This window comes from Bactrocera oleae, chromosome 2 (genome assembly GCF_042242935.1).
Source record: "Bactrocera oleae isolate idBacOlea1 chromosome 2, idBacOlea1, whole genome shotgun sequence".
Classification (NCBI taxonomy): domain Eukaryota; kingdom Metazoa; phylum Arthropoda; class Insecta; order Diptera; family Tephritidae; genus Bactrocera; species Bactrocera oleae.
In genome coordinates, this window is record NC_091536.1 from 79,941,546 (window position 1) to 80,085,724 (window position 144,179).

At 32.3% G+C, this 144,179-nt stretch overlaps 2 protein-coding genes across 10 annotated transcripts; both read left to right on the forward strand.

Annotated features, from left to right (window-relative positions):
* Positions 1-3,915: 3,915 nt before the first annotated feature.
* On the forward strand, positions 3,916-105,487 carry how (protein held out wings). Of its 9 annotated transcripts, none has more exons than XR_011394918.1 (9): positions 3,916-4,030; positions 5,501-6,000; positions 56,585-56,718; positions 77,407-77,523; positions 86,290-86,430; positions 86,985-87,084; positions 88,512-88,817; positions 101,924-102,301; positions 102,378-105,487. XR_011394918.1 is itself a non-coding variant. In XM_014231282.3 (8 exons), the coding sequence occupies exons 2-8, from the start codon at positions 5,835-5,837 to the stop codon at positions 90,812-90,814; spliced, it is 999 nt and encodes a 332-aa protein (XP_014086757.1). In that variant the 5' UTR covers positions 3,936-4,123; positions 5,501-5,834; the 3' UTR covers positions 90,815-96,225. The 9 variants fall into 9 exon arrangements, 3 of the variants coding, with proteins under 3 accessions (XP_014086757.1, XP_014086753.1, XP_014086754.1); XR_001330634.3 differs by having other exon boundaries at positions 3,936-4,123; XR_011394919.1 differs by lacking the exon at positions 102,378-105,487 and adding an exon at positions 93,923-94,746 and having other exon boundaries at positions 3,936-4,123; positions 101,924-102,077.
* A 10,209-nt stretch (positions 105,488-115,696) lies between these two features.
* Positions 115,697-122,751, forward strand: LOC106615156 (uncharacterized). The gene is made up of 4 exons (XM_014231244.3): positions 115,697-116,213; positions 119,619-119,761; positions 120,702-120,840; positions 121,900-122,751. The coding sequence occupies exons 1-4, from the start codon at positions 115,972-115,974 to the stop codon at positions 122,174-122,176; spliced, it is 801 nt and encodes a 266-aa protein (XP_014086719.2). The 5' UTR covers positions 115,697-115,971; the 3' UTR covers positions 122,177-122,751.
* The last annotated feature ends 21,428 nt before the right edge of the window (positions 122,752-144,179 follow it).

The following is a 144,179-nucleotide window of genomic DNA, read 5'->3' on the forward strand; positions in this document are numbered from 1 at the left end:
TTTTTTCATCTAGGTATAGTAACTATAATGATTTTTGCTTTTTTGAATTTGAGATAATGCTAAGTAAAAATATCTTTTTGACCGCCAGCACTCATTTTTCGGAGGTTCTCCTCGGGTTCGAGGGAATCCACAATTTTTCAAAATTAATCACCGATTATAAAAGTACATTAAATTCTGTAAATGTACATTCTGTTTATTTATTTATTATTTTATTATTATTTTTATTAATTCATTATTTTGATAAGGAGTAAACTTCAAAAATTAGGCAGATGTTTTCTTGTGTTCTTTTTAAAAAAATAATCAACCTTCACCAGAGTAGTGATAGTTTCCATACGGATATTCTGAAATTTTAACAAAATGTATTTTATAATTCTTCTTTTTGGGAAAAAAGAGAGAAGTTCTCACTCATGCTACCTAAAAGCTAAATGTTTAAAAATAATCCAATATTTTTAAAATCAACAAAATTTCATATTTATGCATACATATTATTAGCTCCACAAAAAAACAACGGTAAATTTGATATTCTTCTATTTGCGCTACAGTTGTTGCGTACGATAAATTACCAGCCTTACATACGTATGTGCATATGTATGTGTGTACAAATTTATGTTAATATATACTTAAGTATGTACGCAGTGGCTATGAGAATCCTTAACACATGATGTTATGCCTTAAATGGTTGTTGCCATTAAACCGTTGACGCCAGTTGCCAGCCATTGGCTACACCGATTGACAAGCTGGATACAGCAAATGTGCTCAATCATTGCGCATGCGCCACCGACCGTTCAAACCATATAACAGCAGTTATTTATTATTTTTGCTAGTTAGATTTTACCAAAAAATGCGTTAAATAATTCAACAACGAAAATGTGATTCTCAAAAAAATACTTGTACAATAATAATGGAAACACTTTATTACATTCATATATTCATAACTATGTTTGTAGAAGCAAGCATAAGAAAAGCTCCTTTTAATACTTTTAACACGTTAATCGATGAATTCCTTCGTTAAATGACAATTTTCCCACATTAAATATTACCGATAGCTTTTTGATGATAATTGAGCCAACAATTTATGGAAACAAAATTAAGAATTCCCACTAGAGTATTTATTTTTAATTAGTTTACACATTTTATTCGACTTTGTACATACATATATGTATACGAGCACTTATTGAGTGTTATTCTGTGTAGCATATAAAGTATGTGTTCATACGTATGTATGACAGAAATAAAACGAAGTGTCAAATTTTCATAGTAATTGAAAACAAAATTTCTACTTTCATTTATGACGTCAAGAATTAATCGATTTTTCTGACAAACACTTTAGAAAAAAATAGAACGGAGCTAAATTGACGTATGTTTAACTTGAATCATGCTTAGTAGAACGATTACTTGCTATTTCAGACTGGACTGATTGCCCCTCGCTTATGTGGTATTTTTGCAAAGTGTTTGCAGACATTTAATTTCCTTATCACTTTTGACGAAATGATCGCAGGATTTTATGATGATATCAATATGATTAGGATATTCAATTCATTCAGCCAAGATATGCCGGTCCAATGGATGCTGATGTTTCTGGTTCCGAAGGTATTCAATGTGATAACAGCTTGTGGGAAATGCAAGAGGGATTTGCGTTAGAAAGTCCGAGTGGAAAGGGATTTTTCGTCTTCCGAAGTGAAGAATGTCGATATTGTTGTTTCTACCGAAATTGCTTACGTTGCTGAAGCACGAACTGTTAAGAGACAGGGAGAAAAATTACAATTAGTCCAATATTTTTGAAAAACATTTTGAACTTTGTGTACATTTTTTACGAGAACAGAGTGAAATACTTCAGATGCTTTTGGCATTCGTTTGCAGACATACGTATGTACATATAATATAAATATGTAGTTAAGTGTATTGACCTTGTAATAGAGTGATGCAGAGCTTCACTTCTCCCAAATACATATGTACATATCTATGCATATGTGTCTTACTAAAGAAAAAACATGCAAATTGATCGATTCTAGCATGGATTTGCACGTATGTGTGTAAGTAGTTTTGATGTGGCTGCCTCTTAGAACGCTCAACTTAAACACCTTGTGTAGAATGATTGCTACCATTACCATTTTGAGAATTCCAAAGATTTTTATTGGTATAACACTGTTTGTTGTTATTGTTCCTTTGTTTTAATTTTAGCACGTAGGAGCCTTAGGTTATGTATGTATTTCAGTTTTATAAAAAGTTTGAATAAAAACTAAACAAACAAAGAACAAGCTGAAACAATAAAGTGGAATAACCAATTTATCCTCCTCCTCACTTGGAGCGCCGTTTAAGGAAACTAGTACTTTGCTAAAGATAACGAGATATCTCGTCTATGACCACTGAAACTTGATTTCAGCAGCAGAAATAAATAACAATATTTTAATTTAGCATTTGGAAATATATATACATATGTACATACATTCATTTAGACCAAGGGATACGTTTTTCTGATGCTATATATAAATTTATATTTTAGTGTTACATAATACAGTTTTGCGAAATGTAGTAGTAAATTATAGAACGATAAATTTAAGTGATGATTCAGTTGCAAGTCAGAAAAACACGTTTTGTAAGAGATATTTTATTTAAAAAATAAATTTTAAACATTTAAATTTACAGAATTTAATGTACATACGTAACATACTTTAATAATCGGTGTTTATTTTTAAAAATTTTGGATTCCTTTGTTCCCAATCCGATCTCCAGGAGGATCTCAGAAAAAAGTTGAGTAAGATTTTCACGTAATATTAACTAAAATTAGAAAACATAAAAAAGTATTATTATTGTAGAAGAAATTTTTGGATTGGATTTTTGAAAAAATGGCGCCTTCCCAAACAAAAAGTCGTTTGTTGTGAAAAGACTTGCACTTTAGGGTGACTTAAAACATCGAAATTATTATCAAAACCCGTATACCTTTGGTTATTTCCTAACAACTACATATATCTAAGAAAGTCGCCTGTAAATTTCAAGTGAAGTTAGAGCATTGTTACAAATATGATCCGCTTATATCTCCGAAACTAATTGCCGGATCGAATCAAATTTAAAATATTTTCAAATATACATACATATACTTATATTTCATGTACATATGTATGTCTAAAAAAAAACTCGTAGATCCGCTGATGAAGCAATACCAAGAGAGTTTAAAAAACGTTAAAGTGGCACAAACTGTAACGATTTATCTTGATCCAATTTGGTGAATACAAATTAATAGGTAATTTCGATTCGCCACTTACTAAATACAGCTTATATAAAATACCTGATGCATTTACCGTCAGCTAAATCCCAAAACAAATTTCTTCTCAGTAAATATCCACTTCAATTAAGTAACCATTGCATAGAACTCTTAAAAGTTTAACTTCTTTATATATCTTTTGCACTTGTACCACTGTGCAATAATTTTTATCTGTTCAGATATGTATAAACATTAACATTTGTTTTAACAGTTTACAAAAAATTAAAAAAAAATAAATTATTAACATTATGAACAAAACTGTTAATAATAAATCGGAAATATGCTATGTAAGTCCTTAACGAAATACACATCTTTGAGCATCTCGCATATTTGCTTATGACTATTGATAATCCTACACGAAAGACCCTTTTTCAATATGTTATTTTTAGTAAACTTCCCACACATATTGAATGTGTTCCCAAATATCACATTTGACTCATTTCTACTGTTCCCATGGTACATTTTACAAACTGGTTGACTTGATCAGTGCAACAGTCGTCTCGCCTGCTCACACATCTGTTGACCGGTACGCGCTAACAAACTGTGCGAGCGAGCCAACGATATATTCTGAAGCCGCAGCCCGAAGAGAATTAAAAACCCACACGAAAACAAAATGCAATCTCGTTTCCGAAGAAAATACTGCGGCGATCGCTTGAAAGCGAAATTTTCGTTTCGTGTCTTTTCAGTTTTGTTCTTGGAGTTATCGCGTTTAGTTATTCAAAAAATTACACTTCGCGTTCAATAGCAAATCTTGAGTGTGCTTAAATAGTAATTATACACACAAAAAATTGCTTAAATTCTTCCTTTGGATTTTCAAATCGCGATCAAATAAAGCGTGAAACGTTTAGCAAACTACAAAAAGTACGTGAAAGGACCAACAATCAAAGAAATAAAACTTAAAGTGAACAGTGTCTTAAGCTAAATTCAATTGCAGAGATGCTTTGGAATTCCACAAATTTTTCCTTTTTTTTGTTGTAATACTTGTGCTCGTTTTTAAAGGGCAAGAATCGAAGCAAATTGTTGAAGCAAACAACAATGCAGCCGCAGTCGTCGTCGCCTCCATTCATTCCAAACCAAGCTGCGTAGCGACTGCGCAGCGCGATTCTTGACAATTCCGCATAGTTTCCGAGAGTCAAAAAAATAATTGTGTATGAAAATTTTTAGTGTTATGTAGTGAAATGTAGCGGGGGAAAATATGTAGTGTCGAGCTTTTCCATTTCCGTCTTGTGTATTTTTAGTTAAATGAAATATTTTTAGTAGCTTATTTACTCCACTAGTATGGAAAACAACGACGCACGGCAGCGCAGCGCTGCATATACTATAAGAAATAAATCTGTTTGACATTCCGCTTTCATCTCGTCGTTTATCCGCATTGTCAGCATATACTCAAATAAATTTGTGTGAATGTGTGTGCAGCAAACAGCTAAATGCACGGATCGAACGACTTGCCGTACGAATTGACTACAGAAAACGTAATTCGAAAAAGCAGGCAAAAACAAAAATAAAGAGTAGTGAACGAAGCAAGCGAGAAGCTAATGAAAACTGCGACGCTAGCGTTAATATGAGCAGCGACGCAGCGGCTTTATTTGCGTTCAAAACAGGAGCGGACGACAGAAATAGAAGGCGTATGAGAAGCGGCGAAATATACAAGAAATACGATCGACTGGATTCGAATGACTTTTCTTCATATATAATATTAAAAAGAAAAATGTGCAAACGCAAAAGCAAATTACAAATACAACTGAAGAAATTGTTGATTTTTAATTTACATATAAAGCGTTTGCATTTGTACACCCCTTTTGTCACTTTGACTGCCGTTGATCCTATGCGAATTCCGCCTTCTCATTTCACTACAGCTACAAATACAAATTGCACATCTGTTTAATTTTGCTGTAATTAGAGTAGTTTTCGCATTATGGACACCATTTCGTGTTCGAAATTTCAATATATTATTATTTAACTTTATTTTATGTTCTTGTCATTCTGTGCTATAATAACCGCGTTTTACCTACGAGAGCGTAGTGTGTATTTATTGAAATTTGAAAAACATGTATTCAAATACATGAGAATTGAAAGTTTTGAAATCGTACAGCGTATTCACCATTGCTACCACTTCTGCCACTTATGGTCCACTCTGCAATTGATTTGGTTAAGAGGAAACATGCATTTAAACCATATTGAGTCAAAAGCTTTAATTTTGAATATGAAAGTAATGAATAAATTTTCTCACAATTACAGTTAATTGGAAAAACGTGTCACAATCGCAAACAAACCAATAGTACAGACTTAAGTACATGCGTATAAAATTTAAATAATTGTGAATTCAACAACATACCATAAATAAATGAATTGCGTGAAATTAAATTTTTGAAACGCTCTTTTATAACATAACAAAAACGAAGTGCAATAATTTATTTACTTTAAAAAAAAATCAGTTCGAGTTTAAAACCGCAAGAACTTTACAAATAATTGTGTGTGGCTAGTGGATTTTCATTGATTAAGCCATTAGTAAAATCCTTTTTTGTACACATCTTTATTTAAAAAAAAACTGCAAAACAAAAACAGCTTCAAAATGAGTCTGTGTGATGCTAGCGTCGTTACCATTCAAGCTACCCCCCAACAACAACATCAGAGCACACAAAGCATAGCCGATTATTTGGCACAATTACTGAAGGATCGCAAACAAATGGCAGCTTTTCCAAATGTATTCAATCATGTTGAACGTCTACTCGATGAAGGTATGCCACAAACTTAATTAATTTAAAAAAATAAATTTTATATGATTTCTTTGTTCATTAAACGTTAAGTACTAATATAGAAATATTTTCATTTTTATCTGTCTAACTATGCTTTTGAAAATAATAGCTTTTGGTTCAATTGTGTATAAAAAAATTTAAGAGATTTCTAAACTTTTCCGTGAATTAAGGCCTAACAGCAACTGATTTTTTTCGTGTTTTACGATGCGTTAGCAACATTTCAGGCATAATCACGAACACTGAAATCAATAAAAAAGTATATTTTTCAAAGCTCTATTTTTAATTGCTGTGCGTTTTGAGGTTTCTTTTTCAAAATGACTGCTATAAAGTGTAGCCCACAAGAAGGAGTCGTTGATCTCTGTTTGGAAGAACGTGTTTTTAGTAAAACTACACAATAGTACGTGGATCTGGTTAAGCAGATCACCAAAAGCAAAAAAAAAAAAAAAAAACTGTAGGCACACGTGATACAAGCAATGAAAGTGTAGAAAGGCAAGGAGAAATGAATACAAAAATTTGTAAGCAAATGCTTTTTGTTTTCTCTTTTTCTTGGCTCCGCTTTTGGAGTCTTCGAGTGAACAGCGTTTCATTCCACTTTAATCGTGTTTATTTTTTACTTCGTTTCTTGCCCTATTCGCTTTTATCGTACACTTGTATTTATATAAAATTCTTTAGTTTTCTTTGATTTTTCTTACTAGCTGTCTGCTTATTTCTTCCTGTATATGTTCATATTATAGCAGCCCATGCCCTTACAATGGCTCTTGTGTTCTTGCCACGACGCACACACATTGTTGTCGTATTATTGTTTATCTGCTCCCACTTCGTATTTTATTCAAGTGTACTTGTGTGGGTCTTGGCATGTGCACGGTCCGCTGTAGCTCCAGTCAAGATGCTGTGCAACACCGAAAGAATGCCCGTCTGCCTATTTGCGGTACAAACTCATCCCATTGAGTGCGATCCATTCCATTCGTTACGTTTACATTTTTTTTAACGCATTTATGATAATTGGATGCCCGGTCGCGTTGCCTGCCATGGGGTAAAGTGTCAATACCGGCGGGAGAATGGTGACCGAGAGTTCGCCTGCCCACTTGACATTTACTCATTTACGCACAAAATTGTTGCATTATTTTTGGTAATTTGAATTGTTAATTCCGATTGGGTGACCGGCCGAAAAGGCAGAAATATGACGAAATAACTTTGTTTGTAATTCGGAGTTAAAAATACATAACCAGATATATGTATGTACATATTTTTTGAAATGTAAACAGTTTTGGAAAATTTCGGAAGCGTGGCGGATGTGGTATGAATTGCAGATAATGGTTTTCTGTGGAAATATTTCAACTTTGTTTACATTCAAATTGTCTGCGGATTTGTATGGAAATTTGGGATATAAAATTTTTTTCTTTTATACATTTCTACTTGTGTTTTTATATATCCGTACATGTGTATGTAGTGATTTATGCAAACTGAAATTTGAAGGCTTCAGAGGTTGTATCTGTAAAATTTTGAATAACTTTTCAACTGTGAGTCTTTCTTCATTCATCGGGTTCATTATGCTTGATTAATAATTTGGTCCATTCAAAGATGTTTTTTTTACTTTTTTTGGACATTCCCATTTCAAATTCACGTGTTGGTAACCAAAGTACACAAGTAACGGTACAAAATTTTCGAGCTTTTCGAGCTCGTAGAATCTTTATTTTTTTTTTTATTGAAACTTTTTCACGACTTTCTAACTTAAAAAAAAAAGCTTTAAACTACAATTTAAGAGTCTAGTAAAACAGCGTATAAATTTAAATTAATAAAAAAGGAACATTTTTAGTTGTGCCCTAATTTTAGAGCAAAGTAATACCAATAATCTACATAGCTAAACAGTTAACCGGTTATTCTAACATAACATTAAAAAAGTTGTTTCACAATAACCTATTCACATTCACATGATCGATAACAATCGCCACAAAATTTATTTCAGCGAAAATTAAAGTAGTAATTTTTTTTCCGGAAGCCACAACTGGTGTCTGAAAAAACAAAAAACAAAACCAGAATTGGATTCAAATCAAATACACCAACATTAATGCTCGAGATAAACATGTTTACAGTTTTAACTTTTTGTTTTTACTTGATAATTAAATTCAAATAGCTACGGTCCACAAGATAATGGCGACGCGGTTTCTTTAGATAAATAGTTAATAAACAAATAGTCAAGTAGATTAATAATTTTTCAACGTCGTTTAGGTAAACCACCAAAAGGGTAGCCACAAAGCCAGCAAACGTAGACGCAATGTGATAAGAATTTGAGGTTCATAAAATGGAATTAAATTCACTTCATAACTACAAAGCGACATCAGCTTTTAAAAAGTATAATACATACTTATGTATGTATGTATGTATGTTGTATATCTTGTTATTTAGCTTTAAAACTTTAAACAAAGTTGCTACACATTTTTTTTATCTGTTGTGTGCAGAAGCGCTTGCCATTTTTTATGCTCAGCATCCACGGCGTTAATGGCGGCGGAATGTATCCATTGTGTATCCAGTAACTAACCCCATGCAGTAATGAGTTTGTGTCAACAAATTGGCTATAAATAAACCATATTCCGCGAGATCAGACTGTTTTTTTATTTTTATTTATTTATTAATTTTTTATTTTTTATTTTATTTTTTGTTAATTACGGAGACAGATCTTCAAAGTTTACTTACATTTTTAATTTCAAATCCACGCGTTTTTTAGTTGAAAATTATTACCTAGATAAGCGTGAAAAATGCCAAAAATTGAATATATAAAAACAGAGATTGAAAAAATAAATATATATATGTACTCGTATGTATGTTACCTACTCCAAAAGCGCTTAAATAAATATTTTTTTTTTTAGTTTTTAATTTGCTAAGATTCGCTTTACCGTTTGCATTTAATTTAGTTTTCTTGGTTTGCTGTGTTTCGCACTACTTTCGATGTTTTGATTTATTCATTTTAATAGTTTTAATTTTTCATTCCATAACTTTTTTTTTGATACAGATTGCCATACTCTATTTTCTGATTGCGCAAAGTTTTTCTTTTTTTGCAACTGAATTTTAGGTCGAATTTTTGCAAAAGGTGAGCTAAACTTTCTCTTTTCGATTTTTCGCCTTTTGTTTTTAAAGATATTATGATAAATTTACAATTAACCAAATGTTTTATTGTTTAATGATCTATTTTTGCAATTAATTGATTAAAATCGTACGCGTTTAAGTATTAATGGCATATCAGTTTTATAGACAGTTAAACTTTTTCTTTCGTCGTCATTATCATAACTTTCATTTTTAATCGATTTTTATAGTGAATTATGCACATCTAGTCTGTATAATGATGTTTTTCAATACATTTTGAAATAGAAATACAAACGTGAGCTATGCCTTTATTGTTGTAACTACATACCAGGACTGAGAGAAGATTAAAATATCAGAGTAAATATATGCAAAATACATGGTTAATTTTGGAAACGGAAGAAAAGTCGAGCAAATGTTACTTAAGAAAATATCACTATTTTTGTTGTTGTTGTTGTTGTTGTTGTTATAGTGGAAGAATTATGCCGAGTTGACAGTCTTTGGCCGGATAAAATCCGAGTCCGAGTTGACTATAAATTTGAGTATGAAATGTCAAATTTGCTTTCTAAAAAACCGAATGTGTTTGCTTTATTCTATAACCGGAGGCGATTAGAACACAACAGCAAAACTCGTAAAACTCTTAACTTCATTTTCGCCCAGTTCGTAATCGTATTCACACTGACCTAATTAAGTTACCTGTTAGCAACCAGCAACTTCTCTGCATACATAAGCATAAATACTTAGAAAATATATGCTTATACAAAATAATGTTTGTAAATGTGTATGTAGCATGCATAAAAGTGCGTATAACGAACCCGTATTACATACATACAAACTACAGTACATGTAATACCTAAGTATGTATGTATGTATTTCATAGTGGATTTTTGGCACTACTGACACACACTAGAGATTCTTTGATCATTGCTTTGCATTGTCTTCTTCGTGTGGCTGGAAGTTTCAACGCGTTTAACTGACTCAATGAATGACAGAATCTTAACAATTCAAAATACTAATTCGTAGTTTGTTCGGGCCATATATAATATGTTGTTATTGCTACTACATATAGTGTAAGTGTGATTGCGCTTTGCTGTGTTTTTATGGTATATACGAATTTATTTATTTAATATTCTGTGCGTAAAGGAATATTTCGTTTTGCATACAAATTTGTTTCAAATTTGAATTTAATTAATGCAATTAAATTTAGTTGAAGTCAAAAAATCATACAAATTCCAAACAAGTTCTTTGCAAATAAAAAAAAAAAACAGTTTAACAAAAAAATAAAATAAATAAAAAAATTTAAAAATAATATATAAAACTAAATAAATAAGTAAATAAAAAAGAAAATATCAGAATATACTCCAAAATGCGTACAAATTTCAAAAAAGTGAAAAACAAATACTTATAAATAAATAAAAAAATAAAATAAAACAATTAGGAAAAATAAATAAATAAAAAACAATATGAAGTAAAAAAAAAAAACAATTAAATAAAAAATATTAAAAATTAACGTCCACTTCTCATCAATTATGTTTCAAGAAAGTATGCAATTAATTTTATATTATTATTTTCAATTAAACTATTTTTTTTGTTTGTTAATAGCTTTTCCATTGCATAATTATGTACAATTTCGTTTAGATTAATGGGCTCTCAACGACATAATCGTGCCGCAATAGGGTTAGCAGTAGACGGCGTGCGCACTTTGAAACGTTACGTAGTTATGTATGTAGTAATAAAAGCGCTAATTTATTCTTTATCTACACTATGTACAAGTACTTCCATAATCAGCTACCCAGCGGTAAATTGCTTCCCGAACTATGCATGACGGTTTGCCAATAGGAATGACGACGAAGTGTAAGGAAAGAGGGGAAAATGTTTGTAGAATATTTAAATGCAATAAATTCTACTTATAGCTAGTTTTTGGCCATCAAATATAGCTGAGAAGGAAATGTGTCTTAACAGAAATTTTTGGCTGGCGACGAATTTTGTACAGGCATTGCTGTTGTATGCGAATTTAAATTAATAAAATTATATGTAAACATTCTTATTTGGTTTGATTTTGACCAGTTTTCTGTTTGATTACACACAGTTTTTACTCGTTATACTGTTATTTGCCTATTTATTTAACAAGTTTTACTATAAGACGACCTAAGCTGCTAATTAGTTGAGATTGTTGTAAGTCATTTTGCTTAAATATATATACATACATACAAGTATGTTTAATATAGTATATGGTATACATACATATATAAATAGTATTACTGCTGAATATAAAATATCAATTTTCCAAATGGTTTTTCCTACTCTGAAAAGGTTCGAGGTTTGGTTATTCTGAATCTATTTCAAATTGAATTTTTATATTTTTTTCAATATTTTATTTATAGCTCGTAGTTTCTTTTGAAATCTTATTTAAATAAATCGTTGTCACAGCACATTTTTTATTGCTTCAAAATAGCTTTTAAAATATTTTTGAATAACTCGGCAAAGTGTCCAGTTCAGGGAATTTGGGAACTGTTGCGAGCATTTAAAATATTTTTCCGAGTTCTAAAGTTAATTCAAATGCATTTAAAACCGCCAAAAAGCAAATATACTCATAAATATTTTTCTCTATATGTGTGATACATTAATGTGCGCTTTTCGAAATTACACCCTAGGCGCGCACCGTTAAATTCAATTCACTTTATTATATCAATGCGCTTATTTCTGGCATCATTTCACAGTCCACATACCATCACAAACACAATTTTTTATATTCACGTGCATATGTGTGCTATCTAATAAAATCTTGATTGAAAATAGTCATAAACATAAATTTCGGCAGTTGACAGGTTCGACACACTACATAAAGTCTCAAAGTAAAACATAACACAGCAGATTTCAAAAATATCAAATCCACTAACGTGTCGTGTAAGAACACACGAACGAGCGCAGCGCTGCGATCGGAAAATTTTCTACATAGTATGCAACAAAGTAAAAACATCTTGAAACGTTAGCGAGTCAGAAATACACAGCTAAAACACATACATTAAAACCACATGTTTGTTTGTATGTGCATAGCGACTATTCGTATAAAAATATATACTCGTAAAAGTCTCAGCGCGCAGCTATAATCATATTTCTAGATTTCTACACCCACGCAAGCTTTTTCTAAAGACGACCCCCACCCTCCGCTGAACAAATGTGCGCGGCGCGAGTGTGGGAGAACGATATTCTAATTTCGAATGTGGCACATGCTTGTTCGAAATGCATTGCATGGCGACGAAAATGCCTGTCGAAAATAATTACACACACACAGATAGTTAAGCACGATCAGAGAAAAACACCAGGAAATTGTACTTTTCCGTAATAAAAACATGATGAATAATGAAATTATGAAAAGAAAACTTTTCAAAACATACCGAATTGAAACGAAGAACAAATGCAAAGTAGAATAATAAGGCAACAAATGTCTGCAGCAAAAGTATAGAAACAGCGCCATCGCGCTGAGGTCACTTTTTTCGAAAGTACGAAAATACCAATCAATTTGTGAGAGTTAAAGAACAAAACGCCGAAGGGTCAAGTGAGCAGCGTGAAAACAAAGTTAGGAGCAGCGGTACACGGCAACGCTATTGCTGAAGATCGGTAGTGAAGAAGAGTGCGCTACAGACAGATGATGAGAGCCCCTTAGCAGCTAGCCAGCAGTTATTAGAATCTAATGCATTCACAATTACACATTTAGATTCGCTAGTTGATATATTCAATTGTTTTTTTTTTTTTTTTTACATTTAGCTTGTGATCTTCAACTTATTCTTCTCCCGTTTTCAACTTTTTTCGCCGGTATTGATGCTGCGGCTACCGGCGTTTAGATTTACAATTTTATTTTTATTTTCTTCTGAGTTTACTACAAAATATGTGCGCTATTGCTCGCCACATGGTTGATCGGTGGGTCTGTCGGTCGTTTGGATAACAGCCGTATACGATCAGATACGAGATCGTAAAACTAATTTTCCACAATAACGTTCAGATGAAAACAGCATGGCCATAAGCAAAGCGGTGTGTACGGTGTGTGCCAATTGGTGTACTCGAGGAAATTTTCCAAATTTTCATTTCCACCAAAAAATGTGTTTATGCTTAAAAATAGAATTCTTGTTTTTGTTGTGTATGGCATGTAGCGGTATTGAAGTGTGTGAAGTGATCATAGGATGCTGTGTACTTGTGATACAAGAAGGGCACTTCGAGTTGCTGCCTTGCATTGATTAAAGTCCTGCTCTCAGAAAAGTAATTGAAATACATTTTTTGTTTTTAATATTTTTAATTTTTATTTTCATTTTTTGATTTGTCTTCTCTTGCTTGTAAACAAGCTTTTGCTGTCTGAATTCACATTTGCATTTTCGGCAGTGATTTTGGGTTAGCGACAGTGATACGGCACCCACATGTGGCTGTGAAAATAAATCAGCAGCGTGAAAAACGAGAACGAGATTAATAAAAATCCGACATTTCAGTACTTTTAGTTGCCTTTGTGCACCGCCCATCCCTTTTGTTGCGAACCACGCAGCGCACACTAATTCAATCCACGCCCTGCCCTGCCGCCCCCTCTGCATGTATGTATGAATATTGTATGTGTCACACTTCATTGGCGATCGGTTTAGAATTTAGTGCTCAAAAGAGCAATTGAAACTCGTAAAATATAAATAAAGCAGCGCACATTGCATTCGCACGACCGCCAACTGTGGAAGAATGAGCGAACGAACGAACCATTTGTCTTGGCACTCGGCGCACATGACTAATTTCAGTGTGGAAGCGTCGCAGCAACAACGATTGAACGCCAAACCTTAACACAAATATGTACACACAAACATAGTCATATATGTACATATATATATACATGTATGTATGTATATGTACTTTACAGTAGCTGGTGAATTGTTGCACAGTAGCAACATGCCGCCGTTGTGCTGTTGTTGATGCGGTTAACATTCGTGGTGACGACGAATGGCGCTTAATGAAGCGTCAAGCAAAAAATATGTTTATACTCGTAATAACAATAAAATGCGCACATCAAACTCATCATTTCTTCCACCAGCATACTGTATCCATTAGTTCATCAGCTGCGCGATCAATTCAACAAACGATCGAGTTGATCAAACAAACCAAGCTAACTTGTAACTTATTGACAACTTGTGGCCAATACCACTCCTCCAATTTGCTATGCGGCCATTGTTGGTGTATTTGCAGCACTGCCGCTCCAACTGCACAAATCATATCCACAATTTGTGAATATATAACGATCGTGCTTCATCGATCTCCACAAGAAATGCTTCACACCAGCGTTTTGCTTTGCTTTTCACTAATTTAAATTTTAAATTTTATTCAGTCGAAAATTCGCTTGCATATATCGACTGCTACTGGCCGCTGCTGCCTTGTAAAATTGTTTGCCATCCGCGTGATCGCACAGCGATCGTGCATGCTTTTAGGCATTGCTGTTGCTCTCTCTTTAGTACAAGCCTGCTCACAGCAGCTGCGTACGTGCGTGCCACTTGTGTAATGCTGTTGCCCCAAGCGATCGTTAATAGTTTTTGTTCCGCAAACGTTCGTTTGCCCACATTCGCTTGATCGATTAAATGCCATTAAATTTTATGCGTAACATGAATTTAATGCTGTCTACCGCAAGTAGCATATTCAATCGCACGCATGCTCGTTTTTATTCTTTCTTTTTTTTTGATGTTTTCCTACACATACTACTGCCTGCTCCATACGGTTTTAGATTTTCGCTATTTTTGCATATGTCAAAAACTTCACATTGTTCTCATTTTGTGTCTGCTATGTCATTGCTGTCGCTTCGATTATGACAGTGATTGCCAAGCGTAGGGCAATATTCAAATTGGCGCTTGAGCTGAACGAACGCAATTGTAGTCATTGTCAATTTTCAATCTGTATAGTGGACAGCAAATAAAGCGAGAAAAAACAAAACAAAAAAAAAACAAAAAGAGCTGTAAGGGTCCACTTGGTCACCGAAAGCCGGTGGCAAGTAATTGTTAGGTTGGCGACATTGTGTTGACGCATTGTCGACAAATAAGGAGCACAAAAGAGGTTTTACAATTGGAATTTTGAGAACTACTCAAGCGTGTAAGCAGCGTTCGAAATAAAACAAAAATGTGTTATCCGATGATTGACAATAACCTATTAGACATACATATACCTATTGTTGATGTTTACCAGCCATGTTTCAGTTTTAGCGTAAATACTGAGATGGTTTGAAACCTACATTTCTGGTTCCATCAAAATAGCAAAAAGGATCATCAATTTTGATATAAATATAATCGTTAGCATCTAAGTTTCTAGTTTTAGTATGCTGATCATATTTTAGTAAAAGCTATAATTTTAGATTGCGTCTACTTCGTCTATTAGAAGCTATAAAAGTATTACCTTGAAAGGTGTCAAGTCGCAAATTCCGGGTGTTTTCGGCAACCGCTCGTTTCAGCTTGGTGAGTGGTTGTCGGTAGCGTTCGCCATTAATGGGGAAACCCGGTTTTTGGATAGCTCATAATACAGCACGCGCTTCTGATTCTACCAAATACAGAGCAGTACCTTGGCATCATTGATATAAGGCTTTGCAGTTGACTTGCCTAGTTGAGTCCGAATTTTACACGATCCAATGATCTGACTTCTTTTTGTAGCTTTCAAGCAGCATTTTTGACATGCATTTTTCATGCTTTTGAATATATCCGTCTGCTTTTAAACATTTTGAAATGGCTGCCTTAGTGACTCCCAGAGATTAGGTGAGCTCTTCTTGTATTTAGTAACAATCTTCATCGAGTAATGCTTCCTGTTCCTCATCTTCAAAGTTTTTTTGACGTTCTTTGTCTTCCAAGCCAAAATCAACACTCACCACCGCTTTAAATGTATGACATATACTGAAAAAGGCGCACAAGTATAGTAGCTTTCCAACGCATGTTCGGAATATTGGAACAATGCAATAATAATCAAGTTACGCCATCTCTTGGCAAATCGCGAGTTCTGTAAATAGACATTGACTTGACTTTATCGGCAGTATATACATATGTAAATATTATTCTATTATCTTTTACTCAACTTACAGCTTACCAAATTTTCAACGCACCGTTTGCTTTGCTCCGCGAGAGTTTATTCAAAAGAACTATAGTTGAGCTGCTGAGCGCGCGCTTTCAATTCAGCAATTTTGAGCCTTATGCAAAAGTTTTGCTGTAGTTCCACAAAGTATCCTGTCTACGTTTTTCCTTACTGTTTTTACACAAAAAGTGCGACCTTTTGTAATACCAATTTATGCGTGATCTCTGCTTTGCATACTAGTATTCGGTTAACCCCCTGCGTTTGCGCTAATTTATCGGCAAAAATTAGTTGAACAAATTTATTTACAAATTGTTGCATTATTTTCGCTGTCACTTTTATTGATTGCCCACAACAACAATAAACAAAAGCAAACAAATGCGAAGAGTTGCTCAGTGCCTGGCGCTGCTGATCTACACAAACGGTCACTTGTTGTTGTTGTTGTTGTTGTCAAAGCGCTGTTGTTGATCGTAATGATGGCTTTTCCAGCTGACAATGACGCTGATCGTTCATGACGTTGACATTACACACATAACCCTACATCTATATTTAATTGGCTTATTTATGTATTCATTATCATTATTTTAATTTTCATTTAACCCGAACGCTTGCATGATTTTATTTATTTATTTACAGTCGTTCATTCAAGTGAGCGTATTGATAATTCGAAATTTTCACTGCTTCACTTACTGACTTTTAATTAAATTTTCCACATTTTGCCGCAAATAAAATAATTGTATTTCTATCGATCGGGCCACAATTGTGCCGCTTGTTGTTGCCAATTAATGCTGTACGTTTTCCATTACCATTACAGCACTCAATGCATGCCTTTTGTTTTACGCCTGTGTGTGTGTGTGTATCCGATATGTTAAATGTTTGTGTTTGTGTTTGTGAGTGCGTCCGTTATCGCGCGACTTCCATATGGAGCGCATACGATCGCACAAATGAATGTCGATCACTTTACGGTTCACTGCACATGCGCGATTTATCGCCTAGGGAGGGGCTGATTTTGTGGGCCGCATGAGTCTGGCTGTTGTGCTTAAGCTACCGCAATTAATAGTGCCTTTATTGTAAGCTGTAAGGGCTCCATTACTGCTGAAGATTGTCTGTTTTTTTTTTGAAATTTATTTATATGCTCAATTTTAAGCGCATCTGTTGTCTGTCATGCTTTGGCGATTTCTGCTTTTGCACAGACACATATTTTTATACGTAATATTCTCCAACAATTTCGCTTCCTCAAAACGCAGCGGCGCAGTTACGTCATTACGGTGATCTAAGCTAAAGAATTTGATACTCTCCAGCTACCTCAAGTGACAATTGTGTCAACATTGTTGCATCGGTGGTGTGCGGGCGCTATATAGTGTGTATCGGCGCTGGTGTGGGGTGGTGGGGCGCGATTCATTAGCTTGTGGCGCGTGTTTGTGTAATTAAAATATTTTTAACTTTTCATTGTTCACCAAATAAAGCGCGGTGACGGTTGCTGAGCTGGTTGTAGTTTAAGTGCCGCGCATAAAAAATTATACTCGTACGTGCTATTGGAATGCATGTATGTGTGTGTACTCTAACCAATGCACAAAAAAAAAAAAATACAACGAAAACAAATGTTTTTTTTTTAGGTTATGTGTGCATTTTTGTGAAACTCCACTGCGCCTGTTCACTATAGCAACAACAAAGCGTTGCATTTGTAAAGCCATCTGTTGTAGTTGCACGCTTTGCTACTCTGGTCTTCGTTTGCATGTGTCGTCCATAGTCCACCCTTACTAGTCTCATTTTCATGCTCCTCCTCCGCCACCCCTCCATAGCCCACATAATGACGCTACAAATTCTAAGATTGCATTCATTTTAAATTATCATTTTTCTACGTGTGGGTGTTGGTGCATCACTATGTGCACCCTCCACCGTCGCACCCACTCCACTAGCTTTCTAGCTACAATAATGTTTCTTGTTTCAGAATCTGAGTTTCCAAGTATCACAACGCTGGCAATTTGTTATTATTGTTTTACGAGTAGTCTTGCAACTTGAGTGGCAGCTGAAGTTGAAGTATTCATTATCCTCATATTTCCACGCGTCCAATTGCAGCGCTCACACACACACACGCACACAAGTTTAGGCATGTTGATTCGCCTGCATGCCGCCATATTGCGCACGCGTAATACGCACGCTCAGCGCTCGCTTATTTAAGTAGTTCCCATTCAATTTAATTTCTTATCTGAGTTGATCATTTCAACCCTGCAGCCATAATGCGTGGAGCTAATGCGCGACTTCTTTATTCATTTCGTTTTTGTTGTTTTGCCGCTATCACAATTGTTGTATAGTATTGTTGCTATTGTTTTTGTGCCATTAAATGTTTTGAAGTTAAATTGTTAATCGATATGAATGCTTGCTTAATTGATCCCAGCAATAATTGATTTCGAGTGCGCACTCTTCAGAGTTCGTGCGTCTTTTTTATGAGCGAAGAAAGCTATGAACGGGATAATAAATCTACTTTTGGAGTTGAAAGCTACGTGAAGTATGGATTCATTTGCCTTTATAGGGTTTCTCATTCAGATAAATGTATCTGCATAATTTCCCAATAATATCCTAATAACGGTACTTCAGTGCAATCGGAAGTGTTTTCATAGAATATTTTCATTGAATGAAGTAAACATTAAAATTCAATTTAAAGAGCATCAATATACGCTGTTCAACTGCCAGCTGGAAATTGTAAATAATTTCTTTAAAAAGAGTGTAACACTTTTTGAAGCACCTTTATTGGATTTACGAACCTACTTGCAACTCATTATTAAGACTATCCTATCTGATCAAATTTGACCCGGACAGACAAAAAAAGTTAACGTATTTTTATGTTATACAAATTTTTATTCCCGTCATCAAAATATTTTCCTAACCTAATATAAGCATGCTAACTTAGGAAATTTTTGATTTTTTGGCGTCATTCGCTAGATTATTGGGAGGTTTGGACGTCAAATTCATAAACTCACGTTTTGTCTCCAGAGATCCTCTGCTATCTCTCTGTTGTCACCGGACGATTTTCAAGCAGTGTTTTTTTTTAATTTTTTCGATGTTATTGTCATTGATAGAGTTGTAGGGACATCCGTGGTCGATGACTGCACGACCTACACTGAATTCTTTGTCCCGCTAAAATATTTATGTTTGTGATAAAGTAGATTCACCAAAACACTTCTGCAACATTTACAACAATTGTGATTCCATTGTAAACGTAAAATTTTAAGCAAACTCGTTCAAATTTTTTCCATATTTGCGATTTTTAAGTCAGTCAAACTTTTCGCGTCGTCAAATACACACTAGTTGACACATGGAGTTCACCGATAAAAAGGTTATAACAATCTAGAACAACTTTTTTTTTATCGATTTCATTTGCGCACGCAGTTAAATGGGCCAGTCCGGGTCAAATTTGTTGCGATGGAATCTTCAAATTTGAAAATAAAAATTTTATGTATTCGTTCGGAATACGCACTGTTTGTCGAAAGATGAAATCGATAGCGTGGTAGAATTATTTTAAGAGACTATCAGTCAATTTTTTATTACAATAAAAGATTGTGAGATCACTTTACTATACAAGTACTTTTTAGATGTGATCAAATTTGTTTCGTCTCTTAATTCGTTTTAATTGCAACAACTAACCCTGTGATTTATTTGAGTTTCTTTTCGTAATTACTTCATCCATAATCATTGCTTTAGTTGATCGAATCTTGATAAATTGCTTAGATAGTGTTAATTTTTCCTTGACTACAGCGATCGTGATTGTTCTGCTTTTTACACATTTGTAGGAATTTTTCGTCACTAAATTGTATTGAGAATTGTTTAATAAACTTTATATATACTTTTCTTGCAATAAATATATATATGAAAATGTGTTTTCTTACTCCGAACAGTGTATATTAAGTTTACCGCGACGTTTGCAATGAGCCATACAAACTGAACAATTGGAATCAAGTACCTGTATGGGAAACTTTTTTTATTTGGCGAGGTATCTTCACGAAATTTGGCACGGGTTCTTTTCTGAGGCAACAGTGTAATGAAAAACAGCAGCATATAGCTGCCATACAAATTGAACGATCAGAATCAAGTTCTTGTAAGGAGCCTTTGTATTTGTGAAGGGTATTATAGCTTCGGTGCAGTGGAAGTTACAGCTTTTTCTTGTTTTCTATTCTAATTGTTTTATATGGAATAAGTTTTATACAAACATACCGACTGTATTTGTGGAATCCAAAAGCATTAAATACTTCAGCGTTAGAGAACAGAAAACACCAGACACATTTCCAAGTCGACACGAACCAACTGCGGCAAAGTGTTGACATCAGCAGGAGCTCTAAGGAGTCGAACAGAACATATAGCAAGCGGTGCATATACATTCATATGTATGGATGTATGTGTATGGCCATACAAAAAATAAAATCGCAAATGTGTACGAAGCGTTAAATTGCCAAAAAATACATATCTTAAAATAATAAAAAAGAGCGCGGCGAAAGAAACATTAATAGCCAAGACATGCGGTGTTCTTCTTTGCGCTTGTCGACAAAGCACGATGAACGTGTTGTTGCTATAAAAATACCGCCAGCATTGAAATGGTAAAACACAAAAATGTGTACTATTCTCCACCGAGCCGGTACTTGCTATACATACAAATGAGGGAATAATCGCGCGCGCATAGAAATGAAAATAGACGCACATTAAGCGAGTTCGGATGAGAAGCAGTGCAGACGCGGCAGCGAGCGGGCGGATAAAACGTGAATGCGTCACTCGCGCGTAGAGAAATTGAATTAAAAAAAATATATGCTTACGCTTACAGTTATATAAACATAAGTATTCACATTTAGGTGAGTAACTAAGAATTAAATTTTCTAACAAAATAGTGAGTTTTGTTTACGAGCGCTCGGCAACCGGCAACTGACTAATTTGTTTGATTGTCTGTCATCAACGCGTCTGTCTCTTTCATCGCTCGCCAGGAAGATGTACAGCGCGATAACTCGCACACAAGCGTACGTGCGGATTGACAAAAGCCTGCGCATCGGATGCAGAAGCACACCGGCCGACAGCCTGGCTGATCGCTGTTCGAAACGTTCATGCTCTACAATGAACCCGCTTTGACTTTTCGGTAATCTGAAGCTGGCATCTATGTTTCTCAACTCTAATGCCGAACAAATGCACAATGCCATAATTGTACTGGCACTTGAAAACATATGCGGCATGTATGTACTTGTAGGTCCATAAGTGCGACTTGCTGGTTAATATTTTTTTTTTTTTAGAACTTTTGACTAAATCTAAATTGTTTTGCCCACACCAAGTGCTCCCATTCATGGTGCGCACAAACAATCAATGTAATGTTTCCACACTTGCAAATTGTTGGCGTCCGAACATTCGTGCCAAACACAACGAGCGCCCAGCGCCATGGCCAGCCGAACGCGTTGTTGCAGTAGTCGCGCAGTATGGGCAAAGATATGACTAACTAGTTCCAGCAGTAAACCAAAAAGCAAAGAGGCGCGCATGGCAGCATGTGACGGTGGTGGCGGCGGCGGTCGACTCCTACATGGCGTTCTCATGTGGCAACTAGTTCCAATTCTGCGTGCCGCCTGTTCGGCTCAAGTGTTGCATGATCGCGTACCAATAACCGGCTGCCCACAGTCGCGTTTGTTTTTGTTGCATTCAACGCGTTTTTCAAGCTAACACACACACACACACACAAATGCAAATATAATATTGACACATTTCTCGTTATACTGTTATATATGTACGTATGTGTGCGTTTGCCGATTGTCTATAAAATGAAATTTATAAAATTTGCGTTTTTGTTGCTGGCTGGCTGGTTTGTTGTTGTGCGCGGCACACAGACCTGCCACCCGTTTTAGTTTTGCGCTATTTTGACAAATACGTCTGCCGTCCATGTGTTGGCTTTGATGTCATTCAACTATTTTGATGAGAAGATTTTGGTATCGCATAGAATTCCTTTGGAAACTCAATTGTTTGGCGTTGTAATTTCGTTTTTTGATATCAGATGTCAAAATACGAGTGTGTATGCACCGATATTGGCGTCGTCGATGTCGCCAGGCACCGGTTATGTTGCTTGTGGTGGTGTGGTTTTGGTACACAAGTCTTGCCATATGGATTTCATTTACCAGCTCTTAGCTGTGTGTGTTGTTGCCACGATCTGGAAAATTTTGTATTTGCAGTGACTTACTGTCGATTTTCTGTGCCGCCATATGTTTCACTTTTATCATTTGTTCTTTGGCATATGATATTTGGATCCCAGCAGTGTACTTAAAATTGCTATAATCTTTTGCATTTAATCTCCTTTTAATTATCACAGGTTTTGGCTGATTTTGTGTGAACTTCTTGACGGTTTGCGACCAACGTAATTTTTCCTTTACTAACTGAGAGGAAACCTAGTAATATCTCTTTTCTTTCAATAAACATTGTTACCAAATTTACAAATATAATATTTCAAATACGTTCCAAAGCTCCGGCTTTTGCGCTTCTCAAGACCACGAACTACCACTCCCGGTATCTTTATCTTACGGGTTGCATATTATAGTTTTATGCTTGGCTCTTTCGACTCTGCTCTTGGACATTCCACTTAAAAAGGTCCAAAATGATTATATCTCAAAATTTGATGAATAAACGCTCTTGCGTTGTGTGATGATAAGATTATTAAGCACCGAAAGTTTGTGGCAGAAAGGTAAGGTTTTTTTATTGTTATATTAGTAGTGCATACCATTTGTCGCATTTTTGAAAATATCTTGTCGAAAGGACATAGCTTAGTTGCTTATAATTTGGGTCGTTCCCGGTTCCACAGATTCGCTATTCTGTTCACTTGACAATTTGTAGCCAAGAGATTTGATAATGATTACCTTCGTCCATAAATGGGCCTAATTTTTCGAACAAAATCGTAATTTTTTCTGGGCTTCAAAGGACAGTTAGTAATCAAACAACGCTTTGTGGAACTACTATTAGAATACTTGCTATCGTAACTTTGTCAAAATTCTCAAAATTATATGAAAGTTCAAAAATATTATACTTGTGGAGAAAAAGAAAATTTACATTTTCAACTCCCTGTAGTGTCATAGTGTCTCGACAATTGCCCACTACCAAATGTTCAACCCTAAACAATACTTTACTTTGGCATTACATATTTATTTGTTAATTTACTTTTGCCTTTTCGATTGGCTTTCCGATTTCTGGCCCGAAGGCGTAACTACCTTGCCGTATAGTCTATATTTAATGTTGCTTCAATTGAAAATTTCTCAATTGTAAACACAAAAACACACTCCTCTTATAACAATATACACAAATGCAATATAAATTCAGCACTTAGAGGTCATAACCTCAACGAATGCTGCTTAGTTGCGGTGCCATTGCTGGAGGAGGGTACCGTGTCATGGTTGGCACAGCGCCGCTAGCCTCTTCAAGTCTCATCCATACAAAAATGTCTCTTTGTTATGTTAATTTTAGGGGTTGCTCCGGTTTGCTTTTCGTTCTCCTGCTGCTCCCAGCTACTGTTGGACGTTCAGCGATCTTTTTGCCGTGCTACGGTAGCGTTTGGCTAATTTATTTGTCGTGGCATTATTCTGCTGTTTGATACGTGTACTTAACGGGAAGTAAATATTTTCTTATTATACACACAATGAACCTGTTGAAAGTGTCTTTATCTGCCATGTGTTTGCGCATATTTCTATATGCGTGTATTTATAGGGATGACTTTGTACTATAAAACGTACGCGTATGAACTTCCTTCTTAGCATGGATACATTAATTGTTTTTGTTTTGCATGTATGTACGTATTTAGGTAGAAAGAAGAATAACAGCGAGATAAGCCACTATTTACTGATTTGACAATGAAGAAGTTTCGCTTGATAATAATATCTTTCTGTATGAAAAAGCTAAAAAACAATTGTGAAAACTTTATAATTATTCCTCTTTAGTTTCGTATCAAAATAGGTATTCCTCTTTCTCTTGAAGTTCCCTTGAAGTCCACTGGAATGTTTTCTACTTTCTATGTGTCGTTGTCTTTTTAAGGACATTATATGAGTCATTCCTTACTTTTTATTTTTAGAGTGAATTATGTTTCAGTCTATTTTAAATTTCTCCCGCATACACGCACACCCGCACGCACACATTCGTTGAAGCTCAGGGCACATTAGCCAAAAAGCCTTCACTTGATTTATTTTAAATTTTTGTCATTATTTTGTCATCCTTTTCTTGAATTTCTTGTTTTATTTACCGGAATTCATTTTTTGAATTGGTCAATTGTTTTTATTTATATTCCACTGCCACTTGTAACAAGTGTAAGTGCGGGGGCTGACAGTGCTCACACAGTGTGATTACTACAGTTGGCTGGTCAGGCTTCAAGCGCAGGCATTTTGACCAAATAAGTAGAAAGAGAAAGTTGTCCCAACCATTTTGGGCGTCTACCAATGTGCCCGCAGAAGCAATGCAATAACAAAAACAATTATATAAATAACAGAAAACAAAGACAGTTTGCCGTGGTTGAGTGTGGACTTACGCAACGAAGAAAAGAAGAAAAAACGTTAACTTCAGTTGCTTTGAAGCTATAATACCCGAACAATTTGTATGACAGCTAAGTATATGCTCTAGTGATCCGATAATGGCCGTACCGACAAATAAGCAGCTTCCTAGTTCGCTTATATACAAACACATTCAGCTTGTCACACTGATCATTTATATATATCTTTTATATGGCCTCCGACGTTTCCTTCTAGGTTTTACAAATCTTGTGCTAATCTTTATATATCCTGTTCAGGGTATAAATATGTGACGAATCAAATCAAAAGCTACAATATGTTATGCTAAGAAGGCAACCCCTAGTCAATACCAGTCCCTTTAATTTATAGCAGTGAATAGAACATGCACCTGGCATAAGCAAATAGAAGCCAATTTTTTAAAATTACTAAATAATTCCCTCAATGCTATATATCTGAAAATTAAGTTTTTGTTTATTTTATCTTTATTCATTTAGGTAATTATAAGCATAAATACCAAATTTGAATATGTATTCGTTATGGTTTTATTATGAATTCTAAAATAAAAGATGAGACTACCGATATGCCATGTTGCTTCTTAATAGATATTTAAAATATGGCTTACTATTTACAATATCTCTAACCAAATCCCAACATATACCTATATCTAGAAAATTCACCTATGTCAACTTTAGCCCTTGAAATGAAATCTAAATAGTATCCAGTTCCTCTAAGCATTCTTTCTTTAAATGATAGTTATTTGTAAGTGTATTGACTAACTTCGAAACGCTCGAAGAGCCTTCAGCAAAACCAAGCAAATGTGTGTGGTCGTCGTAAACTTGAAAATGTCAATTTGACATTCACTTTCAATAGCATAAATATGTACAATATTTTTAGCTTAAAAGTAGAACGCACTTCAAAGTTTGCGTGGACGAAGAAAGCAACTTGAAATCGACGCGTAAAAAAGTGAGCATTGAAATAATTCGTGGGTTTTCCGGTTACAGACTAAAACTAGTCAAATACTTATTATGTACATAAAAACATAATGATATATTTAAAGAGCCTACGCAAAATAGTTGCGTTCTGCAATTTCAATTTATTGTCAAGCCACAAAACTGAAATTGACATTGGTAAAGCGACAACGGATCAGACACTCAGTGACCAAGACTTAAAAGTAAGTGTACCGAAGATTGCCGAGACAGAGCAACTGAGTTGTGTAGCGTGTGCTGAATTGCGTGTATTTGAGTAATGAATATCGTAGGCCGATACAAAAACCAAAATTATAAGAAAAAAAGAAAAAAAAATGAATAAAAAATAAACAAAATTAAAGCTCACTTGTGCAGCGCTAAGAAAGATAAGTGACAGGTTTGTCTACGAACATAGCTTGAGTGTCACACAGCCGGACACAAAAAAATTGCGTAAATAAAACTAAGTTAAACTTAAGAAATGATAATAATTAAATAATACAATACAACGAAAAATAATAGAAATAAAAATGTCAAATAAATAATTAACAAAATAATAATAATTATATTAAATAAATCTATTTATCGAAAAAAAAAACAGTTTTAACGAAAAGTTTTATATACAAAAATAATGTTATTAAACATAATGTTATTAAAAATAATAATATTAAAAATAATGTTACTAAAAATAATATTTACAAATATCATAAAAAATTAATAACGAAAGAACACTAAACAACAAAAAAATTAAATATAAAAAAAAATTAAAAAAAAAATAAAAATTTAAAAAAAAATAAAAATAATTAAAAATAAATAAAATACAATATATTACAAATAAATACAATTTATATATAAAATACTATTAAAATTATTAATTAAATATCAGATGATAAACAAAAATTTAAAAATGGCTTCAAAAAAAAAAAATAAATAAAAAATTAAATTAAATAAATAAAAGTAAATAAAAAATTAAATTAAATAAATAAAAGTAAATAAAAAATTAAATTAAATAAATAAAAGTAAATAAATAAAAAAAACTTTTTTTTAAATTAAAAAAATAATAATAATATTAAAAATAAATAAAATTTTTAAATAAAATACTATTAAAATTATTAATAAGATATCAAATGTTAAATAAAAATTTTAAAATTATTAAAAGAAATTTAAAACATAATTAATGAAAAATAAAATATAAAATAGGAGCAAAAATTTTAAAATTATTAAAAGAAATTCAAAACGTAATTAATGAAAAATAAAATATAAAATAGCAACAAAAATTATGCACAAAATGATATTAAAATTAACAACAAAATATTTAATTGTAAAAGAAATTTTGAAAATTTTCTGAAAAACGCGCTAGCCTAGCCTAGCTTTTCACTCACTAGGTACTTTGGTATTATTTATATAAGTAAGTAGGTGGACACACATCCGATTTATTGTATTCAATGTCTGGCATTTGACAATTGCTGCAACAGCTGTTGCCCAACCGATCAGTAAGTAGGCAACACTCAAAGTCTTCACTATTATTATACAAGATTATCTTTTATTGCTGACGAGTGGGTTGCGTTTCAAGGCGCACGCAAAAGTCAAAAGCACTTCTACATATAAATATTTTTTCAATTTTTTTTTTATAATTTCGTACGCAATAGAAACTTGTCTTAACTACCCACTGGCGCACCATTTTTATTTTCACTACTTGGTACAAAAATACATAAATATATACATATACATATATATATGTACCATATAAAATTATGCTTTTTGTGCACTACAAAGCGCTGCATTAAAGCAATTGGAGTTATTTTATCATCAAGCCATTTGCATGCACACTGTGCTGGCGTGTGGAGGTCCGTCGTGTGCACGTTCGTACCTACGCTTTGCCTTTGTGTGAGAGCGAGTGTGCTGTGAATCTGCCAAGTCCGACTGTCGCATATACATAAAAATGCATAATTAAAAATGTAATAAAAATAAATATAAATAATAAAGGTAAAAAAAGTTAAACAATGCCTGCGTTTTTCCGTGACAATGGAAAGTAAAAGAAATATATACACACATTAATATATTATTTAAGAAAAGTAGTTCAAAGCAATGTCTCATCGTTAAAGCGTACATGTAAATATATGTGTGTATAAAGTCTTATTAAAGCTCCCAAAAACTGGCACACACTCACCCCGGCGACTCAACCTCACTTAATCACGAAAAGTAGCAACCGTGAGCACTTTTGTTTTCATGGATTTATGTTATAATTGTGCGGGACCCATATAAAGTGTATATATGTAAGTGGGGGGCGTTTGTTTACTTAAAGCACGCAGCCGATTTTGGTAACAAATTTTCGAACAACAACAACCAAGTATATACATACATACATATCTGCATAAATTAAGCAAAAGAGCTTGAGTTTTTCTTTCGTAAAATTTTATTTATAGAAATATTTTGTTGAGCTCTACTGTGTATGATTTATTTTTTTCTTTATTATGTCTAGAAAATGAATATTTCCCAAGCTATTTTTGTTCATAAATGAAGCAGATGAATTCGAAGTCCACTGGTATTTGGACTCGCTTCAAACTAATAACCAATATTAATTTTAGCACTCAACACGGAAAAAGCGTATGGAAGGGCAACTACAAGGTGCGTTCCGAAGTAAACAGGACTTTTAAAAAAAAGACAGAACAAATGGTTTTATCGGCAAAATCAATTAATTTTATTCAAAATAGTCTCCTTCTGCTTTAATACAGCTTTTTGCACAGTGCAAAAGCATGTCGAACGGGTGTTTTAGCTCGTTGCCCGGTATGGCCGAAATAGATGAAATATCATGAAATTTTTACTGGAAGTCGATAAAGGATAGCAGATTCTAACGCACTAGTCGACATATAGATGGCGTCACAAGAGTTTACTTTGTTACTTATTTACTGTTTACTTTGGAACACACCTTGTATATTTGTATGTTTATACTTTGTAGGGTCTCCGACGATTCCTTTTGGGTGTTACGGATAATAAATAAATGGAAAATATATCAAAAAAAAAAAAATAATAAAATTACAAAAATAAAAAAAATAAGGAATAAAAAACAAATCAAAAATAAAAAATAAAAATAGTAGAATAAAAATAATAAAACAAAAAAAAAAATTTAAAAAATAATATGAATAAAAAATAATAATAAAAATAACACGAATAAAAATAATAATAATAAAAATAATAATAATAAAAATAATAATAATAAAAATAATAATATAAAAATAATAATAATAAAAATAATAAAATATTTAAGAAGCAAAAGTTTTAATTTGAAATATCATAGCTTTGAAGACAAAATTAAGACAGTGTTTCATTTCGATTTCAACTTGTATACTTAAGTTTTATTTACCCAAAGTTACTTAGCCTTATTATCTACATACATCCATAAATATTTGGTATATACTATAATTACTTACATACAAAAATACTATATATTTTGTATAGGTTGCAGCTAACTCATATTTTACTTCTCTTTCTCTCTCTCTTTGCAGGTGAGTGTTCTTATCTTAGCGATAAATGAAGGCAAACGAGTAAAAACAAGACCAACAACGCCTTTGTCAATAGTAAACAACCAAACAAATCACCTGTCAATGTCATAAGCACATAGATAAGGCGATCAAGAGTTGATAACGTCATTCATATGTATACATATATATATAAGAATAGTATTTTTGTGATTGTGTGGTGCTGTGCCTGCAATCGCAATTCACCGATTGGTTCGATTTCTGCGCCGCTCATGCGTATGTACGAGTATATCCGTTTGTTTGTATTTGTAATCTGTCTATTAGTGGGTGTTTACGAAACAGGTGGCATCACTTACTTACACCGCACCTGAGCGATTGTTAAGAATCCGATGCTTCGCCGATTGAATGACAGCCACTTGTCACAAGTGGATATTTATGAGTATTTGCTTGCTTCCCTACTTGTTGGCTAAGTGCTAGCACTTGGAAGTTTAAAGACACGTACTTAGCCCTATAGCCCTTATGGGAGAGGAGGAGTTAATTATAATACGTTTTACTGTTATCATTTTCGCATTTTTTTGATTGTCTATTAATTTCTGCTGACGCAATGCGTTTTTATTTAATATTACAAATGGATTTAAATTAGCTTCTTTCCAACTAGTCGCTCGCTTTTTTCCAGCAAAAAAATTGCTGAGTTATTACAATACAATACCAATTACGTGAAAATTCTTGGCCAATTACAACTTCCACAACAAATCGCATATTATGTTCTTTAAACCGTTAACGCGTACTAAATTTGTTTATTGATACCAATAGATGCATATACATGCATAATGGCAATTAACAGTTAATAATTATTTTTATGAACTCTATGTAGAGGTGAGATATGTATCTGTGTGTATATATATGTTAATATGTACAAATAGTCCATACAAATTCCTATAGGCCCTCGCACGTACATTTGTTTGCTCACTTTGTTAGCGTTATCCGTCAGCGTTGCATTTTCGCACATTTGCATTTCAATGCATTTTTGATTTATTAACAATGGGTGCGGCTTCCTTTTATAGGCTGTTGTGTGCAATTAGAAAACTATGTTATTCGAGAAAAAAAATATATTAGAGAAAAAACTATAGGCGACATGGGAGACAAAGAAACTCAAATACAGTGTTGCAATTAGTTAAATTTACAAAGTCTTTGTGATGTAAATATTTAACGGATACTAGTTTACATAGAGAACTCTTCACGTAGCTTCTTTAAGGGGCACACCTTGTGAGATTGCCTAAAAAAGGTGTTTTTTTTATAGTATATTTGAAAATTCTAAATATTTCTTTACACACATATAGTGAATATACATAAAATATTAAAAAAAAAATTAAAGGGAAAAAAATTTTAACGAGTTACTCGCTATTTCCCCAAGTTACTAAGAAAAAAACGGTACTAAACTGCTACAGTAATTGCGGCCGTCACCGTGCTTCAAAACAAAAACACTAAATATTATAAAGCTGCAAGGTATTGCCTGTCCAATGACCTACGATTGTAAAAAAAAAATACAATTTTATGATAGATCTTTAAAATTTTTTTTAAATTTTGCTAAGAAATGATATGGTTTTTGACCCGTCAAAAATACATTTTTCATTCAATCGCAAAAGTGAGAATTATATGCAAAACAAGCAGAAAAAAATCAAAACCATGACATGATTTGTTTCTGAGTTACAACGGCAGCCCATTTGAAAAATGTAGTCTTGAGAAAAATACTTTTGAAGATGCTGAAATAAAGTATATAGAGCTGATTGAACTGAGTACTTACACTTTAGAATGCTGTAAATTAAAAAAAATTTAAATATTCATGTTAAATTCTGTTATTTTTACAGGTATATACGTTCAAAATGCAAAACCAAAAATTTTTTTTTCCGAATTTCCTATATTTGCACCCTTAAAAAGCCACTAGGTGAGTCGCTTTTTCTTAGTTGTCGCTAAAATGACGTCACACAATTTTTCTCTTGTGTTAAATTATCGCTAAATTGACGTCACAATATTTATATTATAATTTTCTCAATAATTTTGTTTTATACAAAGGGGAGCGAAAATAATTAGCAATTATAAATGTAACTGAAAAAATATCAATTTTTTGAATTTCTTATCGCTTTCACAATTTTTTTTTTACCAGAATTTCAATATATTTGATATTTTTTAAGTGTAAAAATGCATTATGCGGTTATATTGAGCTCTAAAAAATACATAGTAAATAAAAAATAATAATAATTTGTAGTCGAAATTACCACTTTTGACCAATGTATTAAGGCAAATCGCTGCAATTCAAAGCTCAATTAACCAAATTTAAACATACATACTTACATTCGCACACTAATAATTACTTAATCAAACGCTAATTGTAACAATTGATTATAATTTCGCCAGTTTTAATATGCTGGATGAATTGCACTTAATGAGCCTAAGGCAATTAAACGCCATTTAATTATGCAAAGGCAAGGTCGATCCTAAGCAATCAGCTGCTTATTTAAACTGGAACGCGGCTTCCGAAAATCCGATTAATAACACGCCCGAAACGAGTGGAGTGGAGCTCACATTCAAGTGGCTCGGCTGGGAAGCAAGTGCAATTCAGTGGCGTGCGAATGCGTGCACAAGTCTACCTTCATTACATACATACATATTTACATGTATTTGTATATACATACATATACAAGTGATATGCAGTCAGTACCCGACCGCAATTCAGTTCAACCGCAAATTTTCAACAGCTTGTTTTCTATAAGAAGGCGCCCAGCGCTGCGTGCAATTAAATGTGGAATTCGCATAAAACTAATAAAAATAATAATATAGCAAATATATGAATAACAGCTGTTGCTAAAATTTATTTCATTGCTATTGTTGTTGTGGTTGTTAGAGAGACGCAAAGCGCTGCGCATGCCATTTGCTATTTCCGCGCTGGCATTTGAGCATGCATCGGTGTGTATATGTGTAACTCTCCCTCCGCCTGCATATATTTACACTAGTTTATGATCGTTTTTTGCTGCTTGATTAAGTCGGAATAAAAAAATTAGTTTTGCTGTCAATATCACTGCAATTTATGACTTAGAAGCAAATCACATTAGCAAATACTGTTACTGTTTACAGATTCCGATAGCGCTGCTCCCTTGAGCGAACGTTAAATTCGTTCTTTAACTTAATATTTAAGTTCGAATTTCTACACACTCGAAAACGGTTGAGTCAGAGCCATTCAAATGTTAAAATTTATATTATGTATATATTTATATATATATATTATATATATATAACTTAGCAGTGTTTGTTGTTGCTGATTTACAGACAGGTTGTCTATATTATACTCGTATGCATGTATATGTGTGTAATATGCGTTAATTTGCTTTTCCTGTCATTAAAGACTTGTAGTTGGAAGGGAGTGTGAGTGGCTGCCACTCATATACATACATACATATGTATATCCGACAAATGCAGCCAAAACAATAAAGGCAATAAAGGTGTTATACGTAGGTTGCTTTTTATATTTCGGGATTTGGCAACCGAAGTGTTGCAATCTGGCAGCTCACAACTTACTCGAAAAATTTGATATTTTTGATGTTATACATTAAGACCAGAAAGTTTCCGGATATTGTATATAAAACGAACATTTTTTAATCTTCATCAATATTTATTTTGTCGCCTTCAAAATATGCTTATTCTGAAGCGATACACATATGTCATCTCCTTTTCCAATTATCGAAATATGCCTTGTAGGTCCGGGTCCCTCTCCGAATTTTCTTTTACGGCCTCAATCGAGTCGAAACCGGTTCCATGGAGTGGTAACTTGAGGTTTGGAAACAAAAAAAAAAAAAAAAAAAAAGTCGCATGGAAATCTGGTGAATAAAGTGGTTGATCGATGGTATTGAACCAGTTTTTGGTCCTAAAGTCATTCATTATACTCTGTAGCAGCATATTGTACCATGAAACTAGAAAGGTTCCGGAATTATTTTTCCCGATGTTCGCAATTTGGTTCATCATGAATTCGTTCCAACAGGATAGACGAGTGTAGATCACTCTCACGACGAATTACGGGAAGTTCGGTTAAAATCAGTTATTTAGTCGAAAACTATTGATGCTGTGAGCAAGCTGATATTTCAAGATCGTCATGTGACCTATCGTGAGATTGAGAAAATTATAGGCATTAATGGGACCAGCAAACATTCGGTATTGCATGTGTTCGCGCACGAAGCACCTCCAAGCAAATGGTTGCCTTTCTTTTTTTTTAGAAAAACTGAACTAAACAATGCAGCACAGTATATTCTGAGCGGTACATAATCATTTGCTTGCCAGTTGCCTTTTAAGAAATCAGGAAAACCAACCGCCGAAGCCGGTTCACTCTTCACCACGACAATGCGAGCTCTTACACATCAAGTGAAACAACTGCATTTTTGAACACTCAAAGCATAGATTTGATGAGTCATCCAGCGTATAATCCTCACTTGGTACCGAATGACTGCTCCTTATTTCTGTTCGCAAAAAATAAAATAAGAGGTTAACGTTTTGCGATAGCTGAAAAGGCGGTTGATGTGTTCACAACGCATCTTTTGGAGATAACTCAATTAGAGTGGCAAAAGTGCTACAATAATTGGTTCAAATGCATGCATGTGTATAGATATTAACGGATAATATTTTCGAAGCAACAAAGCGATTTTTAATGGTTAATATTTATTTTTGTTCTCTTATCCCGAAACATAAAAGGCAACCCTCGTATAAGTAGACGCTGTTAATACATGTTCTCACCTCAGCAGCTGACATTTTTATCTAATTTAAATACATATTAATTTTATGTAAGTAGATCTGTATGTATGTCAATACATATGCATAAACGTCTATATGCATACAATTCAAAAGCTCGAAATGTGTCATAATTTTCAACGTTCATAATTCGGTAGTACGTGGGAAACGAAATTTCTAAGCGACCACCCATGAATACATATACATATGTGTATCTATATATTCGGCTTGAATATATCCAAATCTACCTGTTATACCTACCTTGTATTTAGCTAATAAGCACCGTCTTCTGCTAGTCTAACTACTTATGTGTGAAGCGATCTTACAAACATTCAATTTGTATGGCTTGTCTGTTGCTTAAAATCACCGCTCGACACGGAGTTATTCATTGCGGTATGAGGTTGATGTTTTGAATTTAAAAATTATATATCAGTATTTATTTAATTGTATTATCTAAATGTAGAGTGTAAGTAAACAAATCGTGAGTGCAGTGTTTTTTTTAGAAATGCTGCTGAAATTTGTGTTTTGATAAATTAAAATGTTTATAGATATTTTTAGTTTAGTTATACACATTATATAACAGAAAACAAGCAATTTTAAATAATTTTTTTTTGAATAATTCATGTTCTTAGTAATAAACTTGTTAGATATTAATATATATTTATACCCTGAACAGGGTTTTTAATCAGTTCGCTACGAAGTTTGTAACACCCTAAAGGAAACGACGAAGACACGTCTGTCTGTATATACGCGAACTAGTCTCTCAGTTTTTGAGATATCGATGAAATTCTGCACACGTTCTTTTCTCCTCAAGATGTTGCTCATTTGTCGGAACCGCCGATATTGGACCACTATAGCATATAGCTGTCATACAAACAGAACAATCGGAATCAGGTGCTTGTATGGAAAACTTTTTCATTTGACGAGATATCTCAAGAAAGTTGGCATAGGTTATTATCCATGACAACTGTGCAAACTTCGAAAGAATTGTTCAGATCGGATCACTACACCATATATCTGCTATACAAACTGGCCAGTCAAAATCAAGTTCTTTAAGGAATCTTTTGTATTTGTGACGATTATTAAAGCTTCAGTGAAACCGAAGTAAACGCTTTTTTGTTGTTTGAATTTTTCATCAGAAAAAAATCTCATGCAACTCTGGTGACATGTATAGCAAATTTAGACAGTATTTTAATATAAAATAAACAAAATATTAAAAAATTTATAGTTGCCAAAATTATAGTTCTTCTATAGTAAAATGAAGCTTATATAGGAATTATATAGCTGTGATCAGAAGTCAATCCTTATGCATGCCTGTAATTATGGTTTGATATTTTAATTGATACAATGTCATTACTATGTTTTTGATCACCTGCAGACGTGTTTTAAGAATATACTTCATAATAGCAAGTATGTAAATATTTGCAGTTAAGACCATAATTTAATGTGCTGTCTGCAAGAACTGCCTAAGTCAATTGTATTCCACTCTTAAAAGTCTGTGTTTATTTCTGAGAGAATATAAAAATATTGCTTGTGCGTTGTTTTTATGACTTTGCTTGTGTCTTGACATAAGCAAACATATTTATAAGCCGCTATAAAGCGTCCCGTTTTTGTTTTACTTAACAAGTTGTCTGCTAATATTGACTTTTTCTAAATTTCCATGCATTTGTAGATATTTTTATGTGTGTTTTTACACATAACTTCAACATATGTGTTTGTTCGTGCACTTTGTTATGGGTCTACGCGGAGCTAGAGAGCATTCGAAACCACAATTCATGCAAATTTTGCAATACAGCAAGCGGCGAAAATGCTGATGACTGCCGTTTTATTGACTCGGGCGAAATGGTACAAATTGTTTCAGCCGTTATCTGTGCTTTAGCCATGCTGTTTACAGCTACACGCATACATATATACGCGCATATTTGCGCTTTTATTGCTGTTGAAGATTTTGTGATAGTGTTCCTACGCGTAAAATATCGCCAAAGCAGATTTTCTGCTACTCCACATCTGAACTGTTGATTTTGTTGTTGCACACAGTAGTATCGTTACAGGTATGGCGTTGCAGCAGCAACTGAATGCTCCCTGCGAAGACACACACCTATGCAAAAGTGTACTTACGCGCCACCTACACACACACATATATATATGCATCCCACGCATCTTGCTTTGCAGAGCACTCATACGCCATGGCAGGCAATCACTTGTGGAAGCTGTAGTGTTGCCATTTTCGTTAACGCTGTTGCGCACAACAACTTTCATTTTTCACTTTGCCACCAAAAGCATTTATGACTGCATTTACCAAAGTGTGTTTGTGTGTGTGTGTGTATGCGCGTCAAAGCGTGTGAAATAATTAAGTGTGAAGTGCAGCTTTTTTCACTTTGGCAAAGCGAAAATTGTGTTTGGAAACAAATCTATTTTGAGTCACGTTATTTTATATGCGCCACGTTAACGAGTTCCCGCCAACAGCTGTGATTAGTTGTGATCTTGCTAAATTATTACACATTTGCATATGAAAAAGTTGACTTCACTCGGTTAATAGAGCGGGATGGCGTGGCAAAAATAATGTAACATTTTCAAATCTCAACTAATTTTTTATTTGAACTACCTTTGTGTTTTCTTTTCTCAAGTTACACATTGTCAACCGTCGTTGATGGCAGTGCTGCGGGCAGCAGTGGAGGAAGCCGAAGGCGCGTATAGCACACAATGTTTCTCATGTTTCCCGACTCGTGCAGCGTAGCGTGACTGCTGCTGCTGCTACAGTTGCGGTTGAGGTGGATTTTATTATTATTTCTAATTTTATATGTACGAGCAAAGCACATACATACATACAAACATTGATTATAACATCATTATCTGTTATTTGTCTCAGGCGACACAAGACAAGATAAATGCTGAAAAAAAAAATTAAAATTAAAAAAGAAAGAAATGTGGCCACGCATCGTTGCCGTTGGCGTAACTGCGTCTGAGCACCTAGAGCTGCCACATACATACTAACATACGCACATGGCTACCACACACAAGCCGCAACAACAACCAGAGCTGTGTAATGAGAGTGAAAATGAAATGCGAAAGTAAAGCGGGACACTCACTGCCACTCGAGTAGTTAACGTTTGAATAGCATTTGCTTTTGTTGTTGTGTCTTTTTTCTAACATACAAGTATGTTAGCAGCATTGTTTACTTGTTGCTTACGATTTGTTGCCATTTTTACTTTGTCCCTGTTACCTTAGAAAGTAAGCTCGTTTGTATGTATGTGTGTGTGTGTGTTTGAACAAAAACTGGAAATTAGACTTGCGGCTAAAGCTGAAAGTGAGTCAAAAGCTGATTACGCGGTATGTTGCGCATGCGCGCTTCAGCGACTGCCTTCAAACTTAACGTCTTTGTTAGTTTGACGACGTCACCACAGTGTTCGCGCGCAAAAATATTATGATAATGCAGTTATAAGCGTATTCTGCGCTCTTTTGTGCTCTACAAATGACTGTTTCTTTCACACTTCTTTTGCTCTGCATTCGAGTCTTGTCAATTATGCAGTCTACAGCACTGCCATTTGTTGTGTGCATAATTTGCACAATTATTATTATAAAATTCGTTGTTTGGATGAAAATGTAATTAAAGTTGTCATTTGATTTCCTGTTGTAAAATCAAATACACTATCTTATTCGTTGCTCAGTTGTTAATTGTTTTTTTTTTTCGACAAAACTATGAGAGTGGCAAATCGAACAAATAGGTGATACACTAGTCAGCATCAGATTATACCACTTTAATGGGGTTCCACCAATCCCTTGTATTTAGGTGTTATCCACTTGTGAATTACAAGAAATTTAACTTTTTGCTTATATATCGAATGTACTTACATACTTGTATGTATATATTTATATTATATATAATATTAGTAAAAAAATTTATAATTTAGTGTAACGAACTCCTAAAATTTTAAGCTCGTTTTTATCGAAACGCTGTTTGAAATGAGTCGCTGCTTATTATAATACATTGAATTCTGTGAAATTACATAATTTCTATATAAAAAAAGTCGTTTTTTCTGACTTGCAATTGTATGTAACCCCTTAAAATTCAATACAGATACTTAGTGTTCTTTTACTTTACAGTTATTTGACAAGAGAGTGAACAGAGAAGTTCTGCAATGGCTAGTTCAACGATATAATTTCTGTTAATTGAGTCACTTGTCGCTTAATAGCCACAGAAGTTAATTGATCAAACAACTGGTCTTTGCTCGATTAAAGCGTGCATTTAGATCGATTTACCATACAAATTAAATGTTTTATTTTACTACATTAATTCTTAATCGAATACAAATCGAGTTGAAACTGGAATGCAACTCTGCGAGTTGTTGTCCACGCTGTAAATTTTTCTTGATAAAATAGCAATCAGCTGATGAATTTAATCGAGCTTATCGTTAATCGAGTAATTATCGTGGTTTCTCAATTATTATCGTAATGTACTAAATTATTGTAATTGGGCCGAAATTCCACTATTTTCCGGCTTGCAGAAGATGCTGAAAATATTGGAAGGAATTGTAATCAAGAAATCGCATATTTTTGAATCTACTTACCACATTTAAAAAAATAACCTCAAATTGTTTTTTGAAAAGATAAGCATGTCTTATATTTTCCATTTTGGAATATATTTTTTCCGCAAAACTTTTGTAGTAATTTACAAGTTAAACAGTCTTCTGATTACACATTCTTACATCATTACTCACAATGAAAGCTCCATTATTAATTTCGCAAACTCACCTATCACCTTCATTGGGCACTACAATATTTTTCGCCAACTCATTACAATGTAGGAATGCAGAAAGCGCCTTGAAAATGTCTGTAAGAATCATAAGCATTTGATGCATTTCCCCGAACCACGCTGCATGCATTTAGACATTTGATTGGCAAAACAAAAAACACATAAAAATTAAATCAACCGATTCAACCGAAATTTCCAATTTTTGTTTATTTACCCAGAAGATTTAAGCGAACGCATACGGCTTTTATGCTCTTTAGTAATGTAAGTTATATGAAATTAAAACAAATATGTCTGAAAACCTGATAAAAGTTGCAAGCTAAAATAACATAAACAATAATAAAATAGCAATTTTTTCTCATTTGCCCTCGCATACTTTGAATATGCCGAACGTTGGGGGAAGATTGCGCGACGCGCGTACGCTCAAATCAGGCCAGGTTGCGGGAGGTTAGCAGGCCATTGAAAAGTGCTGACCAAAGCGAAAACAACAGTTAAAGACATAGCACACCTTAAATTTGAGATATGATTTTCGAAGTGAAAAAAAAATAATAAAAATAATAAAAATGTACAAAATGAGGGCGCAAAAAATATTTAACTCACTTTATTGAAGCTTGAAATGTCCGGCGCGCAGCTTAAAGATAATAATGAAAAAATGTAAGAAAAGGTCGCGCAAATAAAGCAAAAGTAACGGCCAAAGCATTGGCAACCCTGACGCGGCGCTTCAATTACTTGCGCTTACTTATGTACTTATCCGCATTGAATTATTTGTGTTGACCTTTTTCTTGCGTTATTTATTTTAGTTATCCCATTGGCTTAGCGTTGTTGGCTGTCCATTCCGACTCAAATGAGTCGCTTAAAATGGCTTTGTGAACAAGTTCCAGCGCCAGGTGACCGCTTCCGTTGCTCTAGACAAGCCCAGCGTTGCCATGTGTGTGTTTTCTAAATTTTTGCTTTGCGTTTTGTGTTGTTATTTATATAAACGGGTATACATATATTGACTTTGCGTGTTGTTTGCTTAAGTCAAATTTTTCTCTGACGTACTCAATCCCTGATTAATATAAGACAATACAAATGTACGCCTTCGCCTCCTACCAAGTGGCATTATCTGTGGCTGTATGATGTCATTTTGCGTTTGTGTTTTATTATATTTGTGTTTTTTACGAGCTGTCATGAGCGCCTTTGTTAGCGTGAATGCATAATCAGTTGGGCATTTTCGTAAAGGCAAAATTCTGAAATTAGCAAAGCATTTGAATATTGCTCAGACCGCCTGCCAATGGAGTTGATAAGACGAACAGCAGAATAGGTGGATATAGAATAACAAAAATGTTAAATTTATTTTATTTCACTTTAAAACTGTCTAAGCGAGGTTCATAAACCCCGTCGAAAATGATAAAAGATTTATTAAAAAAATAAAAAACAATCAATACAAAAAAACAACAAAATAAATAATTTGAAAAATAATAAATAAAATAAAATAAAAAATAAAAAAATAAAATAAAATAAAAAATAAAAAAATAAAATAAAATAAAAAATAAAATAAAATAAAATAAAAAATAATAAATAAAATAAAATAAAAAATAATAAATAAAATAAATTAAAAAAATAAAAAATAATATATAAAATAAATTAAAAAAATAAAAAATAATATATAAAATAACAAATAATAAATAAAAAAAATTATAACTAATAAATAAATTAAAAAAAAAAATAACTAATAAATAAAATAAAATAAAAAATAAAATAAAATAAAAAATAAAATAAAATAAAATAAAAAATAAAATAAAATAAAAAATAAAATAAAAAATAAAATTAAAAATAAAATAAAAAATAAAATAAAAAATTAAATTAAAAATAAATAAAATAAAATAAGAAGAGAAAAAGAAGAAATATTTAAAGAAAAATAACGTTTTAGCAAATTCTAAGCGCCAAACGGCGCGAAAGTAAAGCTGCCAGCTATTTATATTTCTAAGTCATCGTTACCTTGAAAACTTTACAAGTCCGGTTTTTTGTCGCCGCTCGAAAGTCGTTATGCCTACAATGTAGTATGTGGATGTGTAAATATATATGCATGTAAAAAGCCATGTAAAAAGTCGGCAAATCGGTGTCGAAAAATAATGAAATTCGCGCAGCTCAAAAATTGTGAAGTAATAAACAGCGCGCTGACTGGGTGACTGACTGACCAACTAACTGCTTGGGTGAGCTTGCGAAAAACAGCTGCAACAGGTTCAGGCACACACACACACACAAATTCATACATATGTACATACAAATAGGTGCTTTATGAAATAATTGTTTTATTATTAGAAATTGCAGAACAAAATAAAGGTGGCTGGGAAAAAATTAAAAAAAAAGAAGAAAAAAACAGAAGCAAAATTATAAAAAATATGCAAAAATATTCAGACAACAAAAAAAATAATAGAAAAGGCCCGTCGACAACCGAAATGCCAAAAGCAAAATAGAGAAGACACGAAGAAAGCAGATCTACACAGCTTGCTGTGTAAACAAATGAGAATGACTGTGTGACATTCAATACATTAGGGTGTCCTCAGTGTATTGCACTGACTGATGACAGCGTAATTGCACACTAATTCGCACAAATTGCACGCAGTCAGCAGCGGCGAATTAACAACAGCTGATTGATAGGCATCGTCACAAAGTTGCTAATCAGAAATGACGTCGTCAATGTCATCACTCTCATCTTTATGCTTTTTTGTTGTTGCTGCTCCTGTCACCACAATTTTAAATGCTGCGCTGTAATGCTCCAGTAACGTAGGCTTATCTCAGCTGAAGCTGCCAAGCAACATGTGAGCATATGCGCGAAATGGCCTTATTTACTGCGCGCAAAGGCATTCATCTGCCATGTTTGATAATTACACATGCTTACCATGGCTGTTGTGATGGTTATTGGCACAGTCGCTTGTTTACATAATTCGAAATTAATCACTCGCATTTGATGCGGCATTTCAAAGCGCTGTAATAGTTTTTAATGTGTTCTTAGAAATTAGTCATTAAGAAAACTAACAATAATCAGTATAAGAATTTCACCATGGATAAAACTGGCACTAATTAGGTCGGGTTCACAGTTCACAGAGTGAAACTTGTTTTCATGATTTTCCGAAATTTTTATACATTTCGTATTTAAAAAAGTTTGTATAATTTGATCCTTGTCGCTTCTTTAAAAAAAAAAAAATCTGAAAGTTGCCGCATTAAAAGTTGCCTTGTGTGAACACATACTTTATATCTACTTATTTATTAAAACAAAGCCAAAAAGAACGATATCTAGTTATAAATCTAGTTAAAAGTAAAGTTCAACAATCTTTATCGATACCATCAAAAGTTAGACTCCAAAAAATATAATTAATTTTTTAAAGTTCTCTCACCGTTAACAATCCCGTGTGTTTCTAAAACAAATATAGAAAAAACAACCCTTAATCATTCAACTTTGATATTATTAATGGCCTACCAAAACAGTTAAAGATTCGCTACAAGCTGCTTCGATCAAATACGAAACTAGTTGGCGAGTATAATTAAAAATCAATTGACAGGTTTTGGACACCAAGTCGCCGATTAAGCGAATCCAAAAAAAAAAAGAATAATAATAATAAAAAAAAGAAATAATAACAATAACAACGAATACTCAAGGCGCTAATGGGCTCAAGCCAATGGCACAATCAAAAGCTTAAGAAAAATAAAAAACGAATATTTAATAAAAAATATTGCCGATATTATTGCTATTGTACGCATTAATGACTTCTAAACACCAGAAAATACGTTAAGAAGCAAAAAATTACCGGTGAAGCAAAAAAATAAATTTTATATAATACCTTTAAGATTGCTACCTTTTATGCTTTTTGGTTATAAAAGCCACTTTTATAAAATAATGTTAGTTCGAATAAATCGCCGTGGTAGCCAAATTTAGACAAATAAGCACGTATGTATTTTGTGATTAATGAAAATTGACACTTCCAACATTAAAAACGACAAATATGGGCATCAATCAAATGCTTTAATGTTGAGTTTTTAATAACTGTAAATAGAGAAAAAATTATAGGAAAGAAATAATAGATGAATAAGCTGGTTGCATGTGGTGAAAAAGGTTTGGAATTGAGTGTGCCACTGCAAAAAAATGTGGTGTGTATAGATGAACTGATTTAAGCACGTTGTGAACGGCGCTGAAGCGGTAATTGCAAGGTTTTCTGTCAAAATTTTTTTTTTAACAAAAACAAAAATTTTATTTAATGTTAAATCAAATAGTTTGAAATTGAGTCGAAATTAAAAAAAAATATATATAAAGTAAGTGAATAAAAATATATACAAAATAATATTTAAAAAAGAAAAAAAGATAAAAACTAAAAAACAAAAAATTAAAATATGAAATAAAAAAATTTTTTTTAAAAATTAAAAAAAAAATTAAAAACATATAAAAAAAACAATAAAAAATTAAAAACATATAAAAATAATATATAAAAAAAAATATTAAATAAAGTTAATAAAAATTTAGAAAAAATCAAAATTTTAAATATTTCAAATGCAAACAAAAAAAATTTAATAATATTACATTCCGATCTGCACAATATGATTTGTGGCATTATCCTGGACAATAATGTATGACCAATTTCTTGCAGATATCTTGTCGAATAAAAAAGTTCTTCTGGATTGGACTTAATTTTGTTCGATCAGTTTGTATGACAGGTCCTATATTGGCGGTTTTAGCGAAGTTATTTGCTATTTCCTAAATTATTAAAAAATGTTCTAAACTGCTGCAATAATTGCGGTTTTTACCGTGGCTGAAAACATAAAAACTAAAAATATTATAAATCTAATCTGTAAGGTATTGCATATACAATGACTTACCATTGTTAAAAAAAAAAATTGAAATTAAACAAAATGGCAGACTTTGAACAAAAAAATAAAAAATTTTGCAAAATAATTAAATGATTTTTGGGCCGCCCAAATTATATGTTTTAATTTTTTATACAATCAAATGACTTGTATTAACAATGCACCGTACGGAATATTATATACAAAATAAGTAGAAGACAGTTTGGTTGGTTATGCAGATAGTTTGAAAAATGTAATTATGAGAAAACCTCGTTTAATGATACATAGAATTGAACTGAAAAGCTACATTTTAGACAGGTGCAACTCAAAAAATATTTCAAATATTCTTGTAAAATTTAAGTACATTATTTTCAAAGGTATAGACTATCAAAATATGCAAAAAAAAAATTCGAAATTGCACCCCTTAAATATCCTGAACTATGTTAAATATTCTAAGAGAAAATTTATAATTTGTAGTAAGTACAAGATAATAAATATATTCAATGTATGGCCTAGACAACAAATTTATATAAAAACTCTTAGACAATAACAATAAATATAGAAAATTTGTGAAATTTTCTTAGTTAAGTCAACCAGGAACTATTACAATTCCACTTTACGTCCACGCCCCCAGCTAAACAAGTAGCTCGTATCAATGAATCGCTTCTTTAAATTTTGTTATTGTTTTCCTGTGCTGCTACTTTGTATATTTTACAACAGCACAAAATTGTTTAAAAGGAAATCGTGATCTAATTCATATTAGTGTGTTCGTGTGTGCGCTTTATGAAATGATTTTATGTAAATTTTAATTAAGCTTTTTGGCAAATAAAATGTTTTCCACATACACACACATATATATATACATGCATATGGTGCCATGTGCACAGAGTTGCTTCAGCGAGTGGGTGAAATTTTATAACATTTGAGGATGTATTTATTATGCTGCAACGAGAACGCCCCAAATTTGAGCTGCTGCAATGACAATCGACAAAGGAATTCAGCGCGAAAAAGTAATAATAATAAAAAGCTGAAATATTAAAAGCAAAGTAAGGCGAACTGTTGCAGGCCAAACACACATACAAACAAGCGTAATTGTTGCTTATACTAAATACAAAATTAAAATGCTGTAATTAAAAAAAAAAATGAATTTCTCTTGCATATGATTTTCACAAGTAATTTCATTTGCTATTTAACTAAAAGCGAAAATGTGCAATCTAGCCTTAGATTTATTTACATACTAGTCGAGCGCATAATTTAGACATTTAGACGCGAGACACTTTCACGTCGCTGTCCTGCCGCTTGCCTCCTCTATATCCACTGGCGTGTTTGGATGCTTCTTAGTCAAGCCTAAAATGAAATTATTCAAATTGAAATAGAAAATTCTGCACTCAGGTGGTTGAGTGCGTCTTTGCACGTATGTACATACTATGTCAGCATGTCTATCTTCTGTATGATTTCCTTTCCTTCCTAGTGCTCTTCACTTTTTAATATAATATTCTCGCTTTATTCCTCCAAATCGTTGCCAGCTTCAAATGTTAGCATTTTCTTTGAAATCATTTGTAGGTGTTGCGCTCTTAATTGGCTTAGTTGCACATCTTCTCCCCGAAATATGAGTTCATTAAAAGTTATTTCGGCTTGTCTTCAGCGCCAAAAGTTTAACGAACACATGCAAAGCGAAAAATTAGACGAAATATGTGTGCACCATGTATAACTTTGGAAAATTCGTACGACGAAGAGAAGTGTGTTTTGAAATCCGTCGCCTTCAATTATTGCGTGTTAATTTCACTTTTGATTTAAATGACTTCAAAATAATGAAATGTGGAATGTAATGAGAGGAAAGTGGAGAATTCTAAATTTGGTTAAAAAATATAAACATTTTGTAAATTTTATATTATAGTAAATTGTATATTTTATTGAAAATAATTTCGTCATTATTTTTCGACCTTTCTGAAATTTATATAACTCGTAGTAGAGTAGCTATCAAATTAGTTTTTAGTTGTACATATCATTTATTATTATTAATATTATTTACATATTGTGTATGTAAAGTAATTTAAGTATCAAATTTCGTTCATAATTCCCAACCAATTTATGAATTATTATTATTATTTTTGTTTTTTTTTATTTTGGATTTTTTATTTTCATTTTAGTTTAATTTTTTATTTTTAATTTTTTTTTATTTTTAATTTTTTTTTATTTTTTATTTTTAATTTTTTTTTATTTTTTGTTTTTATTTTTAATTTTTTTTTATTTTTTGTTTATATTTTTAATTTTTTTATATTTTTTTTTTGTAATTTTAATTTTTTTATTTCTTTTGTTAAATTTTTTTTATATTTTTATTTATATAGTTTTTTTTTTTGAAATATTACCTCATTAAAACAATCTAAAGTTGTCATAAAATCAATGAGTAAATATTTTTGAATAATTTTACTGTCATTGATATAATTTTTTTTGGAGAAAAGAATTCATTTGATATAGCATATAGCACCACTTAATACGTCTGGATAAATCAGGTGCTTCGAAAAGCATCATTTGTCGTTATTCACTGTCAGGGCTTTCCTTTGTACTATAAAGCATGAAGTAGAGAAATACACTCACATCCTCATCAAAGCACAAAAATACTACGATAATATGTAATTTTTATAAGACTTATGCAATTTTGACTTCAAAGCATTTACCAAATAAGCAAGATTTGTTAAACGAATATTTATTGCTCTATGAAAAACAAACGTAAACTGTCTGAAATTGCAATTATAGTAAAAATATTGCAAATATATCATGCATTTATGACACATTTACAATTTTGTATACATACTTATGCGAGTATTTATAGCATCCAAAACATATGGCGATATGTGTTGCCGTTTATTTTTCTTACTCACGCAATACAATGTGTGGCACATACGCACGCACACACTCGCAAAAAAATATAAATTTTATGATATATACATAATTATTTGCATATCCATACATATACATATACAATATTTATTTATGCATTCGTACATAATAAGGAAATGTGTGCACTTTTGGCGACTGAGTACGTGCTGAGAATATTTCTAATCCTTTGCGAAATTCCTGCACTGAAAACAGTACAAAGCACAGCGTATTACATACCTATCAAACTGCACATATATACATATTTATTGCGTCAGATGTGCTAATGCATAATTTTCATAAAAATTAGAAATAAAAACTGATCGTTTCAATACATCCGTCAATCAACAAATATTGAAAAATACACCAGCGCCAAATGCAAACAGATTTAGTCATTCAGGCGCATTTTTGCTTTTTTACGCGTGCGAATAAGTGCCAATGAAATACATACAAATTTCTCATTGATTTATAAATATTCCGAAATATTCTAATTCTCAAATTGATATCTGACAGCATTTTTCTATCTAACACAAGGTGCTGAAAATAGTTCCGTTGCGGTTTAAGAAAACTTTGAAGTATGTTTTTGGAGGTTTATGAAGAAATGCAAAAATAATTATTCACCTACATACATATCTATAGCTAAATATATTTATACATACTGTACTTAGAACACCGCAGTTTCGTTTCATTAATTAGCATTTAAAATCCTTGAGTCGCATTGTTGAATTTCTAAGCTAAGTTTAGTTTTGAAAGTTTAAAAACATTATACACAAAATCATTAAATTTACTCAAAAACTAGAGAAAACATTGAATTCGGCTGCACCGCACCACTTCACAAATACAAAAATTCCTTACAAGAATTTTGATCGGCCAGTTTGTATGACAGCTATATGCTATAGTGATCTGATCTGAACAATTTCTTCGGATATTGCACCATTGCTTAAGGAAATATTCTATGTAAAATTTTTGGAAGATATCTCGTTAAATGAAAAAGCTTTCCATACAAGCACTTGATTCCAATCGTTTAGTTTGTATGGCAGCTATATGCTGTAATGGTCCGATATCGGCCCTTCCGACAAATGAGCAGTTTTTTTGTTAAGAAAAGAGCGGGCGCAAAATTTCAGATCGATATCTCAAAACTTGAGGTACTAGTTCGAGTACAGACAGACGGACATGGCTAAATCAACTCAGCTCGTCATGCTTATCATTTATATACACATATACTTTATAGGGTCTCTGACGTTTCTTTTTGGTTGTTACAAACACGTAGCAAAATTAATATAACCTGTTCAGGGTATAATTAGGGGCACATCTAGTTTGAAATTATATCAAAATATATATTTTTATTCTTGCATATACTGATATTATACATATACATATGTATGTACATACTTTTAAATCATTATCCGATAACTATCAATATCTTTCTGTATGCTCTGTATATAGTTCTCCATACAATGACCTGGCAGTAGGAGCTAATATCAGGCTATAAACGGTTAACATATTGTGTAAAATTCCAACATTTTTTTAATGACCGCCATTTTGTGAGTTTTTGATATTTTTATACCGTGTGTCATTGCACGTGCAATATTTTCTAGAAGAAAATCTTTTAGAGCTCTCATCCACGGACAACGCCAGAATCACTACAGCAATGTTAGACCTGTTTTTGTTAGCGCGGTCGGTTCACATGCAACTCGAAAAATGCTTAATTTTTTCCTTCGAAAATTTTCAATTTGTATTTATTGCATTCTTTAAAATATAATTTTAAAAACTATTGATGCAGTAGTTCTTTTTAACTTGGACTTGGTATGCCCTCAAAAAATAAACGAAAATAGTTAGCAATACATAATAAAATGATAAAAATATTACTGTAAAGAAAATATTGAAAACATAATCCAAACAAAAAAAACTTATACAAATAAAATCTTTAAAATTATATATACATACGTATGTAATATATTATTAAATTAAAAGATATGTATTAAAATAAAATATAAACTCCAGTTCTTTAATTCCTTCAACATTTACTGTCAATGCTGTTATCCATTAAAATATGCAATTTCGTATATCTGTGTACATTATACATATGCATGAAAATGTGTAAAAATAAGAGTTGACAACCTACGTTGGATACTAAAACAGGCAAATACAAATTTAATTTCTTTGTTGCACGAAATGAATTCATATGCCTACGTATTTATTCAAATGCACGTACATATATGTTATACATACACATATCATTATACACATGTACATAGACATATATGTATATGTATTTATCTGTTTAGTGAAAATCGCATAGATATCTTAAAAGCGAAGCTCCATGAAAGGCGCACCAACCACGCATTTCTGTGTGTTTTCTTTGTAGGCTAAGCAGTTAAAATACATGCATAAATATACATATAAATATGTATGTAAAAATGTGTGTTGTGTTTAAGCCAACGCTTAGTGCCCAAATCGGGATATGGCCGCCACAGCCAAATAGGGCGAAACAGCCTTCAAATGGCATAGATATTGGCGTATCGGCTACAAGCGGCGACGAGGCACAACGTGGAGCGTTTGAAAAGCGAAAAACAGCGATCAGCCGGTTGAATGTGAGCGAGCTGGTTTGGTTAAACGACATTGGTCAACAAAAGGAACTGGTCAACTGGCCTACGCTTGGAAAGACGCTAGAAGGAAATAAAAAAAAAAAATAAACTTTTTGGCAAACTATAAAGGAAAACTAAAAGTTTGAGCTGTTGTCACTTATGCATAACTGTGCTTGCCGAGCGCGGCACGTGCTCATAAACTCCCAGTAACTGCCGTTGCCATTCATTGTCACGTTTGTCAAATAAAAAAATATATTAAAATTGAATGCGACAAAAATATTTTAATTAGTAATATTTCATCACCATCATTCGTCATTAGCATTAATTAATTGATGTCTTCCACACTAGCTAATATTTAATAGCAAAAAAGCGCAGCATTCAATTTGCCATTGTTGTTGACAGGTTAGTCATTCATAAAATTAATACTATTTCGTGTTATTTATCGGTCTATTATAACTGCTATCCATTGTTGCCACCATTCGACGAGCATAAAAGCAAAGTGCTGAGTTCACGCCCACACCTACAACAGCAACTTGCTGGAAACACACACACGCCACAGTCGGTTCGTCAATACGCCCACAGACCAAATTACCATATTAAGTCGTTAGTTACACAGTTAAGTGTTTGCTGATTGTTGCTGTTGTTGTTGGCGCATGACTTAAGCAACGCTTTTAGCCTCTAGCTGTTAGCCCATATGCCGTGTTAGCCGAGTTAGCCGGTGCTGACTCGTTTCAGCCGTGTTGCCCTTAAATGGTCTGCAACAAGTTCATAATCTTTCTTATTCATAATATATTTTTCAATGAATCGACGACGCCAGTTGCTCCACTCAACGCATATATAGTTCGTTTGTATGTGTGTTAATGTATTTATTTGTCGCGACGTTACATTTTAATTACGTTGCGCTAAACGCTAAAAGCTCGAAAACTAGTTGATGTACGAGATAGCGAATGTACAGGTAGCTAAGCTGAAAAGTGCAATAACAACAACAACAACATTCATACACATGCATATAAAAGTATTGCAAGCGTTGCACTAGTTAATGCCAACAGTAGTTGCAAATAGTCAACAGCTAGCAGACCTGTATATATTTGTTGTTGTTGTTGACATTTAAAAATACCCTTGTTGACTCAACACTCACCAACCACATGCGCCCAGCGCATTCACATACACACACACACACATTCGCTCGCTTTTGCCTTCATTCGGTCAGTCCATCAATATTCTCACCTCAGTGCGCCAAATCTGTCGCTTTTAATGTCGCGCTAACTGTAGCCTGTAAACATATAAAAAATACATTTGATTGCTGCTTAGCACAGATCGTTAGTCACATTGTCTTCGACTGTGAAGAGTCACAGAAAACAGCGCGACATCTTTAGTTGCGATCAGCATGAAACTACACACACACACTAAAACACATGCATACACACATACATATGCTTATATGTATATAAATATATATATTGCCTTAAAACCAAATCTTTTAGCCCCAATTTATAGGTATTATGAATTTTACGAAATGTTAACTCATTCATTATTGTTTTTGTTGCGTTTGTAATTTCTACTACTCTGACATTGATGCTGATCACCTCTGACAGTTGTTGTGATTGCCGTTGACACATTTCTGTTGGCCAATGAAAAGTTTGCATTTTGCAGATAAATATGTTTGATTCGTTGACAGTTTGGAACTTTGAGGCATTAGATATGTATTTATGCAGAAAACAACATACACACACATACACTTGTAAATACATGTCACTAATTGCTACAAGTGTGTATGTATGTGTGCGTGCGTATAGCTGCTGCCGGCCGAGTGCTGCAGTCACAAAACCTTCGGTACATATCTAAGCGGATTATCAGGTGTCAAGCTAATTCGCTTGAGCATTTGTGTCTATAGTGTCTTAGCAAATGTGGGTCAGAAATGCTAGGAAGGTAGCGATTGTCACTAGAAGATAAACAAGGGATGTATTAACTAAGAAGCAGCAGTTAATGCAGAGTAGCAGAGATTTTTGATATGAGAGAGAGTGAGAATACTGTGTCAGAGAGCATTATTGTGCATAAAATTGACTATAATTACTTTTGAATAAAAGTGTTTTTGCTTTCTCCTGAAGACAATGCAGTTTCGTAAATAAAGCGAAATTTTGCTTGGCCAACTTTAATTAGCTTTGGAAGTTGACATATAAGAAAATTACATTGCAATGCAATATATTTTTGATAAAAAACCATTAACTTCGGCTGCTACGAAGCTATACTTGTTGAGAGAGAGTTCCGACAAATGAGCAGCTTCTTGGAGTGAGAAGAACGTGCGCAAAATTTCAGATCAATATCTCAAAAAGTGAGGCAATAATTCTTGCATATACAGAGCGAGAGACTACAGAGCTAAATCGACTGAGCTCGTCATGCTAATCTTTTATATATATTTGCATATATTTTATAAGTTCTCCGAAGTTTTCATCTTCACTCCGTGACAAACTTTATATATCCGTTTGGGCATTTTTGTCGAGCGCAAGCGAAGGTCGAGAATCAAGAGAATTAGAAATTGAGTTCTATTTTAATATTCAGGGTATAAAATAAAAAATAAAAAAAGTGAGAGAAAATTCATAAAAAACAGATACAGATAGTGTGGCACTCGAGGACTGCCGCGGTAAAGCTATTGCATAGCATTTATTATCAACTTATGCAATTGTAATTATTTATTTATTTTTATGCAGAATTTTTTTTTTTTGATATTAATGCAAGTTACACTTTTTTAACATGGTGACCGATAAGAAAATACAATTTTTTCTTTTCTGAATAAATGAGAAATTAATATTGCTGAAAATATTTTTATTATCTTACAATGCATGTAGGTTATTCAGGAATTTTTTATCTAATTATTTTATTTTTAATTTCAATTGTATTGTTCAATTTTAACGAGATACTGTTCCAAACGGTGGGGTAGCTATTTACCAAAATAATATTATAATAATGTTACTAATATTATGACTCCGAATATTGAATAATTTATTTTTTATCAATTAAATTTTTTTAAATTCCATATTTTTATTTGCCATTAAAAAATTGTATCTTAAATATTCTCATTTTTAAATGACTCTCTTAAATTGACTTGTTCTGCTTGAGATATGTGAAAATACGCTTAAAAGTATGCAAACATTTTGCGCATACATTGCGATCGTGTTAGGTTCATTACCGTTACGGAATTTCTTGATTCGGTCGCCGCGCTCAAAGCCCGTAATAGAAGCTATGCTTAAAAATCTATTGAATAATAATAATAAAGACAACAATAGAAATTTATATATTCTGTTATAACACTATAGCAGAATCTCTAGCACTAAATTTAAATAATTCAGAGAGAATTTAAATCACTCAAAGTTTAATTTTCTGTAAAGCTGTAATTAAGAAATAAGATTTTCGTTATAAAACATCATTTACAGCAAATAAAATTTTTTAAAATCGATCGTATTAATTATAAATTTTCCACATTCAATATATTCCTGGTTTTCCAACTGCTTCGCTGCGAAGTAAAGGTGCTTTAAGGTGTTATTTTTTAAGTATTTACCTATTTATGTCTCAGTCGAGTTAATTGTGATGCTTTTTTCAATACAGAGCTCCAGTTTTTGCTAATACTTTTTAATAACACTAAGTTTTAAAATTATTTGTGTACTTCTCATAAGATTACTTTACTTTTATCAATAAATATTCCATATTGACTATAAATACGATATCTCGCAACAACTTGACCCACGTACCATCTATCAGGTTTATACTTTACATTACAGCTCACCGGATCGCCTTAAAACCTGTTCAAAATATCTGCATTCTAGGCTTTTCCAACATCTGGTGAATAATTACTTTCAAGCTGTGCATTTCTTTAGAAACATTAAAATCGTGTTGATGTTTAGATTTTCATAAATATTAAAGACCTACTATCCATTTGTAATGACAACAAAATATTATATCTGATCAAATCCGGTATTAATAGTAAATACTCAATTAAATATGTATTCATTGCCATCCAAGAATTGTTAATAATTCAGCATTTAACATCTGGAAATTATACAAAAAGGTCAAAAAACAAAAAAAGAAATACGCACATGAGCATCAGCCTTACTAAACTCCGCATTAATCACAGTCGGCCAGTACGTGGCACAAAATATTTACCACTTTTACTAATCTGAAAATGTGATTAGCAATTTATGACAGTAGCGAGTATTTAGCATTTGCATGCACTCATCTGTACAGAAATTCTATATTTATTTATGTCGCCGTCGCCGCTGATGATGCAATGCCTGCGATGAGCGCGGGATGGGCAGGTGGGCGCAGTATCAGTCCATGACAGCAAGCCTGTGCGCTATGGACTGAAATTCGCGCGATATATGCGGTGTGTCGTGTACACACACACACACACACACACAAATATTTTATGACAGCGCAAGTGTGATAATCAATTGTAATAATCAATAAACTGCTGGAATTGCAGCAATATTTCGCAAACAAATTTGCATACGAGCAAATAGGCAATCGACCTGCTGACTGACTGGACTGCACGGGCTGTGTCACCATTCGCTTATTCACATATTAACAGTTGCATTGTTATTTTCCAATATGCTTATGTGTGTGTGCGCTTGGTTTGGTTTGACAAATGATGCAAATTAGATAAGGAAATCCATTATGTTGCATTAAAATAAGTTTTTTGCACAAGTAAATTAAATTGCAAATAGTTAATAAGTATTAAATTAGCAAGAAAATCAGTTGGAAATGTATATAAAATGAAAGAAAATCACGATGATTGCTCATAGGCATTTTAAAGTAAACTTTCATTTCAACTCGTAAATAGTATTTGGATTTATATATACGGCAGTTGCTACGTTTGTAAAGCACATATTATCTTGGAAGCCTTAGGATTCTTCTTGAATGAAATCATTTCGTTGCTATAGAATTTCTAAGCACATTTTGTGTTATTCACTTTTACCGCAATTGTGATCAATTTAACATACTTAATTACTGTTTGCTTTTATAGTTTTTTTTAGAAACTGAAAATAGCACTTGATATTTACTAAGTTCTATATATGGTATACACATATATACATACGTATGTGTGTAAAGTTGCAATGTGCTTCCATAACATATATTTCCATTTTATAAACTGACTTTACTTCTGAATATATCGCATCATATTTATTACGTAAGTCTATATAAATATAATATTGCGCGTCATGGATTTATTGGAATCAATTAGTCACCTAGTTATTCACAGCCTAAAGTTAACAAAATGGCGGCGTTTAAAAAAAAATTGGATTACAATCAAACAATTTTGGTCGTTTCTACCGGTAGGTTATTTTATGGAGAACTACCATAAAAGTATATGCAGAAAAAATTTAATAGTAATCGGATCATTTATCTCCTTGTACTGAACGACTATACTTTAGAAGGCTGTAACTCAACAACTATTTAAGTTATCGACTTCCCATCAAGACTACCCCTTGTATAGAGGCATGAATTTCAGGTAATTTTTGAAGTGTCGAAAAAAAAGATAATTATTTTTCTTACAATCTGTTTTTTATTAGTTATTAATTAACATTACAAGAAGAAAATTAGCAGCTGATCATACCTACAGTTTTAACTCTCATAGCAATATGAAACCAAAAAAAAAAAAAATTATTAAAAACATTGTTTTTGTACCACTTTTTATGACTTCTTCGATTTTGCAGTTTAGGGATATGGACAGTTTCAGAAATAGAACCTGAGATATCGTGGGTATCGTTTTAAAAAGGCAGTTTCGAGAAAAAAGCGTTTAAAGTTTCGCGTAATGTCGATTGTTCGATTAGTTCCGGCTGATTAAAACTAAAGGAAATAAAAAAATGCCCACAGAATTAAAAAAATGAAATACAAAAAAAAAAAATAAAATTAAATACAAAAAAAAAAATTAAATTAAATACAAAAAAAAAATAAAATTAAATACAAAAAAAAAATTAAATTAAATACAAAATAAAATTTAATTAAATACAAAAAAAAAATTAAATTAAATACAAAAAAAAAATTAAATACAAAAAAAAAAAATTAAATTAAATACAAAAAACAAAAAAAAATACAAAAAAAAAGCTAATATAAAATACAAAAATAAAATTTAAAAAAATTAAAATACAAAAAAAAAATTACATTTATGTTTTTTTTATAATAAATATATAAATATATTGAGGAGATGTCGAAAGAGTTGTATATATTAAATAAAATATTTATAATTAAAAAAAAAAACAACAAAAAATTAAAAATTATTTAAAATAATGTAAAATGTTAAAAACAAGACTTAAAGAAAAAAATATAAATAAATAAATTAAATTAAAACAATTAATGAAAAAACGAATTAAATATTATAAAAAACAAATTGAAGAATAAAAAAATAAATAATTATAAAAAAAAGGATATATAAAAAAATGAAATAAAATAAAAGGAGTAATGATGGAAAAATAATATTGGCGTTATAATTCAACTACAGTGTCATCATCAATGTGGGCCAACTTAATGTGACCTGTTAACCTTTAGTATTAACATATGCTACCGATTATTGCTAACAACAACAATTTCATACTTAGCAAACGCAATCATTTGAGGTGTATAATCACCCAGCATTTAAATGGCGAGCTTAGCTTGTGATTCGCGTGTGAAATATGGCTAAGCGTTTAAAATACAGTTTAGCAGCATTCAAACGATTATTTATAGTCAGTGCTAATTGCTGTGAGCTGCAGTAGCATCGATCAACAAGGCCTGATATATGCATGCTGCACACTGCAACCCACTTGCGTGTGTCTGTCGGTGTGAGCGCTTATATAGATATCTCAAAGTTTATGAGCAGTTATGCGCTTTAAGCGCCCATTGCAACAATGAAGTGGCCAAAGCCGAGCCACGCCGCTCGCACAAATTTCGGCAGAATGAGGCAAACAGAGGTGTTTAAGTCGTTAAAATCGTTTTACTTGACTACCACGCTCGTTGACGGCGACGCAGCTTGTGGTGGCCGAGACCGCGCATTTGGCCAAGTGCATTGTGATATTGCAAAGCAATTCGCTAGCCAATTGCAGTCGGTCAGTCAATCACGTTTTTGGTTAGTTGGTTGATTATTCGTCGAGCTAGCGTTTGACTTTTAGCCATAACTCGAGGCAAATTAATGCCGCCTTATGCTCGAAACGTGTAGGAAATATTTAATAGGAAATATGTAGAAAACGGAAAAATAAGTAAAAAACCATAAAAAATTTGAGTACACATAAAATATTTATGAATTTAAGCAAACATGTATGTTTGCGCGTCTCTGTAGTGGTTTATTGACACATACACTCACATATGTGTGGCCAAGTATTAAATAGGCATTTGCTGTCGAATTGTGTGCGAAATTAATTCGATATGGCTGCGTGTCAAGAGTTCACAAATCTATTCGAATTGATAATTCAATTAAACGCAATATGGCTTCCGTCAATCTACGCGCACGCACATCAACATATACAAGTACATACATACATATGTATTGTATGTATGTGCTCATATTTGTTATTTTTATTTATGTTATCTAATTTTTTTGGTTATTATTACAGCAAATTAATTGCGTTTTACCGCTTTTATCCGCTTTTCCAATCCAAATAATAATATTTTCTTATCTTTTAATTTCACATCTTTTATTTTGCAGAAATCGCGCGAGTACGTGCCTCACTATTTCAAATAAATGGCGTCAAGAAGGAACCACTCACGCTGCCAGAGCCCGAGGGCGCCCCTGTACAGTTAAATGAGAAAGTATACGTGCCGGTTCGAGAACATCCAGATGTAAGTTATTTGAATACATACTGTACATAACTGTATACATATATGCTTAAAAAATTTATTATGAATTTAAACTTTGGGATCATTTAGCTCTTGCATTGACAGAACTCGAGCCAATTTTTAATTCTTCTTCTTCACAGATTTTGAATATCTACCATGAATACTGTGCTTTTTTACTTAAGTAATTGAGCAAAGTTATATACATATATCATTGTTATACCCTAAGTTTGCCATTACGTTTATATATTTATAATAAAAAATATATACAAATGGTCATCGAAGCGAAAAAAGTCGATTTAGCCATGTCTGTACTACGTGTCTACGCGAACTAGTCTCTCAGTCTATGAGGTATCGATCGGAAATTTTGCGCTAGCTCTTTTCACCCCAAGACGCTAGTCATTTTTTGAACCGCCGATATCGGACCACTATAGACCACTATCAACAACAATATGGTTTCTAAGTTCGACTCAGTTCTTTCTCTCACCACACAATATTGTCAATTACAGAAAACAATAAATTGTGAACCTTTGTGAAATTGGATAACTTCCTTTTTGGATTGTCATTGGGTTATTCGTCTCACTTTGAAGAGAGTTATGGTACTCAGTTCTCAAAGAGCGATCTCAAATTGAATTGATTGACTCGTATGGGAAAACAAGTTTTATGCTCGAATATGTTATTCTCTCCTCGCGATAAAACCTAACCTCAATCAACTAGAACTGTTTACAAAGGATATATACTTACATACTTACAAAGATATATGCTTTCTCAACCCCACAATATAATAACTGTTAAATAGCTTGTAGATAAAATTAAAGCTTAGTAATAGAATGATTAATTACTAATTAACGCAATTGTTGTGGAGTTAAAGCGCAAAGAGAGAAAACGAAGCGTGCAACAACAAAAGTATAATCTATTTAAAGCGTTAACTACACATTTTTCAAACAATACACATACACTTACATGACAACAAATGCAAATACGGCGTTCAATCTGATTAGGTAGTGAAGCATAAAATCTGAACATTTGCTTTATGAAATGAAACCTGGCAGCTTTAACATCGGAATCGTTTCCGCTAATTAAAAAGAAGCAGCAAGACAACTATTCACATCTATAGCTAGATAATTGCTTTTGTTTTTGTTAATCAGCCACTAACTATATACATGGATAGACAAACAGACAGACAACTAGCAACAATGTTCTGCATCATTCACTCGCACTGTTTATTGGCTGGCGCTTGTGTTGTTGTTGCGCCGCCATTTGGAGTGCTAGCTGGCTGTCTGCTCGCTGGTCCGTGTGTATTTCTTGCGTTAGTGCGTCGAATGAATTTCTAGTGCACCGGAAATCTATTAGAGGTGCGCCCCGAGCTTGTCGCCTACCAGCCACCCTCTCGCTCTCCCACTGTCTCAACTTTTCTGTGCCATGTAGTCGTGTATGTCGTGCTTATGACGTCTTCTACACTTCGGTGGCGCTGCTGTCGAGTGCCTCTAAGGCACGGCGCCCCATTTCATCAGCGATGGAAGTTATGCAATGCCACGAGTTGATGGCTGTCTCGTATGAGTTTTTCAGCAGGGAGTTGAGGCAGCGGTTTGGGGTTAGCCATAAGGCATGCGGGCATGTAAACATGCCGAATTGAGAATCTAGAATTTGGTTTTACCATGCTTCCAACACATTGTTATACAATATGTTAGCGTTTTATGGCCTTCCACTTCCTTCACAAGCTATTTTTGTTCACCAGTTGGAGTTTGACGAGCGAGGGTAGACAAATGTGGAGGGAAATCTCATAAATTGTTTGAAAATCTTTGGATTAACATCTGCTTTGCATAATTTTAGTTGTGTCTTAATGTATTTCCGAAAATATACTTATTTAAATTTCCAATGTGATAATTAACCTTGTCGTGGTGTTAGGAGATCGCTTCAGCTGCCGTGGTGCTCTGCTGCTGCGTGTAAATATAATATTTCATACTCTAACGCTTTTTAAGCCTTTAAATATTTTCAAATATTTACTTATGTAGTATAATGTGTAGGTATTTACCCTGCAGTAGAATGGCCAATATGTTTGCAGTAGGTAGTTGATTTTCTGAGGCATTGACGGCCCTTCGAAAGTTTACTAAAAAAATTATAATATAAACCAATCAAAAAAAAAAATTCCGTTAACATTGTGATTCAACGTTTCGTTGACGATTACTACCTCAAAAGTGTTTTGATCGCTATTCGGCGTAAGGTCTTCAGGCGCTAATAAATTACTTGCATAATCATAATCCAGCACACCAGAAAAGTCTAGCGGCACTTGTTTACCCAAACTTGATGTTTAATAGTTCGGTCCTTTAATAAATTTCTACAGCGCTTCCCCTTGACCGAAGTTTTGTTTTAAAATCATCTTCAAAGAAAAATTAGCATATGAAGTTTCAAAATCTGTACCAAAATATCCCTCTTGCAATATTTTCATATCTTGTTTTAACATAAATAGAAAATATATCGACCACAGATTTTTCATACACCCTTTTATGGGAAATCAAAATATAGACATCCTCTAAGTTTCTTTGTTAATCTTTGCCGTTTAAATGCACACCAAGAGCAGGTAGTAAATAACTATAAATCTTTTGATAAATAATGCTATATGATTATCTATTCTCAAATAAATTTTAGACATGCATTAATGGAAATTTAACTAAGCTTATTTTATGCTTATATAATCTCTTATTAGTTTATTTTCTTGCTTGCATCAAATTAGTATATTTTCAGTGCGTTTTATCTTTTTTCTTTCGAGTTCCTAAAATATCCATCATTTGATAGTTGCAATTTAATGTTTTGCTAATAAAAACTAATTAGGCAACTACATATATAGCTTTGAATTGATTTTAGCTGCTGCTAGACTATCTAGATCGCTTTCAAGCTCATTTATTGCCAAAATATTCAAACACATAAATATTTAGTAATAATCCAAGTTTTTAAACATGATTTAATCGTATTGCGCTTAATATTGGCATTTGAAATTTAAATGAAGCACACATTTTCGAGACCGTAGCATACAGATATATGTATCGATCACATGCTGTCCCTGAACGTATTCCACATGCATACGCTAACACACTCGTATCTGTAAATTTTTTCCTCAACAATAAGCGATCTATGATGATATCGCGGCCGCGCTTGTGGGAGTGATCATATGATCATCACTTCATTCCATATGAGTAATTGTGTCAGCATCATCAATCGAATAAGTGCTTTCTGAGACGAACACAGGGCGTCAGGTGGTACAGCTGCCACCTACAAATCCAAACAAACATGAGACACCTGCTGCGCTTCTTTGTTAAGGTGATTTGTCATTCGAGCGTTATTTTTTATTTGTTCTTCTGATCATTTTAAAATTGTTTTGATGTTTTTTTAATTTTTTTTAGTCGTGGCTAATCTGCATTTGCTGCATTAATCACCTGTTTTTGACAGATCACAGTTTTATTTCTTTTAAGTTTGCGAGTTTATTATTCACACCTTACAGTTGACAGCTTTTTGTGAATTTTTCTCTTTGAAAGTTATCTAGAAATTCATATACATACATATTTTTTATGTATACTACATTGTATGTCTGACGTATACATACCATTTAAAACTGTTAAAGATTGGGCAAATTGTGCATATACTTGTATATAGTAGCTAATTATTTCAATATTTTGTGTCTACAGTTTTGTGATTAAATAATATTTCGTAAATGATGACAAGTAATAAAATAATAACAACCGTTAGGGTACAGAATTATTTTGTATTTTTTTCTTGCTACTAATTTTACTCTGAATTCAAACCTCTTTTACTTTTGTAAATTATTTTCACATTTTTTTTCTTTTTTCTCTTCAATTCTACAGATTATAAAAATATATTAAGTAACGATGTAAATGGGTTCGAAACTTAGTAGCCAATTACATTGAACAGCTGATTGCTTTAGTTGAGTTGCGAACCATAATTTTGGTTAAAGAAAAACGGCTCCATTAAATAATTAGAACAATTTTTGTTTTCAAAAAATTTTCCGTCTATCTTTTTTCAACATTATTTATTATCTTTTATTATCTTATTTTCTCATATTTTTAATTTATTTTATTAATACATTTTTATTTTTGTACCCTGAACAGGGCATACTAAGTTTGTCACGAAGTTTGTAACACCCTAAAGAAAACGTCAGAGACTCTTTAAAATGTATACATAAATTATGTAGCTAAGTTGATTCAGCCATGCCCGTCTGTCCGTCTGTTTGTATATACGCGAACTAGTCCCTAATGATTTTGAGATATCGATCTTAAATTTAGGATGTGACCGTTTCTCACTAAGAAGCTGCTCATTTAACGGAATGGCCGATGTCGGACCACTGTAGCACATAGCAGGCATACAAAGTGAACAATCGGAAATCGGTTCTTGTAAGGAATCTTTTGTATTTGTGAAGGGTATTATAGCTTCGGTGCACCGAAGTTAACATTTTTCTTATTTGTTCTTATTTTCATTATCTTTTCTCATAATTTTACTTTTTAAAGTTATAATTTTTATGTTATTTTTTATTATGATTTTTTATGTTATTTTTTATTATAATTTTTTATGTTGTTTTTTATAATATTTTTATATATTATGTTTTTTTATATTAGGTTTTTTTTTTTATTTTATGTTTTGTTTGTGTAGTTTTAAATTAGAAACTTTTATCAGCAACTGAAACATAAACTAAAAATTAAGTCACATTCAACGATTTTACATGGAGTTTTGCATAATTAAGTGTTTGTAAATAAATTGAAATAAATATTTAACTAAACACGAGCGGCATTTTGCAGTTTGTTTATTTCTCATTTATTTTTTCTCATCACTCATTAAAAGCGTGTTTTCAATTTCGCACAGTTGCGCGGGAGTGTGTGACAGTGCAACGAAGGGTAGTTCGAGAAATGAACTGACAACTCATCTAAGTAAAAATGTATTATAGTGTATTTACTGAAACTATATGAATATAATTTTTTTTTTTCACAAAATTATAATTTTTTTTTTCACAAAATTATAATTTTTTTCTAGGCTGTTGTTTCAATGTGTTCAGCGATTGTTCTAATTCCTTCTACCTTCTAAAAACAATTTGTCTTTAAATGTTTTTAGTTTTTTTGCAGTTTACAGAATTATACTTTCTTCTACTAAAATTCTTAACGACTAAATCGGTAAGCGGTCGGCTTTGAATTAGTTCGACCTATATTTGCGCGTTTCATTGCAGTATTAATTTAGTTACTAAGCTTATAATAGCTGCACGTATTTGCGTGTAACAAAAGTAGCAGCGGTTGACATATTGACATATCAACACCAGAAACATTTCTCACCTATAACATCTGTCAGCTGTTAAAACATGCGAATCGGGGCGCCCGTACTTACATTTCACTTCCTACCGACCCGTTGGCGCGTATTAGTAATTAAGCGTCAATTCATTGCTATTGTTGTTGTAGCATGTTCTCTTTGTAAGCACTTTTACATTATATGGAATCTAATCGCGTTTTGCGGCTTCTAGACACCCTCCATTCAGCACCCCTCATTGGATTCCTGATAGTTGCTCATTGTAAGCGTATGATAGCGTTGACAATTACGACTGTTAACATCTTTTTCAGCATTCTCGCTCTTGAGCCTTCACTATTTTTATCCGCTTTACATATTTGCAATTAAGTGCCTACATTACAGCGTCTTGTAACAAGGCTGTAAATAATTTTATTACTTTGCTGCGGGCGTTGAGGCATCGAGTGAGCGGGGGTTTGGCGGACGCTAAAAGCTTGTTGAACTGAACTACTTTTTTCTGTTCATTAATTTCAAGCAATCAAATTTTATTATTCGCAGTTTTTTAAATTGTTTTAGAATCATTATTACTCAGCGTTTGACCTTAATTTTTATTTTCACGCGAATGAAATTATTAATTTTCCAAAAATACCAGCATACCTTTCTCGCTTTAAGTGGCCATTTTCGTTGCGTTGATGATCGCATCTGCAGCAAATGTTTCTACTCCGACAACCAAAACAACGATTACAGCAACAACAACTACCATATATCATCAATTCAAGTGTATTAATAATTAAATCAATTTATAAGAATGGCAAATGAAATTTGTTAGTGCAGGCAGAGGCGAAAAATGAAAAAAAAAAATAATAATAACAAAATAACGACATGCACATTTGCTAAAAATGCCACGAGCAATTTGTAAGCAAATGTCATGAGATGAGGGAGCGACGAACAGGCGTGAGGAGCAGAAAATTGCTTGAGCGCTCACATTGCTTATAGAGAGGCATATACATATATATATATATATATATATATATTTATATACCTATATTGTATACATTTTGCAATATACCCAACCAACAACAATATTTCAGAAGTTTCAGATTCATATTCAAAACCGTAATCCAATGGAATTTCAGTATTCGGAAAATCACGTTGACATTCAATATGATTCAATTCTTCTGTAAACTTCGAGACATTTTTTCCAACAAATAAAGAACTTCTGAAGAAGGTGTCTTGTGTTGGGAAAGATTTTTCTGCTTAAAACTATCTCAAATTCAAGAGCCAAAAAAAAATATTACTATTATAGAGGAGGAATACAGGTAATGTCGAAGGACAAATCAAAATTTCGGCTTTCCAAAACAAACTATGTTGTTATTTATTTTAATTATTATTAAAAATCTTATTCCTTCTATCCTTACGTGGCAAATATATCTAAGAAAGTCGTGTAAAATTTTCATGTCGATCGGACCAGTCGTTTCGAAAACTCCCTTTCTTTTTTCTCACTGACTCTGAAAACAGGTTTTAAGGTTTTGGGAGCCGATTATACTGTTAGAAAAATCTTACAAATACGCTCATATCTACGAAACTATTTGCTGGATTAACCAAAATTTCGAAGAATATTCTCAGATACATATATGTAAATTCGATGTGTATGCAAAACGAAAAATCGATTTTTTTTTTTTAATTCCCAGCTGGATATAACCCCATAACACGATTATCCTAGTTATTCAAAGATCATTCTTTAAACTTACAAAGGTTCTTCAGTTTGCTTCTAATACAATTTCCCATTTATTATCCAACCTTTGTAAAGTTTAATGCTCTCAAATTGATTTTCAGTGTCGTTCTCCGATTCCTTTATATATTCAAGGTGAGAAGAACAGCGTTGCCAGATTGAGAAATATCCTTTGCGATTTGAGAACACCGTTAGTTGTCAACTCGAACGCTCAACTGATGAAGCCTAAATGTTTATGGGTCATTTATATAATATATACTCATGTCTGAAAATGCTTCGTGAATAGCGTGTTTAGCGATCTTGTCCAAAGAGCGGAGCATCAGACGCGAAGTAGCGGAAAATGAGTCAAAAGTGGCGCGTATATTTTGGTATTTAAAAACAAAAAAGTAGTATGTTTGTGTGTGTGTGCGTTCGTGTGTACATTTTTAAATGCTCAATTTCTCAATTACCATTCGCCGTTGCCGAGCATATTTGCCTTACTGCAGAAGTCAGTACAAACACTTTTATAACGTCGTATTCAAATTCCCAGCAGCACCTGTATGTATGTGTGTATAGGTGTATTGCTGTAGTATAATATATTTTAAGTGCAAAAAATATTTCGCGGCGGCTCATAAAGCGGCAATAAATCGCAGCGATAGAAACACCGTCGACTATTGCATTCCTACCTGTAACGGCCATCTGTTGTCGTTATTATTGTTGTGTTGCTGTTGCTATCGCATTAGCGGCATTATTAGTCATAGAGCATTAACTAATAAATTCAATTAAATGCGGCATCGCTAAATGCATTTTAATTAATTATTTGTGTAACTACACTCATACAAACATACATATATACAACAACATTAATTTCATTAACAAAACCACAACAAAAAGTCTTTGAAATTTTTATCGAGCATTTCGAATTTTTTTTTACTACCCATTTGCTAATTAATTATTTACTTTTTATTATGTCTGCTCCGTTATACATACATACATATGTTACATATGAGACAGCCATACATACATTTATTTACCATATATGATGTGGGCACTCCGCATGTCTACCGTTCGCGTACGACTCGGTTTGTCCAGCTGCGTCGTCGCATTTATTAAATTTACTGTCAATCTATGAATTATGCTGTCCGTCGGTGCTGAACTTTTCATAGCTCGCCAGCCGCACTCCCGTGTATTATGTAAATTGCACACTTTGCATGCGCACTCACAGCGCGCCAGTTGCTCGCTTACCGTTCAATCGCTGCTCGCTTTTGCCGCTCAAAGTGGTGGCCTTTGATTCGGGCTGTGATCGCTACGCGAGATTTTCATAGACCGCTTTGATGTTGACCGACTTCACGTGTTACATCTACTAGATTTTATCGGCGCTACGCACGCAGTTATGTGACTGCCACTCGTACAATCGAACAGGCACTACTTGCTTATACACTTCCACATTTGTACATATGTTTGTGTCATGAAAGATTGTGAGATGTTCTGCACTAAATCTGCTGGCTGAACTAACTGAGTGACAATGTATTTAGTTGATTGGCTGATTGACCGCCTAGGAGGGGTTCTACACGCTTAACATGATACAATTTGTTTCTGAAAGTTAGTCAGTCTATTCAATCGCTGATTGAATTAATTACTGGTAGCGAATTATTTCGCAATTACAGGGCAAGAGTACAGTGTTGGGTTTCTAAGTCGCTGTTCTCTCTTGTCAAAAAAAAAAACAATGGAACACAGCGTAACACCGTTAATTTGGTCGAACTCAGCAGCTGTAATGCTCGATTTCTCTTAGTTCTTCCTTAATGGGTTATACCCATTTGTGTATTTCAAAAATTATATTATATATATATCACAAAAATCTATTTGAAAATATTCACCGAATATTTGAAGGTGTTCCGGCAAATAGTTTCGGAGATATGCTCATATATGTAAGAATTCTTTAACTTAGTGTTATCGGCTCCAGAACTTCAAACGTGTTTTTCTCGTACGCTGTTTTAAGAGTCGGTAAAGAAAATTTCTACGAAACGGTTGTACCGATCGACTTGAAATTTTCACTTGATTTCTTCAAATATATTTGTCAGATAAAGGACTAAGGAATAAGTATTTTTATAACAATTTCGAGTTTTTAACTATTCTGAATTATACATTTTTTAAGAACAATTTTCTTCTACTTGTTGCACAGTTCTATTCTCATTTTTTAAAAATCTTCATCTGAAAACCAACCTTCTTTAGCTGTCTGACATCCATCGTCCATATATAAATCTATTCACTTATTTCCAATAATATATTTCTTTTTAATTTCATTTTTCGTTTATTTTTGAATATCATAAATTTAACCATTAAGTATGTTAATTTATTGGCCTAATAGCCTATAAACGCGTCCTCTCGAATGGCAAATTAATTCATGAATTGTTTTGCGTCAGTTCACGAAAGCATCTTAAGTTAATTTATGAAATTGGCTTTATGCAACAAGTTTAAGTTTTCTCCGGGCCCATTAATTAACGATTTTTTTTAGCAGTCAAAAGAAATATACAAATCCAGTTTCGAAACTTATACAATCCATCAATGGCATTTTGAAAAACATGAAAGCAAAAACAAACAAAAATTTCTATTTCGAAGAAGTACAATGTCACTATCTTCATTAAATGGCACTAAAATGCGAAACCCATTGTTTTAGTTGTTTGAATTTATTATACCTTGAACAAGGTATATTAAGTTTTCCACGAAGTTTGTAACACCCAGAAGGAAACGTCGTAGACCCGTATAAAATGTATACAAGTATATAAATGATCAGCATGATTAGCTGAGTTGGTTAACTAGTTAACTTAACGAACTAGTCCCTTTTTAAGCTATCGATCTGAAATTCCGCACCTGTCTTTTCCTCACTAAGAGCTGCTCATTTGTCAAACTAAAATGAAGCTATGGAAAACTATTTCATTTGATGAGGTATCTTCACAAAACTCGGCATGGGTTATTGTCAAAGGCAATAATACAATCTCCGAAGAAATTGTTCAGATCAGATTACTATAACATACAGCTGCCATACAAACTGAACGATCAGAATTAAGTGCTTGTATGGAGAACTCTTTCACTTGACGAGGTATATTCACGAAATTTAATCGGAATCAAGCTCTTGTAATGAACCTTTGTATTTGTTAAGGGTGTTATAGTATCGGTGCAACCGAAGTTAACGTTTTTTCTTGTTTTTATTTAGTAAGCATACGCATAGTGAGTATCTCGCAATAAATTCATAATTATGAATTCATAATTCGTATTAAAAACGTTTAACAGTTTATGATGCTTAAACAATCGTTAATGGGTTTGTTGTGTAAATTGCATACAGGGTGGCACGCATGTAAGAATTTTTGAAACATATGTATATGTACTAAAGTTAATTTTTGATTTTTTTGTGGTTGATTTGTTTAAAAAAAAATATTATATTCATCAAATAATTTTGAGTTATGCTGCCGAGTGTACAGTAATTAATTGTATACAATTCCCGGTCCGTTCCGCGTACCTAGATCCGGCTGTCGTGGGAAGGGTGTACATCATTTATTTGCAATATAAATTATTTGTAGCATCCTGTTGACTGCAGCGCTGCTAACATGCAATCAAAAGTTGAAAAAAGTTTTAAAAAAATTTATTTTTCTCAATTATATTTTTTTATTGATTGACTATTGACAACGCAGCACTACAAAAAAATATTGAGCCTTAAATCCAATACAAAGTATTTAATAAGTTATTACACAGATAACGATTGCCAAAACGACAATTTATCAAGCTATCAATGAACAACTGCGGTTTAATGGCAAGCAATTTGTCAATGAAATCGGTGAATATTTATCTTCTTATGTATGTGTGTGAAAATGTACACTCGTATCATTTTTTTTTTTCAAAATGTTATCAGCAAATTATTTGTGTATGAGTGTTTGTGCGCACGCTCAAATACACGAGTCAACATTTGAACAGTTATGCTCCCATAAATTCGAGTGTCGTTGAGTTTGATTCACATCCTTGTAATAATGCCGCTTTTATCGTACTTTTTCAAGTGTTAAGTGTTTACTACTGTTTATTGGTTTTAGTTATTAATGCGGCCTGCCATTTCTAATGTCGTATTTTTTTTTTGGGTGTGTGTGAATGTGTGTCATGTTTGCGCAATCAATTTATGTCGCTAATTTATTGAACTTGTAAACACATACACCCATATACATATATACATAATATATTTTATCAATAAATACGAACGCGTGCCGCTAACGGTGTTTAGTTGTTTTCCTTTTTTTTAATTTGTTTGATTATGTGTTTAGTGGTTTGTTTGTGTTGTTTTTGTTGCTACTATTTTTTCAGCTATTGCGAGTGCTACCACCTGTTATCGTTCGCTAGAATCTCAAACATTGATTTGCTTTTGAGAAGTCATAAAATCATAAAATACGCTGCAAGCCGTTCGAGAGGCGAGGTCCTCTACTTTGTGCATGTAGTGTATTTATTTGTATTTCACCGCATTTGTTGTTGTTGTGTCTTGGTGGCAAGTGGTTGTATGATTTTGAATGGCTTTGCTATATAAATAAATTTCTGATTGATAATCGTCGCTTAATGACTCGGGGAGTGTTTGTTTGCAGTGTTGGCTCATGGTGCTCTGTGGGTGTAGTAATTAGAGGCATTTAAGCTGAAGAGCTTTACAACAGCAATGCGAGTGAATTATATCGTAAATGTAAATATTCTCGTACAAACATACATATTTAAAGGGCGGTAATTCATCCAGTGTTGCACTTTTGTAAATTTAAAAAAAAAAAATCAAAAATTTTGTTTTGTTGCATTTGCTTTAAACTTTGGGTTAGCTTGATGCGCCAACATATTTATCCGTTGGAATAAGTTTCTCAGTAAATACTTGGTTATAAATCTAGTGCAATTTTTATACGCTCGAAAATTCGAATTTTTGATGTTTCCAGCTTACAGTTACGTATGTTTCATTTATATAACGTTAGATGCATTCAAATTTCGTAATACAAAGTTATCTCAGTCAAACATATTAAGTGTTCGTTTCCTGTTGTTTTCAAGCATTTCAGACTACCTAAACTGATGTCTTAATTTCATAAATGACGTTGTGTTCGACCCGTTTCGAAATTTGGTGTTCTCACGGCAATTATAACCCAAATTTGGGAATAAAAAAACTGAATTTCTCAAAAATTATAACGTAGTGACCCTGTACATGCATACATAATTTGGGTAATATGCTCATAATTCATCGATCTGTAAAGGTAGTAGTAGGCTCCAGGGTTCAATATTCGAATACCTTGAATTGTTGCATAATCAATGCATATGTTATTACTGTGTAATAATTTGCTGTTGCAAAATATTTCAACAAGACATATATGATACACCTATACATACGAGTACATAATACATAGGAGAGCACGCAACATCTGCACCGCTTACCTTATTTATTTGTATATTGAGATTTCGGAATTAGTTGCAACCTGCCACACACCACACACACACGCACATACACTCCACAATCTCATCAGCAAGTGCAATTTCTGTTTGGCTAGCGTCATGATGATGCAAGTGCAATAATTGCTGATCGATTTACATTGGAGGCTTTTAATTAAATCGGCTTCATTTGCATTTCTGCATGTTCGCACTTGCGTCCCTTACTTTTATGGCAGCGTGAGTGGTTTTGCTCAAATTATTATTTGCGAAATGAAATGTTTATTGGCAAAACTTCGGCTAAGAATTTTTTGGCGAATTTGTACAAAATATGTGCTGCTTCAAATGCTTAAGCATGTTCTTTCCATCACACCGTTAGTTAAGATAAATATAAACATTTACGAAATGCATTTGTATGCATGTATGCATGTGTGTATGTATCAGTTATGGCGCTGATACCAAATGGCAAATTTCAAAATTTAAAAACGGTGTACGAAATAGTTTTCTTGTTAGCGAAAATAAAAATAATTAAATTTTTTTTTAATGCATTGATCAGCTTGTTAAGTGATTTACTATTTGTTGTGATTTTAATGTTTAATGCAAATGTTATGTATTGATGAGGAAAACCTGAGAATTATTAGAACTGTGTAGAATATTGTATATTCATGTATCATGTTTATATTGAAAATTCACAACAAAAAATATTATGCTTTTACATATTTTGCTTTCCGAAAAGTTTAGAAAAAATTTTTTACCGCTGCTTTCTAAAAAATTTTTATCCTATTTCTTTTATTATTTTATTTTAATTTATTAGAACTCTTTTGTCTTAACTTTTTTGTTTGCAACGGAGTTTGTAACACCCAATATATATATGTATAGGTATAAATGATCAGCATGACGAGCAGAAATGGTTCAGCTGTGCCCGTCTGCCCGTCTGCCTGTATATACGAGAGCTAGTTACTCAGTTTATAAGATATCGATCTGAAATTTTGCACACGTTCTTTTCTCCCCCAGAACCACCTCATATGTCGGAACCGGTGATATCGGATCTCTATAGCATATAATTCTTTAAGACATCTTTTGTATTTGTGAATTGTATTACAGCTTCGATGCAGCCGAGGTTAACGTTTTTTCTAATTTTATTTATTATTATTTTTATATATTTTTTATATCTGTTTAATATATATTTTTTATATCTGTTTAATATATATTTTTTATTTATATATAATTTTTAATATTTTTATTTTATATATTATTTTTTTTATAAATCTTTTATAATTTGTTTTTCTATATAATTTTTTAATTTTTGTTTTTATATATTTTTATGGGTTTATGATTATTTTTAATTTTCTCTTATTTAATTTACCATTACTTTATTTCATTTTAGTTTGTTCAATCAAGCTTTATTTAATAGTTTTCATAGTTTCCATTTCTATTTACGTGCTACTGCGTATAAATATAGCATACATACAGTATAAATATCCAAGTATTAATACTTATTAATAACAAGTCTATTTGGTTAAAATGAGTAGGAGCTCACAGTTCAACCCACACAAGTTCACAAACGCGCATTTATAGATATTTTTTTGCATTTCCCGCTAACAGCCCACACTCAAGTTGCGCAGCAGCAGCAAGCACACGCACACACCCATACGAATGTATATATGTGTTAGTGTACAAATGTAGCGCTTTTAAATTGAAAACTCCACAAAAAAGACAAAAAGTGGAGAAAAATCACAGGAAGTGCGGTCCACTGCGTCACGTTGTAAAATTGTTGCCTCGGCAAATATCTAATTGTCAATAGGTAAATAAGCTTACACAAACACTTATGCAATTCTAAGCCATACCCTGCCTTGCCATGCTCTGCTATGCCATAAGTGTGTATGTAAATATTTGAATGCTATCAGTATGGGTTCGTATTTACACTTCTAGCATTTGTTTGTCTTGATCATTTACCCATTTAGGTAGGTAGGCTAACGGAAATTAATTTTGCTACAGTTTTTTAAAAAACACAAAAGCACATGCATGCATACATAAATGCATATATGGGCATGTAGGAATGAGAATTATGAGTGGAAGAATTAAAACGGAAATCAAGTGTTTGCTAGGGATTATTAAACAGGCGTTTAAGTGGTATTTAAATTTATTTCAATTTTAATTTTATATACATATATGTATATAGCTGAAAAAGTTAATTTTTTATAATAGCCATGACGTATGCATATGCAACTAATTTTTATAATCGTAGAAAAACATAAAAACTCAATAAAAAAAAGTATTATATGCTTATACAAAAAAAATTCGCTTAATTGCAATTTGTTTTGCATAGTTAAAAATGCAAATTCGTGGTTGTCAAATGTAAAAACACGAAACATATGCAAATAATCGCATATGTATGTAATTGCACTTTGCTGAGCTTCCACGCATGCTCGCAAGGTTCGCGTGCGTCGGCCGCGCATGCGCGCACATGCGACTGAAAGCGAAAACGTTTTTCCACTTGCCCAACTTTGCGCGTGGTTTGATTTGGCTTGCTGGTGCCGAAAGCGAAAACTTGGCACAGTTCTTGTCCACAGTTGGCAGTAGTCGGCGTTTTGGTATAACTCACACCTGGTATAGTGGGTTCAAAAAGTTATATACATATATTTGACTTGGGTTTCAATTTTCTTCTTGATTTAACTATTTGAGCTATAAGGTAGTAATAGATCGCAATTTAATTAGCTGTTTTTGGAGAATAAATTTTTTTTTGTTATAATTTTACTTATTTATAATATATTCTATTTAGAAGTTTTTTGCAGTGGTACATTTTTTCTTCTTAATATTTTAAAATAATTGAAAAAATATTGAGAAAACCATTATTAATTTTATTTTGAGTTGTGTGTTTCTTCGTATATGTAAAGTTTTGTTGATTTAAAAGATGATGTCTGACTTAAGTATTACAATTATGGTAAACTACTCTATCTAACTATTATTTGAGCTTATAATATAATAGATTTTTCTGTATTCACTCTTAATGATTACATTCTCATTATCATCAATTAATGTTTTCTCCCTTTTGCTTAGTATTTCTAAGGCATCGAAACACATAATTATCGACTTATTTATCTCTGAATGTCAGTTCAGCGCACGATTCGCTTGGACAACACGCCCTAAGTTGGTCGCGATGATCTCATCCCATCTATTGACTTATTCAGAGTATTTTCAAAATTGTATTAATTGAATCCTTTATTATTAGAATTCGATAAGGCGACCGATTGCTCACTGCGATGGCGATGATTATTTGAGTTTCGCTTGTTGTTGTGGCCGCAAATGCAGTAAAATTAATTAAAGCACGATTGCCTGCAGGCGAAAATAGTCGCAGCATCAAACGGCTGTGGTCAGTCAGACTTTCGGGCAGTCGGTCAGTCAGCCAGTTTGCGCTACAGTTGTCAGTTTGATTTTAGCTGGCAGTCATTTGTTATTACTCATACTATTGTGACAGACTGTGGCATTGCGATGTATGTTTGGCTTTGCGGCAGACTCCCATTTGCATATCTCGCAAATACTTACATATATACATACACATACACGTTTCGTGTTTCTCGTCTGTGGCATTGCTTGTGGCATATCCGAATCAGCTTTGCTGCTCGGTGCACTATTTGTTCAGTGCGGCTTGTTGCATTCGTTGCATGCAATCAACACTTAACGGCTGATTGATACTGTATTTACTCTCTGGTGAAAACGGCGTTCAAATTAATTTGATCTTGTCGTGCTTGTTTTATTCATAATTGTAGTCGGCAGTTGTACAAATATGCAACAGTGCAAGGGAACTGCGAAAATGTGTGTGAAAAATCAGCTCATTCTGCACTTATGCATTATATATATATATATATACGTATGAACATTAGGGTGGTTAAAGTTTTGTTGCAAAATTTTTTTTTTGTTTTTTCAGAAAATGGTGTATATTAGAATTGCCACGAAGTTTGTAACACCCAGCTGTAAACGGCGCAGACCCTACATTAAATAAATATTCAGCGTGACGAACTGAGTCATGTATATTTTGTCAAGCTTATCTCTCAGTTTTTGAGTTATCGATCTGAAATTCTGCATACGTTCTTTGCTTCTCAAGAAACTGCTATTTTGTTGGAAACGCAGATATCGGACTACTATAGAATATAGCTGCCATACCAACTGACCGATGCTTGTACGGAAAACTTTTTTATTTGACACATTATTAATACGAAATGTGGCATGGCTTATTGTCCAAGGCAACGCCCCAGAAGCTCCAGTTTAAGTTTTAGTCTTTAATTGACATATGGTTTTTAAAAATATCGAGTTTAAATGTAAGCATTTACATGTAAATTCTTTTTGTAAGATTCAAAAATTTTCAACAGGTTGGTAAAGTTTCGTTAGATAAATACTAAAAAATTAAATTTAAAGCAATTTTTATTTTCATTTGAATTCCAAATTCTACTTAAACACCAAAATGGCCAGTAAACTCGAGTTTATGGCACAAGGTGATCATCCTTCTAATTATTTTTATTTTTGACTACTTTGATATTATATAATTTTATTTTGTATTATTATTTAAACAAATCTCTATCGCAATTTTTTGTTGGTATAAATTTTGAGTTTATTTTCATGACTTTTGCGATTTCTTTACAACAAATATAATTCCTGCTCCTTCACCTCTGCCATTTCGATTTTGTTCAACACACAATACAATTGTTGTTGGCAATTTGTTTTTGGTCGACGTCATCGTCACCGCCGTGAGACATGAGCCGTCATCTACTCCAGCCACCAATGGGCCGTCGCCAGCCGCGTCACCACATCAATTTAATAAGCAACATTCATCATTTCCATTTCTGCGCTTGACATTCAAAATGCGGTGCGACGGTGTCGTGTCGATGTCGTGTCTGTGGCATGGCGTTTCTATGCGCGCTGTTTGTTGGTGGCCCGCTGAGTAGGTGTTGCATTGTTGGCGATTATCTAAAGTTTTATTTTTGCAGTTTGCTTTTTGTCGTGTCCGAAACCAGAGGAACTGGGCTAGCACGAATGTTATATTGAATTTGCGGCACTTAATCAAGGGGCACTCGCATAAATATTGTTGATATATATGTTTGTATGTGTTGTTGTATGCGTGTGTGTGTATGTGTGTGGGTACTCGTACATAAATGAATTGATAATTTAGTTGCATTGTTAAACCTATCGTTGTTGCTAGTAAAGTGTTCTTTGTGTGGCAGTGTTGTTTGGGGCATTTGCACAGTTGTGGGTGTGTTTGCAACGCTGAAATATGCTGTCGTGTTAATCTAGTGCAAAATGGCTATTTAATGCCAGTCGACTCGTGTCGCTGCATTTTGATGGCTTGTCTTGTCCTACGATCACTTTTGGTATATTTAATGTTGTTTTTGTTTTTTGCTTTTTGCTTTTTTTCTCAACATGCATTCCAATGTGAAATAAAAATATTCTCATGTTCACTCGCACGCCTAAGTGCAACTATTTTTACACCTGTGCAAATATGCGATTTTGTTACATTAAATGCGTGTGTGGATGCACTCAGTTGCACATACATACATATGTATTTATAGATGTAGATGCATACCAATGTGTGCAAATAGACTTAAAACATTGTAATGCATTTTTGCATTTGTTACACATGTTGTTAAATTTTCAAGCAAATGTTTATATGAGTTTTAGTTTTGGTTCCACCGTGTTTTGTTTAGTATTTGCTGAAATTCCTGTTACTATTTGGCAAACAAATACACAGCAACTATCAAAAGTTAAAAATACAAATATTTTTGAAACATATGAACAATTAGATATTTTCGATAACAGCACAAGAATTCTGGTAATTGAAACTAAACTCTAAAAAAACACATAAAATTAACGTTAAAAGTCAAATTTCTAAGGCTGCTAACACAGTGGAGCGAAGAGCAAAGATTTAGTGCCAATCATTATTAAAACTCAATCATATAAATGAATATAATGTATATATATCAAATATTCAAATATAAAATCCAGTAAAAACAAATCCTTTATTTTTCAATAGATGGTTTTAATTAACTCAAATTAAAATCAATCTCATTAACTTGTTATTAAACAGTGTTTAAATCATTTAAATAAGGTTCAATACAAAAATATTGTCGAAGCAAAAAAACCTTATGGATCTAATTTTATTCGCAGATGATGCAAAGTGGATCAGTTACGGCAACGTCAAGCAATAACGGTTGTGGAAGAGTCACTAAGAGCCGACGCAAAACGACTAAACCAAGATTGACGGTTTTGTTATGTGTTGGGTGGGTTTGGAAGGAAATTATTTACTTTAAGCTGTTGCCCTAAAGCTAAACTCCTAGTTCAAAGCCAGCTTTGGCTAATAGGCAATGTTCCTGGCGACTGTTTGCTTAAACCAAGTAACTTTAGCTGTTTTGCTGCCAGATGCTAATTGTTGCAGACTGTGGTGCTACTTATAGCATCAATTAGTTATTTGAGTCATTCCAGATAAAGACATTAAAAATACTAGATAATGGTTTCACCTGAACTTCGATCGTTTTTCTCAAAGTATTTTGAAGTGACTCGAAATGACGCCATATTTGCACGCACATATTTTCAATGTAAATTCGAGAATAACGCCTTTGCCTTCTAAGTGAGCGTCAAGTTCGCCCGATTAGGAGCTGATTGCTGATTGGCATTGAAGAATGAGCATTATTAAATATTATAAATTTGCACGAGTGAGTGTGTGTGTGTATGTGTGTATGTGTGTGTAGGAATTATTTCATAACTGGGTGTGTTGAATGACGGGCCATTTATGGCTTCGAACCGACTAATGGCCAAATGTAGCAGATTTACTGCTTAACAAATCAAATCGAAAATCATAATTTAATGACAAATCTAATTCATTTAAAAATTACAATTGCAATTCTGCGCTTGCAGCGTCTGGGAGGGAGCGACGTGCGAACGGACGAAGTGATAGATTGCAAGATAGACAACCGGCTGGACAGATAGGCAGAAATCAGCAAAGCTACAAGTAGCTATGTCTCGAATAATAAATATGTGTGTATGTAATCAGAAGTGTGTGTGTGTGTGTGTCAATAAATACATCAAGCAAAAATGCAAACAATGCGCATGCTTTCAGCCAACAAATCGATAAGCGGCGACGACGGACGGGATTTGCATGCAAATGCACGATACGCAGCTTACTTAGCTGCTATGCGGTGCACATATATACTTATATATGTATGTGTGTCTGTCTGTCTGCATATGTATATCTCCTCTTACACTATTGGCATTAGAGGAGCAAAACACGGCGGCATGTCTTGCACGGCACGTCCGAGGTCGGTTTCTCCGCTTGTAGGCAGGTTAAGTGGAAAGGCCTCCACCAATCGTAGTTGTCGGGTGCACTGAAGTGCAAAAAATCTGCACTTAGCCACTCGCTAACCTCACATCTCGACTTTGTGTATATGTGTGCAACGCTGAAATGCGATCAGCCGTGCCGGCGTTGCATTAGCTAAATGTTTCGCTGCACACGTTGATTCTCCCCTTGCACGCCTCTGCTGCGGCTTTTACATCTTCATTTAGCTGATTGGATTATCGTGTCAATACGGGGCGTGTTGGCCTTCGGGCAATTGGTAATTTCCTCCACATGTATTTGGTGTGTTTAGCCAAGACTCTCAGGCGGTACAATAGGTCAGCGTTGCGTGTGATTCACCACGGTGACGGTGATCATCCCAGTTTGGGGATTTACAACTATTTTTTTCAAGTGCTTGCGCTTTTCTTTGAAGTACCCAGTTGATGGCAGTGTGGCATTTTAATAGCGTTGACTAAGTGCAAATCTGAGCGGGAGAGAAAATAGCAGCAGGAATGAATTTATTGAGCGCAACGGCAGTAAACAAATATATCTTGTTGCGTTCAACCTTGATTTCGTGGAGGGTGTTGAACGCATTCGCGGGCCGAAACGGCGACTGCCTGCCTGCAGCTTTGCGTCATTTGAATGTCATAACAAATTTCGTGTTTCAATCGCCCTTGGACATGAGTTCCGCTGGTTATTCCATAGGTGTGAGTGTGTGTTGTCTGTGTATGTGTCATTTATAAATGATTTTATAATGTTTTTGTTTTTATGTATGAAATACTTTCGGTTTATTACTGATGGTGGGATCGTATTTTGCATTTTATTGCAAACATTTGCGAGAATTTCTAATGTCACAACACCATCTGTCTAACAAAATGTGTCCAAAAGACAATTAAACAAAACCGCATGCAAATGTCGAAAAAATATTTATTTTTATACTTTTCTTTGCTTACAGTTCAACTTCGTTGGCAGAATTTTGGGCCCACGCGGCATGACAGCTAAGCAATTAGAACAAGAGACTGGTTGTAAAATAATGGTTCGAGGCAAAGGCTCAATGAGAGATAAAAAGAAGGTAAGGAAATTAATAAATACTGTTTATATTGACCTGAAAAACCTAAAGCTTGTACTTATCTACAAGCGTTCCTAAACCTTTAATAAAAAAAAAGAAAAAAAATTAAATGAAATAAAATAAAATCAAATAAATAATAATTATACTAAAATTGTAAAATAGAAACACAAATATAAAATTATATATTTTTCTAAACAAAGCTACAAGCTTTCCAAAAACTTTTTTTTTTTCAAAAAAATTAAAATTAATAAATAAATAATAATCATACTCAAATTGTAAAATTGAAACACAAATATAAGAGTACAGGTTGGTTGAAAAGTTTTGCGCTCGAAGTGAAAAAATACTGTATATGCTACGAAATATAATCTCCCTTAACTTCAATTTACATATTCCAATGGTCCTCCAAAAATTGTATGCCATCCCTATAATGGTTTTCCGAAAACTCTGCAAAAAAACCGTCTACGGCTGTAATAGCTAGCACCTACCTTCGAAAAACGCTTTCCGCGAAGGAATATTTTCAGGTTTCTAAAGAAGTCGCTGTAACTGTAGTAGTAGCTGGGAGCCAAATCTGGTGAATACGGTTAATGCTCTAGCAATTCGTACTTTAATTCGTTGAATTTTGTCATTGTTAAGACACCTTTGTGAGCAGGTGCATTGTCTTGATGAAAAATGATTTTTTTGTCACGAGTTTTTTCATCCAGTTTCTTCTTTTCGCGTGGATCGTCTTCAAGCCTAAAACGACCACGTTTAAAGTCACCAGCCAAAAATTCAACGGTGAGTTTTAAAGGTGAGGACTCCCTACACTTCTAACAATTTTTCATAAATTTCCTTTGCTTTTAAACCTTTCAAAAGAAAGAATCACTGCGCGTTATTAAATTTTTTTTTGTTCATATATTGTAAAAAAAAATACTCTGGCATGTCAACTTCAAATGGCTTGCAAAGAATTAATTGACAGAATGACTTGTAACTTTGCGTGTGTTCTCACGACAGATGTTACAACTAAGGGGGAAAAAATTGGAGCTAGTAGTGCTGTTTCTTGGTGAGACCAACCTCTATATTTTTTCTAAAAAAGCAAGTTAAAAATGTACCTATATTATAAGTTTTCTTGCTGTTTCTATTTCACGGTAAAAACAAAATGACTTAGAAAATAAAGCGACAGACATCTTGACATAGAAGTTGCAGCGTTAAGTTTTTCAGCTTAAAGATTTAAACCGGCTATAAAATGCTTGAACTTCTATTTTTGAAAGTGGAATAAATTTAAAATATGAAATAAACTGAATGAAGGTAGTTCCTGGAACGTTGTCAGTTTCTAATGCAATTACTTTATATGACATTATAATGATTTTTAAAGCAAATTTGTATGATTCACAAAGTTTTATAAATTTTTTGCAAAAAAAAAAAAATCTATAAAAAGTAAATATCTATAGTTTTCCTCTGGCTTATATATATTTATGTACCATTCTTTATGGAATTTGTTATGTTATATGGAATATCATATGTTATTTCGTTGCTGTGATTTAATTTCTCAAGGGTGAAACAAAACGCTCTTGAATCCTCTAAACAACGGTTCTTCCAAAAAAAAAAAAAAAAAACTCTCACTCTTTTTATTCATTCTCTGTTCCCAGCCATAAATAACTGTAAAAATTATAGAGATTATGAGAGAAAATCAAAGATTATTATGTCATCTGTAAACCTATTTCCTCGTTTGAAAATAAATTATTTGAGCAAATGCCAGAAACAAAGTTTGATTTTTCATCATCATGCATTCGATTGAGAATTGCGTTATTGCATTGGTCCTTCTGTAGTTTACACAGTTTTGTAGCTTTGTCTAAATCTCATGTATTGCAATCTATAAAAGATTTATACATACATTCGACTAATAATTAAAAAGATGAGAAATGAAATAAGTGTTGTACCTTGCGGTACGGCACCAAGTTTCTGCATTTCTCGTATTTTAGATTTTAAATTATTCGGTAATTCCTTTCATAGGAATTGAAGCGTATGGAAATTTGGCAGAAGTCGCATAAAATGAAAACATTGTATGAAATTTCCTGTTATGCTGTTGTGCTAGAATTTTATTTTATAGATTATTAATTGAAATTTAAAATACTTTTAAATATTGTTTTCGATCAAAAGCTCGCTAAAAAATTTTAAATAAAAAAAAAAAAACAAAAAATAAGTAAATAGAAAATGAGCTATGAAACTTTTATGCATCTCTTAAACACTACTTTACTCGTATAATACATTTTTTCCATTTATTATTATTTTATTTTTTAAAAATTATAAAAATACTTTTTTTTAGTAATTATGTAATCATGCTAATTTTGAAAAACAAACATCAGACATCACAAGAGTGAATAAAATCGATTACGTCCTTCTTTTTTTGGCCACCTAACACCACATAAGTTCCAAAATGTTGTTTTACACACTTTTTTTAAAGTATTTTTTGAGAGAAATTTATTAGTTTGCTTTTCCCATAGTACCTTGTCGTTTTCCTTAATATTGTCGTATCTGCTGGCACATTGTTGTTCACCGCTATTAACAAAGACAAATATTTAAAGATTTTTGACAGCAGGTGACAGATTTATATCTAATTAAAAATGAAAAAGGACCACAAAAACGAAGAAGTGAAAAATAAAAATTTTGTCTATCGCTTGAAGTAGGTGTGGACGTGGGTGGACTTCTTGCAGGCCCTGACATACTTGCTAACACATATGTTAACATTTAAAACTGTTTTGACACACACATACATACATATATGTATATATAAAAACTTATTGCATAATTATAATTATGATTGCAATTTATTATTCTGCGAAATTGTAGAAAAACATTTTTAAATGATATTTTATTAATTAATGAAAGTCAAAACGTTCATCACTGTGGCCATATTTCGAATATTTGACATATATATAGTTTCTCGGATATTACTGCTTTTTAAGCCATAACTTTGTTAATAACTCTAGAAGGTTTCCATATAACCACTTCAACCTAAACCAACTTCTTTTCGGATGAAACCGTAGAAAACTAAGAAAAAAATGTATTACAACAAAATCCACTGACCCAAAATAAATTTCCACATTAATTGCATGGAAATTCACTTATCGCTCGCGAACAACCAGCGATTTGTGGTAATAACCAAACAACAAATGCTAGTTTTAAAAGCAGCAAGTGGTTGAAATAGAAAACAACACTGTGTAAAAATTATACGGAATTAAAGCTAAAATCGCTTGTAGAAATGATCCGGATCGACAATTAGAATAATTGAAATTGCTTTCAAGTTGCAATACACTCACACTTTTTTACTACCACACTCTCACTTTTCGCACTTGAAAGCCGTCTTGATATTAATTTTTTCATTCAAGTCGAGTGACAAGTTGACGATCAAGTTTGAACAGCTGATTACATAGTTTTGCAAACAAATGACATGCATTTGTCGGGAATAGGAATATTTCGTTATATTCATGGATTGCTATCAAAATATAAGTATACCAATTTTATTTTTTATTATTAATTTCGTGCAAAATTTTCAAATTTTTTTTTGGTAGGGGTTCCATGACAACGGCATCTTGAAACTATTATTGACTATCAGGTTGCTTGCAGCCTATGTAACGGCTGTCACTTTATACAAATTTTGACAAGTAGCTCGTGTGATCAACTTGAAAGCAAGATCTTGATCGTGTAACTGCAGCGTAACGCTTGAAGAAATTGAAAGAATGTTGCCATATTAGATATAATAAAGTTAGTAGCTATCTAGGCTTTGAAGAACACACCAAGTGTGACAACCTAAAAATGCGATTTGTGTGAATTAAAATACCAAATCATGTTTTATGAATACACAGTAAAATTAAAGAAAATAAGATCGATCGATAGGAATCGATTTAAAATTGTAGTATGTACTTATCCAAATATAAAAATATAAATCCTAAACAGAGTATATTAAGTTTGCCACGATGTTTGTAACATCCAATGTCGGAGAGCCTATAAACCTACAATACACATCATAGTATATAAATGATTAACGTGACGGGCTTAACCGATTTAGACATGTACGTCTGTCTGTCCGTCCCTCTGTATATATACGAACTAGTCCCTCAGCTTTTGAGATATCGATCTGACATTATGCACACGTCCATTTCTCACAAAGACGGAATATCCGATATCGGATCACCATAACATATAGCTGCCATATAAACTGAACAATCGAAATAAAGTGCTTGTATGAAAAGCCTTTTCATTTGACGAGATACATATCTTCCAGAAATTTGGCATGATTATTGTCTAAGGCAATGATGCGATCTCCAAATAAATCGTTCAGATCAGATGACTATAGCATATAGCTGCCATACAAACTGACCGATCAAAGTTCTTGTAAGGAATCTTTAGTATTTGTGAAGAGTATATTTTTCTTGTAACGAGAGCTCACGTGATCGTAAGAATTTATGTTTTCGAAAATATGTCTAGATTAATATCGCTGCATACTTGCTGCATGCACTGTAGTCAAATACATAGTTTTGTGCATTCCTACCATTGCTGTGACGGCAGCGTCAACCGGCTGGCCACTTGCTCTGCTGCTGACAGTGCAACAAACAAAGTTGTAAACTGTTGCGTTCAGCTGTCAAATTAGAACTGTCAAGTTGGCAGCAAATGAAATGCCACTGACAGCAAAGACAGCAACTACTACAACTACTGGAAGGAGAGCAACTAGTGCAGCGGAAAGCTTATCGAGGAAGATTTTTAAACAGTTTTGGTTGTTGTTGCTTGAATTGCATTGCTAACTCAACTCATTGCGGCCTATTTGTCTATCAGTGGCAACATTTAACGCGCCCTAAGTGCGGATTGTGCATTTTTGTGCTTTTGTGTGCCAGCCAGTTGGCAACGTTGCTGATTTGCGCCTGCTAAACAACAAAAACATGCTTTACTACAACAACAACCACACAATAACGACGATTGCACTTGCTGCGACTGTAGCTGAGCGGTGTGTTGCGGGCATTGTTGCTGCAAAATGGCAAAAATTCTTTACCGCAAAACGAAACTAATAAAAAATATTTACGAAACATAAATGAAATATTTAACAACAATAGTTTTTAATGGTGACTTTTTATTAGCTACGCACAACAAAGTTGCGGCGATGAGCCACTACTGGTGGTTCACTGCGTATGCATGTGCATATGTATATATGACATATGTATGTGTGCGTGTTTATTTAAGCATCTTTGGCTCAAAATTGTGTTCTCGCGCTGACAGTGCCGTTTAATGGGCGCTGATCGTTCTTTTGGCAGCGATCGTCAAGTGAAGTGTGTGTGTATACTACTATATATACATATATGTATATATAACTGTGGGGGCGGTTGTAAGGTGAAGGGTGAGGGTGTGGGCGGGGAAGCGCGACATAGTTGGGTCACTCGATTTGGATAAACACTTGGCAACTTTTACAGAAAATTTATTTAGCATATTCATTTGCTTGATTTTTAGGCAATAATTATTTGCTATTTAAATTCGTTTGGCAGCTGAAAAGCGCGATGCTCCTCGCGTATGCGATGTGGTTTTTCAAAGTCTTGCATATCTATTTTAAGTGCATGAAGTGTCGTGTGTTTGACTCTTCGTTATACTATCGTTGACTCATGCACTTTGGACACAGTGGAGCTTTTTCAAGTGGCAACTAAAGAAAGCGGCTGTATGTGGACCTAAAAAGAAGTGAGTGTATGTGTGGGTGGTATATCCCATAAAAGGTGCTGCTTAAAAAAATAAATAATTTAGCTGTTTATGTTTCCTATGTTTTTAAAATCGTTTTTGCCTTTTGTGGCTGTTTTCTTCTAGTAGTGGCAAGCCTAAAGAGTTTCGCTGTTTATTTTACCGTGAATTCACAGTTTTTTATTTCGTATATTTCGTTCTCTGCTCGTTGATTCATCTCTAAGCTGACTAAACCTGCCACCCACTTATGTATTTCGAGTTATTAGAAAAATAATAAAATTAATAAAGCAAAATGAGAAATCTTGTACGTTTCATTTTGTGTTTTTGGGTATTTAAAATTTCAAATTGGCAACGGAAATGCGCTGTCGTTTTATTATTATTATTTCGTTTTATTTGATTGAATCAATTACTTATTATGGCATTTCTAATTTCGTGGATATCTTTCCTAATTTTTTTTTTAGTTCCAAAAAAATCTTTTGTGGTTTAATTAAAAGTGAAATCATTTTTAGAACTGTTTTTTGCTAAAAATTTTACAAGTTTTTATTTAATTATAAACATATAAAAGTATAAATATGCACATGTAGTTTTTTTGTTTTTTGTTTTACAGTTTTGCTTTTTAGATTCACCCCGTATAAGAAGCTTAATTGTGAGACCCGCAAACGTCGTTTTGTTCATTGTTTCAGAAATTATCCGCTTTGATCACTGATTACTCTGGCAATTATCGGCTTATTACTGCAAATAAACAAATGCACACACACACACATACATAAATGATTACTTTAATCGCATATTCCTGTATTTTGACGATTTGTTGTGACTATTTTGAGTCGATGATGCGGGCGCATTTATGTTTTTTCTTTATAGTGAAATCGTTAGCCAATTTGTTGCGCTTGCAAATCCCATCTAGCACGCATCTGATAGAACACAGTCAGCTAAAATACACCTTTACTCATTTTATTATCTATGATCGCTGGATGGAATTAATCGATTACAAAGATTATATTATTATTATTAGTTTTTTTTTTGATTTTCTATCACAACTTTGTATGTTCTTAACTTTTATAGATGATGTTCGTTTATGCTTTGCGCTCTTTCAGTAGCTCTGTCATTTCATATGTACTTTACTGCGTTTTTGATATTTTCAGAATTATACATTCAAATCTTAATTGTTCCTGAGTACTATATGCACTATACGAGCTCCAACCCACCTCTTCCTTACCTCTCCAAGTTTTCAAATTTTCAATATTTTTAGACCTTGAATTGGGTATATTAAGTTTGCGACGAAATTTGTAACACCCAGAGGGAAACGTCGGAGATCCAACTACGTATTTACAAACTGAGCAATAAAAATCAAGTCCTTGTATTGAAATATTTTTATTTCACAAATTATCGTCACGAAATTTTTCATGGATAATTTTCCTGGATAATGTCAGAAGCTCGAAACAAATTGTTGAGATTGGAGCTTATTACAAACTATAGCTGCCATACCAACTAACTGTTCAAAATCAAGTTCTTGTAATTAAAACTTTTTTATTGGGCAATGAATCTTCACGAAATATTGCATGAATTGTTATCCAAGGCAACACGGAAACTCCCGAATAAAATATTCAGATCAGACAACTATAGCATTTATCTGCTATACAAGCTGATTTTTTTCCTTATTAAGTAATTTTAATTCGACTTAAAGGTAAGTAATATCAAACCACGTGGCTAGAAAGAACTAACAAAATGTTTTCCGTTGACGTTTTTAGATTCAATTATACCATATATGTATACCTCGTAGTGGATTATGGCTTCAGTGCAGCCGAAGTTTACGTTTTTTCTTGTTTACATTTTTTTTCTTCCTAAATTGAGGATTTCTAAGACCTTTCATTCACAACACTCTATTCCTAGCCAATCCCACCAGCTTGCCACACCCTGTATGCAACTCGTTGTCGCTTTTGTTTTCATAGTTGACACTTTTCTTAAAACAGTTGCCAATAACTTTCACTGCTGCTTTGCGATAAACAGAAAGCGACGCGCTTAATCGACTTTAATGCGTGCGCACACACACGCGCACAACTAATCGTACATACATATTTATGCATGTGTGTGTGGCTGCACATGTGGTTATGTACAACTTGGTAAATGCCACATTTATGGTCTAAAGTGCATGCTTAAGTGCAAAAATGAAATAAATGGTTGCTTAGCAAGCATGTTGTAATCAAATCGAACAGGTTGTCGTTTGGGCTACCAACGGGCTATTAGTTTTTACATAAGCTATGAAAAGTAGAGTATGCGTTATTTATAAATATAATAAGTTCGAATGCGAATTTTAATAAAGATTCGAAGTTAAATTAAAAGTTGATTTCATACAAATACTTTCTCGTAGGGTTTCGTATTGTTTATTTTGTACTAACGGCATTATATTGGGTAGCGAAAGCTTTGAGGTATTGGAAAACCTTTTATAAGGCCTCAGAAGTACGCATAAAGGGGAAATGTCCTAAAAAAGGCGTGCTAGTGAGTCTGAATTAATTAAAAAATGCTTATTAGAAAGTTGTCTATTTTGTCTCAGCTCCAGTTATTCTCTCTGAAAAAATGGAAAATCAAAATATTTGCCCACAATTTCGTCCTAGTAAAATTTTTTTGTAGAGTTAAACGCTAAACGCAAAGTTTTCGTTCTTAACGCCCATAGAAAGGTCTTAGTCACTAAAAATATTTGCATGCAAATCAATTGGGGAACCTCGAGATTCATTTACTTTGGCTATATCATATTGACGTATAAATATTGATGAAGATTCAACATTTTTGGTTTCATTTACAATTTCCGGTCACAATGTACGTATATGATCAACACGATTAAGTCAGACTAAAATAGTTCGACTCCCCATTGATCGGAATTCTATCGTATCTTTAACTTTCTCCCAAGGGCCAACAACAAAAATATTTTTCAAACACAATATAAAATACCAACAAGGAAAAAAAATTAAATTACGAATTAAAAATCGAAAACAACATAAAAATACTGAAATTAGAGCATACAAATTTGAATACTTAATTTCAAAACTAATTTCTAACGATTACTATTTATTGCAGGAGGACGCAAATCGCGGCAAACCCAACTGGGAGCACTTGTCCGACGATCTGCACGTGTTGATCACGGTGGAGGACACAGAAAATCGTGCCAAAGTCAAATTAGCTCAGGCCGTTGCCGAAGTGCAAAAGCTTCTAGTACCGGTAAGTACGAGTATTAGGCAAGCATGCGAAACATTACACTCCGCACTCGGCTTTAAAAGCTGAAGCGCTCGTGTGTATTTGTAAGCGACGACAGCTAAATGTCGCTGTAATTTACTGCCGACATTCTACCCTACTATACACCCTACACACACAAGCGTGGCTACAAATTAAATAATAATAAATATTAAAAAAACTAAACGAAATAATGTCTTAATAATTTAAGCGAAGGAATTACAAAATCCGACTACTACAACAACAATGCATATAGTACATACATGCGTGTAGCAGTTTGTTTTTGTAATTTGCGCTTTTGCGTGCGCGTGCTCTTATTTGCCATAATCTGATTAATCAAAATAATTTTATTTGTTTACAAACAAATCATGTTTACATACAAACATATTTACAAAATGCATAACAAACCCTCTTAAAAAAAACTTCAAATAAACCGAACATTTCGAAATTATAATTTTTTTTTCTACTGAAAATATCTAATAATTTTCTCTTGTGTATTAAAAAAAACAATTTCACGACTACATTAATGTTTGTACTAACAGCAAGCCGAAGGCGAAGATGAACTTAAAAAACGTCAACTCATGGAATTAGCTATAATTAATGGCACTTATAGGGATACGTCGGCGAAAAATGCCATACCAGGTATGTTACACTGACTCTCTCTCCTCTTTATTAATCGAGAATTTTATTTTTTAAATAATTTTGTTTGTTAAAAAGAACATCAATTTTGTTATAACAACAACTACTGGTACTGATGCCCAAAATACTTAATTGTGAAACATAACCGTTAAATAAATGATTACCATTGCTATCACCCACTTACCTAAAACACTACAAATATTAATACAAATTAGTTAAGATTTAGATTAGAATATTGTATATTTTATGCTAATTAATTTTTTATTATTGTTATAAGTAAATAGCACTATGTATTGTATACGCTAACGCGTAAAGCCTTAGCCTAAGCACGTAGTGTTGCGAAGCATGAGTCAGCGATGCTAACCGATAAAGCACATATGAGGCGTCTTGGAGACACTGACAGACAATATTTCTCATCAATTGTTTCTATTGGTAAAAAAAAACTAGTTTTTCGTGAAATTTTTTGAAGATACATTTTATATAATAAAAAAACAAATGATCTACATTTATAGAATTTAATGTAATTTAATAATCGGGTGTAATTTTTAAAAATTTTTGGATTCCCTTGATTTCCTAGCCGATCTTCTGGACGACCTCCGAAAAAATGTATTTGTCGATGAAGAATATTATTCAGCTTAAAATTGTTGCAAATCCAAAAACCAAAATAATTTATTATTACTATAGATGAATGCAGTTAATGATCGAAGGAAAAGTCAAAATATTGACTTTTGACAAAAAGAGAAAAAAGAAAAAAAAAAGCAGTTTTTTTTTGTGAAAAAGGTTGCACTTCAGAGTGGGCTAAAAAACCGAAATTTTTTCTCTAAAGTCTTTCTCTTTGTATCATTTCCTGCCAAATACATATATCTAAGGAGGTCCTGCAATAATTTGAAGTCGAACCCAACCACTTCGGAGAAATTTCACTCACCGAATCTGAACACATCGTTTCGAAAAAATACGTTTAAAGTTTTGGGAACCGATTAGACCAAGTTAAAATCTTACAAATACGCTTATATCACCAAAACTATTTGGCGAATTAATTTCAAATTATTGAAGAATATTTTCAAATATATTTACATATATTGGAATACATACCTATATACCAGATATGCAAAAAAAAAACATTTTTCTTTTTAGCCAAAAGTGGACCCCTTAATATATTTTACATCTTACTTTTCAGTCCGCTATGTGCTTAGCTTTAGGTCAGTTTTTTGAAATTTAAACGAAGTTGTTAATTTAAATTCATATAAGTGTTTATTTCCAAACAGTTGCTCGAAAAAGTTTTCATACTTTAAAATTAGTATACATTTTTGGCAAATACGTAACTTTAAGCTATAGGTTAATCTAAATTCTCCATATCATTTTCTATTTAATTATTTTCTACCTATTCAATGCTGACTCTTTTTTTTCTCTCTCTCTCTTTCGTTACATAGCCTGCGAGGAGGAATGGCGCCGTGTGATCGCTGCATCGGCTGAGAGTCGCCTATTGGCGCCAGCATTGCCAGCTTTAGGACCACAGATACGTGCACCACAGGCCACCACTCTGGGCGCTCCCTTGATACTTTCACAACGCATGACCGTGCCGACCACAGCGGCGAGCATACTGTCCGGCCAAGCTGCGCCCGCCGCCTTCGAGAATCCCGCACACGGCATGATTTTCGCCCCGTACGGCGATTACGCGAATTATGCTGCACTCGCTGCCGGCAATCCCTTGCTGACGGAATACACAGATCATAGCGGTGGGTTGTTTGCTAGATAAACATTTTACACAACTATATTCTCTATAACTTATACTATTCGAATAATGAATTAATTAATTAATTACTTCATTCATTGATGATTAATCGAATTGCAATTATTTTTATTATGTTGTTGTTTTTTTTTTTGTTATCGTTATGTATTATTTAGTTTTTTTTTATGATTTTACAAGCAGATTTTTGTGCTTTTTGTTTCGTTCGAAAGCAAAAACACAAAAGTGTTGTATTGGTCGTAGAACAAAAAACAACAAAAACAAGAAAAACATATATAATACTTATATATAAATATTAACAAAAAACATTTTAGAGTTAATACAAAACTTTCGTGGTTAAGTTGCAGTAGTGTTTCGATAAGTAATCAAACAACTTTGTTGGTTAATAATAATTATTAATAGTGAAAATAAATTCTATGCTTTCTTTGTGGAATTGCGCGCAATATAATATCACATCCGTAAATTTACCAAATACATACCACTACCATATACATACATACATACATATACCTAAAAGCATATAAACACTAGCAACAACAACAACTTACAGCACATATGTATCTGCAAAAGCTACTTAATTAACTTAAATAAGAAACATTAATTAACTCGTAGTGTAAGCAGTTAGCGTTTAGGTGTAATTGTTTTTTTGTTTTTTGTTGCTTTAAGTCACTCGAATTGGAGATTAGCTCTGCGGATAAGCCAGAACCAGTGGGCAATGTAACATGCAAATACAGTTGAAAACGTTGAACAACAGTTAGGATCTGATCTGATTGGAGAGAGATTTACAGAGAATTTATTTAGAAAGTGAGGTTAGAAGTCTTATATTTTGATGAATTACGCGTTAAATCATGTATTGTACATAACTGTTTATTTCGATACAAAAATTCTGTATTCAAACAGCTCTAGTGTACTCAAATTCCGTTTAAAAATTTTTATATCCTCAAAATTTTTTGTTAAATCCTATTTCTCGCCTGCATTTTATATACATTAAGTGGCGTTATGCGCACATTTACAATGTTGCATGTTTTGTTTTCATTGAATATTTATTATTTTTTGTTGTATTTTCATTTACAGTTTTGTTCTTACTCAGTTTTTGTAAATATGTTTATTTTATTATGAATACTTAATTACGACAGTTCGTTCATATGTACATATATGTATGTGCCATTCGGAAGAAACTAAGTTAACTAAGCAACTCTGTAGTGACATTATAAATATAGAAACCCGCTTCTTTTACCTTTTAGCACATATTTACCATTATTTTAGAATGTTTCAAGAAATATTTCACAGTTGACTAATTGTAAATATAACTGTTAACTGCAAGTTTGAGGTTAGCGTACATTTATATCTATGGATTTAGATATTTTCTTAGCCACGCAGAGTTGCAATTCAATACAGAGTCTTAGAATTTCAATACAGTGTTCTTATCTATATATTTTTTTTTATTGGCCTTTTGTCTTCGCAAATACTTTTCGTTCTAACCCCTCCGCCACGGAAGCGAATTTTTAACAGCAAACTTAAACGAAATTAACCAACGCAATAACAACAAAAAATACATAGCCGAAAATAACCAAAATTCATGCAAATCATCTGCTTTTCTTCTTCTACTAAACCCAAAATAAATAAAAAATATAAAGCTTTCCGACTTACGCCAAATCTATGCATAACTTAAACAACAACAAAAATGCTAATCCATATCAAAGTCTTTTTGCTAATTTTTACTAAAGCTAATTTTATTTGTTAAATCATGTGTATGAATTTGCATTTTTTTTTTTTATCAATTACCATAATAATTTGTTTTTGTATATTTCCTTCTTTTTTTCTACAAAAAATATATGACCAATGCGACCTTACATACTTATGTAACCACTTTGATGTTCGTCAACCTTTGAACATTATCGAACACACAAACAAATAAACGAACGAACATTTTGTTGTTGGCAAAATGCAGTTGGTCGATATTTGCATGCCGGCTCCGTCTTTTGAACGTTTTACCAACCAAGCCCTTTCTAAAGTAATTTATTGTACTCCATTTCTTCACCACTTGAGCCAGCAAGCAGCGCCAAGATTTGTTGCAACAATCAAAATAGGTTTAGTGAATTTGTAAATTTGAGTGTTGTTGTAAATAGCGGCAAACAACAAACGTAAATATAAAGAAAAATATATATAAATGAAGAATGAAAATATTATAGAAAGAAACAAGCAGACAGTAGATTTTGATTACATACTTACGTTTGTAACTGTGCTAGCGTTGTTATTTGTTAAGTAAGAGGAAACACATTCAATTCGGAAGTTAATATGTATAAGTTAATACATATAAAATACACACATACTTATATATAAATATATAAATTAATAAATTTACACTCTATGCAAAGTGATAAGCAAGTTTATTAAAGAAGTTAGCAGAGTTTTAGGCGCATGCGCACAGTGAATACAACAAACAACGCAAATACTCAAAGTAAAAGAACAAAAAATTACAAAAGAAAAAAAAATAGTAAATTAAAGCAATATAACCGTTAGTAACTAGTTTTTGGTATCGTATATGCAATTAGCCCGGTAAAAACTTACAACAAACAATTTTTCGAATTTCATCAAAGCAAATGCTAATAAGTGATTTTTAATTAGCCGCAAGTGAGCAATATTATTATAAATAGAATATAAGTTATGTTTAAAATTAGTTTAGACTATAAATTTTGTTAGCAGTTTATGTTACTTAGTTGTTTTGAAATTATTTTCTAGTGCTTTGGGATTCTGTTAAACATCTTCTTATCAAGCAAATATATAATGAGTATATTCTAGTTACGAGAAATCATATATTTTAAGCTCTTATTTGTCTAACTTTCACCTAAATTACTTGCATATATGTAATTATATAGGCGTTTTAAATAGGGTTTAACTTTTAGAATTTGTCTCCTTGGTGTTTAACTCTTATAAATATTATTTTATAGTATGAAAAATATATATATATTCTAAACTAACAGAACTTTTACGATCATTATTTTATTTTCTTACCAATTATTTATTTTCTGTTTAGCATTTTCTATTATATATTTGTTAGTTTATATTATATTTATTAAGTGTTATATAACAATTTATTTATATTTTATTTGAGCGTCTCATCGTTGCCATTTGTATGAAATTCAATTAAAAAACGAAAGTTCTTTGGCAGTGCAGCCCACTCTTTTCGCTCTTTTCAAATTATTTACAAATCCATTTAACATTTATATTTTTACTTTTTAACACTAATTTTCATATTCAAATTTATTTATAAATAATAAGACCTACAGCTATTTTATTTCGAACCAGTTCTTGACCGAATTTATGTATTTGTTTCTTTCTTGTAGCTCTACGTTATTTACGCGATTATACCTTCTCCCCGTCGCATTTTTCCACATAGTGCCATTGTCTTGAATCTTTTATGAAGTAAAAAAAAGGCAGTTAGATAAGACATGTTTATCTCATTATATTGGAATTCGAAATGCTAGTATTTACTAGACCACATATATGATTATATTCATAAGAGCTTTCACATTTATTAGTTAAATATTGAGCTTTTGAGCTTACAATATGGCGTCGAATCATAATGGTGCTAATATTATTGATGATCTAAAGAGATTCGACAAGCACTCATTTAAACTTTTTGTTGAGCTTTCATAAATGTATGTAGTTCTTCCACAAACGAAATTATTACCGTCTAGTATATATTTAAGTAACTATATTTAAACAATTTGTATATAAATAATTATACATACACAACATTTTATTTGTTATGCCTACAAAAGCCATAAAATAGTTTAATTCAACAGAAAAAAACTGTATAAATCGTTTACAGCTCACCGATATCCGTCCAAATAATTAAGTTGCCTAGTCAAAGTTAATTACCACACAAAACAATATAAACAACGGCATATAGGTTGAAATAAATAAAAGTACATTTAACAAGTGTTATGGCTTGTTAAAGTTAAAATTTATAAGCTTTCACTTCACAATAGTATTATCATGGTTGAGAGCCAAAGCTTTATCGAGCTTTTCGTCGCAATTACGGTGAGACTCTCTTCAATTTCGAGCACTCGAGCTGTCGACTTGTGACGCTCGTTGAATGTATGCATATTATTTTAGAGTACTGTAAACACATTTTAAGTTTACGTTCATGATTTTTTTATATTTGTTTTAGTCTTTTTCTGTTCTTCTTTTTTGTTTTTATTAAATTTTTTTCGTTTTTTTTTTTGAAGCATGCGTACTTTGGGTCTATGCTCAGTTTAGTAGGTGGTAAAGTTATTGCTAAAGTATATAAGCTAAGTACTCATTCGTAGCTTTTAAGCGTGTTTAATTAGAAATCACTTATTGGTTAAATTTGATAGCTTAACAGTAAAAGCGAATTCTTTTTTAATGAAAATTCAATTGTCACTTAAACACATACAACAAACAAACAAAGCATATACGATTCATTCCAAAGAATATTAAAATCTAAATATACGTATGCTATATATACACATAGGCATATGTATATATACAACACACATTATAAAATGGCTGCCGAAGCCTTTTGTTGAATAGTTTTTTTTTTTGTAAATTATTAAATAAATTCTTCGATTCACAGAAATTGCTAAAAGCAAGATTGAGCTTCCAGACATGGGAGCCAAACCAAGTGTATTCTTTTTTATTTTAACAAACTCGAAAGCCTTAGAACCAACAAAGAAAGCATAAAGCGCCCAGTTAAAATGCAAATGTAATTTTTTTACAAATGAAAATTGCAGCTTTTCGCTTTCACTCATTGCAATATGTAGTTTTGTATGAAAAATGGTAGTATTTACATTGTTTCCTTGTCTGCAAAGCGATTTTTTTTATCTATAGAATTTATCTTGTTATTGAATATTTATGTAGTGCACAAATGATTGTATATTTTTTACGTTTATCAGAATTTATTTTCTATCTAAATATCTAGAGTATACTCCTATGTACATATGTACATACATATGTACAATATGTATAGTAATGACGTTATGTGAAAAATTATTATGAATTTATATAAACTATAATATAATGCCCTTACTTATTAATCTTACTATGTATATATCGAATATATTCTAGTAGGCGCTCTTAAACAGCAGAGACGTTTGGCTAACAGAGATCATCCATATCAGAGGGCTGCGGCTGCGGTCGGCGTCACAGCCAAGCCAGGTTTCATTGAGATACAGTAAATAACGGTTAAGAACTTAAGCATTAGCGAGAAAAGTAAACTAAAGTTAAAAAAGCTAAAAGGAATGAAATTACAACAACAAAAGTTAATGTTAAAGTTTATCACATATTTGCGGCGCATGCATACATACAACAACACTACATAAATAACGGTTTATGTACACTCAAATGTATGCAGCCCAGCGGCTTCATTAATATCTTTCGTTTATTTCATTATTATTATTTTTTTTTTTTTGATAAGAAATTTAAGTAATCTCGTTTTTATACATAAATATTGTTTTTTCTTTAAGTAAAAAGTTGCAAATAAATTTTATATAATGTTTTTAAGAGCGAAATTTACAAGTAATTACTTTTACAAGTAAGTTAAAATTTTGAAGAAATTGCATTTTTCAAACATTTTGTTGAAAATAAAATAATAATATTTTAAATTAAAAAAATTAAAAAAAATAATAAAAACCTTTAAATAAAAAATATATATTTAAATTTGCTAATTGCCTGCGCGAAGCTGTGACCAGAACGACTGCGTATAGCCCACGAAATGTTAAGTAATTGGGCTGAATATTGAAAATAAAACAAACACACACACACTCACTCAAAAACAAAAAAAAAAAATCAAACGTACGACTCTGACTTCTGCAAAAAGCGCCAAGCTGTGTGAAATGAATTATTGCGTTTAACTCAAACTGAATGATTTGCCCAGTTTTACAGCTCAACAGGTTAGTTTGTGTTCTACGATTTCCACCCTTTCTTATTTGTTCGCAAAATAATACACATACAAAATTCTCGTTTTTTTTCAATGCAACGCTGAGGAGTTAAAGCGAAAGCGCTTGTCTGCTTTCAAAATAAATGAGATGTAATTAACGAAATAACTATTATTTGTTGCAATTAAATTACTTAAATCGTTGCCGATAAAACCTAATTTAATTTATTTAATTAATGTGCAAATTTTTATAAAAAATTATAAATTAATTTTAATTTTGTATTTGCTGCAGTTTTTAGTACAATTATTTTAACATAAAATCACAGGTAGATTGCAGATATGTTTTTGAATATAAATAAAATTTTATGAATAATTGAGTTTTTTTTTTTGCTTTTCACACCTTAAATGTAAAGCTAGTTTAAATTACAAATCTCACAAAAACAAAAAAAAAAAAACAAAAACGGATAAGCTCTCGCATTGCCTCCTCTAGCGCGCTCTTCTCGTTGTTTGTATGCAACAACAATTTTTTTTATTTCGACTAAAAAAAGTTGTTGCTGCACATATTTCTTCAAAGTTGTGTTTTTGTTGTACGTATATGAAACTTTTCGAAAAGTCTAGTATTTTATATGAGAATAATAGGGAGCGAAGCAACCAAAATGCGTAAAAATGGTTAAATTGTTTGTATGTTGACTTGTGCCTTTGTGACGTGTCGAGAGATTTTCGCCATACATATGTAGATTTAAACGTAAGGTAAGCGTTACATTTAGAGAGCATAATAAAAAAAGTATATATTACAAAGCATTATAAATAGAAATTATACAGGGACGTCGACAAGTGTCGGATACATACACAAATACATATATACGACATGTGTATGCGTTTGTATTGTGCGGGGTCCATTATTAGGCACAGACGTGTGGCTCATTCTTTAGTTTGTACCTTAAACTTGTTTTCATTTTATATACATATATGTATATACTATATATATATATATATATTTTATACATGTTTTTTAGTGCATTCTAGTATGTTGTACGAGCAAATTTTCTTAGCTTTAAGCGATTTTGTATTTATAGTTGTATAAAAAAGTATTTCAATTCAAATTGCCCGCAATAGAGATATAGAGATACCGACAAACATACATACAAAGATGTATATGCAATATATTTGTAAAACAAACTTGGAAGCCCAGCATTTTTAAGCACAAATGCAAAAGTGTGTTAAAAATTCAAAAGAAAAATCCTTAATTATTTTTAAATTTTGTTATCAAAACTACAGTTATTTTTTAGTTTATGCTTTATAACATAAAATTGTTTATTTTTTCTACAAGTTTTATATTATGTAACATAGCAAAAGCTACAACTCATTTTAAATGTGAATTAAGTCTATACCTTTATAAATTATATATATTTTTATCGCAAATTTTGTACACAATTTCCAAATGCATAAAACAAACAAATAAAAATCAATAATTTAGTTGAATTGCAAAACCAAACGATAAGTTTTTTCACTCAGAAACCAAAGAAAGAATTTCTAAAACATTTCAATATTAATAAAATATTTGCATTAAAAACTTTTTTTTACTAAAAACACACATACCAAAAATAATTTTAAATGTATAATAACAAGAAAAAAAAATTAAAAATCATAGAATTTCAACAATCATACATCTTAATTAACAACTAATTGTCATATTATATACTTAATTGAACAATAATGAATATCTAGTATGTAGTCTATGTACTAAACTAGTCTGTAACCTACTCATATTAACATTGTAACCACTTTCGCAAAACTACTCGAGAGGCCTACCACTAAATTATATTATCTACTTACTAAAATGTTGACCAACTCCAGTGCACCGTTAACCGTCTCGCACGTTCTCATAATAAAAATTACGAAAATTCTACAAAATTCTGCCGCCCACGATTTGTCACGAAGTTGTGTGAGTCTCTTAAAAGCTACTTTCGGAAATGATGTCTATGGACCACGAACATTTTTGGCTTCTCGTACATCGTTGGACTTTGCACTGCAATTGGGCGCGCCTAGGCTGCACCTGCACACACACACACACACAAAGACAAATGATCGCAAGCTGTTCGCTGCGTGGTAAAGAAAAAGCAATTGTTGCATCCACCTTCACTCCTTGCTCTCAGTTTACTTATTAACCACTCGTATGACTCGCATCAGAGCAAAATATGAGTTCTTAGTTACTCCATAGACTCCATGTCGTTAACATTTAGCGCTAAGCACGTATGTATCTCTCTATGTACATGTACAAATAATGCCTTAACATATACATACATACAAATCTTTGTATATGCATATATGATATGAATAATTTAACGAATTATTAACTTCTCTGCCAAATCTATGTGGTTGCGGTATTTATACGAATAATCCTATACATATATACATAATTATATATAAATATAAATAGAAAATAATATTTGTATTAAATATCTAAATACTTTAACATTGACTAATACATGCGATAATAATTCGCTTTAGAATTAATCTGAACTACATATGTATTTTGTTAATTTGTAAGCTTGACTATGAGTCCCTGTTTTAATCCGCAACCCTCGTACTACATACGAAGAATACTCTCCATTTATGCATAATTTATTGCCTCTTTGCTTATCTGAAATAATTATTTGATTTGAAATGCTTTAGATAAGTCATTAAAGGAATAAAGTACACCTCTGCGCGCACACATTTAACGTCACATTTACCCTCATACATCTAAACATTCCCATACACATACATACATTTGCACTTTCTGGCACCAAATCGATGAAAACAAGTGCCGAAATTAACGCTAACCTCCTCTTTATTATATCACACATCGCTAGCAATTGACATACATACACACATGCGTACGGAACATATACATATACGATGTACATGCATATGGGATAGTATAAAAATTGAAATCAAAATTTGTATGTACTCTACAGTATCTATTTAACGAGTAAAAATTGTAAAACATATAGAAAATTTAGTTTTATAAGTCAACTATCACATTCATTTTATTTTAGTTGCTATTTTATTCGTCAAAAAATTAAAAAAAAAAATAAACAAAATTAATAACAATTAAAATTTAAAATTTTTCTATAAAGTTTTATACAATTCTTCTAATTTACTTATTTTTAAAATTTTTAAATAATTTTTTAAACTTTTTTTTATAATTTTTATTGATAATTTATATTTTTTTTGAATTTCAATCATAAATTTTGTTTATACATAATTATACTTTCTTAATTTTGAAATTATTAATTTTTTTGTTTTTAAATCTATATTATTTATTCTTCAAAAAATTAAGAGATATTAAAACCAAGTTAGTTAAAATTAAATTTTAAAAAGTTTTCTATAAAGTTTTATATAATTTTTTTAATTTGATTATTATTTTTTAACGTTATTTATTTTTCAATCTTTAATATTTTGATTTATCCTTAAATAATTTTTTTCTTGTATATAATTTTTATTTTTTTATTTTTTATTTTTTTAAATTAGTTTTTTAGGTCTTATCCATTAATTTTTTTATACTTTCTAATTGATGTGAAAACTACTCATTTTTTACATTAAATACTTTCGTATCGAAAATGTGCTTTTTTTTTTAAATATTATCTTAAGTTTTAAAATAATTTATCTCTTAAATTTCTTTTAATTTAATTAAAAATGGATAATCCTATGCATATACATATTTATGTACATACAAATTCGTATATATTAACTTTTTTGGTGAATAAAATTCAATTGTTTGGCATAATTTCGCAAGCTCTCTAAATAACTACATATTTATGTACAAATTACATTATATTTCCAATATTAATTTATTGCGTAAATATTTTGTTTATATATTTTTCCCGAATTGAAATTGTACATTATATACAATAGTTTGTTTTCAAAATTTTTTGTTTACATTTCTATGAATTTAATAATTAAAACTAAAATAAACAAATTTTTTTGTAAATAAACTAAATTTGAAAAAATAAAATTTAGTAAATGAATGAAATTCGAAAAAAAGTAAATTTTGGTTAACTAATTAGATTCGAAGTACAAATTCGAAAGTGAAAAATTAAAAATAAGTATGTACAAGTATTTGTTTAATGTAGTGGTTTTTAAATGTTAAAAACGTACATTAATCAACAAATTTAGTCATTGTAAGCAACATTTTTACTTCAAGACAATTTATTTTTTTATTTTTAGTATTTTTATTTTCATTTGTAAATTAATTGCATAATTGAGAACTATTTATTGTGTGTATGTATGTATGTCTTGCACCTTCTACGGTTACATGTCAAGCAACACCTATTGTTCTAAATAGAAACAAATAATTAACTTAATCAACTCAAATCTGCGCTAACCAACATCAATGAATGTTCACCGTACGACTATGAAAATGTTACTCATACGCAGCGTTCGCTAGAAAGTGGGACTGTGCGTTCATTAGTACTTAATATATGAATTAAAAACGATACTCTCATAACTTTTTATTTATATAAATATACATACATATATATATGTATAGAGTATACTATAAATATTATTGCTAAACCAAAAACCAAAACAAAAAAAAAAGAGACTAACCAAAGGCCAAGTTAACTAAAACAATTTAAACTTTCATGTTTTGTAAATTACTATTAATTCTCTTTGAACTTACTACGCATCGAGTAAAATATCTATAGTAAATTAATCAAACCAAAAATCAATAAAACTATTTAATTTTAATATGTATAAATAACTTTTACCCTACAAGAGCAAGCAAGCTGTGCACCAAAAAGCCACAGAAGTAATGAAAATAATTTGGAAAATAATCCACATAAGTACCTATATGTATTCAAAAGCGAAAACACTAATCGAAGAAATATGAATGTTAGTATTTATTAATATAAATTCTCATCTTGTATCTACATACACACACATACACATATGCATATATTGTAACTCATGTTGAGCACACCAAACAAAAACAAAAAAAAGAAGAAATAATTAATAAAACTGGTGTGTGAATTGTAATTACTTAGTGTTTAATTGACATGTCTTCGATGCAGCAAGCATTGAAGTGTGAATAACTGTTTTCTATAAATCTATTTGTTAAAAAAAAACACGAAAAAGTAAAGTGCACAGTTAGGTTGATGGATTACATGAATGTGTGTAAATAATTGATATGCGGCAGTTAAGCATTAGATAATTACAGTTCATCAACGCCGACACATTAGCAAACACACACACACACACTCACACCAACATGCATTTGTACATATTAATGTTGCAACAAAAAGCATTTGTAAGTGCATTTAAGTGCGTTTCAATATTAAAATTAACACAAAAAATAATGGAAATTTCCTTCCGCATACACATACCAGATGCTAGCACTAAGCTAAAAGCAGTAGCATAAAATAAATTAAAAAAAAATTAAATTTTCAATATTAGCTTTATATCTACAAGCTGCTATGTTGAAAACGGTATTTTTGCATGCCAAACTTTAGCTGTCACTATGACGAAGCTCCTTACCAATTCTTCATTAGCATTTCGCGTCGATTTGCCTGTAAAAGCTTATCACAATCAATAGCGATCGAAATTACCGTTAGAAGTTAACACTCATAAGTAAAAAACAACAGTATAGCGTTATAAAAAAACAACAAAAACAATTTGTTTGCTACCTTACATTGCCTATCATTAACTTTATAGGCTTCTTTGCCATTAAATTGGCTAGCGTGACTAGTAAATACATTTTCATTATCACACCTCTTGGAGTATTTGCATAAGCTCACTTATATATATAATAAATAAATATTTGCATGCAAACAGCAATGTTTAAGGGCAATAACCGGCATACGGTTTGGATTATTGAATTTTCTAAACAAGCGGTTACTCCTATATATAACAGTTGTCTTATTCTGTTAGAAACTCAAATTTTAATGAGCGGAAATGAAACATTAACGGTTTTTCGTAATTAAATTTTCGTTATTTATAATGAATATTGGTACGTAATCCAATATCTGATACCTTTTTAAACATATTTCACCGCATTGAAACTCATTTTTTCAATTTTAACAACCGTTGAACGCACTTGAATGCATTTACTTTGCGAAATTGCAAATTACTCACACTTGAACTTTCCAATTCATTGAAATTTTAACACATAAAATATGCAAATGTGTATTAATAACACTTTTCAAATTTTATTATGTAATTTATAAATAATATTTACTAACAATAACCACTAAAAATTCTTCTTGTTTTTCTCTTCTACTTTTTTTTTTTTATTTACATGCTAACCCATCCGGTGCCATGGTAGACGAAAATAACCCATTTAGATGCGATTGATTGATTAACTCGTTGCTACCACACACACCTTCACAACTACTACCAACTATTAATAACTAAAATACATAACAATTAGAGAAGTAAAAATAGTTGTCTTTCTCACTCGACAGATGACTAAGGGCATACAAAAAGTTTACTATTGAATGCGAGCCATATGAAAGAAAAAACAATAAAAATATTATAAAAACAATAATATAGTAATAATAAAACTGAATAATATTGAATGATACAAAAATAATAACATAACAAAAAGAATAACAAAAAATTAATAATATAATAACAATTTTAAATCATATTGTATGTTATAATCATGCCATGTAAAGCAATAACAACAAAATAAGTAAAAAGGCGAAGAAATCAGAGCAAAATGGCAGTGACGTATGTGAACACTGCGCAAGTTGCCGGCGCGAAGCGGCAATGCCCAACAAACTAACAGAAACCGAGAATGCCACTTTTATCACGCTTAACGCTCTGAACAACAAACCAAGTGGCTGCAAATCAGCTAGTAGTAAAAAGAAAAACAACAACAACAACTACAACAATAATTTATATCAAATAACAGCTACAACAACTAATCTTATAGGAAACGCTCTGACATAATAAACTACTATACGAGTATTGCTAACAACATCAGCGTTATCACCCCACCACCACCACATATCGCACTATCACCTTCCTACTTATCATCTTTGTGACATTGTATGCATGCCATTTGCATATGTATAAGTACAAACAATACCCTATATACATATCAACACATATATATATATATTTATATATATATATATATATATTTACCAATGATGTATGCAACGATGGCTACTATAGTGTATAGTGTATACCTCACCTTCGTTTAGCTAACAACTGTGTATATACACCGACGCCACTGTACATCCCCGCCTACGATTACATTCGTCTGCCACATAACGGCATAATACACACCAGTATTGGTAGAAAGCATTCGAATGCTTCGTCGTCCGTATCCACCACATCGGCATCCTCGTCCTTTATGCCGGTGGGATGAATTGTGTTAATATGTGTACGAGCGTGTGTCAGCCGATGTGTCGAGCAGCAGCAAACAATCAGTCAACTGAACAAGCAGTCAATTAAGCCACCTAATATCATGTGTCTGCTTGCTTTCACCACACCACACCGCCAGCGATGCATACCTTGAGGCACTTAATTGGGAGCGTGTATACTAAGTGGCATAACTGAATTTGCGATGTAACCAATAGGTATGTACAAATGTGTAATTTGACTTTATTATTATTTAACTTTTATAAGTTTTTTTTTTCCCCTCCTTTTCTCCAGTGTACTCACCACGGTTTTGCAATAAAATATACTCTACTTTCACCCGATTCTTGCTAGATGCTGGCTTGATCTTTAGCGGCGATTGACTGGTAGTTCTGAAATTGTCTCGTCGCGTTTTCTTTCCAACGTACTGCCTTATCGTACTGCGCAGCTCGTTTAAAGTTCAAATTACCAGCGCACAAACACACGCAGACATATATATATTGAAAAGTAGATATTCAAAAAGTGCCACACTGTATGCGACGAACGGTAAATGCGAATTATTGTAAGCCATAATTTTCTATCAACTCTAAGCTGCGAACAAAAATCATGTACTTCTCAAATCAAGTCTCATGCGAATCTCAAAAACTATGTGGAAATTTTGTTTAAAAAAATAATTTATCAGTTTTTTTTTATATTATACTTTTCTTAAAAACAATATTATTTGTAAGTAATATAGCTTTTGTGGCAAAGCATTATTTAAGTATAATAAATATTATTTAATATAAATAATAATAACCACCAGCTACAAATGCAACAAAAGCAAAACAAAAAGTAAAAGAAAGAAAGCAAGCGTTATGCATATTATAGTCATTTTAGCCAATCATGTTATAACACAGTTTATATAAAACATTTTTTAAGCAGAAAAATTCTATAAAAGGGGTTTAAAAGCAATTATATATTACAAACTAGCTTAACGGGAAATACATTTTTTATTATAAAAAAAAACTATGGACAACTATAACAAGAAAAAATCGATCATATGAAACAAGAAAAAAGCCATATTTAGTCTGTATAAGAATATAAATTAATTGTAGGCATAATTTATTTACAAATAGCAGTTAAATGTTTTTTTGCAAAATATAATTAATGATGTTATGGTTAATCATCACCTATCAATCACAATACGCACATTTAAAGCAAAAAAATAAACGCATCTACATTAATTACATTTAACATTAATTAGGAATAATAATAAAAATAATAAAAAAGTTGCAGTTAAACTTACATTGAGTGAAATTATGTTTTTGGTTTTTAACAACACAGAAAAACAAAAAAGCTAATAATAAGAAATAACAAAATGTAAAAAAAAAAAATAAGTCTGCACAATTCAAGCTGATTGCTTGGCCAGCTGGAGTTTTTGCTCCAACTTTCATTACAAAAATATTTAAGAAACGATTCTATTAAAAAAAATTTATAAAATAATGCAAATTCTAAATTGTTGTTTGTGAAAAAAAGCAACGTGTTTTTATTAGTAAAAATTACAACAAACTTAATAAACATGCTAAGCATAACTTTGGTTAATACACAGTTTACTTCTAGCTTCTGCTAAGCATGCCTTTGGCATGGCGTAAAATACATGGCATATTTCTTAATTTGTGGAAAAAAGTTGCTTTGAAAAGGCACTAGAATTCTGCGCAGTAATTATTTTAATAACATAACGTCACGATTTTTCTCGATAATTATTGAGTTAATCTCTAAAATAATCTAAATATTCTAAAATTTTCACCATATTAGCCAAACAATTTTAATGCAACTTTTAGGCGTATATACTATTTATTCAAAATTTGAAGTAAAATAGCGACAATAATTACAAAACATTCATATTTTAACTACTTTCACTGTGAATATTTTCGGAAACAACTTCAAAATTTACAGCAACGATAAATATAAACTAATTTTATGATTCTAATATAAATAATTACCGTTTCCAAATAGAGTTTTGAGTTCAAATAACGATTTTTTAAAAATAAAATTTCATATTTAATTGGTTTTTACTAGTACAACCCCAAATTTTTAACTTCAAACATCGATTTCTTCAAAAAAAAAAACATATATACATTTGTTTTCTTACTTCATCAGAAAGTAGCTGTAACAGAAATGACTTTAAATTTGCACGTAAGGGCGTACACTTGCGTTGAAAACTTTGAAGTAATTTAAATTAACATGAGCTCACTACTACTTTAGTATAAATCGTCAACGTTACGAAAACTTCAATTACTTTGAAGCAGATCCTTGCGAAATTGCTATTATTTTATGTGATGTAACCACAAGCGCGTGCCACAAAAGCATGCCAGACTGCACACTTCTAAATTCCCACAAGCAGCCGACATGCAACTGCACAAAATACAGTAAATTAACGGAATTTTTCACGCAGCAACCATTGCATGTGTAATTGCAAACTTATTAATTAGCGAGTAAATGAAAATCGATTGTGCCTTTGAATACATTATGCAACTTATGTAAGTAAGTATATGTTGAGAAACACACCTACTTAAATACACCTACACACACATACGTATCGAGTACGTAATATGTGTGAGAGCAGCGCAACACCCACTATTGATGTCATAATTAAAAGAGAATTGCGTACATATATACATAAATATGTATCAAACTAACGGTAACTCATTTGCAGTTAAACCGTTAAATTACTTGACGAATTTTTTCGTGCGCCAACATCATGACTCCTTTACTAAATTATTGTAAAGTAAACCATTTTATTGTGCAACAACTAATGCAGTTAATAATAGCAGTAATAAAAGTAATAATATGTAATATATAATAGCTAAATCGTATGCATAATTCTATTGTAATTGGCCACCACACACACATTTGTTAGTTTAAAGCGTTTGCAATTAGTAGTAATTTAATGAAAATTATAACTGTAGAGAAATGTCAAATGTTGCGCTAATGATAATACTATTAATTAATTAAATATACTCAAGAAAGTGCAATTAAACTATAATATTAATAATATTATAATGCAATAAGCGCAAACAAAATTACTTAAAAAGAATAAAAATTCTGCAAAAATAATAAACAAAAAAAAATAAAAAAAAATATTTTGCATTAAAACTAAAAGTTTACATTTACAATCGGTTACTTTTTGTGAAGTGTAAATATTTTATAGGTTAAGTTATGAAAATGGTGTGTAGACATTTTGAAATAATAACCCCTACCCTACCATTTTAGTGTTAAGCCATTGCGTTTTCATTTAAAAATAAATATATATATTTTTTGTAATATAACATATAAATACATATGTACGTTTACGTCCACATTTAAATGAAAACTATCGAGCACTATTTGTTGCACCGCAGTGAACAAATAAAGCTTAAGAATTTGAAGCAATTTAGTTTTATTGTTGTAACTGCTAACTGTTAGCCCACTAAGTGAAATACTTGAATGTTGTGCATTGTTTCAAGCATTGTTCTTATTTATGGTAATAACTATTTTCATTGTGTAAAGCCAATTCAATCAATTTCATATACATACATACTTACATATATACAAGCATACATATATTAATAAATGTTTAGAAAAACTTTGAAAATACCAAAAAAAAAAAAAAAAATAAATGCAGTATTTTGTTTTTATTTTTGTACAAATAGTAAATGTGGAAAGTATGGCTTAAGGGGTTATAGCCACTTGGAAGTCAAAAAATCTTCAGAAGGACGTCCGCAAAGACGTGTTTGGCGGTTGAGTGAGATTATTCTGTTAACAATTATCTTAAATCTAAAAATCAAATAAATAAAAATTATTACTATAGATGAATGCAGGTAATGATCGAAGTACTAGTAAAAACTTTAATTTTTCAGAACATGGCGGTTCGTAAAAAAATCGTTTTTTTTAATAAAAAATTTACACTTCAGAGTGCAAGCCATGAAAAGTCGAAATTATTATCAACAAGTAAGGAAGGGCTAAGTTCGGATGTAACCGAACATTTTATACTCTCGCAAAGTCAAATGGTATACTCGTTTGAGATTTCTTTGTGGATTGACTGATATTTTCGGTAGAAGGTCAACTATAGGCACTGGGGTCCACATATTTAGTACTTAGGGGCTTGAACAGTTTTGGTTCGATTTAGAAAATTTTTGGTCACAAGGTGGCATACTTTAAACGTATTATTCACGCAAAGTTTTACGCCGATATAATCATTGTTGCTTGATTTGCATAGTGGAAAGTGAAAGAATCAAGTGGTATTTAAAATGGTGTCATATGGAAAATAGGCGTGGTTGTAATCCGATTTCGCCCATTTTCGCACTATGACATAGAAACATGAAAAGAACGTTATGCACCGAATTTGGTTGAAATCGGTTAAGCAGATCTAAAGATATGGGTTTTCACCTAAAAGTGGGCTGTGCCACGCCCACTGTCTAATTTTGAACGCGGTTCCTATAAAGTCATCTTATACCATCTCAGAGATAAAATTTAATGTCTCTGGCGTGTTTAGTGCTTGATTTATCGCGCTTTTAGTAGTTTTTAACAGTACCGTTATATGGGGAGTGGGCGGAGTTGCCACCCGATTTCAACTATTTTCACACCGTCAATAGAAGTGCTAAAAACATTTGCTTCCGTGGATTTTGTTATTATAGCATTAGCGGTTTAGGAGATATGCACATTAAACCTATTAGAGGCGGGACCACGCCCACTTTTTAAAAAAAAATTTTAACTGCAGATGCCCCTCCCTAATGTGATCCTGTGTACCAAATAACAGTCTTGTATCTTATTGCGGAGCTTAGTTATGGCAAGTTATTTGTTTTTGATTAATGGCGTTTTGTGGGCAGTGGTCCGATTAGGCCCATCTGCAATACCAACCGTCTCACGGTACCATGAAACATGTCTACCAAGTTTCATAAAGATATATCAATTTTTACTCAAGTTAGAGCTTGCTCGGACGGACGGACAGACGGACAGACGGACGGACGGACAGACAGTCATCCGGATTTCAACTCGTCTCTTCATCCTGATCATTTATATATATATAACCCTATATCTAACTCGATTAATTTTAGGTGATACAAACAACCGTTAGGTGAACAAAACTATTATACTCTGTAGCAACAGGTTGCGAGAGTATAAAAATCTCTGAAACTATTTGCTTGAACAAAATGCAAAACATGCAAAAAGCAAACCATTTTTTGATGTTCACCAGTGGATATAGCCACTTAAGGGCATATTGATGCCTTTTCTTCATTTTGGTAGTAATCGATTGCATGTTAGATTAGTAACCTCTCGTAATTTGAAGGAAATGCTCAAAATTTCTCTGCTATTCGAAGATTTCTTAAGAGGCTTTCATTTAAGACAATATAAGCGACATCCCTTGTCAGACACATTTTTAATTTTTAAACTTGAGTTTGATACTTGTATTTCGGTTATTTGTCTTGTTTTTATTGTATTATTTTTTTAATACATTTTTTTTACTTAGAAGTTTTGCAAATTAAGTGTTGCTACTTTACTTTTTTTTAATTAGCCAAGTATTGCACTGAGCAGTAAATAGTTTTTTAAGCTGATTTAGTATTTTCTATGGTATTACTATTTATATATAATCTCGTTTCACTTCAGGAATATTTTGTAGTTTCTGATATATACGAAATTTCGTTAATGCACGGTGAAAATAATGAACAAGATACATGATATAGTTGCTACTAGTATTATTTTTAAGTTAACAGTTCCAGTAACATTGCCTGCCCACATTATTCTTATATCGTAATTTTTTACGATATTATGATAAAAGTAAAGCTTTTCATATTTCATATTGTGTTAAACTTCGAAAAATAACACGTAACATGCTTATCCTAACAAAGTCAGGGTCATATTTGTTGCAGACATGTCTGTCTTAAAAATTTTATCGTGTGTAAACGCACACATATATTGTATGTACATATGTACATCATGTTCAAAGGAGTAGATCTTGCAACGAGCAGACTCGGAAGATTTCCGATGAGCGATTTCTTGGTAATTTAACGAAATTCCTCTGCTTCTTATTGACATTTTGTATTGGATGAGGTGCTACTAATTGGTAATCTTGTTAGTTTTGGCCAACATTGAAGGCTTGATTGTGGTTTTCCGCTCACGATTACAATTCACGATCCACCGAGCGGCACATACATTTAATAATGCATATAAATTTTTGCTTTCACACAAGCCCTCAAACGATCAATAAAAGTAGGCACAGTTTCTATTGGTATTGATGACGCTGCTCGAACCAAAGATTTTTTGAAACTCTCAAAATTTCTGTAGTGTATTCGGTAGGCCATGTTTTCCAACTCTGACAACCAATCATCTGCAGACATTAAATCAGGAATATTGCTTTTAAGTCACTATTGTGTGGTTCTTGCCTTGTGTTCTGGAGCAAAAAATTACTGGATGGTCCAAAGCTTCATCACGCCTTCTAAAACATCCTGCTGGTACACTTTTGCCCCAGTTTGAACCGCTTTTTCACAGAAGTAGAGGTCTGTTAACAGGAGTCTACCCATAAACCTTTACATCAGATGTATGGTGACCACGTTGAACTCTTGTTTGCGTCTTTGGAAGTTTTTGCGAAGATTATTTTTGTTTTGCTTATTAACAGTGCAATATTTTTTCATCTGTAAAAAGAATGCTTTAATGGCCGATCATCTCGAATAAGTCTTGACATTGATCTGAACAACATTACTTTTTGTCATCAACTGTAGATGTTTGGGAAAAACAATCTATGCGGTAAACAAACATTTTCGACATATTAAGATTTTTGTGAAGCTGTTTAATTTAACTTGAGCTTTTTTCACACTTACCATATGTAATGCAATTACTGCAACTCGATTTTCTTTAGCTCCCCATTCCATTGTTAATAATCGAAAAAAAAACACTGAGCTGATTATTATATATGAGTAAATACTGCATATAAATTATACAAGGTATAATTCAAAAGTTCCAGGACTTTTTAAACAGCGCGGGTTCTAGTGGCGCCATCTGTCTGAAATTGTTATCCCTCAATTGGGTATTCTTCAGTGTTGTATAAAATTTATATAACAGGTGACTTGTATTACAGCTGAGATATTGCGCTACATGTGACATTACATTTGTAGTGTCGGTCGGAAAATGAGCATCGAACAAAGAGCCAACATTAAGTTTTGTTTTAAACTTTTGTTTAAACTTTTACCAAAACTCATCAAATGATGAAACAAGTAGCCGTATTCACGAGTGGTTTAAACGTTTTTAAGAGGGACGGGAGGACTTGGAAGACGACGAACGTTCGGGCCGGCCAAAAGATGTTGTGAACGAAAAAAACACGGAAATTGTGCGTGAATTCATTAAAAAAAGAGCCGAAATCATCGCTTAAATATATGGAATCGGAATTATCAATATCCGCAGCGTCGATTTATCGTATTTTGATAGAAAATTTGGGCCTCAGAAAGGTTTGTGCTCGATTTGTCCCGCACACTTTGAAACAACACGAAAAAGGTCTCAGAATTCAACATTAAAGAGACATCATTTTTTGATCAAAAATCGCATTCATGTCATCAACCATTCACCCTATTCGCCCGATATGGCACCCTGCAATTTGTATTTGTTTATAAAACTACATTTGGCCATGAAAGGAAACCGCCATGCTGGCGTTGATGCCATCCAAAAGGCGACGACCGCCATCCTCAACGCTATACCGACAAATGACCTAAAAAAGTCATTCGATAACCTTCTTGAACGTGCAAAACGTTGTATTCAGGCGGAAAGAGACTATTTTGAAGGCTACCAATAAATTTTTCAAAAAAAAAAAAAATAATATTCGTTTTTTAATAAAAGTCCTGAAATTTTTGAATTGCACCTTGTATTAATATTCTTTACAGGAGCATTTTTTATAGCATAGAAATGCATAAAAAGATCTTTATTCTGGTTTCGATCGGTCCGTTTGGATAACAGCTATATGTCATAGCGGTCCGGTCTGGACAATATGGATATCAGATATTATAGCAATGTCTTGGATAATAATCTTTGCCAAATTTCTTGAAGATTCCTCGTCGAATTAAAATTGTTCCATTTCCGACCATTCAGTTTGTATGGGTGCTATAAGCTATAGTTGTTCGTTATCGCCGGTTCCGACTTCTTGGTGAGAAAAGAACATGTGCAAAATTTCAAATCGATATCACATAAACCGAGGAACTAATTCGCATATATACAGACAGACAGACGGACATGGCTACATCGACTCAGCTTGTCACACTTATCATTTATGTATACATTATAGGTCTCCTGTTACAAACGTCTTGGCAAACTTAATAAACCATGTTTAGGGTTAGTTTCTTTCTTTTCACACATGTGCTCAAATTTAACATAACATCGTAGTTACTTCAGTTATCTTAGTAGAAATTCGCATTCATCTCTGATTGCCCATAATTTGTTGCCATTATCCCACTTACCAACGTGCGTGCTGTTTTTATTTGTACCCTTTCAGCACTTCTTTGAAGAAGGCTTTAATAAGGATGCACAAAGGATATTCGAAAACACCGAACTTAAATTTCAACATTCAAATGTTTACAGGGCAACTGTCTTGGGTTCACGAGTGCACATATGTATATATTAAATTGTGTGTTATTGTGTCCTTTTTGTTGGAGCTTGTTAGCATTGCTTTACTATTACATTACTATTTTCATACTTTCATAAATAACATAAAATTATATAAGAATGCATTGTAAAGGATTGCAAAAAAAAAACATTTTGCCATTGACAACAATCTAACGGGTTTTACGGTAGTCAAATTTGTGAAAGGTTAAGTGAGCAATTAGGTTTCGTATGCTCTCGTTTCCAAGAAAAATTTAATTAGCACAAATATTACACTCAACTAAAAATATTTGAGAATGCTTGCTTCATTATGGGGTCATAACTTTGGCACAGGTTTTCAAACTAAAAAAGAAATACAAGAAATTATAAATATTTTTTTATGCTGTGCCAATTAATGAGTATGTCAAGGCCTACCAGGGATCTTATGGAACTTTGACATGCTAACCCATAATTTACAAATTTCAAAAAAAACTTGTAACCGAAGCAAGTTTCCAAACGGACCGACAAGAATGCTCATCTAAAGAATTCTGATTTTACTATATAGTTCCACTGATGACAGTGAAACTCACTAAAAATTGTTGGTAATAAATAAATATATTGCAACATTCCGATGCAGGGTTTGACGCTTAGCATGAAACCCAACTTACTAAAACGCTAATGCTTTAAAAACTATCATTACAGCCATTATCGATCCGGAATTTTTCTGCCTGCTACCTTTGCAACCCTTTAGTAAAAAATATTATATTTGAAAATAGTGTGCGCATAAATCATTAAAATATTAAAACACTTGCTTTTCTTTCAATATTTAGAATAGATTAATTTTGAGGTATGCACCGCGACCAATGGTCTATTGTGCCCTTTGAACACTTAATTATGTCAATCTATGTTATTTATACCAGTTCTTGTTCGATTCGCCATGCTGCGATTATAATCTGGACAACTTAACTTTATTCGTATTTTTCCAAGTCCTGTTGGTATTTGAAATCAAGTAAATCGTTAACTGTAAAACTCCTGTTTCAAGTTATTGATCACATATCTCTACAAATCTCCTCACACTTCCAAGTTTGGCAACCTTTCTTTGTGACGTAGTACACTGCATTCCATCTACTGACTAACAAGAATTCAACTGCTCTGGTTTTTATTATCGCATTTTCATTGTATTATAATTTAATTTCCTTTTGAGAATGTTTATGGCAACGTAAAAGTCCTCGTAATTGTCATTGAACGAATGAGGCACACCAGTCTTTTACCATTGCTTACGTAAAAGTGGTTGCCCATGTTAGCAATTGGTGTGTATCTAACTGTACATATGTGCATGAATGAGTTTATACTTACATACTTATGTATCTATTAGAATGCTTCTATTGTGTGTTGGACTGAAGGAAAAAGGTTAAGTTGCTATGTAAGTATCTATATGCCAAGGCTTTGGGTATTTTTTTTTATATATTTATGCCCATGTATGTATGTATGTAAGTATGTGGGAATGTGCATTTCATTTGCCCAGGTAAAATACAAATACAGCATTAAAACCATGACACCATACGAGTAAATATAAATATAGGATATTTGTATACTTTTCATTTGTATCATTTTACAAATTATTTTAAACAAGATAGTAATTTAAAGTAAATTTAAAATTTTCTACACTTTAAAGGATTCAAATTTCTTACTGCAGTGAGCTATCTCTATGCACGAAAACCTGTGAGTATATGTGCATGGATATTTATAATTTCATTCAAAAGCTTCAGTTGGTATGTCTATACTATTATTGTCATTCGTGTTAGTGTATTGTATGTGTAGTGGTTGAACAATATAACCCCAAAAATCTTTTACTTCTCTTTCACGTTAACAATAAAGCCATAACTTTAAATTCATTTATTATGAATTAAATAAGGAATTACAAGGGTATATAGTATGGTATAGTACATAATAAAGGCATTTGATTATTCATTCAAGCTTTTACTTGAAAATTCGAAATTAAAAATTCAATAATAACTCTAATAGTTATAACTACTTCCTATTCATCTTTCGGAGGCAATAATTTTGCAAATTATAGCTTAATTTCAAAAATATCATCAATTAACATTTTCACTTTTTTAAATCCATCGTGATCACCTCTAATGCATATATGCATATACATGTATGTAAGTGTATTCCATCAGGTCAACGCCAATAAACACATATCGAAAGTGAAGAGATGAAAGCTGGAGCAGCTTATTTGGGAGTCTCTTATGCAACCGCCTTATAGTCCAAAATTGATTACTACATGTTTCCGTTTTTGCCTCAAGCGAATATTGAAAAAATACCCTCTCCCAGTTTGCAAATAGGGACGTGGGTGTCTATGAGAGTAGCATTATGAAATCGCAACAAGTTAACGAAAAAAACATTATAAGTATGATAAATAAAGCCTTCAATTGAATGTAAAATTAATAGATTTATTTTTAATCGACCTTATTCAATTTGTTTTGGCTTCTTTTTCCACGCAATGTCCACTTGGGATTGAAAGTTCATTTCAAAGTTCATGCCCATTTTAAACTTTAAAACCGTTGATGCCCAATTGTCTGGCAACCCGACAGTTTTCGTACTCTTCTCCATTGTAATAGGAAATCCTTCGTAGGCAGCGCTATGATGGGCTGCTTTAGCCGAGCTAAAGAGATTGAAAAGGGTTGCACAAATACGCTTGTTCTATTAATTGCGTCAACAAAGAGCACACAGAAGTCAAACCAATATTAGAAAAGCAAAAATAATCTAAAACGAGTAATATTGGAAGGGAAATTTAAATTTTATATTTGTTTTTTATCCAAAATGTTTTTCTTAAAGAGTTTTAATCATTTATTAGTTCATAAATTTTTAATTAAGTTCCTAAAATCAAATATTTAATGAGGGATATCTCAACAAAGTAGTCGTATATACCTATGAAGTATACATGGTATATACTGTAACATATATGTATATGTATGGTCATTTGTAGTCAATTCAAATCTGCAGTCCGCTGTAATTTTCTCTCTTAATTTTTTTCCTTTTTGAGGCGATAGGTCACCATGACAGTTCAGTACGCATATTTACTCTTTGTTTTCCATTGACAATGCGTCATCCTGCCTTCTCGGCGCTGCTGCTGTTGCTTTTAATTATTTTACTTAACAGAAAACCACATCCTCTGCCAAAGAAACAAGAAGATAGAATGGCGCGCACGGTGGAAAAATGAAATAAGGTATTTTTAAAGCCTTTTAATAGAAGCATTATCAATTAAAAAATAAAATTAATTAAAAATAATGAAAAATTAAAAATAATGAAAAGTAAAATAATACAATAGAAAATAAAATGAAATTAAAAAAAGTAAATAAAATAAAATAAAATAAACTAAAATAAATTAAATTAAATTACATTAAATTATATTAAACAAAAAAAAAAGATAAAACAAAATAAAATAAAATAAAAATAAAAAAAAATTAAATTTAAAAAAAGTAATAAAATATATTAAATTAACTTGAAAAAAATTAAATTAAATATAGCTAAAATAAATAAAATAAAATAAGATTAAAAAAAGTTAAATCAAATTAAAATAATATATATAAAAAAATTAAATAAAAAATTCGAATTTTCAATTTTCATTTATAATCAAATTCGGGTGTAGATCACTGTGCGAAGCTTAGAAATTCTGTTGAGGATAATTACTTAAAAATGATGGCATAATTACAGACGTATTAAACAAAGAACTGCAAGTGATTACCTTTCGGAGAATTCGCCGATTTTGAGAATGAAGTGCTTAATTACAGAGAGCTTAAGAATTATGGCTTTTTGCCGCGCACTTTCACATCAAATCAAAGGTAAGCGAACTTGAGGGCAGGTGGCTGGTCTTTTTTTCACAATGTTATGGTGATTTGTTATTAATTCAGAACAAGTGAACAATTCGATAATTACTCACATTGTTATTTGGTTTAAATGAATTTGAATTATGTTTAAAATATATTACCAAATTGTACAAATATTTTGGCTTCAGCGCCATCTATCGAGTATTATTTAACCAAATTTATTAATTTTTCAATATTAATACTATCTTGTTATATATAGAAACAAAAAATATTTCTTAAACCTGAGGTGAGAAAGTGGGTTGATTTTGGTTGCTTTCAAATGTTGATAAATAAATAACTTCTATATATAAAATGAAGGGTTTTGATATCTCACACTACTGCTGAATAGTGTTGTAAATGGAACCTTTTTTATACAAAATATATTTACGAGGGGGTATCACTCTGGACACTTTTTTACATTTCCATTTTTAATTTTTATAAAAAGTAAGAGACCTTGGAATCTAAAGATTTCCAATAGTTCGCTGAAAGAGTATGGAATAAATACAATATTTGTGTTTATGGATAACGAATCATATCATTTCTTCATACAAAATCCAAACTTCAAATTCTTTGAGTTTCATCGTATACCCGATATGTCCTTTTAAATCTGTGTAGGATTGCGGTCAATTCAACTGCTAGCTGATATAATTTTACCGACGACGTGGAAAATAGTTTGAAATAATGCAAACAATAGTGAAAAGAAACTTTCTATTACTATGGGATATATACTTTGTTCTCTGCTTTTACTGCAAAAGTCTTGTAATTGTTCTTAAAAATAACTTTCTTCTTTAAAGCGTTACGCAAAATAATATAATTGACCTTGTTGTGGGAAGCATAGTGAATTCAACAATTCGTACTTTCACTGCGAATCTCTTACAACGAGTTTTTATCCACTGCCGCTTTGCGTTCGCTTGCGATAGCAAATCACGCGCCAAACAACACAATAACCGTATCTCCATATTGTTAAAGATAACAGGTGGTACATAATGAGGATAATAAAGGCACGTGCATGTGGTGGTACTGCGTCGGCGCGTAAGCTCAACCGGCATTTGGAGCTTTTTCGTCGAAAAACAACTGCTGATGATATCGTAACTGTAAACACGCTGTTAACACGATGCCATATAAAAGGCCGAGCAGTTTTGATAAAGCAACAGTAACGGTTCGAATTCGTGACTGCGACTATACAAAAGTGGTGAAAGCTCACAGTGTAAAGAAAGCGTTAAGCGCCAAATAAACATATGTAAAAGAGTGAAAAAAATACACTTGAAAATTTAAGAACCGAAATTCAATAAAATTAAAAATCTACAAACATATCTGCACATATAGTTATAAATCATCTTAGTAAACAACAATTAAATAAATATATATTAACGGTATTTTAAGTCCGTTGACTTGAGGGGCTCGCTGATTACAAAATCTTGGCGCGTCGCGAGTACAAAATGTTCGCATTATTGCTACTGTTGATTCCCCTGGTTTCATCGGTGAATTCGCAGAATGACACCGAATCGCGTCTGGCGGCTTCCCTCAAGAGCAGCGACACCGCAACCGGCGACGAGAGTAAATGCGGCGACACTCAACGCATGGTCGATGAGTGCTTTAAGGATCTGCCGCCACATTTAATGGAATTTCTGCAGACTACAAAGATTGCTAACAACGAACGCGAAATCGCATCCAAGTGCACGTAAGTGAACCAGTGGGAGTTCTTAGCAATATTCTTACCAAAGTTATTTACACACAATTGCCTTTGTACTGATGTTTGTGAGGTTAAGTGTCGTCGGTGTTTGTTTATTTTTGGTTTGTGCGCCACTTTTGAACGCTTTTGCGGTTTTCACACCAAATCAATTATTCTGAAATTTTCTGCCAACGCAGTCTGGCCGGTGGGTAATGACATTTTGCGGCCTTTGATGGCGGCGTTCGAAAGTGATTGGAAACATGTCCTTAATGCGTAAAGTGAAATGTGGTATAAGTGGGTATGAGATTATATAATTGAAAATTAAAGCTTAATATTTTGGCAACAGTTAGTGTTTACTTTGCAGTTACCATAGATGGGAAGGATAGCGTTTGAGTGCAATTACTGCAAAATTATATTAGCCTTTATAGGTTCGTGGCATAAAAGTTGGATAAGTTGGGAGAGCTTTGGAATTTTTTAATAAAAAATGTTTAATTTAATTTTTATTCAAAGATATTGGGATTAAAAATTTATAATTAAACTTTTATCTTTTAATTTGAATATGTAAGCTTGCTTTAGAGTATTGAAAAGGATGGGTCTTTGCGTGCTCTAGCTTAAAATAGTAGAACACGAAGCACGCATATATGAACATTTTTTTGTTTTAATTATTAACTACATATAAATATATTATTCTATATGCTTTGGATTAAGTTTTGTTTTTTTTTTAATTTTGGTTATGGCATTGATTTTTTATTATTTTTTAATCCTGTACTTAGGATTAAGTTTTTTTTAATATTTTTTTTATTATTATATAATAAAAAAATCTTAATTTAATTTTTGTTAGTTCAATTATATTTTCAATGCCTTATTTGCTAACCATGTCAAATTTGGTGAAGATATCTCCCCAATTGAAAAAGTTCGATCGTTCAGTTTGTATGGCAGCTATACGCAATAGTAATCCGATCTGAATAATTTTTTCAAAGAGTAAACCATTGCTTCAGAAAATAATCCATTTTAAATTTCGTCAAGATATTTTGCCAAATGAAAAGGTTTTCTATACAAGCACTTGATTCCGATCGTTCAATCTGTATGACAGCTATATGCTATAGTGCTCCGATATACAGGCGATTTCGAAAAATGAGCTGCTTCTTTGGGAGAAAAGAACGCGTGCAAAATTTCAGATCGATATCTTAAAAACTATGGTACTAGTTGGCTTATACCATATACCCAGACAGACAGACGGATATGGCTAACTCGACTGAGCTCGTCTTGCTGATAATCCTTCTGGATGTTACAAACTTCTTGCTAAACTTAATATACCCTGTTCAGGGTATAAAAATGCTTTCAAACCATTTATTGGGTATTTGAAAATAGTGTTTTTAAAAGAAAGAATACGTTTTTAATTTTCGAACTTCATTTGCCTCTGATAATACGCAATGCCGTTATTGCGTCTTCTATAAGTTCTAACATAAGCCTGTAATGTAGTAAAGAGTAATTAGAGTAGCGAAAGAACGCAAACCAAAAGTAGAGAAGAACTCGACTAAGCAACCGTTAAGTTATGTTTACATCGATCCCTGTCTCTTCTTGATATACAAATACCCACACAATAAGTGTGTGTATGTGTAAGAGTAAAATTGTTGTACTCATTTATTAGTAATTACATATTCTGTAAAGAACATTTGTTTTAGGCAATAATTTAAGTGAAAACTAACTCTAACGTTTATTTTTAATCAAATTTTCATTTAAAATTCTCCAAATAACGTTTTTACTCGTATTTAACCGCTCATACAAGATTCTAGTAGTAAATTATGCATCGATACCAATAATTTCACGAACCGGTGCGAGAAAATTTTCCTTTTTCACTAAATAACACTAATCGACGTGAAAGTTCTTAAATTTTCCTCAAAAGTTGTTTTTTTTCACTCTTTTGATGTTTTCTTCGCTTGTTGACGTGGCCGCACCTTAAGGATGCACATCGTCATCAACATCTTCTCGACCTTCTGTAAAACGCTTGTGCCACTTATAAACACTTTTTTGAGACAAAGTGGACTCACTGTATGCCACAGTCAACATTTCAAGTATATTGGAGCACTTTATTTCATTTTTAATGCAATATTTAATAAATATACTTTGATCCATTTCTTTGAAAAGTCAAAAATCGAAAAGCACACAAAAACGTGACTAATCTTTTTTGTTGTCAAGAACAAGCTACTTATCGAAATTGACTTCTAATGCAAGCACATAATAGACATATGTGTCTGATTATAACAAAAATAAAATATCGATAAACGAATGTACACAACCCGCGAAAAATCAAAAGTTACCTTTTCCTTAAAACACACCTCGTATTTGCATTTTTGTTTACTAGTGTCCATTATTTTTGTCATCGTAAGAGGTCATCATATTAAAGTAGTTTATGTGCGTGTGTGTGTATGAATGTATGTACAAGGAACTTCGGTTCGCTTTGTTTTATTTTTGTACTACCATAAAACACATAAAGTTTTCAGAAAATATTTTGCTGACTTTGTACTCACAATTACTCAGTCTTATATAAATTGCTTCAAATAAATCATTTTTACTCAAATTGTGTTTATATTTAATAATTTCAATTTTATTAGTATTTTTTTAAAATTTTTTGATAATACTATTATTCCATATCGTTCTGGCAATTTCGTTTTAAATTATTTATTAGGCTTATAGCTTCGGTAGAACATAACAAAATTAGGCAATTATTACGAATTTTATATTTTGGAACTTACACATATTTCATTATATTTTGTGTGCTACATTCTTTTTTTGTTTTAAAATTGAGAAATAAGTTTACACATTATTCACAAAAATTGTTTATTTTGAGTACAAAACTTTAGTGTTCAAATTAATTGGATCATGAAAAATTCCCAAAATGTCGGTATTAATTTGTGTGCATATTTGTAGTTATTACAATTAATTTTTGTATTTTTGTTGCACGCATGCACGTGTGTTCACACACACACACGCATTTGCAGAATTTTAGGGTTTTGTAGGCACGTTGCAAGTTAAACAACACTTGAAAGCGAAACTTTTCTTTTAATAAAATATATGATAAATATGTTTATTAGTTAAAGCTGAGTAAACCAAAAAGTAATTGGCAAATTTAAAAATAAATTGTAATTTGTGTGGTTTACGGTACTATTTGCTGGATAACTTTTTTCAAGGAACTCATTTCAATATTTTTATATATGTGGCTAAAAGATTTAGAACAAGCTGAAAGGCGACATGAAGTTAAGAAATCTATTGTTATTCAGGGCGATATGAAAGCTTTATAGAAAAAATATATATACACATGAGTTCATAACATCGCATTAGACAGATAATGTTATTCTATGCTGTGGTGTATAGAATTTAGCAGTAACGATATTTTTTTTTGATTATTTGCAGTGTTTTCAATAAAGGCATGCGCTGCTTTGACGACTATACGACTCGTTGTCTCACCAACAAAACACTCAATCTCTTCAAAAATAATGTGGAAGGAGCACGAAGATTTTTCAACCGCTTCTGCAGTGACCGAGAATTTCAAAAGGGTGAGTTTACATGTTTTTAAAACTATATTCACATTCCTTAAAAAGGACAGCTATAACAATATAAATATGTTTTGGCTTGATAATTCGCTTTACCATGGAATATCTGTTACAGTCTAACTAGCTTAAAGTAAACCTAACTTAAAAATTATTGTAGTAATATTTAGAATTTGGTAGAGAATGAATTGATTAACACAATTTTCAGCTAATTATAGTTTTTACTCACTCTGCCCAAAATTTATTTATTAAATGTGCTTTATTTTCCATTGGTTTATTATTCTCTTTGAACTCTCTGTTAAAAAAACTTAAAATCGATTACCGTAATCAAACACCTTAAAAATATAAAAGAGTGCAAATAAAGTTGCCGTAATGTCATGAAAATAGTTTGCCTTTCAACTTTGATAAACTGCGAAATTCCATGACACAAAGTGCAAACAAGTTACTCATACGCACATGTGCTGAAAGTTACTTATACGCCATGTGCTCACGCTTGATATATCGTAATATGTTTACAGTTCAAAAGTGAAAGTGACACTTTTTACTTTATAACGCAAAACTTTCTTCAAAGTTAAAAATACGCATAAACAGTTTATAGCGGTTCTAAATGTTGGTTTAAGCATGTTAGAGTAGTCATGTGGTGTTTGAGTGCTACAGTGCTTCATGTAGTATAAATATGTTTAAAAATTAAACACCAAAATATCGGAGTTAAAATGTGTGTTTCAAGCATCACACCAAAAGTGCCGTGGCTCAACGCTGACACAACAACAAATTCTTGCAGCCCTTTTCCAAACATGACACCCACCCTAATGTGTTAACATGCATGTGGCCTGAACGCATGCCGTGCGGCATTTCTCTGAACTTTTGTTGCTTATGTTTATTTAGTTAATTTTGTTCTGAGTTGAAACATTCAAGTACATTAATGGGATTCCATACACATTTGCAGATTATTTACAGCACAAGGACTGCTTCGGCTATATTCAGGACGACTGGATGCGTTGTACACGCAATTTTCAGGAAATACTCACCGAGGAGCTGCATGGCGAACAAACGAATGTTACCAATAAATTTATGGAATTTTGCTGGTAGGTAACAATGTATTGTAGCTACTTTTATGTGGTATTTAACTTTAAGGGGCACACCTAGTGTGACAGCACATTCACAAGGCGATGCTTGTGAATTAAAAAAACAATAATGTACTCGTATATATTGTTTTAATGCAAGCAATATCTGGCAGCGCAATAAATATATATAAATGTTTCACTACTGCAGTGATTGCGGCTTTCTCCGTAGAAAAATCTCCGTGGAAATATCTTAAAAAAATATCTACTAGAAGATATTATAGTACAATGTGCTACGATAGAAAAAAATCAAAAATTGACACAATGGTGGCAACTTAAAAAAACAAGGTTGGATTTTACCAAAATTTAGGTAATTTTTAGCCTACCAAAATTCGATGTTTGTTTAGATCAAAAAATTAGTCGGTCATTGTAGAGGGAACTATATCTAGAACATGCAAAAAAGATTGATAGTGATCGAATTATTTGTCTCCGAGTAATCACTCAAGCAAATTTAAAAAATATAGTTTGGGAGGAAAAACGCGTTTACAAATAAACTGATATAGCTGATTATATTACTGCCGTTTCCTTAAGGGGCTGTAACTCAAAACTTGTTGATATATCGATTTAAAATTTTAATACGTTACTTTAAAAGCTATGACCTATCGAAATATGAAAAAAATTGCACGGAATTTGACATTAAATGCGGCTTTAATATATGTAGTGTAGCAGAATTGTTGGGGTTAGCTGGGGTTAGAAGTCATACTGGTCTTTATTGCAGTATTAATTAATACCAATAGGAATTTTCAAGGTTTTCAGTTTCTTCGCAACTTTGTTAGTAGTTTATAGTCTTTGCTGTCACAGTATGGACTATACAACACAGTATTAAATCATGAATACAATTTTTAGGCACACATATATAGCTTCTAGATAAATCGAAAAATGTTTACTTTATTAGTAGTCTTAATTGGAAATCACGAGACCATTATTGTCGCAGCAAACAACGTCTGCTTGCTTAATTGAGAGTTGTTATTTGAAGCGAAAGTCCAAAACCTTTAATCCTCCTGTAACCTTTATCTCTTGCAGTGCACGATACGCTTACGAAAATTGCATCTACAATAGCGCACGCTACAAATGCTACAAGAATTCGGCTAAATTTGCACGTGACACAGCCAAAATGCTCTCGGACGAGAAACACTTCACCAACTGTCGCCAATACGAGAATGTGCTCTGCAGTGTGGGCCACCCGAGATCTCTCTACGGTGGCGGCACCAACACTCTGTTCGGCTGGACCCAGCTGCTGCTGGTCTGGCTACCTGCTGTGCTGCTGACAAGAGCAAGCGTCGGTCGGCGACGAGCGTAAATAAATCAACGGCAAGCAGCTTTTTAGCCCGCAATACATATATGCGTATACATGTGTGTGTAGTCATGTATGTAGTTGTGTAGTTGAGTATGTTGCAAGAATGTGTCTTTTGTGTAGACCAATAATTGGTCACAGCTCGTGTGCATTTACCACGACCTCGCTGCAGGGGGCGCTTGTTGACTATCACTGCGTATACACGCATGTCTGTATGTGTTTACGGTTATGGTTGTCTATAAGCTGGCAAAGGTATTTTTAATAGGTCAGCGCAACTACATGGAATCAAAGAGCTTATATGTATGTACTCCGTAATTGTCAATTTATTTAGCGTGCAAAGTGAAACTGTTGTGTGAGGACCCACTCAAGTAGCTGTTATTTAGATGTGTCATTGTGTGTGTAGGCTAAACTATTGTCCATGTTGATGTTCTAAGAATGTAAAGCGCAACGATATCTCTCCAAATAACACATAATGATAACTATTAAACAAGTTTTGAAAGCGCGATTAGCCAAGACCTCTGTTAAATAAATATATTTCTATGAATAATTGTAATTTTGATGTGAAATAGAATATAAAATAAAAGAAAATCTAAAAATAAAATAAAACATGTTTCAAATTGTGGGTTTGCTGTAATATTTCGTGAGTATATATGTTTGGATTAGGGTACTTAAAGTGTATGTAATATATACAACAAATATTATATAATATTGTAAGCTAATGCCTGTAAGTATGGAGTCCTCGCAGAAGAGGCATTCAAACTGGACTTTAATTGCTGATGTTTAAGATAATTCTGATAATGGAAATGTAGAAGTCACCAAGTACGTGAATTAAAGCTCCGGTTATCGCATTATGTAAAACTCTTTATTCACGAAGCACTCCCACTTGAATATAGATGGCAATCAATGGGAGTCAGTAACTCAAATCTCTGTTCATATAAGGGACTATATCCAATTGCAAGTAAAAAATGCGATGGTTGTGAATTTTTTTTAAGAGGCAGTTCATTTATTCTATATATGCATATAAAAATTACGTGTTACGTTGTTTGACCGGGATAAACTCCTAAGCTACTGAACCGATTTTGTAAAAATTAAGCACTTGAGCCGCTTTAAAACATAGGATAGTTTATGCTTTAAGTCAAAAGAATTCTTAAATAAGAAAAATAAAATCTCACTTTAAAAGCACGTGTTAAAAATTAAAAAAAAAAACATAGTTTTATTATTACAATTTTATTAAATTGCAAAATGCTGCGAAAAAATAAAACAAGCACTCGATGCAAGATTTAAAAAGCAACGATAAGCTTTTCAGTGGGGCTATTGGTAAAAACGTTGGACCAGTTTTCAGATGGCATTACTTTAACTGTCCATAAATAAGTTTCAAAGCCAAAAATATCAATTGTCGGGTTAGATTTTGAAAACTCCAACATTGACAAATATTTGTATCAATCAAAATTAAATCTTAAGAACAATCCTTTGGAATTTTATACCAGCAATAACGTTTTTGTCTTTATTTGTAAAAAAATATTTTCATTGAATATTTTTTATAATAGTAGTTAATGTATAACATGGCCACAACAACGCGGATCCAATACTTAGTAAACAAAACAAGCGAGGAAAGGCTAAGTTCGGGTATAAACGAACATTTTATACTCTCGCAAGGAAAAGTGATGTAGCTGACTTTCGTATATATTTTAATTAAAAGTAGGAAATTTTGCATCAATTGTTTACAATCACAGGCAAGATGATACACTAATATTAGAAAGAGATTATTTCGGAATTTCATTAAGATTTCTTACAAATCGACCGATATTACGTATACGCCCCCAGTAGTATCCGGGAGCGACCCGATTTTATACGATTTTCGGCATAAGAGCATGATGTCATTACAAATATATTCACTACAAATTTCATTACTGGACCTCACAGAATGATATGTTCAGTAAAAAAAACTGCCTTGCACTTGGGTTCACATATAGTCAGATTTCGATAATTTTTGAGCGTAAGATGAAATACTTGGGCACTATTTGTGGAAAGTTTGTTTCTGATAACTTCATTGATGTTTGTTTTGTATACTGCGAAGTGAAATATTTAGATCTAATTTAAAAATTTGTTGTATGGAAATTATGCATGTCATGCATGCTTGTCATCGGATTTCGCCCATTTTCACCGTGTATGATAGGAATGATTGGTTGAGCCCCGCATATTGTCTGCTTCTATAAAGCCCTTCTCTAAAATCTTGGTTGTGAAATGTAATGTTTCAGTGAATTATTGAATTTTTTAAAGTTTTCAATATAACCGTTATGTGAGGAGTGGGCGTGGTTATTATTGAATTTACCCATTTTCGCAGTGTAGCTAAAAGGGCTTCTTCGCAGAAAGTTTGGTTAACATAGCTTTAGCGGTTTGGAATATACACACATTAAACAATATACTCGGCGGAGCCACTCCCACTTAAAAAAATTATTTCTACCCCACAGGTGTCCATTACCACCATGATTCCCTGTACCAAAAATTCAGTTTAGTATCTTAATATATGGCTCTTTATATGTTTTGGCTTAACGGCATTTTGTGGGCGTGGCAATGAACCGATTCCGCCCATTTGCAATACCAACCTACTTTGCAAGGACGGACAGAGGAATAAAAAAATTAAAAAGAAACGCCAAAAAGCTGCTCATTCATCGCAATCGCCGATATCGGACAACTATAGCATATAGCTGTCATACAAACTGAACGATCGGAATAAAGTGCTTGTATGGTAAGCTTTTTTATTTAACGAGGTATCTTCAAGAAATTTCGCATGGATTATTATCTAACGCTTTAGTGCAATTTCCGAAGAAATTGCTTAGATCGGATTGCTATGGTTGCTGGCGTACAAACTGCACGCTATTATAGAGCTTCGGTGCAACTAAAGTTAAGGTTTGTTTTTTGTTTTCTTAAATTTCAGGTAAGGATTTGGAACTGCTTAGAACAAACCAATACAGAGTAACAAAATCCTCTTGGAAAATAACTGTAATCCAAATAAAAATGGCTTAGTGAAAAATCATAATAAATCGACCACAATTCTATACTTTACTACATTTTATTAAATTTTAAAATCTTTAAGTTTTCTGAAAAAACCTACTCAATACAAACCTATATGAACTATTTATATTGCACTTGCGTAAATCCACTTCCGTTAATGTTGTAACACGTTTAGAAATGCCAATTTTGCTCATTTCATGCTTTCCACACACATAAATATATGTATATGGTATGACTGTAGTTGTTGATAAGCATATTGTTGGATCAGTGTGTTGTTGTTGTGCTTGTGGTTTGACGAGCTTGTCAAAATACGTGGCTCTCATGGGCACGTGTGTGGAGTGTGGCGAACGGTCACGATTTTGTCGCACTTCGCAGAATACACAAAAGTGTCAATCAAAATTTGAATTTGCCTTAATTGAATCGATGTGGCGGCGCGAATTTAAGAAGATATTGTGTGTAAGAAATATTGTGTGTAACATAGTATGCGTGTGCTGATGCATGTGAAAAGGGGTGTGGCAATGTAAATCAATTTCAAATTGTTTCGAGTAATAATGGTTGCAAGAATAACAATGAAAGATATCAATGAATATAACAGTTAAGGGCAATGCTATGTGGGGAAAAAGTTCTCCGGGCTGTAAGAACGTGAACATTGCTTTTTCATTTTTTAATACATGAGGAATCATCACTCCATTTGTAGAAGGGATATCGTTGGTGTGTTCTTCCATTTCCAAAATAATTAAAATATGTTTTCGAGAATTGATATACTGCTGCAAATAGAAATTAGCAAATAAAGAAAACTAATATCAAGCTATACTGTATGTGAGAGTTAAATTGGGGTTATAGCAATATCAATTGTATTTTGCTAAAAGTGGCACATCTCAGAGATTTTCACTCACAATTCAAGGCCCAATTTATTTATTTTTTCTTAGGCTTTTATTAGTAAAAGCACATTAAACAATTTGCCTCAGCTGCACTGCTCATCAAGTTAATTAATTAAAATTACACTTAAGGAGCCAATTAATCAATTAGAAAAATTGGAAACACATGCTGCGGACAGCTAACTAATAACTAAAGGGAGCGTCAAGTTTACACTAACACGAATATCAATGATTATTACAGTGTCTAATGAAAGTTTTATGTATATAAAATTCCAGATGGTTGTTTAAACAACGAAGTCATATTTTAAGTATTTGTGATTCCTTTGACAATCTTTAACAATATCCACGAAAATGTACATCATACGCTACAGCGGCCTCGTTGAGCTATTCATACATTAGGGCACTAAAGTTTGTATACACACATCTCATACCTGTCTTTCTAAAGAAATCAAAAAAAAAAAAAAAAAAAAAATCAAACTTCTGTTCATTAAAAAGCTGTAAGTATATAGCCGCAAAAGTTTACCAAGAAGAATTAAACAAAAACTGCAACTTTCCGTTACACTTTTGGCGTATTAAATGAAGCCGAATGTTTGGCAACAGTCGATTACTCAGTCATTTTGGGTAAAGGAAATGTAATTACTTCATAGAAAGTATATTAAAAGAAAATTGAAATTTGAGTAAACGACTGCACGAAATGGGCGCCATAATTAGTGCCAACTGACGAATACACACTTACATGCATACCGGCTATATTGCGCTGTGTTGAGTATTGAATTCTCTAAGAGAAAATGCCTCATTAAAACATGTATAATTGCTTTAGTGCATTTAAAAATGCTAATTTTCTTAGATGGCGCAATTTTACGCCGTTATGTGAGCATTCAAGTTATTTACTAAAACAAAAATCTATTTCAAATGCGTCAATTTATGACTTTATAACGCCAACGCCGCTGGGAGATTACTCTGCATTGCATTTAGATTCTATTTGTTTGTAGACATGTACATATGCTTTGTATATACTGAACTACTTTGTTATATAAACTGAACTGTATTTTTGGCTCTCTTAATTAGTTGCTAGAATTGTGGTTTCAAAATAATGAAGCATATCGTTAACAGAAATACGAGTAAGCAGTACAACTCACTCCACGAGATGTGCTTAGGCGTATATTTTAGTTCTGGTAGCACGAATGGTGAATAGAAGGAAGAAACATCAATATTGGACCTTCCGTTTAGGCCCATAATTTGTAAAAGATATTTGTAGGCAAGTCTGTTTCACATATCATTCCTAGCTTCGGATGCTTTTATTTAATTAAAATAGAAAGAAAATATGTAATTGAAAAAATATATGTAATTAGTTAAAAGCAATAAAAAACGTTACCGTTATGATACCCTTCACCGCTGGGTTGGTTTCACCTAGAAACAGCACTACTACCTACAGATTTCTCTAGTTGGTACATCTATCGTGAGAACACATGCAAAGCTGCAAGTCATTCTGTCAAATAATTCTTTGTTTAAAAGTCATTTGAAGTTGACGTGCCAGAGAATTTTTTCTAATATTGAAAAAGTGTAACATCGCGCAGTGATAAGATTCTTTGCTTTGAGAGGCAGCAAAGAAAATTCATGAACATAAACGTGATTGTACTACGTCATAAAATTATTGGAGGGTCATTGGAATAAGTGTATTGAAGTTAAGGGAGATTATATTGAATAAAAAAAATATATTTCGTACCCTAAACAATATTTTTTCATTTTGAGCGCAGAAACTTTTCAACCAATCTGTATGTGCAGACAGAAGGTCATTCAGACGGACATGGCTGAATGGTCTCACCTCATCATGTTGATTATTTATATACATATAGTTATATAAATATATGTATATATTTATAAGAGCTCCAACGTTTTCTTCAGAATATTCATGAGAAACTTAATATATCCTGTGCAGGGTATAAAAATTAAGCAATATGTTATATAAATGAAACGTCAATCGTTTTCTGTCTGCAAACAGAATTTATACATTCATCATAGAATAAAATAATTACTCATATTTATTTCAGTTCAGAATTAGTTTACTGTTCCTGTTACCTCATTACATAAGAACTCTAATAGGAGTACTGACAGGTCACTGTCTAATTGGTAGACATGCCAGCAGGCTAGGAGTACCTTACAACGACGATTGTAGAAGCTGTCAGGAAGTAGAAGAAAAGGAGACTGTAAAACATCTTCTATGCGAATGTAAAGCTCTATACAGGAAAATAAACGCAACTATCGATAGTGGGTTCTTGACAACGTATCAGAAGTTGCTAATATAAAATTATTTGTACTGATGAACTTCATCAGGAGCACAGGTTGGTTCAGAGAGGAGACGATTGAATGAGGGAATATTAGTCCTCGTGGTATCACAATGGGCTTCCTATAGGCCTAGATGCGTCGTTAGACAGCCACTCTACCTACCCTACCTACCTATTACCTCGAGTAAAAGTCAGATGCCTTCGAAAGATACTAGCACGCCATTTGCTCTATTGCTACATCAAGAAGCATTATTATGGAAGTTATTTTCATGAAACTTTGACAGGATTGAAAAATAATAGATTGCTCTAATTATACAATTTTTTGAGAATATTATCTTTATTTCGGCCATATTTGATTAGTCTTCAAACATCTCACACATTTGCAGTTTTAATGTGGTCCGCTCGTCTGTGATTTTTATCGATATGAGAAGGCCAACTTTTCCATTTGCAAATTACAATTCAACATATATCAGAAAACAAAAATTTAAGTGAACAATTTGGTATTTCCATGAAATTGAAACGATTTAAACGAAAGACACACGAAATCGATTGAGGTTAGAACATGCTATTCTCATATTGAAATTGATATGTATGGGCTTCTAAATGCAGTGTACCAAAGGAAACCGTATCGAAAATGCACTTGACTCAGTGCTAGTGCCGAACTTTTTCATATGGTGACGGTACTGGTTGTTATTATACACCCACGCAATGCTCTCAACGTTCTCTTTTGATACATGATTCATGGAACAGAAGTGTAAAATTTTTTAACTTTTTTGTATTAGCGCACGGATGTTAAGTGGTTTAAAACGTGCATTGACTTTTGGAAGAAGAAATTCTATTACGCAACGAATACCTGACACCAAAGCTGTAATAAAAATGAAAATTAAATTTAAGGGAAGTAAAATTTGCACATTGTCATTGTTGAGGTTCTGCATCAGTTCCGAAAAAGTTGCAAAATAACTAGTGAAGAACTAGAGCATAACTAGTGCTTTTGTTGATTGCTACGCCAAATTTACTGCGAGAAAATGAACTGCATTCATACAACCATATAACTATACTATCATACGTGTGCTGAATTTCGAAGCCCACGTAATATTTCCTAATACTATAGCTCCTACTAAATTATATTTACAGGGTGTTGCAGCCATAAGCTGAATCATATAAGACGAACGCATCAGGCACTACATACTTTGTTGCTGTGAGGGTAAATTCAACGTCGGGTAATATCTGACCGATCCAAGTCAAGTTCTTGTATGAACAAATTTTTATTTGATTGAATATCTCTACATATTTGTGGCATGGATTATTGTCCAAGACAACGTTATAATTACCAAACATATTGTTGGGATCGGACTACTTTAGCATATAAAGCAGTCAAACCAAATGAAACCAAAAGAACTTTTTATACCATTTTATGCTTTAAGATGTTGACAGCTTTGGTCCAGTCGAAGTTAACATTATTTCCTGTTCTTAAGTAGTACACATATCACCCTGTACTCCGACTGGTTGCAAGTTAACTAGTTATCTATCATGTATTTAAATGTTTTTATATTAGCATTAGTTTTTATATAAGCCAGCACATTTTTCAATATATCAAACATGTGGGTATACATTTATCATGCCGGCCTGAAACTTTTTTCATTTTTATCTATTACAATTGTATAATTTTTTTTTTGAAGAGGCAAAGAAGTATGAAATTGCCAAAATCAGTGTAATCTCGGCTTATCTGCAAATGTGCATTGACGCATAAATGTTGTGTGAAACGAAATTCGAAATAGTTGCAAATAAATTTTGCCAATCATATATCTATTTCGGAATTTCGCTTCACTTATTCAATATGACTTTATTTGTTAGTCTGCTACTGTGTTCTGTTATTATGAAATAATTTGAGAGTTCTGCATAGCGCATACAAAGCTACATAGCAGCGTTTTAGTAATATACTTACTCATAACATATTTATATTTTTGATATGATAGTTTTAAACTTTGATTGGAAAAATTTTCCCAAAAATTACATTTTTAAAATCTATGTGTTTATTATTGGAGACTGTGGGTAGAAATCTGAGTTAGTTGCGACTATTTATTTTATGTGTTCCTAAAGTTTTCCAGAAATGCGTCTCTTTTTTTTATAAGCCAACGTTTTTGCAACATTATCTCTTACAGGCTTTTACCTTGCTTGTTACAATTTTTCAATTGCAAGCGCAATATTTGGATTTTTGTAAAGATATTCCTGCAAATTCCGCAAATTTATAAAAGGCTGTTGTGTTTTAATTAGCTGAAGCATATTTGATTTTAACAAGATGTTTTAAAACGTAGCAGTACAGGAGTCAAAATATTGTCTCCCCTTTGGTAACAACTAAATAAGCTGTAAATCTCTCTGCACTAATAAGCTCTATGGGAACCAAAGTCGATTTTTTTGAGAACATAATTTAATGAAATAAAATAATAATAATAAAAATTACGCACGAAGCTGCACAACTTTCTAGAGTTAAGTTTTTTTTCGATATGAAATGCATAAATGAGGTTAAGTGGGTAGCTTGTAATATTATATACCCCGCACAACATTATTTCCGTATGTGTATATTCATCTACCTTTATATGCTCCTAGTTAGCCAGCACATTTATATATTTTTCATGCATATATACATTCATGTGTGTATGGCCAAAGATTCATTGAAGTATTTTTCCATTAACAATTAAAATTAAATTACGTATGCACTTAACATATTTTCCATGCTCTCCATTGTGTTTGTTTGCTATATGACTTCTGTGTTACTTGCTAGTAAACAAGCAAAATGTGTGCACACCAACGACAAGTAGTTCGTGTAGAACTTCACAGTAATTATAGCAGCGTGGATACCATAGAATTTCGTGTGGGAGTAAAACGTTGTAAATAGCAACAAGTTGCAAGCAACTCTCACAAATTCTGCTAGTACACCTGTTGCCGCTCGATGCTGGCGGGCTCACTGTGAAAGTTGGTCCTTAGCTTAAGTTGCTTGGACAACGTGAGCGAAGGAGTTTGTCGTATGTTAAATATATTGTACTTAGGTACAAATTGTTTGTACGTATTGTAATTATACAGGTTTCGTTTTTTATTGCCGAAATTCAATGAAATACTAATCTTGCATGCTTATTGAAGGCGATTATAAATACAACATGTAAGGAAGGGCTAAGTTCGGGTGTAACCGAACATTTTATACTCTTGCAACTTGCAAGAATTAAAGCCTTTAGGTGCTCGCAAACTTTTTATTAAGAAATGTTGCGAAAGAATTAAACATCCATCATTCGATAAACTTCTGAATAAATTATAATCAAATTTGGTATCTTCTTGACTTATATTCAATGTCACTTAGACTTAGACTCAGTTTTGTTGTTATATTTTAGTTCGCGTCAGCTAAAATTATATTAACAACACCTGCAATGAAATATATGTATGTGATATTAAGCGACCGAAAAGGTTAAATTTAGTATACACTGCCTTGTTATTTCTTCTTTTTTTTAGTAAATGGTTCAGCCAAATCACTTCATTTCATTCCACTTCCCTTTTTATTTTTTATTGTTTTTTTTTTTCTTTTGATGTTTTGAGATTGATAACTGTCCTTAGCTATTACGGGTACGTTGATGCTGAATGCGAATTTAGTTTGAGCCCAAAACGTTAGGATTTTTCATAAATTAAAAAAAAACCTTGTTAGATATTTTTTTTCTAGAGCAAAGAACTACCTTGTACTTGATATATAGATAGAACTTATTTTAGTATCATACTGTCTTTCTTTCAATGACAACACTTTTTCATTTTCGCTTCTGTTAGTTCAACTTGACGGCATATTACGAAATAATTAGTTAGCGTTAGTTGTTTGTAGTATATAGCTGTTTTCTGAGTGTTTAATGCGTCATAATGTCATAAAGAAAATATAAAAGCAGCCCTATATATTATGTTAGCAAAACATCAACGAAACATAACAGAATATGTGTCATTTACGATATGGCAGGGAACGAAAAAAAAACAAAATATCAAGAGAGAAGACTGTTACTTTTTCAAGGATTTCATTTCGAAAAATTAACATACTATTCTATCTTTTCTTCACACCATCCAACAGCAATCATCAGAAGTAAGTTCAAACGAAAAGCCGATGAAGATGTATTCAATCCAGTTATAGGTCAACCTCAATAGTTTATTAAAACTAAACTAAATGACTTAGTGAGAGACATGAGTCTATCGAAGGATGGTGCACAAATCTTAGGATCACGATTGAAAGACAAAAATCTGTTGGCTCCAGGAACCAAATTTTCGTGGTATAGGCATCGTGAAAGAGAGTACGCAGAATATTTCTTTCAAGAGGTTTAACTGGTGTATTGTAATAATATTCTTGAATTACGATTCCATATCATGGAGGTGATTTCTTGATTCTTCTAAGAAAATTTTAAAGGCTCTTGTTGTATTGTACAATTCTAATACTTCTCACTCCGTGCATCTCAAAGAAACGTATGAGAACCTTAAACTGTTGCTAAATGTAATAAAGTTTAGCGAATATTGTTGGCAACTCTGTGGAGACCTCAAAATAGTATGCATGTTTTTGGGCTAGCAGTTTCGATTAACAAAGTATTCATGTTTCTTGTGCGAGTGGGAAAGTCTAGCACGAAATTTACATTATGTTAAAAAAAAAATGGCCACTCAGCGAAAGACTTGTGCCAAGCCAAACAAATGTGCTGCGTAATGTATTAGTTGCCCCAAATTTAGTTCTTTTTTCTCCCCTTAACTGGGGATTGATGAAGCAGTTAAGTCAAAGCTTAAAATAAAAAAGTCGACTGCTTTAAATACTTGTACGACAAAATTTCCTGTAATTTCGAAAGCTAAACTTAAAGAAAGAATTTTCGTAGGTATTCAATTTTTTTCGTATAAACCATAGACGGTTTCCTTGGAAACAACAACTCTCCAAACTACTCGCTTACAAAATTCACAAAAGAAAAACTACAAAGGCAGTTTTTAGGGAAAAAGAAAACGGTATTAATAAAAAACATCAACGACTGTTTAACGTGGATTATGTTTATATATAATTTTACAGTTTTCTAATATAGTTTCAATAAATATTTTCCCAGTATTTTTCTAAGAAAAATTTCAAACACACTTTTCCTAAAAACCTGACGTGCTGGAAAAATTCCTGTATTTAATACAGGACGTTAACGTTAAACTATAACATTCCCCTAAATATAAACCATAATACCCTTCACAGATGTTGTACAAAGATTCCATACAAGAACTTGTTTCCGATCGTTCAATTTGTATGGCAACTATATGCTATAGTGATCTGATTTAAACCACTTCTTCAGATAATACATTGTTGCCTTCAACAATAACTCGTGTCTAATTTCGTAAAGATAACACGTCAAATAAAAAATTTTTACATGCAAGCACTTTATTCCAACGTTCAGTTAATATGGCAGCTATATAATTTCCTCGGAGATTGCATTATTGTTTTAAATAGTAATCCATGCCAATTTTTGTTGAAGATACCTCGTCAAATGAAAGAGTTTTCCATACAAGCACTTGATTGCGATCGTGCAAAACAGGACAGGTGCAAAATTTTAGATCGGTAGCTTAAAAACTGAGGGACAAGTTGTATATATACAGACAGACGGGCAGACAGACTGACTAAATCGAATCAGCTCATCATACTGATCATTTATGTATATATTTTATAGGGTCTTCAACGTTTCCTTCTGGATGTTACGAACTTCGTGGCAAACATAATATACCCTGTTCAGGGTATAAAAACTAAAGATAGATTCGTAATTAGCACACCCCATTTGCTATAGCGTACATGTTAAACTTAAAACCCTTTTTCATAAAAAGGAATTATAGGCGTGTATGTATAATGAAATGTAACGCTATGATTTTCGAATTTTTTCTTATTTTACCTGAGCTGCCTTAGTCAGGGTTAAAGCATAGAATAAATGTTGTGAATGCAAAAATCATTTAACACTATTAAAATATAGTAATGAAAAAGTTCAATTTGAATTCTCAACAGTTTCATTTTCAATATCTTTCAAACTTTTTGTGAAATCTGAGATTCACGCTGTTTTAAATATCAGGCAAATGATATGTATTTCTTGAAACTCATTTATTTTGGCAATAATTTAGAAATAAAAATTATAATATATTAAAGTTGCTTCAAATCGTTTTTATATTCATCGTTGGCAAATAGAAACAATAATTTTTCTTGCTACTAGCATTCAATTCGCAAAATTGCTGTTTAGTTGCAGGCGTTCAAATTACAACAGCAACTTTATGCTTTCCATTTTTTCATTTAACGAATTGTCTTGCGATTTTTTGTTGAGCATAGCTTTTGAACGGAATTGAATAAGTTTTATGTTCAGAAATTTATGTTAACATCAATTACCATTTTAGTAAAAGTTTTGCTTCTTTTGTTATTTCTGTCTTCTGCAAATATCTATGCAACATTTCCTACAACTTTTTCTGCTTCGTTTCACCAATAATTCAAAATATAATGAAAGGAAATTCTATAGAGAAAACTATAGATAACAATTTTATTGTGTGCTACTTACTGCCATGAATTTACTATTGCAAAAAAGTTCTGGAAAAAACGCTTCATTATTTGTTTATCAGCAGTGAAAGAAGTGATTAATATTACTGTTCACACAAAATGATATGAAAAAATTCGAAATGTTTATTTTGGTAATTTGAAATATTAAAAATTTAAGTTTTTCAATAGAAAATGAAAATAGTATAGAAAAAATCTTTGCCAGCAGTTGGATCAAATGAAATGTATAAAATAATAATAACAAAATGCAATTTCTTAAATTAATATGCAAAATGTTAGCCACACTAAAGTACAGCTAGATGTATATGTATATGTAATTGTATGTATGTGCGTTAGAGTGAGTAGACATTCGTGTTTAATACCAACTCACGTTTGGATATTCCTTACACAACTTTTCGGACTACGCACTGTGTTATTATTTGAATATTCAAGAGAAAACTTTGCTTTTTTTTATATTTTTTTTTCTTCGTGCGTCTGTCATGGCAATAATCAAGGAAAGAGCTTGCTACCATTGTAAAAAGTTAAAATGTGAAATTTTTTTCTTTTCCTGCTTCCTTCGCAGCTCCTATTCGCTCCATTCGTATAAAGATTACAAGATTACTGCAAAAATATATTTAAAATTTTAAAAATACTCAATAAAGTACAACACTAAAAAATTGTTCGGCCGAAAAGGATAATTGAAAGGAAAATCGACAAAAATCTATAGCCATTTAGCCAGAAAATTTCAATCAAAAGTATACATTTTATTTGGCAATAACAAATAAAACTAACAGTGAAAAAGTAAAGCTTGTCTTTTTCCAGATTTAAGGCGTTTAACTAAATAATGCTGTAAATCACTGCAGCTTCGCTTTAAATGGGTCAAACATCTGAAAATTCCACTTTTATTTTAATATTTAATGTGAAATTAACCTTTTTGCTACTTTGCCTCCATTGGAATTGAGTACACTGGTCAACAGTATTTTTGCGCACGGATTATACACACCTTTTTTTTGTTGCTTTTATACCTCAATGAGAATCAGATATAAAACAAGTAATGAAGGGCTAAGTTCGGGTGTAACCAAACATATTATACTCTTGCAACTGTATAGTATATGGGAGTTTGGGTAATTCCAATTTACCAATTTCACATATTTTCGGCATTAAGCTATAGTATAATATATCAAATATTATATGATCAGTTAATTTTGCTAAGATATGATACTCATGGACCAATAAATACAGTATAAAGCTATGGGAGATATGGATAGTACTAAGCAATGCTCTCTGAGTTTCATTCAGGTACGTCACGTACTATATATCTCCAATATATAACTAGTACCATAAAGTCAAGTTTTCACCCGATAAGAAAAACACGCTCTATGTAGTATAAAGTTAGCCGGAAGGTTGAAAATCTTTTTATTAGGTATATGAAGGCTAAGAAAAGTATTGACTCCATTAAATTAATTTTTAATATACAGGCATAATATTTATTATCAGGAAAGGATTCTCTCCAAATTCTAAATATATATCTCATACATTGAACGATAATTTCGGTAAAAAGTCAACAAGAGTATAAAAAAGTTCCGCATTTGCTTTTACAAGTATGTATAAAAAATGGAAAAATTTAACTCAATAAAAATACACATAAGTTTTACACATAAATAATTTATAGAAAGACACTTTAAAATAAACTCCAAATGTATAAAACTGAACAGGTTTACTTTTTCTGTCATGTTCCGTAGAAATTTCTTATTGACACCCAAATATAGTTCCCATCATGCTTTTCAGTATACAGGCCTTGGTAACGTCTCTCAAATTCAATAATGTCTTTAAGCAAGCGTTTTCCTTGTTCCTCTTTGGGCACAATCTACATCCGGTGATGGACAAATTCGTAATTATGTCAATAATGAGCTCGTCATAATTGTCAGCTCTATGGTTTCCAAAGAAACCATGAACTACTGCCTCAAAACATTTCCAGGCTTTTTTCTCTTCATTGCTAAGTAACGTCAGGAAAATTTCACAAAACATAGTTTTTTCTTTATATTTGAGGACAAAGAAAGCTGATCACCTGATACCCTGCATATTTTCGGCACTGAAATTTGCATTGTTCTTTTGCACCACGGTAAGCAAAATAGTTAACAATTATCATAAAAAAAAGAGGAAATAAACTCAACATTCAGAATATATCTGCAGGAGTTACATGACATATGTGATATTTTCCTGCATTTTTTGTCTTGATTTTTAACATGTAGATTGAAGTAAGCTTGATGTGCTTCGCAAATAAAAATTATACTTTTTCTCGCTCATTAAATTCACCGCAAATATAGCAAAATAAGTCAGCGTCTCGTTTACAATTTTTCGATGACGTTTTGTACCGGTTGCTCGAGGAAACAAAATTATTAAATACATTATTTCTTTGCAAATTACAAACATATACTGTCATACATTACGAGCGATGCAAATAACACTATCGCCCGTGCTTCTCCCTCTCTTTTGACGGCAACAACAACAGCCTGCACGGACCGACATTATATGAGCACGAAAATAAAAAATGTTCAAATTGCTATAATTGCTTAAAAAAGCAAATATTTTCGATGTGTAATCGTCCTTACCCACATTTGCTTATATAATCAGAATATATAATATATATAGATAAAATATTTATTTTTTGTTAAAGTATGTTATTTACTTGCATAATGCAGCAACAGTTTAATTGATATTTTTCTTCTGTAAATAATTTCGGTTATTTTTGCTTTCAGCTCTACACGTGCTAGCAAATCGAATATGCGTACCCCGTTGGAAATGTGGTGAACGAAAAGGGTATCGAAAAATTACGACAAAAAAATTAATTGAACTCAGCAAGTCAAAACCCAAAAGCTGAAATAAAAAATTTCTAATTTATATTGTGAATGCTTAGAGAATAGGAATTTCATAACAATATAGTAAGATTTACCCTCAACGATGATCAAATAAGTCCAATACCGTGTGTGCACCTGCAATAGTAAATGTTACGTATACGCAGTGCATATCGTATTAAGCGCCTGAATAGTTTGCTTATTTACAAGCAGCTATTTATTTATACACTGCTCTTTGTATGCAGGAATAAATTTCTTGATGTCGTGCATTTCAGCGTGGTCACTGAATATCGTAGAATAATAGAGCGTTGTTTGCATGTATGCACTAATATATGTTTTTATTTTATGGTATGTCTGTATTAAGCGTACACTTGTATAGCAATCTTTTTTCAATCTTCAACTCATTCGCTACATTTCCGACTTAAAACTTCAACACAAGCGTTCGTATTCATTTAAGTTTAATGCACAAATTCAATGTTACAGAGATAGTCTTTAATTATTTTCGAGTATTGTTTTTTTTTGTACTACGAAAAGCATTGGAAGTATTTTTTGCAGAACCGTCACAAGTCGACTGTTTTGTGGCAATTCGAAGATGTACTAATCTAAAATGGGCTTTGGCCAAGTAATGCAGAGATAGATAGATAGATTTTAGTAGAGGTATGCACCATAAGTTGACCTTGTTGGGTTGCAGAGATAAAGCAGTGCTAAGATACTGTTTTTATGAATGTGAGTGACCCTGAAGGGATTAGGCATGATTGATTGGCTTGCGCACATATGCACAAAAGCAATTGTATGTAAAAAGCTGTTTAAAGAAGATGGAGAGCATAAGTACTCTACGCTGCTCAAAAAGCTCATATGTATTGTATCATATGCATTAGTGTGGAGCGAAAAAAAATACGGAAATTGCTAAATCAACTCAGCTCATCACGCCGATAATTTATGTATATAATTTATAGGGTCTTCGACGTTTTCTTTAGGGTGTTACAAACAATCTGGCAAACTTAATATACCCTGTTCAGGGTGTACAAAATTTTGTGTTATCCACATGTAAAATTGAGTTTTTGAATGAGCTAAGCCGCTATTGCACTTAAAAGCTTTTACGCCGTACCGTAATTTTTTTTATTTTTTATAAAGTCATCTCAAATGGAGCACCCTAATATACATACCATAGATACGAAGCTCGTATTTAGCAGAAGCATGAGTTTTTATATCCATTTTTAAGGAGGTAAAAGCCAGCATTTTTGCTTTATTTTATGTCATAGTTATTCTTTGTCCACAATAGCAATATACATACATTTTTGTAAGCATTACTTTTTACTTGTTTTAATTACACCACGCACCGCTTTTATATGTTATGTATATATATCGTCACCTAAAAAGCAAAATAACATAACATCACTTTTTGTAAGTTTACAGCAGAAATAGAAAAACGATATAAACCAGCAAGTGCTCATACTGAATTGGATATTGAGTTTTGGTTATAACTTAGTTATAACCGATAGCAGAAACTTAACATCTTATGTATATACATAGCATGGAATATGATATGTATTGCATCATAATCGATAAAAAACTCAAATTTTAATTTTTTGATGATACGTTATTTTGCATTTTAGGTGACGATATACGCTATCTATATCGCAGGACTATTTATTTCCGTTTTTTCGATGTGCATGAACATTTTACGAGCTGTGAAAAATGGCTACTAAATTGCCATTTTCAGAAATGCCAGAGGGCTTTTAAAGCCACCCCAAGCGCATTAAAGCTTGGAGCACGCCATTTGACGAGCCATTTTGTGACAATTGAATTCCGCTGAAATAAGAACATACAAACATAAATATTTAGTTATATGAGATTGTATATGTATGAGCATTTTGAGATGAAAATAGCTGCAAGTTGAAAAAACGGACATCGTCAATTTGCCGTTTCGGCTAAAACAATTTACTTTTCTAACAGGGAAATAGTATAAATGAGAATTTTTTAGTTGAAAATATGTGATTTGATTTGAGAAATCAAATTTGCATAAAAAATCAATAGTTGATGTAGTTGTAATTCTAACTTGTTGCTGTCAGATCATTAGGTCACATGTTTCATAGAAGCAGAAAAATACCTTTGTTTCAGAGTAAAATAAAAGCATTATATTATATTATAAATATATAATTTTTTTATATTTATATTTAGTTATATATTAATTTGTGTGTTAAATTGATAGAATGCCTCTAAATTCGCTTATAGGTACAATATATAAATATACGTATTTCGATATGAGCAGGCTGTATATTTTATTCAGTGCAAGCTAACACATATATTTGCAAACATAATATAAATCGGTAAAATAAATTAAATCTGTGCAGCTTAATTGCTATTGAAAAGTGCAATTGATATAATGTTATTAAGCTCCTTTTTGATTTTTTGTTTATTTTTTTTTTTGCCTAAAGAGGCTTAAATTTGGTTTCGCTTTCAATTAGTCTTTCACCAGTTATGTAATTACTGCGCATAAGTAGACAAACTGCTTCATCATAAAAGTTCGTATTTGACTGACCACAAGATATAAATCATAAATGTATGTACGTATTTACATCAGGCCTTTAGGGAATTACAATTTAATTTTGCGAAGATTAGACTATAAATATCCCAAATTATATGCCGCATATCGTTAATACTTACCTATATATAGATATTTAAGTAGCACATGAGAGTTCTACATAACTTTGGACTAAGCTATCTCAATTGTAATTGCACTAATCGGCTTGGTGACTAATTGCCTACATTTATTTAGTGCACATATATGCACATCTGATTGTATATTAGGTTGCCCGTTATTTCAGCAGTTGATTTTTTGTCTAACGCGCCCTGAAGTTTCTGTTTTTGTCCTAAAAAACTTTCCAACTCCTTATTTTCAATTTAAATCGTGCATAAATCATGTTTGCATTAAAAAAATAAACCAACAATAAAATTTTGTGCTCTGCAAAAAAGGTCTGATTGCTAGAAGCATATCTTAAGAAATTATGCGCAGTTAAAGTTATACATCAATTTACTGAGCATTCATAGTACAAGTGCCTTATAAATTCTGTGTTTCTCATACGCCATGGTGTTGTATGAATGCTCGGTCAATTGACGTATGTATAACTTTGGCTTCATACCATTTTTCAACGAATGGTTTTATGGAAAACAAGAATAAGTCTTTTTCGTAGAGCTCGAAATTTTGTATTACAATTTATTTTTTCCAAAGTTCTAGGTTTACTTGCTTAATGCTTAATATCAAACAATCCAATGTAATATACATAAACTTTAGGGAGCGTCCGCAAAAAACAAGAATAAGCATTAATTTCGGTTGTAGCGAAGCTAAAATACCCCTTCAGTACAAGACTTGATTAAAATCGTTCAGTTTGTATAGCAGCTACTTGTATATGAAAAAGTGATCCGATTTATACAATTTCTTCACAGAATGCAGCATTGCTTTAGAAAATAACCCATGCCAAATTTCGTGAAAATATCACTTGAAATAAAAACGCTTTCGATACAAGCACTTTATTTCGATCGTTTAGTTTGTGTGGCAGATGCTTTGTTGTCCGGTTCCGACAAATGAGTAGATTACTGGTGAGAAAGGGACGTGTACAAATTTTCAGATCGATATCTTAAAAACTGAGGAACTAGTTTGCTTATATACTGACGGACAGACGAAGATGGCTAAATCGACTCAGCTCGAATGCTGAAAATTTTTAAATATATTTTATAGGATCGCTGATGTTTTCATCTATGTGTTAAAAACATCGTATAAAATCCGGTTCAGGGTATAAAAGTCACGAAGACCCTACTGTATATACTCACATACAAATACCTCTAATGTTGAATAAATTGGTAATTTTTTACATTTTGCATAAATAAATGTAAACGCTGCATTATTGCTCACAATTATTATGCTTGACGGATTGTGAGCAAGTTTAAGCGAGCTACGTGCGTTTGATAGCCATTGAAAACAGGCGACTTCGTAAAGTTCAACCTAAAAAGGAGTGACAAAAACTAAGAAAAGTTTAATAAATTTAAATAGAAAATGGTTCATTGAATTTCTTTAAGTTCATTACGGTGAAAGTGATGACGGGTTTTCAACTCGTTTGGGAAGAGAAAACAAGCCCGTAAAGCCGATAAGGTATGGCAGAGAGTATTGTTATTTAAGCATAAAAATGTACTGCTATTTCGAAAATATAAACGAATATGGCAGGAGAAAAAGTATATTATTAGGCTTATTTACAAAAAAATATCTTTATAGCTTTAATTTTTTTTATACTTTCCAAAGCATATCAGCCAGCTTAAAATAATTCCTGGTTACGGGAGCTAAGTGTTGCTTATTTAAATGTGAAATTGAATATACTACAAACATATATAAAGTTTTGCACTAGTTGCTTAGTTAAGTATTGGCTGTGTGGGAAAACATTGTCTTCGCAATCCATTAAATTTGCCATCTTTTTCATCGATTTGTGCACTGACTGTGAGCACACGCGGCATTCACTTTCGCATACTTCAATTTGCGAACGCTCAAAACTAATTTGTGGATTTTTTTTAAATTTTTCTGGAATAACAGCTACATTTGGGCGTCCACTGTGCCCTGCAACATTTGTGCTGGTACGAACACATTTAAATTAAGCAATCCACTTGTCTAGATGAACAGAGTTCGAATAATGTTTATCAAGCCTTTGTTTGTTTTCTACTGTATTTTTTTTTCATCAAAAGGTAATGCTATATCAATACTTGAAATTCACTTTTTTCCATTTTTTTGTCAAGAACAAAAGTTGCTTCACATCATCATCAATAAACAGCCAGATTGCAGTAAAGTTTTTACACGTATCGTTTGAAGGTTAGTAATACTTGTAAATAAAAATTGGTTGGGAATATGCCATTCTATTGACTGTTACAATCTCTAATCCACCATCTTCTATACTTTTTTGAAAATCTTTGACTAGGTTGTGCTCTATATATTTTTGGTCTCCTACTTAGAGCTCATAGAGTGGAACGGACGCATTGAGCGATTTATGTCACAAGAAAAAAGACAATTACATTCCAGCAAAGATTTAGTAAAAGCAACAACAAATTTGATGTAATGTCTCATATAGAGTAATATACACACTATCCTAGGAAAAGTTTGCAAAAGTTAGGTAATAAGCTTTTTCTTCTTCTTCAACTCTTGAGGTGCATGTGTAGTTGCTTAGTTCGATAGTTTTGTTACTTTTATATAAAGACTAGAGTGGAGCGAAAAATTTTTTTATTTTTTTTTTTGTCAGCCAGTCAAAAAGAAAATTTCGAGTTAAAATTTTTATTTCGTAAAAAATTTTTGATAAGTGTTCTAGAAGCTGTGGAGAGTCCTCTCTTTGGTCAATTAAAAGTTATCAACTTAAAAATTTTTGTGGTCATTATTTGAGTGTTAAGAAAAAGTCTTAAACTTACTTAACTTTCCTTAAGCGTTAAAATAAATTTTGTGTCAAAAACCGTCAAATTCAGTAAATTTTATATAAATGTTTATATAAAAAATTATTTTTTTCCAAAAAAAAATTGAACTCGAAATTTGTTTTAAAAGTGAGTGGGTCGCCTCTAGATGTTAAAAAAAAATTGTTTTTTTTTCCAAAAATTTTTCCTTTTTTATAATCTACAAATTTTACCCTCAGGGAAACCAAAAATAAATGCTGTTTGCTCCACCTTAATAAACACATTATGCAAAAAAGCAGCGCATGTCTACAAATCTAACCAACTGTGTAAAATATTCATAGCAACTCTTTGAGTACACGTACATCATAGAATTTGGTACGCTTATTGTTTTACCTTTTTTACCGTTTTTATCAAATATTCAACTACAACATTTGGTCACATTCCGACATCACTGGTCTAATGAAATGCAAACACATATTTACACATACCAAAACAATGTTTGTATAAATTCTTGTTAATATGCATATTTATTCATCAATAATTTCCAACGATAATAAATGTGTCAACGACTTGGTAGCCATTAATATTCAGTATGCACAAAATAATCCATTGACATATGAGAATGTCTGGAAATTTTCGTATTGAAGGTTGTAATTTGCGACATAATTCTCTAATTTCTTAAAGATGAAGGTGCTTAAACTCAAATTCAATCTTTGAGAGCGGCAATCTGTTAAAGATTTACGCAATTTCTTATTATCATAATATATTGGTGAATTTAATTGGTAGGTAATTTAAAGAGGCGCTGCTATGTGAAACAGTTTGATGGAAGCACTCAATATCTATAAATTTCAGTCTTTCAACATTCACAACCTTATATAAATTAGATTCGCAAAGGTAAGCAAGCCACGAATTATTTTTAAGTCATGTATTTTAAAAATAGTGTTTTTTTTTGTTAAATAAAGGCTGTATCAATTTTTTAGTTTTTTTTGTGATTCAATTGATCTACCCATGATATAT

Bases quoted from the DNA above. Each gene is read 5' to 3' on its own strand.
- how (XM_014231278.3), top strand. From the start codon at position 5,835: ATGAGTCTGTGTGATGCTAGCGTCGTTACCATTCAAGCTACCCCCCAA. The intron at 77,524-86,289 runs GTAAGGAAATTA...TATTTATTGCAG, and splicing joins CAATGAGAGATAAAAAGAAG to GAGGACGCAAATCGCGGCAA. The intron at 88,818-93,922 runs GTGGGTTGTTTG...AATATATTCTAG, and splicing joins GGAATACACAGATCATAGCG to TAGGCGCTCTTAAACAGCAG.
- LOC106615156 (XM_014231244.3), top strand. From the start codon at position 115,972: ATGTTCGCATTATTGCTACTGTTGATTCCCCTGGTTTCATCGGTGAAT. The intron at 116,214-119,618 runs GTAAGTGAACCA...GATTATTTGCAG, and splicing joins GAAATCGCATCCAAGTGCAC to TGTTTTCAATAAAGGCATGC. The intron at 120,841-121,899 runs GTAGGTAACAAT...TATCTCTTGCAG, and splicing joins AAATTTATGGAATTTTGCTG to TGCACGATACGCTTACGAAA.